The following is a 130,493-nucleotide window of genomic DNA, read 5'->3' on the forward strand; positions in this document are numbered from 1 at the left end:
ATTTTAATGAACACATAGAACTTGGGGCAACAGTAACACAGTATGGGAAACTACTGCCAAAGTCTGTAGCAAAAATATGTACTGAAACTGCTGCAGGCAATAAACCAAACTGAAACAACATTGTGCAGCCTGGAAGTTAGTAAGGAAGATGTTACATCGAGCAGCAGAAGCTGTATCTGTATTTATTATACCTGCTTGTGCTGTGGAAAAAAAAAAAATAAATAATGGAATCAGTTCTCCATGGTGAGCTGGACCGAGAACTGAAATTTGTTGGTTGGTTTGGGTTTGGGTTTTTTGTGTTTTGTTTTGTTTTGTTTTTTTTAAGAGGGAAAAATATTACCCAGAAAGCCCTAGTGAAAACACAGTTGTTCTGATTTGCATGCATCAACAACTCGAGTGAAATAATTGCTTTCCTCTAGTATTTATCTTAATGAAGGAATAAGTATAACGTGCCATTATGCTGATTGAACATTATTTTAAAAGATCTTTTTTTCTAATGAAGACAAAACTCTAAAGTGGATTATCCAATCAAAATATTAATATGAATAGGTAGCTGGTAAATTAGACTGAAGAGTATCAGGGCAAGAACTTTTCTGCACGATGGGCATGTGTTTGCCAAAAGGGACTTGGAAGAAGGACTCTGAAAGTGGTGGAGAAAGATCTCTTTCTCTTTTGAAATAGCAAGTGGGTTGGAACTTGTGCCCTAGGGAGGGACTCACAAGATGTCTTTTGTACCATGAAAATATTTGTGTTTCCTCTCTGTAACTAAAGCTGTTTAGCTTTGTTAGTTACTAGATTACTTTATACAAAGTGTGTTCATTAAACAATTTCTTTCTGTGTTTACAGTTTTCACTCTGTTGCTAGCAAACCTCTCTTCTCCCCAGGCAAATCTGCTGTGCTCTGTAGGGAAGGTTCACTCACTCCATTCCCACAGAGAAGAGACACCAGGTGACCTCGAAAGAAGGAAAACAGGTTTGGCTGTAGGGTGCAAGCCCAGCACCTCAGTCGATACAGCACAGGCAAAGACCTCCAGGGTCCACGCAATATTTGCAGAGACCCATCCTAGAGAGGTGCTTGCAGTGATGCCTCTGGATCCAAGGCAGGGGCAGTACTAAACAGGGCCACAATGCACTTGCTTCTATAGCAACAAGCTGAGCAAAAGAATAACATTTTTCAGGTAGGAAAATCCTATTTTTTTCCTAGTTCCTCATTAAATACCACAGACTTGTTACGGTGGATCGCTTCACTTACATTGCATGTCATCAAGGAAAATGTTCCATGTGACAGTAAAAATTCTGCAGGCAGAAGTGACAAGACAAAAGAACAGGGTCCACGCTAAAAAATTCGTGTCTTAAAGAGTAATGAGCAGCGAGGCAAGAAAAATGCTGTTCTGTCTCAGAAGATTTTTTTATATTGTGTTTCTAGAAATGATTCACACACTGTACTCAGCTGCACTTGGGTAGAAAATAACTGACTACTAGAGGTGACGTGAATAAGATTTTTTTTTGTTGCTGTTTTTAGTCTGATTTCCTCATGAGAAAAGGTTTATACAATCATGCTGTGTCTGTCTAAGGCTCCAACTGATCCTCCTCAGCACTAGCTTGTGAACCCATTAGCAAGTTCAGCTCAATGCAGGAACAGAAATCTCAGATCAGGTAGAATGCCGCAAGTTTCATGAAAAGGCCTGTCAAAGTAAAAGAGAAAGCTGAGCATGTCTGTGGGGGGGTAAATTACCACATTATTAGGCCCAAAAATAAGCTCTAGAAAGATTTTTCAGGATTTTTGAGGATGCTTGAAATATAAGCCCTACTCCAAAAATAAGCCCTAGTTACAGTTCATTTAAAAAAGTCAGTTTAAATAGTGTCCAGGCAGCTATAAATGTAAAAAAAGTAATAAGCAAAAATTAATATTATCCCTGTCGTATTTTCAGGGAAACAGGGTACGTGCATTGATACAACCAGACGTAAAGAATCAGAATCTGATCTCAGTGTAGATCCCAAGCATCTCTGCTGAATTAAACAGTAGGTGGCTAGCTTTGACCATATGGATTGTCAACATGGACCAGTTTTTCAGCAACAAGTCTGTTAAGAACTTGAAAACCCGGCCATGGGTGCTTCACTGGGAGTCAGGAGAGGCCAGATGTTTTTGAAAATCAAGCCTTTGTTTAGATGCCTAAGTGGAAAGCAGGTGCTTCTGAAAATGAAATTTAACATACCAGGGTAAGACCTGAAAAATGTATTCTAGAATCATTACAAACTTCAAACTGATTGTGTCCATGTTACATAGGGGTTGACCACTGGCATAAATAATAGAAGTTTCATGTTCTTTATGCCATTTAAAGCTGAAAGTAAATATTTACTGGCTGTGGTTTCTTCCTTTTACTTCAGATTGATAAAAATGCAATTTTGGAAAGGCTCAAACACATTGAAATTTTTGTATTATACCTCGTTACCCACTTGAATAATTAGCATAATTATTTGCTAAATATCTATCAATTACAGTATAATTATAACTTTTTATCTATAAACCAACTATTCATGCCTTTAACACAGATTGGATCTTCACTGATATAGGAGTTAATAAGCCCTGAAAACCTAGGACCACAAATTCAGATTTTTCTTCACAGTAAAGTAAGGGTGGGTTGATTTGTTTTGCTTGTTTTCTTGTTTGTGTTTTTTCTCCAGTTGAGAACATTTCCTCAGTTTAGTAGAAAATATTTCTTCTATTTCTAGTTTAATAATGCTTTAACCTGTGTTTAAAAATAAACACAAATATAACTGATTTGCTGAACTGTGGTCTAAAAATTAGCTAAATAGCTAGTCAGAAGTGAAGCTGTGAGTGGGGCTGGAGGCTGACTTCTAGTCCCTTCCTGCAATCACCTGGCATCCTTAATCACAGCATGTTGTGGCTTACTGTGACATTTCCTTGAAATGTAGTCTACTTCAAAAAGCCAAATGACTGCATATTTCTACAGTAACTGAAGCAATAGTCTAGGTCTACTACATTTTTGTCCTATCATACTTCATGTCTAATACCTTAAGTATTCATTAGTCATGTTTACTGTGTGGTATATCAAATAAAGAAGTGTAAAGAATTCCTTTCAAATGCTGTGTACAACTAGAAATAGAAGCCAGGGTTTGGAAAATGTCTGTAGCATGAAAAACCAATTTATCTGTAAAACTGTCATAGAATTGTCTGAGAGACTGGACTGATCAGGTTTTATTCAACAGTTACACTCATTTATGTAGATTTAAAATGTACATTTTTTGTTGCATTTTTCATATATTTTCCTTGTATAACTTGATTAAATTAATTTTTATAGCAGCTCTAATCAGTTAAATTCTACTATGGCTTTGTCACAGATCTGAGATAGAGAACTGTGGATCTGAACTCTCACTTTCCATGTACTCATTACCTGGAAAAAGGCACTCTGTCACTACTAGGTACATGCAGCAAGGGAAAAACCTTTTAACAATACAAAGAAAACCCACATCACTGATAAAGAAACTATTCAGCTATGTAATCACTCAGGTGTTCAATTAGGTTTCTGAGTCAGCAAGACATCAGATAATCTTGTTGTTGTTGATGTAATGCAGATCCATATTTAGTCACGTATTTTGGTGTTTTGCTCTTTAGGAATGGAATTATCATACTTGCATTGCATATGTATATTTTTTTTTTTTTCTGAGCTGGAATCTAAGCTGCAGAGTACAAGTCTCTCAGCTTCACAAGCAACTGATACTAACCAGACACTGTCACCATCCTGGTAATACCATCTCACCTTTTAATAACTGAAATGCAATTTTCCAAAAGCTCTACAAACACCCACCTGATCTGCAAAACTCTATTTCTGGAACTGAAATATTTTTCCTATAACAAGAGATTTCTAGTACACTATGAGCAAATGCCATTTGTTCCTAATGCAGACTGACCCCGGTCCTCTCAGAAAAGGCCTGGCATCATCATCCTTGGAAAGGAAAAACAGGACCTGCCTTTAGTTTCCAAGTGACCTCACATGGCTAATCTGAAGCACACATATTGGCCCTGAGACCTTCCTAGATGATCTTTAATATGTCCTACCAAAAGGGAAGATCATTTCTGGCTGCCTTAGGAGCCATAGGGCTGAAATCCAAGAGCATTTCAGAAAAAGAGCCACTCCCAGACCTGGCTAGCTCCTGGAATAGCTGTTGTCACCTCTGGGCCCATGGTACTTAAAAGAGATCTTCTTCTTCAGAAATACCGCCAAATTGCTTCTGATTACCATAATGACTGTAATTAATGCCTATGCTACCAGAGCAGTGTCTGCTTGTACAGCAGCCCTCATCCACTGCCAGCACCCCCAGCCATTCCCCACAGCATCCGAGGCAGCAGCAGCTGAATACTCCCTGCATATACTGACATTTTCAGCATTGAGCCTGCTAACATGGGAATAACAGTATTGCAAGAAGACAGTATTCTGACCTCCTTTTCTGTTAATATCCTGTTTCTCTTTGTTTTAAGTTGTCTTTTAAGGCTTTCAAAGGTTCCAACTAAAAATTACTTGCCAGCTTAGAGAAAACCTACAATGTGTAATAAATAGTATGGTTTAAGTGCAGCGTATGCTGAGAATGCAGTTGTAAAAAAGAAATAATACTGCATCTTCAGCTACTATTAATCAGAACAACTCTGCTGAAGTGAAGGGAGTAATTCCATTTTAGATCTGCTGAGAATCTGATTCCTACATTTACCGCCAAAGCTATTAAATATGGAACATCGCTTCAGCACACTAGGTCTCTGTTTACTGAAAGCTGTGAAATAGGAGCATATTTGGTTTCAAGGCCTTTATGGGACCTGTTCTGGAAGGCAGGTTCCTGCAATGCACTGAGTATGTTCAGTGCTGACTGGATCAAGGGAGTGCTCACTCAGAAATCTTGCAAGGTTTGTTCCTGTTGCTTTCATTTTGAATGTAATGATTTCTCTTTGTTGACAACTACAGGAGCAAGATAAGATCAAACAACTATCTTCTTTAAACTTCTTTAAATGACATGGGTGTTTTCAGGAAACACTTTTCAGCAAAATAATACAACGGGTGCTTATCCTGGCATCTTTCAGTGTCATACACGATTCTATTTGGCTTTTTAAAAAAAGTGCAGTGAGGAAGCTGTGATCATTCAAGGGTCATGAAACTGCAGCTCTGCATCAGAGCTGATTGTAGTGTTAACAGCTGTGACTTCGCAGACTTCAGACAGCAGTGACCAGCAGTGACACTGCTCTGTGGGTGAAAGTTCAAGTAGGAACAACCAAAATAATGGGCTGTAAAGACGTCTCAAAAAGTAACAAAAAAAAAGAAAACACAGTTGCATTTCAGTAAACACACACACAAAAATTAATCAGTCTATGAAGTAAGATGGTTTCAAATAACAGTTTGGATTGTAGAGGACCAATGAGGATTGCCTTTGCATGCATTTCTTGCAGAAGGACAGGTTCAAAAACATACACAAATTGGACAGTGATGCTGGCATGCTACAGTAAATCTTCTGGGCTACAGTAATGCAAAAACACATAAGAAGTGCTCATAAACGCCTGCCTATATAAAAAGCTATATTTTTGCTTTCACTTTATAAGCTACTCTTTTCGCCAGCTAGCGGATAAATTTAATCATAGTAAAATACTATTCATTAAAACATTAATCTTTTAAATATGAGAAAAAGAACAACTTAGAAATCTACAAAAAGTCCAAAGAGCTTCCTGATGAGCTTCTTGAAATAAATTCTTCAGCAACATCTGCAAGCTGTAAGTCATCATTTTTTCCACTCTTAAACATGTAAAATCATATACAAGTTCAGTCATGACTGTTAAATTATGGATCAAAGCCACAGTTCATTATAATGAAGAAAGTACTTAAATACGCCCACGAACAGCATTCATTATCTGTGCCACCAGGCCTGTTGTTACTGCCTTCACTGTGTTTGAAAACAGATGGTATTGGTGTTTGGTTGAGCAAATATACACCTTTTTGATCTCTACAAGTTGATAGAGCCTGATAGGATTCATCCAAAAGTACTTAAAGAGCTGGCTGATGTCATAGTGAGATTTGTCTCCATGATTTTTCAGTGCTCCTGGGAATCTGAAGAGGTCCCAGTTGACTGGAAGCTGGCAAATGTTGACCCTGGCAACTACAGGCCTGTCAGCATCACTTCTATGCTTGCCTACATTATGGAAAAGATTATTCTGAGAGTTATTGTAAAATACCTGAATGACAACACAGTCATTGGTCCCAGCCAGCATGGGTTCATGAGGGTTAAGTCCTGCTTGACCAACTTGAATTCTCTCTATGACAAGGTTACCCACTTAGTTGACCAAGGGAAGCCTGTTTGTGTGATCTTTTTGAACTTCAAGTAAAGCCTTCGATACTGTCTCTCATAGAATCCTTCTGGACAAGATGTCCAGCATACAGCTGGATAAATACACAATACAGTGGGTGAGCAATTGGCTGATGGGCCAAAGTCTCAAAGGGTTCTAGTAAATGGGGTTATGTTGGGCTGGTGACCAGTCACTAGTGGAGTTCTGTAGGGAACCGTCTTAGTGCCATCACTCTTTAATGTCTTCACAAATGTCTTTGATGCAGGACTTGAAGGAATACTAACTGATGACACAAAATTGGGAGGAGCTGATGACACTCTTGAGGGCAAAGAGGCCCTGCAGAGAGATCTGGACAAATTGGAGAACTGGGAAATCACCAACTTCATGAAGTTTAGCAAGGGCAAGTGCCAGATTTTGCACCTGGGACATGGCAACCCTGGCTGTACATACAGACTGGGGAACGACAGGCTGGAAAGCAGCTCTGCGAAGAGGGTTCTGGCCATTCCGGTCAATGCTGGCCGACAGTGTGTCCTGTCAGCCAAGAGGGCCAACTGTGTCCTGGGTGCATCAAGCGCAGCATTGCCAGCCATGTGAGGGAGGGGATTGTCCCTCTCTGCTCTGCACCGGTGCAGCCTCACCTGGAGCACTGTCTGCAGGTCTGGGTGCCACGGGATTAAAAGGATATAAAGCTACTGGAGAGTATCGAGAAAAGGGCAGTGAAATTGATGAAGGGTTTGGAGGGGAAGCCGTAGGAGGAGCTGCTAAAGTCACTTGGTTTGTTCAGCCTGGAGGAGACTAGGAGGAGAACTCATTGCTATCTACAGATTCCTCACAAGGGGAGGAGGAGGGGCAGGCACTGGTCTCTTCTCTCTGGCAAGCAATGATAGAATCCAAGGGAATGGCAGGAGATGTGCCAAGGCAGACTTAGGTTAGACATTGGAAATAAGTTAGTCACCCAGAAGGTGGTAGAGCACTGGAGCAAGCTCCCCAAGGAGGTAGTCATGGACCCAAGCCTGACAGTGTTCAAGAAGTGACTAGCCAATGCCTTCAAACACATAATGTGAATTTCGGGGTTGTCCTATGCAGGGATAAGAGTTGGACTCTATGATCCTTGTGGGTCACTTCCAACTGAGGACATTCCATGATTCTACGATTCTATGACTTCAACAATCTTGTTGTGAGCTGACACTGCCTCACATACTGAGAGGTCAAGGCTCATGCTGGTGACTCCAGCCTCTTGCTTCTCTGTAGCTAGGACCAAATCTCACACACTGGCTGTGCAGCACCTTCAGTCAGGTGCCTTTACTGCTGGTTGTTTGCTGACCAGCTGCACCTACAGAGTTTAGTTACAGAGTAGGGGAGTGTGTTGGGTTCCTCCATGTGAGAGGACTTCTTCCATGACTCATTTCTTTGGTTAAAACAGTGTTACTTTTATGCCCCTTCAACTTGGCTCTCAACCTCACATTCCTGTTTTTATCAACCAGAATCTCCCTCATGCTTTGAAGCAGATGAATCTTGAAAGGAAACTTACTAATAAAGCTAGAAAATAAGTCAATCACAGTTGCAATTACAACCATTCATGCAAAGCACGTCTGCATGCATGTTTCTATTAAGGCTGACATCTTTATGAATTTCCAGATCTTATATAATTGGTGCCTCTTCTGTTCAAAGATTGACTGAGTGCTGGAGATTGGGAAATGTATTTATGAGCCAATGCAAAAGTCATAAAATACTTTGATGAATTTGAATGTCTAGTTTTATTTATCAGCCATTCTTTCTTTGGAACTTTCCTCTTCCCTGGAATCTCAGGCACCTCCAAGAATTTCTAACTTTGCATCTTTTTGGTGGATTTGTCCTAGAATATAACCCTTGGCAAATCATTCCCGACAAAATGTCTGTGTCAGTTCAGAAATTACACCCTTCACAGATTTTTATCCTTGCTTCTCTGCCAGGGATTCTGTCGCTAGAGCTCTTCTGGCATAACATATCAGGTGAGTGCTCCTCATTGCATACATAATACGAAACTGTACCATGAAAAACCTCCTACTGCAGCCCCATTCTGTCATTTGAATTACAAGGTGTTAATCTTTGCTTGATATCTTATTTCTAGATTTCAGCAATGTGAGTGGACAGAAATATGATTTTCCTGCTTTTGCTGCAACTTGCATTGGAAAGGTCTACCCTGTTTGGAATTTTTCCATAGTATGAAAGAGGGTGATTTTTAAAACTCACAACTCTTTGCAATCAGTTCAAACAATCATTTAAAATTCTTTCTTTGCATATCTCCATTTTCCTATTGCAACATGTTCTAGTCAGTTCAGAAATTAAAACCAGTGTTCCTCCAAACATATGCTATCCGTTTGGTCAAATTCCTTATGATGTCATGATGGCTCTTTTTATTTGATCTGAAAAATACCATCTCTTTTTGTCACTTAAATTAAATTTGATAGTTTGCCAAAAAAATGCAGGGTATCACATACAATAGTAGTATTTTACCATGTGAAGCCATGCCAAATTCCAAGCATGAGCATTGTAATGAGCAAACAGAGCCCCTGCCAAGTCCATTTTTCTACATGCGGTACCAAGCTTTCCACAGTATTGGCATCCTTGCAGAAGTTTCCACGATAACTGTTGAGCCTGAGGACTGAACAAAATATTGTAACTTCACCATTACAACTACTTCTCCACATTGAGTAATCCTGCAGACTCTACATGAATCTTCTGTAATCCATGTATGCTTGGGAAAGTTGCTTTTTCTTGGGAAAGTTTGCTGTTTCATCAACCATAACTGGGCACTGTCTACAATAAACCAGTGTGAAGACAGCCCACACAGATTTAAGATTCATGATTTCTGCTGTCTTATTTTGAGTAAATGGAATTGTGCATTTGTTTTGGCCATTTTTCCGTTGTTGTAAAGTCCCAGGATCACATTTGCTTGCAAAAAGCAGTTGAATCAAGTTGCACTCAGCTTCTGAGAGGCAGGCATGTCTTCAGCTCATTCATTATAGTGATCTTGTGGTGCAAATCTTTGTCTTGTAAGATGATTAATACAACGAAGAATTTTGTTACCATTTGCCTTTTTCCTTCTTTCTTCCATGAATACTGAAAATTTACCAAGTCACTGGCATTCTTTGTGGTTGCTTCAAGAGTAAGAGCTTTGATGCCTCAAATTTCTTTTTCTATTAGAGGACCTAGGCTAAGTAAGTGCTTCTTCTGAGTAGTTAATCAGAAGTTATTCACAATTAAAAACTGTATGATCACAGAAATGGTGTGCATTGTCACAGACTTCAAAATAGAAACCCTGAAAATCTTCAAATTACAGTGAGCAAAGGAAGGGCTTAATTTCCTAGAGTTGCACAGAAGGACAGGCTCCAAGTGGCCTCTGATGAAGTGTTTCAAGTGTTTTCCTGGGATCGAGCACTGATAGTTCTTGTTTCAGGTGCTGATAAGTATAGGCCACTACTATATCAAGAAAAAAGGTTCACTTTTTTTTTTTAGAAACAGCATTCTGAATTTTAATTAAAGGTTTTAAAATATATTTCTTTTACATATATTTCATCTTATTTTCAGAAAAAAAATTCCACTTTCTCATTATTTTTTCAATCGCTACTTATTATCTTACATATATATACATATATATATATATATATATATATATATATATATATAAAGGACTCCTGACACATGAAAATGTTTAGTTGAATTTAGCTTTACTTGTTAACTGTTTTTTATAAAGCAATCTGAAATACAGCAGAATAATGAAGGAAAATTTAGACAGTTAAGTTCCTGTTTCTCCAGAGAAGTAGTACTGTTTCCTGGTTCTGAGATAACTAGTTATAGCCAGTTTATTAAAATAAAATTTTAAAGAGAAGGGAAGAAAGGGAAGGAAGGGAGGGAGGGAGGGAGGGAGGGAGGGAGGAAGGAAGGAAGGAAGGAAGGAAGGAAGGAAGGAAGGAAGGAAGGAAGGAAGGAAGGAAGGAAGGAAGGAAGGAAGACTGACTAAAACCATTTCCTGTTAATTGTTTTTAGGAATAAAAATACATTTGTTTAAAACTATTTCAAATAGCAAAAAGTAACTAAGCAGAGGTTTTGACTGAAAACTTTTGATATTTTCTTCTATTTTAAAATCTTCCTGAAGTCACATATAGATTTTGCAAAAGACCAATGCAGATTTTTTAATCAGAATTTAACCTCACCTCAAGATCCACCTTTATCTCAGTGCTTCATGTAAAGTTCGCAAATGACACAGGCCAAATTTTCACTAAGTGCCATCCTTGCTGTAATTGCTACTTGCTCTCACTTTTTATTGGTTTTTGAAAAGCAGGAAACCAGGAAAAGAGCTATTTCTTGTTAAAGGAAACAACCTTACTATTTATTTACTTTTGGAGATGTCCGGCCAAATGCTTCAGGTTCATTTTCATGAGAAAGAGCAACATCACCAGAACTGAAATACATCTTTGTGGTTCTAAACATCAGCAAAATACTGATGAACCAGAGAGACAGAAGTATGTTGCCAAATCACAATTTCAACAGATTTTTTTGTTGTTACTTTAACTGAACACTTTGTTAGAGATAAAACACTATTTTACCAAATTAGCAGACTAAGAAATGACCTGTCCTTTCTTTGTCCTTCCATTCCCAGGAACACAGTGGCTCAAAAAACTAAAAAGTCAAGAGCCACATCTCAGGGTTTTCTGGTCTAAACAGAAAATCTGGTTACATCTATGAAGTATGAAAGGTATATTTTTCTCCCTGTCCCTTTCCTTCACTTTCTGATTTCTTTTCAAACTATCCTTTACTCAGTCAATATTCACCATAAAGACCAGCAGCAGCCCACTTATACAAGATCAAAAAACTTTGCATTGTTCTATAAGTTCAGGAGTTAATGGCAGCTCAGGTTTTGATTTTAGGTATTTGGCTGTTACTGACAGGTTTCTTAATAAAATAAGTGGTCATTTCAGCATGTACAATGAATTCCTGTATACCTTAACAACTTTCTTAATATTATGATATTTTTTTAAGTGTGGTTACATTTTCTATAAAGACCTTATTCCAGTTAGTCAGTGATCATTAAATTCACAGTGGTACTGTGAATCATCATTAATTTAACCTCTGGGGAATAAAAGTTTTTAGCTATACTTTTAACTTGAAATGTTTGTATTTAACTGAAGTGTGTATTTACATGTTTTTCTTATGTCAGCTATTTAAACAAAAAAAAGTGTTTAAAATTAAATTTCTACAGTAACATGCATTATTTTTAAAAATGGTCTCTATTCTGTAACAGATGTCATATGGAAAGTTGAACAAAAAATGTGATGATGAAGTGATTTTTATCCACATCAGCTTACTTTCAGATGATTTGAATCAAGAGATTATTGAATGTGATCTGTATATAAACATTCAAAATCAGGGTTAACAGGCAACTTGAAAACAAAAAAATACTCTAACATCTTTTACAAACGTTTCCATGGGCAACACCCATGACTCATACTTTCAAAGCTTTGCAATAAAAAAGCTGCTATAACAGGGCTTTATTCCACACGCACACACAAAAACGGTTGGAAACTCACACTAGTTGAATAGTGGAATAATTCTATTCCAGAACACGTTCTTTTGCCAACTTTTTTTTTATTTTTATTTTCCTATGGAAACAGCAGATCTTTCCCCATGAAATACAAGGCTGGAAACATAGTGTACTCAATCACCAGAAAAGCGTGTGTGTTTTGACAGAGTCTCCTTGTAACACGATAATACAATTAGAAATAAAAGCATATTTTGCTTTTATTTACATTTCAGTCAGTGAACTCATATCTCAAATGAAAAATTTATGTTTGTCATTAGAAGTAGTATTAAATATTATTGATGAGGAAAACAGAAGTGAAAAAGAAGTTTATAAAGCATTTTCTAAAACTTTGTCTTTTCAAACCCTAATGAAGCTTTGCTTTAGTTTACATAAAATTATTTTAAAACTTACATTCTGAATCACTAATTAATATACTTGAAAAACAGAGACAATCTATCACTGGCTTACGTATTTCAACTAGACATTAACTTACGCAAGCAGATGCAAATCAGGCGTGTTTGTGCCTAGCAGCATTTGTTCCAGGAACAGAGCTTTTTGAAAGCACGGCAGAGAGATGCTGCACACCACGATTTCTTACAGGTGATGACCTGAAGAGTAGTCAGCAGGCCTGTCTCGTGGCCACCTGTGATAAACCATACAATTTGCTATGCAGATCTTTACTAGTGAAGTACTATCAGAAATAGTGCTGACAGACAAGAGTCCAGAAAGTGAGGAAAGTATTATATCAAAATATTTGCCTGGCATTCCTGGACAAGAAGCCTACCAAGAGCTACCAGAGAGGTCTGGGACAGATCTTACAGCACAAGCAAAGTTTTATGGTTCAAGTGCAGTCTTTTAAAAAAAAAAAAAAAGGGGAGTGTTTTATCTGGGAGGGTAAAACAGACAATCACAACAATCCCCTCTACCTTTATGATCTATGAAAAATGAAGGATCACATAAATGCCAGAAGAGTATTTGAGACAAAAATATGGCCAAGCATGTGAAGAAGAGAATTTATAGCACCAAGATCGGCCTAATATACTACAGCAACAAAGGGCAGGCCAGGGATGGTTTGTACAGACAACACTATGCTAACAGAGCTGGAGAGTTTGGGAGAAAGGGCTGAAATAAATCAACTCTGGAATTTTTAATGGGATGAAAAATGTCGAAAGGCTTGGTAGGGCCATGTGATAACTGAGTGAGGTGCATCCAAAAAATGCTTGTTACGGAGGCTTCTCTTGACAATACACTTTTTCAGGCAATGCCTAAGAGTAAGGCAGATTTAAAATTACTTTCTTCCTTTTTAAAAAGACCTAAGGACCCACTTTAAATCCCATCAGGCTTAAGAGCTCTTACAAATACATGAAGGCTGATTTTTTTGCATTAGTATCGTGCTAAGCATAATTTATCCCTCAGTCCCCTATAATAGCATTATTAACTAAACACGGTGAATGCAGAAGGCACACAACAGGATTTCCTCGCAAGTCATGACACCATCATGGGCAAAGTGGGATACTCGAGGGGCTCACGGCAGCGCTGGCTGTCTGTAGTAACCTCACCAGCTTCAGGAGCCAAGGATGACAAGAGCAGAGTCTCTGTTGCCATGGTACCCCTTCCCATCAAATGGAAATCTTCCCTGGGGTTTGTAAATGATGTTGCCCCGTTATCCAATTGAAACATTTTTAAACATCTCTAAGTTAGCAGAGTTTATGCATCCTTTTGCTTCTTTTTCAATCATTGTCTTTAATGTTCAGTCTGCATGTCATCTTAAGGGAGAAAGAAAAACTTTCTTCTTGCTTCAGAGCAGATTTTCTGTGTTTTCATAATACTGACTAAAGATAAAACTCAAGGTGCATACTTGATTGTTGCTAGATAGACTGCAAAAAGATGCTAGTGTTGCTCCAGAAAGCCTACAAATATATGGGGGATACCTGTTTCAGTTCTGCATTTGCTCTGTTGTCTAGTAATAATTATATTCCAGAAGAAACCCACAGATAAAGCGGTGGTGGGGAGAATGAGGACACTTGGGGTTATCTGAAATGCCCCTCACTGAAAGAGTTGTAACAGGATCTGAAAGGAATTTGAGACCTGTTAATCCCATGGGTCAACAGGACCTGGAAAGAAATTGCCTTCTGAAACAGAGGTAAAAATACTTTGAAATCATGTAACCGTGCACAAAAAGAATCTTAGCTGCAATGTTTCCCAACTTCTGAGCCCTTGATATTGTGACATACATTTTCAATGGAGCCGGAAATGGTAGAGAGGAGTGGGCACTCAGACCACTTCTCTACAGTCTTAATCCGGTGGAGGGAACACAATTTTCTCAAGTTTAATGGCACACTTGCCAGGCCTCTGTGGGATAATTGTAGCACCTTTTCCTTGTGCTAATGAATGTTGGGAGAAAATTATCACTTTCAGTCTACAAGTCAATGCTCACAAAAACAGTTAAGGTAGCTTTAACGTAAGTTTTGTTCCTGGTTATCCAGTAACTCTGGGTGACTAAAGCTCTTTAGTGCTGATCAGAGCTAGTAACTGCTATCAATATTCCAAGTTTCTCACAGAAAACCTCTTAGTATCAAAATTTGACTTGTGTATATATTTCAATGTCCAGTATGACCAGCCATTGGCCACCAGCAGTCTGCAGACCACAGTTCTGGAATATGTGCTTTAAAATACTAGCTAAATTAAACAGGATAGGAAAGCTTTGGAAGGTCTCTCATAATTATTGGCAGTAAAAAAACCATTTTTTTGTTTTTCTGTTTATTTGTTTTGGTGGTTTTTGTTGTTTTTTTTTTTAAAAAAAAAAAAAAGGCTTACTGTGTGCTTTGTAGGGACAGTTTGTCACTTTGAAAGAGAAAGCATTGGTCTCAGGAGCTAATTGTAACAAGTTAGGTGTTCCATTAAAATATCTTTTTTTTTTTTTTTCCAGCATGATTAGCACTTAGAAACTTCTCCATTTACAGGAAAACAATTCTAGTGTTGGCCTTCTCTTGCAGTCTTTCATCAGAAGTCTCAGTGCCGGAAAAGAAGTCACAGTTGTCAGTCAGAGTTGTTACAGGTTTTGAAGGCAGATCTCCCATTAAAGTATAGTAATACTGTTTTGTATGAGGACACTGTGTTACTCTCCTTCCTGTATACAGATCAGCCCATGGATAAAGTAAAATTGCTATAAAACCACTTTGAATGGTGGTGGACTCACCGTTCCTGGAGGTTTTTAAACTGAGACTGGATATGGCACTTAGTGCCATGATCTCGTAAATGGACTGAAGTTGGACCAAGGGTTGGACTTGATGATCTCTGAGGTCTTTTCCAACCCAGTCAATTCTGTGATTCTGTGAATAAAATTCTTTCTTTCCTTTTCAAGACTCCATCAAAGGAGGTAATATACAGAAGAAGACTTCAAAAATGAACTAAATTCCAGCTTACTTTTGTCATTAGGATGTAAAATAATGCAGAGCTGCTTTACCTTAGAGAGAAGCTTTTTGCTGCTCAGGCTCTCTGGCAGTCAGAGAAGGAGCAGCCATCCCCAGCCACCGGCCTAGCTGCTCAGCCTGTAATACAGCAAAAGGAGAAAAACGCATTGTAATCATGAGAATACCTACAAGTAATAGTTTACAGTCATGCCTACCTAATGTGTGACTGTCAATGCAATGTATAATTCACAGGCTGCCCCTCCAAAGCGCAGCCTAGATATAAAATGAAAGTGAAAGATGGTATAGCAGAGCACATTGTACAACCACTACTGCTTCTTTAGTTCAGCAGTTTCAAAAGTGACAATAATCTCACAGGATTTAAAGGACCATGTGTTATAACAAAATAAATAAAATGCAGTTAAACACTTAGAAACGTAATGTTGTACATTGGGAATTTTGTTACGTTAGAGCAGAATAGAAAGTATATGTGTTATGCACCTGGTGAATTAATGTTTGCCATATAGGTAATGTGCAGAATATCAAAGAATATTTTGTAATTTTTAGCCCTAGAAATAGTAACAACCAAGAGACTACAGGCTCTCTGCACATTAAATTTTGTACTTTCACCCATCATCAGGATATCAGCATCTCATAAGAAATCAACACCTTTTTATTTTTTTCTGGTTTGGGTTATGGAAAGCTTTGATTTCTCTAACAGGTAGGGAAAAACAAAGGTAGAAAATAGTGGTGTCATTCTGGTCCTGAGAAGGAAACTTTGTCAAATAAAAGGCTGGTAATACTTCTGCATATTTCTCATTTAGCCAGCATCCTAGTAAGAATGTACAGGATTTACATGTTTAATTTTTGTTTTGATGATCTGTAGTCCCTGGAATAATACAACCTTATGAATAGTTCATAAGATTACTGTAAAAATTCTTCTAGTATAGCTTTATATCTAAGCTTCTGCATTTGCAAAACCTTGAATTCAGCATTTGTGTTTGTTGTTTCCTATGTCTGATTTGAATTTAAGAAAGAAAAAATGTAAAGTCTACATTTCTTTGTTGGAAACAGACTCAAACACATACATATGAAAAACAGTGAGTCTAAGACCTGAGGAAGCTTTGGGATAGGGATGCTTTGAAAAATTGATCTTTAATCAAGTGACTTGTCAAATTCTCGGAAAGAAGTTAGGAAAAATCTGGGTAGAAAACTCAGTTTATTCAGATAAAAAGGTGCAATTCTTCAGTAAAAACTGCTTGGAAAAGTGCTTGTACCCTGTAGCCTGCGTTTATTTGGCAGAATAAAAAGTGCTCATACATTTCTGAGGACCAGCACAGGGAGTGAAACATTGAAGTAATCTTCTAGGTGAACAGTCCCGCAAAATACCGTGTACTTTCAATTCTCAAAAAAATTAGTGGGAACTGAATGCGAGTTCAAACCTTCATATGGCTAGCAACTTTTTGCAAAATATATGGTTCCTTTTTTCTTTTTTATTTCCTTTCCCTAAAGGTATTTCAGCTGTCTCTTCTAGCAGTACATTACCTAGCCTATTATACAATGTGTGAAGTATCCTACCCTGGAATCCAAGACCTTACTTTGCTCTATATTTTCCATACGATCTTGAACAAGTCAGACATTTTAAATATTTTAAGCAACTAAAACTTTTTGAAGGTCAGACCTTAATCTCTCTTCTCTATGTTTTCTACCATTTTCCAGTGTATAAATTGTAGACAACAAGACTTTTCTATCTTACAGATCACGAGAAAAAATAATTTAAAAAAATTAATGCAGTCAGATACTGAAGGTATTTTTTTTTTATAAGACTGTTAATGAAGTATTATACATGTAATCTGCATATTTGTCATATTTGTTCTTGCTGGGAAAAAAATGATGAAATTAAACAAACTATAATTATAGACTTGTAAGTCTTTATCCTTGAAAGTAGGACACTGCCCATAAATTAAGATACTAACTTGGAATTTAATACAAGATAAACACTAAAAAAATAGGCTACTTGTAATTGTCACGACAAACCTGTTTAATCAGATAATTTTGAAAGAACTTAAATACAAGATAGGTCATTATAAATGGAAGACTGAGAATATGCATGCAGACTTGAAAGAGTTCATATAGCTCCCTGTTATCATGGTCCCAACAGAACAAAGTATTTTCTGGCAGACAGGCTATGGAAAACAGACATTTTGGGTGTGTGCAACTGGGAGTGATTTTCCTCTGGAATTAATATATATATATGTGGAAAAGTAAGAACTATTAACTGACTTTCACATACTTAGACGTAAATATATGAAGGTACCCACAGGTGTGTGTATCCAGTTTATATAGATTGAGAAAAGTTTTAAAAAATGTAAAAGATTAAAAAATTACAGGCAAATTAAAACATCATTTCACAGTTCCAGGAAAATGAGTTATGGCTTATTATTTCGAGAGCTTGAGTTAGACAGTAATGACTCTGTAATAGAAACAACACCAGTAGTTCTCTGTTTTTTGGCATATTACCTGGGACAGAATAATTCTGGAATCCACAGTTTGTGGTAGCATTTTCTCAATTTTATTTAGCATCAATTTAGAATTCATTTAGAGTTTACATACTGAAAGAACTGGGCCATATATGCATGCACAAACTTATGACATGTGTGTAATACTTAACTCAGCAAGTAGAAAATGTGCTACAATTGATCCCTTTCTTCATAGCTGTCAGCCATACCACAATTTGTTTATTCATTTTTCTTGGTGACTGTGATAAAGGACACACATGTTGTTGCCACAAAAGCCCATCCATGAATGGTGAAAGAGTAATTACTGTCCATCAGAAATAAGGATTTCTGATTCCAGTATCAGAAAATGCATACTTTTACACATACACACACCACTTCAGCACTTCACCGGAACCTATTGTACCACTCAAACTGTCAGTCATTTAACTCTAGACAGTGGCTTTAAGCCTCTAATATGGCAATGTCTGATGCATCTTTATCAAATACAGGCTTTCTGTATTTCGTAAGCCTGGTTTTCCATGCATTAAACAAACTGCAAAAATAATGTCAGGCACCAATTTATTGAACACACACAGGCAAGGAAGAACAATCTAGAACAGTCAAGAGAATAAAAACCTTACTAGAATGACCTATCATTATATGAATGTTCAGCTGCATGATTAGTCATTAGACTTTAAAATTTGTATTCAGGAATGAAGAACTGTATTCTTTTATTCTGAAGTATATCTTCAATTTGGAAAACAAAGTGGTAGCTCTACTGAGGCTGTAAGGAATATTCACTCTGCTATATCAAAGATAATTTCCTCTGATGTGTGCCAATGTAGAAGAGGAATATCTAAAATCCTAGCTTAAATTTAAAACTCCTGTATGATTTGGCCATGTATGATTTTGCAAAAGGCTATGGAAGGGTGCATGGTGAAAAGAAGTAGGGAGTAAGATTAAGCAAGGAAAGAGCAGAGGAGGCCTCTAACAATATCTACATGGGAGTTGAAGACAAGCTTATTGTGGTGGGGTTTGCTGTGAAGAAACGAGAGCTTGTATTGAAGCATCATTTTTTATTTCTTCAAACATGCCTTGATGAAGAAATTATATACTATTAGATTAACTGTGTATTGCATGCTACTGTCATCCAGTCTGTTTCCTGAAACCTAAAACTTCACTTTTTCACATGGCAGACAACTTTTGGTCACCTTGGTCTTCCATCAGGACATTCCTTTGGGAGCTGGGAATAGTAAAGTTGCTGGTGGTGCAGAAAGAACAAAACTTGCAGTGAAATGAAGAATGTAGAAGACAGTTGAGGTGATTCCCAATGGGAAAAATGGAAGGTGGAAGGATAAAAGACACCAAAATACAGAGAAACTCTGGGGCTGAGAAGATCACAATCAACTTTTCTAAGTACTTGACATTTTGTTTTGTATTGGATGCTTTTTTCTGCCTCATATTTTCCATTAATTATAATTTTAATTTGTGTCACAGTGTGCATTTTCAATCAGTTGATTCAATGGAGAGATTTGTTTATTTTTGATTTCAACCTTTCTAACCTTTCAACCTCTCTAACCAGAAGAAATATGTTAATTACACAAAACCTGAAATATTGAAAAGGTCACAAAAACCTACTGAAGAGTGAGATGTAAATTATACATCTTGGGACAGATGTGTATGCATGTCAATCTATCTGTATTCACTCAAATGCCAAGCTTATCTTAGCCTTCTTGAGGCATGCACTTTACAGACTTTCACGTTGCACTTCAGCTAAGTTCGCCAGCTCTTTTCTGGTCAGTGCTACTTCCAGTTTCCTTTGTGCCAGTCTGACTTTTCAGCCTGTTTTTTTCTAGACTATGCAGCAGACCATGCAATAGGGAAGAAACCACAGCATAAAGCTGCTAGAGAGGGACACAAATCTGGAAAGGTTCCCCTGCAAATGGGGCAACAGAAAAGTCATGAAAGCTGCCCTGATGCTGTGCTGTGTGGGAAAGCAGGGATGCAGAAGGCACAGGTCTGCCACCAAGGATGTGAAGCTTGACACGTCGGCCCTGTCCTGTGTCTGCCATGAGCTCTCCCCTCTTGGCTCCCGGTTCAGTTTTAAGTCAGAGGGGGAGTGCCACCTACCGGGTGACCTTCTGAAACGAAGTCTTTATCTTATGATTTAAGATAATTCTAGTGGGAATTTATACAGAGCAAAAACACAGCAAGGGCGTAAAATTAATGAAGTGGCTAATCAGACCTGATGAGAAGGACAAATTGCACTTAAAGTACCTCCCCTACAGTTTCATGACCAGCTTGCTGCCACTTTTAGTAAACCTTTTCTGGCATATTGGTCAAAAAATCTGTAGAGCTCATCATAACTTGCCCTCTTTATGTGTAAAAACAGATGGCATGCAGAAACTACCTGCCTGCTAAATCTCTCACACATCTCAGGGTTTGATTCTAAGGTGCAACTACTGTTGTATTTATACACAAAGGAAAAGAAAGAACTGTCCACCAGCTACTGATGAGGTCTCACATCCACACATACCAAAGTCAATAACAGGGTATTCTGAGTCCTCGTGAAGATCCTGAAGTAATTTTCTACAGTTCATTCAGTATAGCAGTGAAGAGACAATGGATGAGACAGATCCAACTTTTCTGAGCAATGTATTTTATATGTGTGCACATATCACTCTGCTAATCCTGACTCCAGGATTCCTAAAGTGGGGAGACTTACAGCACAGACAAGGAAAGGCAGACTTTTTTCTTAGGTGGGGACATCAGAGAAGATTAATTCTATAAATCGTTTTAGGTTTTCTTAGCTATTTAATCTCTTAGATATGCCTCAGAAGGCTGGCCTAAGGAATTTTAAGGAACCATTTTATGTATAGAAAATGTTGCAAACTATATATAGAAACTGCATTTCTAGTACTTTCCCTGTTAAGGGAAGGTGTTCTAAACTAAGGTGAAGGTATAAAAATGTGGTGCTCTATGACCAGATTCAAGCAGCTGTGACACACCAGGTACAGCACATTGTCTGCCTAAGAGAAGAAAAAATATGTTTTCCAAACAAAAATAGTATGCTTGGTTAGATGATGAAGTTCACATTACACATGATATCTCAATCTTTATCTGAAATTATTTGGGAAAAAAAAATCAAAACAAAATGTCAAAAATACATAATATTGAAAAGAAAGAGGAAAAATTCAAGAGACAGCTGAACTAAGAGTGATAAAATCCCAGAGGTTCAGCATCCCTAGGCCTAAATGGGCTGCAGAAGAAAACACAGCAAAGTCTGTACTGAATGTCTTGGCTTCGGAACCAGAAAGGAGGCTGCCCAGAGAAAGACAGGGTCCAGCACCTGACTATTGTCCAAAGACACATTGGAAAGCTGGAGGTGAGGGCTTAATTAAATGCAACAACAGTGCTATTATTTCCCAATCTGACTACCTCCTGATAAGAGAAAATGGTCTAAAACATGGCAAAGCAATCCTGTGAGAGCTGACTGGAGTACATTTATTGACTTCTGTGTGAAAAGGCTAGCAAAGGACACAACGCAACTGCAGCAAGGGTAAAGCAACAGAAAAATCACACATACTGACATTAGTTTAGGTTTTTAAGATGATGGTCAATGACAAAATAACACAAAGGTTTCAGTTCAGTGTCCACATATGAACAAATAAAAGGGAAATATACTGCTGAGAGGATTTCAAAGGAACTACCTATGAGAATAGGGAGTGGAAATTAGAAGACAGAGCCATGCTCTTTATAGAAATGGGGGGAGGGAAGATGACAGACAGTGAAAAAATTGAAATTGAAACAAGAAAAGTTCAGACTAGATATCAGGATAAACTGTCACCATGAGGACAGACAGGCAGTTGGAACAGGTTGTCTGGTTATGAGGAGAGTCTTTTATCTCCATCCTTTGTTCTCAACATCATGACAAATCCCGGAGCAACCTGGTCTGTCCTCATAGCTGCTGTGATTAGGGAGCTGGACTAGATGTCTCCTGAGACTTCATTCCAGCAGAATTCTCTGCAAGGCTATGATTATAGTATTCTGTGAAAGTAAATAACTGAAAAATTATTTAGACTGATAGAAATCTACATTAGAAGAAAATGGTTTAAAAATTGGTTGGCAGAAGAATTATATGTTGAGAAAAACAAAAAAAAGCCCAGTAAAATTCAGTTATATAAAGATCACACAAGCATTCAAATACATGAGTCGATGTTTAAAAGAATTAGAATACTTCAGCTGATGGATAATGACTGTGAATAATGATGTTATTTCAAATGTTATTGGTCAGGATGAATAGACTGAGAAACTGGAAAATCCCCACAAGTATATGCTAAATAAACTGCAATGTCGAGTGAATTAGATGATGACTAAGCAAGTCACAAAGTACATGTCAAATTGGTGGCCAGCAAGGAGAGCAGAAGAATGACTACTGCATAGAATGAAAATGGGATTTCTCGGGAGAGTTCTGTATAAAAGGGCAGACATTATAATCACAGTCAATGGAACACCTCTCACAGGAAAGATGTGTGGATGAAAAACTGCATCATGGCTAAAACAGAAAAAATATAAAAGTTTAAAGAAATCATAAGAAAGAATAGAAAGAACTGAAAGAGGAAGAATTCAAGAGACAGCTGAACTAAAAGAGTGATAAAATCCCAGAGGTTTAGCATCCCTAGGCCTAAATGGGCTGCAGAAGAAAACACAGCAAAGTCTGTACTGAATGTCTTGGCTTCGGAACCAGAAAGGAAGCTGCCCAGAAAAGACAGGGTCCAGTACCTGACTATTGCCCAAATACACATTGGAAAGCTAGAGGTGAGGGCTTGAAGTCCTAGCGGTCACCTTGAAGGTAATGAATGAGATCTGCTGACTCCAAAAGAGGATAATAAGACTAACTAATTTCATATATCTGGATAACACTTGAGAAAACAGAATGCAATAATAGTCACATTAAAAATAATAGTCACTGATATAAATCAAGCCAGAATTTCACCCCTGGGTTTGTTTCCAAAAAGCTGATAATCTTTAGATGCACCCTAGGAGGACTATATTTTTTTGAGTAGTCCTGCCCTTGGTGTTATACTAATAAATGCTATGTGAACATGCAGTTCTAGGGTGAATACAACACACAATGATGCAAATGGAAAATACAAAAAGAAAACACAGATACAAAATTGCTCCATTTTACCTGCTATTATGAATGTTTTAAAAGAGTGCATTGTCATGCTAGTACTAATACATTTTATTGCATTTAATACTGAGCAGATCAGTTTTAATAATAATAATTTCCAGCTTGTCCATCTCCACTTAGCCTTCCCATCTTTTGCATTAGATATTGTTTCATATATGTGGTCTTTTTTTTTTTTTGTCTTCCCATCATTCATCTCTGGTCATTTTTCCAGCAACGTTTCTATTTGAAGCTGGTTGGGAAGCACAGTCCTGTTTCCACACACACAAAAAAATCATTACTTCTTAAGAATCACAAATCAAGATGAAATTCTGAAAGCTGCTGACTTCTTTTTAAATGGAAGTCTAGAAACTATAATTTTTAAAAAGGTAGAACATTCCAAGAGCTGAGTCCATGCTTCTGAAGCCTAGGCTACATCTATGCCTATGATGCCTGGCTCCTAAGTGGGTGGATGTTTGGACAGTGAGTTCCCAGGGGCTCTGAGCCTCCTAGTCCTTTTGCACCCTGCATTGCAGTGGCCTGGAAGGACTGAGGTCCAGGGATTCAGGAAGCCACAAGTTTGTGAAGAACCGATTGATGAAAACTCTGGGATCCTGCTGCCTAGGTCAACTGCCAAGGAATAACACCCACTTTCTAAAAAGGCCAAACAAGTGTCTACAGATCCCTAGAATATTTCAATTTTCAGAAGATTAGGTTTCTCCAACAGAAAAACTTCACAATGGAAAATGTCCAGCTGTCCTTCTCACCTTATTTGCATTTTTGCACAAAAGGCATGTATACACAAAATATGGCATTTCATCATGGCTCCAGCTTCCAACTTCACTGATCATACATTGACCTCTTCCCAATGCCAAATCTGCATTTACCTTTCTAGACAGTTTGGAAGCAAATTTTATTACAAGGTACATGAACCCTTCCAATTTCTGCAGTGGTCCTTGATTTAGATTATTTGTGTTTTGTACTAATATAAGGAAACTTGAGCTTTTCCTAGTCAAAACATTGTGAAGCAGGCATTCAGTAATCATAGTGACAGCTTGCTCTTCCCAAGAAATTCTTAGCTCATGTTATGTATCACAGGAAAGGGTATCATGCCCAGTCGTGCAAGGTGACAGCTTTACATTAAATTAAATGAAAGACCAAAAAAACCCCACAACACTTACCCCTTTACCAAACAAAATGAAATTAAATGAAATGAAACAAAAAGTGCAGTTTAAGAAGTAGAAAAGACCTGTTCAGTTTTCTTGTGTAGTTGCCATGTGTTTGTTCCTTGGCAGTAGAGTAATGAGTGTCCTTTGAAATAGAGAAGTTATGTCTTAGTATTACAGAACTGTGTTTTTCCCCTTGGTTTAGCACAAACTGAAATTTTTTATTGGTGTCAAACTTTCAAGACAGTATTGTACCTGGTTAATAAAGAAATTGTAACATATCAAACTGCTAAAACCTAAAAAAGACAAGTAGAAAAGGTTATAGATGAGGTAGACAGGGAACCGAAAAGCTGAAAACAAAAATGGGGGAGAGATGTGAAAGTTCTGGGGAGACCGACTGGTTATTTGAGTGGTCATATGCTGTCAGAATTGCTCATAATGTGAAAAGAGTCTACCTGATTGCTCCAGATTCTCATATTTTTACACTCCAAACTGATCATTTGCATATAGGACATCTAATTATGAAATACCTGGTGATACTTTTATTGTCTTCTATTTGATATAGCTGGAATAACATTCTCAGTGGCTTCAGTCTCATGCCCCTTTTACAGCATCAGAATTTATACTGCTTGCTTTGAATCAAATCTGTTCTGACATTGGACCCTTCCCTTGAAATAATACTTCATTATATGACTTCAGATATTTTACAGTGGGTTTTTTTTTGACTAATGCTCCCATGCAAGAGAAGGTGCAGTTGTAAGAAACTCATGCAAGTGAAAGAGCAGTTGTAGGAAAATAAGGTCTTCTAATTATCATTTAGCAATATTTTAAATTCTGGTGTTTGTTTATTTGTTTGTTTTTTGATTATTTTGGTTTTGGTTTTGATTTTTTTTTTTTTAATTTTATTAAATGATCTTGTATTTTCATCATTCTAGCAAAAGCTCAGTCTTAAAGAAAAGTGATACCACTTAATTTCTTCAGAGTTTTCATTATAGCCTCTAGTCCCTGGGGCTCTGGATATAGAAAATAAAAATACATTCGTTTCATGAGTCTGTCGCTAACATAAAAAAGTGCCATAGTCAGTTCAGGACTTCAGTATTTACATCTAGAAAGTAGAGAGCACGTGTACTTGCCTTTATAAAATATTTGAAGATCTAAAGTAATCAAATTGCAACAAGCTTAAGAGCAGAAGGTTCCCCTTGGGATTTATTTAACGGTAAAATTGTGCTCCAGTTACATTTTTCATTTTTCCTATGTGACTACATGTTGCTTTTCTCAGTTTTATTCACTTCTGCTATTCCAAGGTGAACCAAAATTTGCTTGCAATGCACTTTGAATTTTAAGTAAATTTTAAACTGCTAAATCCCAAAATAATGTATATCATTTGGATTTTCCCAGTAGAAATCTGAACACCTGCACAAACCCAGTTTTCCTTTAAAGTATAATATGGATTCCCCCAAACCAATATTTAACATCATATTTTGATGGAAAAATCTAGACAAGCATTAATATCACTAGATGTCACTTAACCGTCATTTCCTTTCCAAAGATTTTACTTAATTACTTTCCATTTGGTAAGACATTTGTATTTCATTAGTTTAGATTTCATCTCCAGATATGACTTTGTCTCTTACGATTGCTTTGCTTATCACCAACACCGTGTGCAAACTGGTCTGCTGCACACTTCAGTGTGGGGGAGCTTTTTCGGTCATTGCAAATAACTGTGTGTGGGGGCAGGTAAAGCCTTCTTGTGGGTTTGTTTTTACAAAGTATTCTGTTTTCACATACTCCAAGTAACATAAGAACCTCTATTTGTGGTAGCTTCATGCACTTTTTAAAATTAAAATACTAAAAACTCTCTCCATGTTGAGAATATGTAAAGAGACTATTCATTCCTGGATTTCTGAGAAACTTGCTTCAGGTTTCATATGTACCAAACTATGTGTTTTGCTGAAACTTTTTAGAGGCAGCAGAAAATGAATACGCAAGAGCAGAAAGGCAGCCATCACTATGCTTCTCATGTCCTAGTTTTCAACAAAAGCCAGACTGGCCTCTAAAGTCTGCTTTGAAGGGAGTATGCCAGCTCACAGTTGTCTATACACATCTGCCTAAGAGGGACAGAGGACCATCTATTCCAAAAAGCCTCTACCTTGAGGCTACTCAGTTAAGGAACTATCCTGGCCCTGTAGGAACAGCACAAGGAATCCAGCCATGCCACTGTGCAACACCTGGCAGGCTCTTCATGCACTGTGACAGCATCCAAGATCAGCCCTGGAGACCTCACTGCTGACTGGGAGACCGCCAGTGACAGCAGAGTGATCAAAAGGGGAGTTCACTCTCTGCAATGCAAGAGAAATTCCAGCATCACCTCTTACCTTCTCATTCCTGGCTCCCGGGCTTTCAGTTATATTATTCTATGTTGCCAATATTACAATATCTCATTTTTGTGCCATACTCTACCACCACCAAAAAAAATGACATGCTCCGGAATACATGGTGTTGCCACAGTTTATTTAGAAACAAACATCTGGTTTTAATGTCTTTCTTGCTCACACTCAAAGTGCATTTGTTCTGAATATAGTAGCTCAGCTTGCCTGAGTGCCATCATTTTAATGCATTGTTTCTGCCCAGAGAACCTTGTAACCACACACTGATTTGTCATCTATGTAGCATGGAGCATGCATTCTTTGCTTGATGGGATTATAATATAGCTGTGACTCTCACTAGTTCCCAGAGGTCAGATTTGCCATGTTTATTTTTGATCCCTATTTTTCTTGTCTGTCTGTGGCATATATGTAGCTTTTTCAATAAAAGCAAAACTTTCAAACTAATTATCTTTTACACAGCATTAATGTTTTCCCCTCCTGTTTAAGTTCTTAGTTATACCCTGGTTGCAGAAACTTAGTTACCCTTTAAACTTCACCAAAACTTCAGTCAATTCCTTCTCTGTTTCCATGGACCAAACCATTTACATCACATGCATAAGTTAGCCTGTTTCAGACAGTACTGGGAACACTTGTAGTTCTTGGAAATTAAGCTTTCACTACTACTAGACTTCACAAACATACTTACATTTCTTTTAAACCTGACCTTACTAGTGAGAGACTTCCTTAGTGTGAGCCCCTAATAGCCCAGCTAGTGTTTTGGTAAAGAATAGGCTCAAATAGGCTCAAATTTCTGAACTTCTAAGGGCATTATTTTAACAAAATACCTCCAGAATTGAATGAAGGGGTAACAGTCCATCTCAATCAAACATTAGTGACCACTTTTTAAAATGGTGTCAATGTGTTCTGAAAACATATATTTAGAAGTTGAAATGTAAGAGATCCAGAAAACTCATATTTAACCTTTAAGTCCTCAAGGAACTGGAACTCATTAAAGAACAGGTATTTGTGCATATACAGAAGGAGAAGGGAAATTGGTGCCTACTTCTTATTTGATCCAGCAGTTATTTGGAAGGGCTTCCGAGTATTTCAGTTCTCTAACAAGATTAATTCTGAGCATAGATACACGTCTATATTACATCATAGATACAATATAGAGGAAATATAATAAAACACAGTCAAGTTCTCTCAAAAACCTGGTTGGTGGTCACAGATGTAGATAAATACTTAGAAATCTGTGCCTTATTGCCTCTAAAACATCCCTGAAGTCCACTTGCTTTAATAGCTTCCAGATGTAATGTCAAGAATGGGGTATCCGTGAAGGAGGTCTATTTAATTTATAGCTTGAATATTTTCTTCTTCATGTTGTGGTACTACACGGAGATGAAATGCTATAAAAGGCCATGTATATTGAATTCCACAAGCTACTTGCAGAAAATGAGACCTGTGAAAACAATGCTTATGAGAAAAAAGAAATACAGGAGGGGTTTTAATCAGTCCTTTTGGATACAATGTGCTAGGATTCTTACTATTTTTACAGAGAGCTAAAGAAAATTGATAAGCAATGAGATATTAAATCTAACATAGATGTGGCACCGACCTTGGCATGAGTTTTCACTTTGGTGAATTACTATTTGAGAGGGCCTCTTATCCAGAAGTTTAATGATGATTTTTTGCTTATGCCAAGAGGCAGATGTATGGGTTTCATCCCCTTCTCTCTCAGAAGTTCCACATGGGCACAGCAAATTTTATAGCAATGAAGAAAAAGGAAAACACTTTTACACATTTGTTACAAACTTTGAACTTGTAGCAAGCAAGATCTCTTATATCAGCAAAGTCCACGCCGCTGCTTTTTCTTCAAAATGTTATGCATTTTATTGCCGATTTTCCCTTTTATTTTAAAATGGGTTTGCTATTAGGCAATAACAAAAAAGTTTCTGTATTGTCCTTTATGGAAGAAAAAAAGTAAAAGAAATATTAGAAGAACGACTGATCTTTTAAAAGCTATTCCTAGAACAACAACAGATCATTTCGGATTAAGGGTATTTTTGATGGAGAAAACAAGGCATACCAGGACAGTGTTTATACTGTTTAAGCAGTGTACTTATGCCTCAAATTACATCCCTCTGGGGAATCTATCTGTATCTATATTTTGTCTTTGCTCTGGTCCATCTCCATAGCAACATGTTTGTTCCTGCGGAGAATCTGGGTGAATAATTTCAAATTGAGCCTGAAATTTTTAAAACAAGGTTTCAGTTCTCTATAAAATAATTATGGACAAAAATGATTTTAAGAAACCTCAAAAAATAAACATACTTTTGCCCTTGTTTATTTTACCCTACTCTAGACATGGTTAAGTCTGAACAATCCTTTGATGTTTCTTTCCTGTGATGTTCAGGCTGGAAGCAGGCTTTTCCACATGACTTCAGCAGCTGTTATAAAATCTGGTGGAGAATTTTTCATTCCAATTTGAATGGCTCGCATACTGTATTCACTAATTATGTTGTTATATACACATATTCCAAGTTTTTAGTCAGAAACTGGGATCTTCACTTAAAAACTTCACTTAAAGAAACCCAACAAACAAAGATCTCAGGAGGATAGGGGGAAGAGAATAAGGCAAGATGACTTTAAAATTACTTTCAAAATAACGTAGGTAATTTTAGAGGTGGTCTTTAATTTATAGCCAGTATCACTTCCTGCTCATATTTGTAACTGTTCACTCTTTCACCTTGGGAAAGATTCTATGGCTGAGAACTATTTATTGCTACAAAATAAGAGCGTTAAAAATAGTTTTAAAAAAAATACTGCTCTTTAGCATTAACACTAATGAAGCAATTCTTTCTTCATTTTTTCAAATGTATGCACCCAGATAAATCTACAAAAAAGGGGAAGATATTTCCATCAGAATAAAATAATAAAAACAAAGAGGAAAAAAAACTGATGAAAAATTGTCCTTAATCATATAGTATGTTTTTGTATCATGAGTTTTCATAGACCAATAGGTCTTTTAAGTCTAGGAGTAAAATGATCCAGCTAGTTTTTCGCTTAAATAATTTCAGGAATTCTCGTGGACCTGCCAAATTTGTCTGACCAAAGTCAGCTTTCCTGAATTGCACAATTGCACTGAAAATCCTGTGTATAAGCTGGCATGAAAAGAAGGGGCCTTGTTTTGTTTAATTGCTCAGGTGGTGTCAGCTTATTGAATCCAGCTCAGAAAATGCCATTCATCCAACTTACCAGAATTACTGCTGTGAAGTTTGAACAGTTCTGCAATATTTAAGGCAGACTCAGCATATGTATCATCTGGAGGTAATGAGGCTTTCATTCTCTATGCCAGCTATTCAAGTCTTATATCTGATACTCAAAAAGTTTTCACAGATGGTCCATTCCAACCCACTCTTTTTCTGCTTCCACCGGGTTTGTATTTTTGTAAGCATTTCCCATCTGCCTGCTTTAAGATCTTCAAATAGGTGGAATATTCTGGTGAAAGGAATGAATACTTTTATTCTTTCTCCAAATTCCTTCCCAATGATGCCACATGCACATTAGAGCTGGCGCACCCATACTTTGAAAAGAAGCATGAAGTTAAGAAGCAAAATATGGACCTGTTTTATATAACAGTGAGTCACTGCTGCATTTCTAGACTACAGACAATAAAAGAGAAATGAAATGTCTATGATTTAATTGGCAGTAATAGGCAAAGGCTGTATAGAGACAGCATTACCTCTTTTAAACTACAAAAACATGTTTATTTACAGGATAGGTGCACTGCCATCAGCCAATGAAGACAGCTTTAAAAGTCTACGTGGTATAAGTAAACAATACAGACAATTATGGAAGTGGGTTCTGGATATCACTCAGAACAATACACTAGAATGTTAAAAAAATAGCTGAGAAACAGCTACTGAGTTAAAAAAAGATGGTATCATTCATTTTTAATAAAAGTATTAAAATATACATGTTCCTATTCTGCAAAGTAAAAAAAAAAAAAAAAAAAAAAAAAAGGCAGTACCTGTGACCATTTGTTGATAATCATTTAAACCCACCTTTCCTAGTTCAGCTGTGAAATAAAAAGAAAAATCAGCTCCTGCCTAAGTGAGATACCCAAAATTGTGTTGCTCAGTTTCAAGATACTTTGAATTCCAAGGCATTTTTTATAATTTGAGCTCAGTGTATAGCAGACTATATTAACCTGCAGAGTTCACTCATATTTGTAATTCAGTACTTCTGCTTGAAAAACCTATGAACACCTGCAGAAAGACAGAGGAGCATGTTCATCAGAATTAAAGGTACTGAACACAACTTTATTACTCAGGTTTATGCAGTTTTAGTGTTTTCTGTCCTAAAATTCAAGCTGATAAATATATCCTTCAGTGTAACATCTGTGTACCATCCCACAGTGAAACACATGGGCATTCATCAACTCTGTGCAATATAAATTTAAAAAAACAAGACAGTGAAGTACTGAAGAACGTTTTCTATGTCACATGAAGAAATAGGAGAATTAATATGCAAGTCAGGAATAAAACACTGAAATGTTGAGAAGAAAAAAACCTATCAGATTCATTTTAATAAATTAAAATGATCAGCAAGTGTTACATGCAGGTTTTTTTTAAAGCTGGTGGATAGATATTTCAATGAGATGTAACTAAAAGGCTAAAAGCCTCTTCCTGACAATATTTGGAGACTTGCCATCTAATAGCAAACAGTCATGGACAAATAAGTTCTTCTTTTCAAATCCAACACTGTCTCTAAGTGTGTGGAGACATCATAGGAAGCCCCTGGGAATACTGTCTGTGTTTTGGATCACATAACAACTAAATGACTTTAAACTGTGGTTGTACTGGAATCTGTGTCATACTAGGGGTTATATGAGGATACATAGGATAAAAGTTAAACAGCTAGTGAACTGAACAAAACGAACCATATTACTATTTATCCATTTTTGATACTGTATATATTTTGTATAGACTCATCTCATTCTAAATAAACACTACACTGTCCTCATGAAGGACACAGAGGCACGCTATGTTAGAATAGGTTATTTTCACAAATGTCTTTTCTATGTTAAAGAAGGTCAGGCCAGAGAAATATGTTTTGCACTTGAAAGAAAATATGGAAATATCTAAGGCATTTTAAAACATGTAGAAGGCGATTCCACTGCTCTTTTACATACATAAGTTTTGTTTTTAAAAAGTAAGAAGACTTTTACAGAGATGGAATAAGGGCACAATATATCATACCATACATGTAGGACACAGACTGCCATTCCCACTCACCAAAACAGTAAGCCAGAAGTTAAGGCGCCTCCCCAGAATTTGAAGCTTGTTAATCCAGGGAGTGCCTTAACTAATACATTAGCTTTTCCATCTTGAGTTGGAGAACTTTTCCCCATGACAATGTATCCAAGCCTATGAATTGTCAGAAAATGTTCTGGTTTCAAAAGAGGAAAACAAAAATTATTGTTAAAATCTTTTTTGCTGGCTCTACAGACAATTATAACATTTACATTTCACACTAAATATAGATACACTCATTCCCATTAAAAAAAAGATCCCTTACATGCACCCTTATATGTGGGAGATTTGAGGGATATTCTTGAGGTTGTTGTGCGGATGTGTTTCTACTAGATAGAGATTTATTTCTGAACTAGCCAAAGGAATCTCAAGGCCAGGCCAAAGGCTGAAAAACAGCACCCTGAAAAAACAGCAGTGAGGCTGGGGCACGTGGACAGCTCGTGAACATGGACAATATCCAATCAGCTAATGCATGCTTGGAGTGTGGACGTGTGATCAGGAAATAACTGCGTATATAAGGAGGCTTGTTTCTGTAATAAATGGCTTCGCTTGAATTCATATTGGATTGTGTGGAGTCCATGATTTTTCGCCCTTGCACTTATACACACACACATATATTTTACATGACATATGCAGAAAAAGACATAACAAAAAGTGTTAACAAAATAACAAAGTTACCTAAATATAAATTATGTCCCTGCCAAAATTCCCTGAAGTCTACACATTGCATTGAGTAGGCTACAGGTCATGCCTTTCTCCATGACAGTTCTTCCTAAGCAGCTATTCCTGAAAAGGCGTTCATGGAGATGTAGACATAATTTGTGCTTTTTATATTTCATCTCATCTTCTGTGGCTCTGGCCCTCCATTGTGTTTCTATTTAGAGAGTAAAAACACTTCTGCTTTAGTGTTTCTCTCTGTTTAATGCTGTTGTATTGCAGTCTATGGGTGTTGCCTAATTTGAAAGCCTTGGCCACTTAAAACGCGGCTGTGAGCAGCAGTTGCTAAGAAACTACAACTTAACTGCTTTCAAATACAGTTCTACTAAAGTGCAATTACTCACACCTGCTATTATTATTTATATGAGCTAATGTGTAATTCCTTCTTCACCACACTGGACACGTCCTCTCCTACCTCCCATTGCACTAAGCCCTGTCTTTCCAGCAACTTGTGAGATCATCTCATCTAGACAAACATTTTAAAACCACCCCTATATCCTGAATATTTCCCAAGCAGGGGAATGTGTCACTAAACTTAGTGTAGCTCAGCACAAGACAGAGCATAAATGCCCAGCAGGTCACTGTCATTTAGAAAACCACTATTACGAGGTAGAGCCTCCAATGAAATTTTACCTCTGGAGAGACTGAACAGCTGAATAGGAGGTGCACGGACATTTTTAAATTGAAGAAATCTTTTTTGCAGTAATAAAATATTTAACTAAAAAGTAAGTGGACCATTTAGTAACTCTGCTTCTATTAAGTCAGCCTCTAATATTTTGTTATATGAACAAAATGCCAGTAATAAGCAATATACATTTGAGAGGAATGGGTGTCTTTTGAGTTGAAGACTTTTGTCTTAACCTTTCTTTATCATGTAAACATCTATCGGTGTCTCTTGAATAACGAGGGTATCTTTTATAGTATCTTGGCTGTATTCCACATCAGCTCAGACCATTGTGTTTACTAAGTAATTTCAACTATGTGAATTAGATGCTTTATTCTTTGCTTCCTGGAGATGAATGCAGACACCTTGTAGCCAATCAAGCAAAGACTTGAATAAGAGATCAGTTTTGAGCAGATAATGGAAGTGAACAATTAAAATGCAAAGAATTTGTAAAGCTTGATGCCTGGCCTTTTTATGCAACAGGAGGTGAATCAGCATGCAGCAACACAGGGTAGTAGGGGGATAACAACATTAAGAAAAGCATGGCACCTCTCCATAGGTGGGAAAAGTCAGGCTTACTTACCTCTTTGCTTCCACTCTGCTGTCACTCAGAGCTAACTAGACATAAACTAGTTAACGGTATCTGCAGAGAGGAAGATGTATCAGCCCCAGACCAGTTGTGTGTTCAAACATCCCTAATCTTCTGGAGAGCCCTTTGCTTGTACCCGAAGACTCAGAAATACTGGAAATGGGGCTTGCATATGTCTCCCATCATTCACATAGGTTCACACACAATAGAGAATGTGAGAGAAAACAAGAGAAGGGGAGAAAACCCCAATCTTATCTAATAAATAGCCACACATCCAGACAGACTTTCTATATTTCCAAGCTGTTTGAAAGAAAGTTATATTTTCTAGTGCAAATCTCAATGTAAACCCATGTTGTTAGTCATTGAATCACTAGTCATTTAAGTTAAACTACTTTATTTTTAACATCTGGTTTGTAATCAGAGTACAATTACTTGTCTCAATGCTGTGTTTGGATATCTGTTCTCCATGTATATAGGTTTCTGACACCATGATGTTGAAATACTTCTGTGGTATAGTGAGACAATACATGCTGCATTAGACTGCAGAGGTAAACAATGAGATTTGTAGCCGCATGTAATTGTTAATTACACAAAGAAAAGCTTTGGGAATGGTACAGTAAACAGATGGTTATTTGTAAATCTCTCATTTTCTGGTTTTGAATCCTAAAACACATAATACAAATGTGGTCATGTTTTCTTGCATGAAAATGACAGTAAGTTTTACATATATATATATATATATATATATATATATACACATATGAAGAAAAAAGAGTAAGTTCTATATCCAAACATGTCATTGTGCAGTTATTTGTAAAGACAAAGAGACAAAGATGCACTTTCTTCCCTAAAAGAAAGTCTCTAGAGTCTACAGTTTCTTTCAAATAGTTTTATCTTCATTAACAAATATTTTGACATCTCTAGATCACTTAATAACATATCGTAATAATATATTCGAGCAGAACTTCAAAACATTTACTGCATAACTACAGCAAACTAACCTCATGATTTTGACAAGTCCTTTTTACGACTGAAAAAAAAAAAAAAATCACAAAGCTCTGTTTCAAAGTGATATGGGGATAATAAGCCTGAAGGTATCATTTGAATGACCACCTTTGGAGACACATTGTCTCATGGCATGCCCCATATTGCCCAGGACACTTGCAGAGACATTTCAGTGCCAGGGCGGCACAGGGGCCAGCAGCCCCTGCCGCCCTGCTGTGATGGGCCATGGGGCAGAGGAGGTACATGCCAATGGACCACCAAGTGTTTCCAACCTCCAGTTCCAGACACACATTATAATTCACAATCTGAATGCAACACAAAAGCACTAGATTGATTGCCATTTTTTTAACAGATTTATCAATAAGTGTTAGATGTTAGGCGTTAGGTTGTGCCTTTAAGACTACTTTGAAGGAGACAGCGGGTGGCAGAAGGGCAACAGACTACAGAGAGAGTTCCCAGGTGCATTCCTATATATCCAGACATATCAAGCTCTTTAAAAATTGTTTCACCTGTGTGAAATTTCTTCAGCTTTACTTTTGGATGGATTAGAAATTCATTCTTCATCATAACCCCTTTGCCACCTGAAGCAGAGACCATAAACCACACAACTAATAAATCTAGGGATTCAAACAGTAGCCCTTGGCTGCCACCTAAAGGTTTGATACACTCTTTTGGAGGAATACTATCAGAGTCCATTCCTGTGTTTGGAATGGAGAAATGCTTGCCTACTATTGTTACAGGCAGCCCCTACAGCCACTATTGCTGAAAGAGATTAAAGGAGAAAAAAATGCTCTGGAAAAAAAAAAATAAAAAAAAAAACAAAAACAAACAAACAAACAAAACAAAATGAACAAAAAAAAAAAAAAAAAAAAAAAACTATTAGTCCAACAGTGCTCCAGAAAGGATGATTTCTTCTCTCTGCATATACTTTGGATTTGAAAGCCAAACTGAAAAATGGGAAAAAAAATGTATACATTACTTGGTTTTGGTATATAAGAAAGCCGGAAGAAAAGAAACAATATAAAAGAAAGCATAAACTACTCAACAATGGATTGCTCAGGAGCAAAAGGGAGTGGTGTGGCCAGCCACCATCTGGGTAACACAACAGGGACAGCAGGCAGGTTGTGCAGGTCTCATGCTCTCCACAGAGGAGAGATTTCTCTCTCCGGGCACTCTTCAGAAATTCAAGCTACCTGAAAATAGTAGGAGCTCAGATGAGAAAGAAAACCCTAGCCACTGACTCCTTTTTGCACCAACAGACAGAATTCTGCCTCAACACTCTATCTAGCACTGTATCTAGCTACCTCTATCTCTAATTTTCATCAATTAACTCAAAATCATTCTTATACCCAGTGTCTGTACTAGATAGGCAATACTGACTTCTTTCACAGATAGTTTGAATCTACTACAAATTTTTCAATTGCAATGAACTACTAATTTTACATAATGAAATAACATGTTGGGAAACCTTTTTCAAATGTATCTGTGTATCTAGAATTCATAACATTATAAAATGAATGTAATGTTTTCATCCTTACATAAGTGGAACTTATCCAAACGTTTTGGTAGGCAATAGAACATAGAGTGAGGATCTGAATAAGGAGAAAGAGGGTTCTGAAGTGATGCGGCCATGTAGTATAAATGTAAAACTACCAGAGAATCAACCTACAGTTTGAAATGAAGTTGTACTCAACTTTTTAGTGATAAAGTAATATTAATGCACATTCTTTTTAGCATTTCTGTGATATGTTTATCATGTATGTCTTACATCCTGGAACACAAACAGCAAACAAAAGAACAAATTAGACAAGAGATATTTCAAGAGAAAAGAACAACTATACTATCATAGGCTCAAAGAATTTCTAGGCAACAAAGAAGCATATTTCTTCCGGTTTTGATTTTGAAGTCTAACCCTGATTTATACATCCAACTCCATTTTGACTCCAAACAGGATCTGATCTGTTTTATTTTCAGTTTATCCTCTCCTGCTACAGGAATTACATACACCTCTCATGTTCTTATAGGGAAGGGGCCTGACCAACTGACAACAGCGCACTAACAAACAAACCAAGAGTCTACAGAGAACTAGCGGTTTCCACCCACACATGGGAAGAAGCTTAGTGACAGCATCATTTTGGCCCCAACTGCAAAAATGAAAACCCACAAGTAATCAGTAAATCCATAACTGTGCGTTTTCAAGCTATGATCATAGCGTATTTACAGTATTCCCTGGGAGACAGTTAATGGCTAAGAGCAAAAGATCTAGTCATTCTCTTCTGGTTTTTTGAGGGGACTACGTGTCTGTCTCCAGTGGAACACACAGTTATATTTGAGTTTATTACATTGATCATGCCTCTTGGAGATCATAACCTTCCATGGCAGTTACCATGATGACGGTTTGTGCATAGGTAAGGTGCATGTCACTGGTATTTGTACTGCTTATGGTGACAGCTGTTCTCTCTTTTACTTCAGTTTTGAACCTGTATTTTCCTGTTGAGCATCATGAAATTTTAGTTTAATTTGATATAATGTAATCTTTATTGGTTTCAGAGTCAGCCAGGACACATCTTCTTCAAATTAATATTTTGTGTTTCATTTTCTTCCAAGGTCAAGTCATACAGTTTTTTTAATTACCTATAGAAGTGTGGACACTTAGAAGACTGATAGAATTTAAATCAAGAAAGAATTATAATGATCATCTTTTCTGACCTTCTGTGTTGTGCAGGCTATATATACAACTTCACCTAGCAATTTCTCCATTAACCCTAACACTTTTGTTTGACCTATAGTCTGTCTCTTATACAACTGTTTGGTCTTGAATTAAAGACCATGCATGATGGTAAATGGTGCCAAAGAAGATGTTTAATTAGAAACATTTTTCTTCGAACACAGTTAGGCTTACTAAATTGTTTTGTAACCTCTATTTCCCCTCACCTTCCAGTGTTCATTAGTGTGTCATGTCACACAAGGATTATTTGCTGTTAAAGTATCATTAACCAGATCCTAAAGGAACAAATTACTAGTTTGGCTGTAACTTAATTATGTAAAACATTTTCCATTTGAGATTAAAAGCCTGGCAAATCTTAAAGTAGCTGTGTACTCTAATCAAATATATGCTAACAGTGTGACCTTAATTTTGGTCCTTAGTTTATACCGACTCTTCAAATACTGTTGAACAATTCAATTACTTCTAGACTGCCTCAATTTGGGCTAGAAGTGCTTGTCCCTAACAAAGGGCTATCTGTCCATTAGCAACACATGGATCCCATAGTCCCTCTCTTGTGCCTTATCCTGACTTCAGCAACAATCGGTACCAGATGCTTCAGCAAAGGTAGAAATCATCTTCAAAGGACCACATCACTATATGGCTGCAGGGAAAATTTCTCTGTGGCCCCAGACAGTGACTTGTTCTTGTTCTGAAGTATGAAAGCTTACCTCTGTTATGTACTTCTATCCTGGCTAGTGTAAAGGCACATAAAATGCATATAAATACCTTATCTATCTCTAAATCCTACAAAGTTCTCATCTGGAGCCAATGAATTCCACAGTTTAATTATATATTATTTTAAAAAGAGTCCTAGCTTTATCAGAGCATGAAGGAAAAACAGTAAAACCAATAACTATAGCTATACTGGATCCTGGAATTGGACAAGGGAAGATTTATTGATATGAATTAAAAAAAAAAATCAGAAGTAGGGATCTCTTTCAGAAGAAGGGATGAATTTGTGTGAGGTGCTGCCCAAACATACATGCTCCTATGCCAAAGTGATAACAATCTAAAGATAAGCAGGATGTGAGAGGTGAGGAGACATATATATAGACACATATTTGAAACAATTACAAAAATCAGTAAATAATGGGCTTTTTTATTATTTCTCAATGTCCCCATCTGTCTCCATTCTTTCTCAATTTCACTATTAAACATTTCTTGATTTATTTTAGATGTCACGTTAGCAGTGAGTCTTGAGCAACAATCTCGTGAGAGAGGGGATGGGATATGCAGATAAATACCCCACAGAGAGCATCCTGGCTGTAATGTACACACCACATTTCAAGGCTGGGGACAAGAACAGATGAAATCCTATCAGAGAGGCTCAAAACCTTTGATAATTCTGGAAAAATACACCATCTCTGTCCCTGTTCCCCATCCCTCTCAGTTCCCCGCTCTGTCACACACATACACACGGAGTTTGCCTGTGGGATTTTTCCACTCACTGACCACTGTGCAATGTACCAGATTGAGCAGCTTAACTATGGACAGGAACAATGATTTGTACTCGTCCATCACCTGGTTACAAACTTCTGCATTGTAACTGTAGGATACATTTGACCCTGATCTATAGAGGCCCTGCTGTGCTAAAAATAAACTTTAATTTCTGTTAAACAACACTAGTGCTGTTTCTAAACCACAACTTAACTTTCCCTTTCAACCTCTAACACTTAATTTCCTCAATAGTTTCTCAGGAGGAACTTCAGTCTTTCAGAAGTCCCAAGAAATATTTCCTGCTATTTGTCCACTAAATTCTACCTTTTTTTCTACCATTTCCTTGTAAAACATTACATAGGAAACCTCTGGGAAATACGAATGAGCTAATGGTGACAGGAGTTTACCTGGGAATTTTCTCTAAAAACTTTACACAGTGTTGTCAGGCCTGCTGTATTATTATGGAATATTTAATCTCCGCCTTTGGTAACTCAATATCTTAGATCAGAGTGATAAAGAAAGGATGAAATCACCATGGAAAGAGGATGAGGGAGAAATTGCAGCACTGCTTGAGAGAGACCTTGGGACTCCATTAGAGAAGTGAAAGAAGCAGAGAGGGCGGAGATGAGGAAAGCAAGAGGCCTGTAAAGCATCTGAGGATCCATCCAAAGTGACTGGAAAGAAAAAAAAAGAAAAAAAAAAACATGAGAACAGCAAAAAAGTAATTTTAATGCGGTGGAGGAGGGAAACAGAATGGGAGTAATAGTCTTCAAAGCAAAAAAAGAGAAAAATTTAAATTTTGAGGAAGAAGAAAATGAAACAACACAAGGTGTAACAGTCACTTGATTGGCACCTAAGCTGGCTCTCAGCACTAAGTGTAGATTACATACCTTTTTCAAGTACCAGAGAGAAAGGTAGGAGACAGGCAACAAGAACAGAAGAAAATGGGTGGAGGCAAAAGGAAAACACATGGAGTGCCAGTGTAATGTGGATAGTTTCAGCTTGCAATAATACAAAAATAGTCTAATAGAAGTGTGTGACTGTTGCTGAACTTCACAGTGGCTGTTGCTCCTCTGTTGGAAATAAAAGTGCTGTTTGTGTCAAAAACTATCATTTGAAATGTATATTCTCAGAAGAGTTCAGAAGTCTTATCATCTGTGGATCTACACCTATATCTATCAAGAGGAAACCTGGCCTTCACCCATCCTCCATGGAGCTGGAAAACCACACAGTTAGCATCAAAATTATAATGGTTTGGGGTGGGCTGCAGTCATCCATGAATATAAAACTACGTAAAATTACATGCTCTTCATTTTCTGTTAGTCAATGAAGGAAAACAGGAAAATGGCACAAAGATGAGTAACATGGAGTCTGATCTTCAGGCAAAAGTCCCACCGAAATTAGATTAATGAAATAACTTACTCAGCTTACTGCCCTTCTAACCTATTCCTTCCAGAAATCAAGCTGCAGTATCTGTAAATGTATTATTTAATATCAGCAAAATAATAATGACAGCATTTAGAAGAACCCTGGGTAAGTTTTATACCTTAAAGACAAGCCACAGGGGAGCTCTTCTGTCTGAAATCAGAAAGGCTGTCATAGCACACCACATGTTTATCTATCAAAAGGAAGAAAACACTTCTATCTGAAATACCAGTTCCGTCACATAAAAAAGCATTGTGGAAGTACCAAAAAATCTTAGTGTAGTGGTGTTCTTTAAAACGTTGCATGTGGCAACAATTAAAATGTTCTTCTTTTGGAACAGATCTGTTCAAATGAATATGCTGCTTTTTTTTTTTTTCAGTAAATACTTCCAGAAAGAGATTGAGCATTTCACTAAACAATCCTAAGTTTTGACCACTTGTCACAATACATGTTTTTATGCTTTTGAGCATCTTTGTTGGACTATAATGATAATTTCTTCTGCTTGCCCATTTCTAGAAAAATCATCCTACTCTTTCTTAAACAGAGGACAAGGCCAGGTTCACCGAGGCCCCTCTCAATGCTAATTTACAGATCAGCTATTTATACTGCAGAGGTACTAGAAAATTAGTTTCTGCACATAGATTGAAGCACTGAGTTTGACCTAGTAAACCCTAAACAGACTGATATTTTACATTTTCACCCAAGAAGCCACTGCTGTCTCTGCCTCAAATGGTGTAAGATGAGATCACAACCTCATTCTGACTCTTTCAGTTGAGAGTCCATCTGAATTGCAACTTTTTTCCTCATGGTGTGAAATATCTCAGGTTTATTGTCCTATAACACACACTTATTCAGTGGGCTTCTAGCAAGCACTGAAGCACACAAGATCAAGATCTGGAATTTCTAGAGGACTACATACTCTATTTTTAATATACAAGTTCTAGAATGCAATAGGTTAGATAAGAAAGGAAGATAAGTGTACTGTTAGGGTTTTGCAAGTAATTCTGTACAGAAAACTAAAAGGAGAGAATATTGCTGACACTTAGACCAGAAAAAGCTTCATCTTATATTTAAACCTCTACAAACAAATGGTGAATAAGAACAGTTAGACATAATATACACAAATGTCACTAGGCTGGAATGTATGGACAATAGAAGGTGTTATTCCACCTGTCTTTGCATAACATTGACCAAACTGTTAGAGTCAAGAAGGTAAATTCAAAAAGATAATGCTTCAGATGTTCCCAAATTGTTTTGTGTAGGCCTCTGGAGCCACTGAAGTTGCATACCCAAGTGAGATTTGTAACGCCACATGAAAATGCCCTTGTGAAATCAATGAAAGCCTTCATAGAATCATAGAATGTTCTAAGTTGGAAGGGACCCACGTCCAACTCCATGAAAAACTCTAGGGTATTGGTCAGTTTGGATTATTGTTTTTCCTTAAAATGCACCATTTTCTCTTTGTGCTATGTGCATCAGGAAGTTCAGTACCCTGTGGTAACTAAAGTAGGCAATAATGAAAAAAAAAAAAAAAAGAAAAATACTGTTTTGGGGAGAAAATATTCCATTTTGAAAGTTGATGTTACTAGTTCTCACAGGGAGAACTGAGCCTAGAAATGAGAAACAAAGTATATAGTTTGACTGTCTCATATAGAAATGCATCACAACTTTTTCAAAATTATGAAATTCCATTTTGCTAAAAATTTTGTATATGGTATTGGGCAGATGGAATTTTATATAGAATTTTACTGGATACAAAAAACGGTGCATTGTTCATAGTCTACACTACTGGGGGGAGAGGCCTATGACCATTGGCAATCTGTTTCTTGGGAACAGCTATTGAATTTGAATTGTTCCATCATTTTAAATTGATCAGTTATAAAAGATTTGCAAAATACACTGAATTATTTATATGAAACAGACACAGTCTAGATTCAAATATTGTGTAAAAAAATAACCCAAGCTATAGCAAATACAATTGTATCTGACAGACAAGCATGTGACCCTTTTATTTATAAAAGACCCTTTACATAGCAAAGAAACACAATTCGCATGTCAGTGGGATCAAGTGAAGTCACCAAATCCAAAGTAATTACCGTACTCCAGCAAGATTTTACACTATTAAAATAGGGAAGTTGGAGGAAATTGCAATTAATTTAAGTAAACAAAAATGCTTCCTATGGGGATTTTAATCCTCTCTAAGATGCCATGACAATGTAAGAAATCAAGTGACAAGCTAATAAACACATAAAACATATTTTAAAAGTTTTGATATTAGACGTTGTAAAACACCATCACTCTTCCCTTTGTAGTCTTGGTTTGGACTCTCCCCCATGAAATGGCACATGAAAGATTGTTGGAAATGTTCAACCAAAAAAGGAACATGGTTTTTGTAAGAAATGTTTTGGGTTTTTTGATGAGCATTCATTGCAGATGCAACATTTTCAAAACTGTTTCCTCAAAAGAGAGCCCATTCGCTAACACTATGATAGGCACTTTCTTTGCAGTAAAGCAAAAGGAAAGAAACCACAGGTGTAAAACTTCAAGAAATTTGGTTTACATGTAACGTGAGAACAGAGAATTACATACTTTCTACCATAAAAATTCATAGAATAACTTGGGTTGGAAAAAGCCCCCCAAGACCCACTCAGCTCTCTGCTCACAACAGGTCCAATCAGATCTGACTGCTCAGGGACTCTGCTGCTGAGTTTCAAATATCTCCAAGGATGGAGATTCCAGAAGCACATTACTGCAAGCATTCATAGCTCTTTGGGTAGGACAACAGACTGAGACTTAAACCCAGTTCTAGTGGTCTTACACTCCTTGTTACAAGTCTCTTTGATTATTCAGTATCTCCATTTGTAAAAATTTAATTATTATTCAAGTCTCCTGCATAACGCATATTTTACTTAAACTAGCAGAATACTTTGAACAATTATAGTGTCCTTAACTGATAGAGGCCTCTATATTGGCACTTTCAGCTCTTGACTTCTTTGTTACTGCTGATACTGGTGACTTACTATTCAGGGTGCATAGTTCTCACCAAGTCTGACATCCTTTTCATTGTGTTCATGGTGTTTGACTAGAGTGTGTTCATTCTGGTTACCTTATTCTGAGATTTTATAGGAAAATCATCCTTTTTTTCCCCCCATATTAGTCAGTAGGTATTGTCTTTCTTCCCAGAATGCCAAATCCTTGGACATCATTCTGATCAGGAGTAGCATGTGTTAAGACACTGTTTCCTATTTGTATGGTGAACAGTTCATGCTCAGGAATTCAAAAGATAATTAATGCTGTTGAGAACAGAGCCATTTTCTTTGTGATGCTTACGATAATTCAAGTTCTGATCTGATTTGGAGATTCATACAGAATGTATCCATATGAAGTATTAGCTGTATTCTTCCTCCATCAGCACTACTTAGACTATGCAGGTGAAAATCCCAAAGTAGAGAGATCTCCATTTCAGTGACTTTTGCTTCCACTGGGATTTTGTTCAAATGTACTTAACTGAATTTCTTTATGTCTCATCCTGAACCCTTTTTTCCAGCTACATTTGAATCACCATGAATTTGCAACTTCATAGCCCAGAAGTTAAGACATAGTGTCTAGTAGGAGTAAACTGAGTTTAGTTCACCTGTCATGAGTGTACCTCATTTCAAAGTATAGTGCCCAGCTGAGCTCTCAGGGGACATGCAGCTCACCACCTAACATAGTTTGAAACCATGACCTCTGAAATCATAGAGCTTTTAAGTTAAGAGTGTCACAATATTTGAAATCATGTGAATGCCATCCTTTTTTTGCCATCACTGAATATGGCTTTCTCACATCTCACAGCCCCATTTGGGTGGTGGCCACCTGAGGATTGACACTGAAATGTCTGAAATGGGGGATTTTTCCAAGATGAAGCAGGAAGATGATACAGTGCTCAAAAACTCATGTGAGTACAGGACTACTCCCTTGCCATCTCTTCCTCAGCGACCTTAAACAACCCCTCGTGAATTTAGTTTCTGACCTTTCACGTGCAGATGATAAACCATCCTTATCTCAGCTCCGAGAGGCTTAGTACATGGTCGGAAACCAAAGCAGTTTCATTTGTAAAGACTGTGAAACAGCACAGTATTTACACTGCCTGCACTTGCATGATTTATGAACGTCATACCCTGCGCAGGCAAACTTGGAGGCCGCGTTGAGATACTATTTTGGGATCCTGTGTTCACTGACATCTGTTTGGTAGTGACAGAAATGATGACACAGCGATGGCTATCACTGGCTCTGTGCCCAGCCCAGAGGCCGCGAGGTCAGCACACCTACCGCCGCGGCGGGGCCCATAAGCCGGTGTGACAGGACGAGGTGCCCAGGTGCGTTTCACCTCCTGGGAAAACGCCACCCACCGCCTCCTGTGGGAGCGGAGCCCCGGGGATAAAGCAATACAATGAACGACAGGAGAGCCGGGGAGCGGAGCGGGGCTGGGCGGGCAGGAGAACGCACCTAGCCCCGGCGGGGCTTTCCTGGCCCGCACGGCGAGGTACTTTCCGCTCAGCCCAGGGCACGGTTAACCTTTGCGTTACACCCACTTGACCCGGAGGGGTGGAAACTCCGAGCAGAAATTACTCGGGGAGGGTGATAGGCGCGATGAAAGGGGGGTGAGGTATTTTTAGGTAACATGAAGTAATCGACAGCGGCAGAGGGGCACGGGGTGTGCTGTGGGAAGGCGGTTTGACGGCCCGCACCGGGAGCCGGGCGCGCTGCTGGCAGCAGGCGGAGGGACGCCACGAGCGGGGACTGGGCTGTCTCTGAAGTCGGGGACAGCGACAGGGGAACGGGGAGGAGGAGGAGGCGGGGGCGAGGGTCGCACGAGCGCCCTGTTGCGGCCACCGGTTTCACACGGAGGTAGAGCCAGAACGGCCGGCTGGGCGGGGAGCTGCTGACAGGACCGTCCTCCGCCGCGCGGGGCCGAGGGGAGGCGGGGGCGGGCGGTGCAGCGCAGCATCCCCGCGGCGAGGTCAGCTGCGGCGCGAACAATGGGCGCTGCGAGCGGCCGCTGAACAAAGGGGCGTGGGCGGGCGCAGTGACTTCATCGCGGGGGCCGGCACCGCCCCCGCCCGCCCCCGTCCGCGGAACCTGCCCCGCTGCCGTCTCTTAGCAACCGGGGGGACCAGCGGCCCCGGCGCGCACCGACCGCCGCGGGGCCCGACGGCTCTGGGGGCCTGGGCGGTGGCGCGGGCCGCGCTCCCGTGCTCCCCTCCACCCCAACCCCGCGACGTGGAGAAGTGGCCTCAACGGCAGCTTGGGCCGGCGGCGGGCAGCGCCCACCTGGCGGTGCGCGACGGGGTCGGGCGGGGGGCGGCAGCCGGGGAAGGCGGGGACCGCCGCCGGGCGGTTGTTCCCCTGAGGTTGGTGCGGAACCGCCGCCGCTGCCTGCCGCTGGCCCAAGTGCCTCCCCTCGGCCGGGCGGCGGGGCGCCCCTTGAGCGCCGGGCTGGAGGCGGAGGAGGGAGCAACTCTCCGCGCTTGGCCGGGGCCCCGCCGCCACCGCTGCCGCCGGGCAGCCGCCTCTCGCGGGGCAAGGAGGCGCAGCGGGCGCTGCCCCTGAGATGCGGCGCCCCGCGCCCGCCCCGCCGCCGCCGGCTGCCCTACCTGTGCCGGGCCCGCCGCCGCCCCTCCCCCGGCCCCGCCGCCGCCCCCGCGGGGGCCGGGACTGAGCGCGCCGCGGCGCCGAGACGCGGCCCCGAGGAGAGGGCGAGGGAGCGGTGCCGGCCGCGGCGCATGATGTGGGTGCCGCTGCTGGCGTGCCTCACAGCGGGGATCATCTCCGTGCCCAAGTGCCAGCGCGGCCCCGGACCCCTCCTGGGGGCGGCCCGGCTGCTGGCGGCCGTGCCGGGACTCTGCCAGCGCCGTAAGTTGCCGAGCCCCGCGGGCTATTCGCCGTGCCCTTGGCTGGTTGGGGCTGTGGTGGTTGGGTTTGGTTTTCGCACGGGGGCCGTGCATGGGCGGAGGGCATGACCAGGCTCGGCGGCTACTCCGGGGCACAGCCCTGACAGCCGGGGCGGCCCGGCGCGGCGGGCACACACTGGCCCGGCCGCCCTTGGCGGAGCTGGTGGGCGGCGGGTACCTGAGAGGGGGGCGGCTGGCCCTTGCCCAAACTTCGCACTGCTTGAGCGCCATTAGTGCGGGCTCGTGTTCTAATTATCCATCCCGGGGGCATCCAGCTTTGACAGGGCCGTGACGGCTCCCCGGGGGTATGGGGACTCCACAGGTAGTGTCGCGTTCCAGCGTACTGGGGGTCCTGAAGTGCCCGATCACCCCCTGCAAGCCTCCGAGGAACAGCTCACAGACCCCTCGGGGGATCAGAAGCTGCGGATGGACAGTTCTTAAGGATGAATACACTCGTTTTTACATCCTTTATATGGCATTAAGTGGCAGAGTTAAAAATGGTTAGAGTTACGAGAAGATTTTACCTTGGGGCGCGGTGTATCCTGACACAGTACTGGTGGTGGCCAAGGCTCTGATAAATGTGGGTAAACTCAAGTCGTGGAAGGGCTTCCAAAACCCCCGGGCATCAGGTTTGATGCCTGCAAGCTGAGAGGACTCTGCAAATGTTCCCTAGATCGTACAGCAGTTGATCAGACAGAGCTATCAGGTTAGTCAAGTGTTTTGTAAAGGATCTTAATTTCAACTAGTAGTCAGAGAAGCTGATCAATTTGTCAATCACTTTTCCTTTTTTTTTTTTTTTTTCTTTTCCCCTTGTGGGATGATTACATATCCCCAAGTTTAAGCCTGGACTTAATTTAAAATATTAGCATGTAACCTCTAAAAATAAGATTCAAAATGGGAACAATGTATTAGTCTTAAGTTCTTTATTGCATATGTGACAAATTCATGCCTAATTCAGTGGGATTCGCCCAGTGCTATTAAAAACAATGGAATAATTTGTTAACTTTCGTAGGATAATTTATTTTGCTTTTTTGGCTTCATATTTTGAATTCAAAACCAAACTAAATGTCAATAGGAAAAATAAAATGTAATATTATTAAATTTCTTATGAAACATGACATCTTGTATTTAGTATCCCACATTGGTTTTTATGCAGTGTAATTGAGTTGAAAGGCTAATTGAAACTTTATGGAGAGGATAGTTCTGTGTCTGAGTGCAGTGTTGTGCTTGCTCATGAGTGTAGCTCCTGGATGCACACTAGTGCAAATTAATGCATCAGAACAGAATGCCATAGGGGAAGGTTGTGCATGGGGCTATTTCTCCAAAGGATGCTTACTCTCTTCCTTGTGCTTGATTGTGAAAATTTACATGGGTGATAACGTCATGGGTTACGTGTTTATTGTGACAATAGCTCTCAGATTGGGCAGACTATAACTCAGATAGACCTTGTTTTTTCCTCTTCGTTTGAAACCTCTGCTAGTTTATGAAAGCTGAAAGTCACACTGAATTCTTTCCTTCATACATAATCACTTCACAGGGTAGAGCTACAGTTGAAGCAAAAAGAGTATTCTGTTTTGTTTTTCTATGAATGAACACTTTTTTTTTTCATTATTATTTTTGGTGTATGCTTTTTATTTTTGGTTGTGATAGCTCTAGCATCCTGTACAGCACCTCCTGGATTCTTTGAACTTCTGCAGGCTGCTCTGGGAGAGGCTCTGGGCAGCAGCTCCATGTACAGCTATTTGGCAGCACAGCTGTGTCGAAGCAGCCACTCCTCTTTGCTTTTGCCTTGACAGGGCTGGGCATGGAGAGGAGCATCATGCTGTTCCTGTGCCATCAGTGAGTTCATTTTATGTATGTACAGAATTGGCAGAACCTGTATGTCTGTTGCATTGAATCCCCAGTTCTAAAAGAGACTGGAATGAATATGAAATGTACATGGGACTCCAGTTTATTCATTCTTGTTGAAACCTTTGTGGCTCTTCTAATTGAAAAGTAGACAGTTTGATGCTACTGAAGGTATTTGTTCTGCAAGCTGCAGTTTGAGATGTGAGTTACTGCTTAGGGATAAGTAAAGGTAAGGTAAAACTACAGGTTTGGAGTTATAAAGAACACAAAAAGAAATCTCACAACACTATAAAGTTTCAAGTCCCAAATTAAAGGTTCTGTAAGCTTGGATAAAAAGGTTAGTGTTGCCGCCTTCTACAAAGGGTCCCTTGTTCAGTAAGTTTCACCAAAGGAAATTCGCAGTTCACTAAGCCAACTGAAACAAATACCTGAGTTAAGAATGGAGCTTGTTCCACAGTGATTTATACAAATCCCAAACTTATATTTGAACAGTAAAACCTGACAAACTCCTAAAGATGTAAACCAGTGAACTGAATAAAAGATGGATTCTCCAGCAAGAGAATGTGTATGCATTATGTTAATCTGTTATGTAAGTGCTCATTTACTAGAGAGAGTTCACTCACCTTGTGCAGAAACTAAACTGTTGAAACTCTTTAGTTTTTATCTGCTGTATAAGCACATGGAATATGTAGGGCTTAAATATGGGAGAAAGACTGATTGGTCAAGGTTAACAGAGAACATTGGTTCAAAACTCTATAGTGTCTCAAACCCAGTTTTTACATACATTAAAATTTGAAAAATAAGTTGTTTAGTGCTTTCAAAAATATCTAGGTAGCCATTCCTGTAAGAAGCTCAAGTAAGCAGAGTTTACTTGTGATGTGCACACAGGGGTGGCGTGAAAATCTTTATCCCTAATTTAAGAGTTGGAGAACCATCACACAACAATTCTGTTACATAGCCGTGATTGACAGGTGTCATTTGGAAAGACCGGTTAGGGGTTTGGGGAAAGTAGAGGATCTGTGATCATGGCAGGGACAACAATAAATTGACTTATCTCAATAGCATGACTTCTGATGCCAAACATAATTCATTAACATTCCCTTGATGGGGTCTTTGGTGCTTTTCCAGTCTTGTCACATCAGATTCTTATGTGTGTTCCCTATAGTTAGAAAGTTTCAGAAATCGTTACTGTGTCCCTTCTCAAAGGAATAGAAAAAGTCATTCAGACCACCCATGGAAGATCTGTTTCTGCAGAGAGGTGGTGCAAGTCTGTCCCTGCATACACAAAAAAGTCTGAAATAAATGATACATTTTGGTAACTTTAACCAGTGTTCATCTGCTGATTTCTCTTCTGTGCTGGCCCATTTCCTTTTGGGGCTCAGTGGAAGAAGCTGTGTTGTATGGGGTACTCAGCACTGAGACAGTACTGTTTTTCCTAAGGCTTAAAACAATCCAAGAAGAAGAAAAAAATCCATTTTTAATTTCCTGAGCCTGCGTGGGTGATCTACTCCCTAGGGGTATAGGACCATCTTCAGGAAAGCCAACCTGGGTTTTTGAGAGGGAACATGGTTGTAGGTTGCAATTCTGAGGAACAGCAAGGGGGAGGTTTGCTGATCTGCACATTGCCAAAGGAACATATTTATGCCAAAGTTGAACATACATTTTTTCAGAAAGTTGGATTAATCTTCATTATTTTTGGGCGTAAGTCCTCAGTTAGAAAGTAGGGATCTCATTTTTTTAGAAAAGGCCTAACATAGGAAACATTGGCTTTATTGTACACATAAAATCTACAGTACATACATGAATTACTTTATGTATCATCAGTGTACATTTTAAAAATGACGTGTAGCAAAACTGTTCTTTTTTTATTCTTAGATAGGTGTATTTCAGGCAGTGGGTTTTAATGAATGAGTCAGGATAAGAAAGACAAGCAGAATGGCCTTCTGTCTTGAACTTTTAAGTTTGCTCAGTGTTCTTGAAATACATTGATGACACTAAAATCATATGTTATATTTAGAAGGATCATATGTACCAACTATCCTGTGCTTTTACTGTAACTGGTAATGCAGACATCTTGATATAAATCTGGTTTGTCAAGTTGAATGTGCTGAAAAAAAAATCTGGAGAAGAATATAGTTTTCTTTGTGTTAATAAACTTTTTTTTTTTTTTAAATCAAATTCTTAAGGCATCGGTGTTTCTACTTACACCTTTCTTTCCAGCAAAATCTGTCTTCAAAGCTCCTGTATGTGTTCGTTAATAACTGCTGACTTCTGTCTAACTAGTGGAAAGATGTGATACATCAGTCTGATCTGCTTAAACAGGCATAATTTATGATGGACAAAGTAGGATATGGTCTGTTATTCTTCTCTAAGCACTTGAACTTTATTAAAAGATAATTTCTTTTTTCTTTTGGCAGTTTACATAAATGGACTTGGGCTATTTAGTTTAGCTTTTAGGAAGGAAGTGGGGCTCTAATGAATTAGTTCACTGTCCACTGTAATGGAACCTTTCTTCAAGAAGAAAAGTAAGCTTTTTGCCAGCCATTCAGGATTCCCCCTTCTTCTGGTGGCAGAACAAGAATAACCCCTTGAGAAAAATGTGAGTGTTTCAGGATGATCCGAATTTATAGCATTAGAAAGCTGCCAAAAAGGCAACTTCTAGATGAGACTATATTTGCCTAAATTCAAAAGTTGGCAAAGCTCATAATTTTTTCTTCATATAGTTTCTATGCTTCCCATGACTTCACTGTCATATGACTGCGGTGATTTCTGCCTGTTATTACCCATGGTGACAGTAATGAGTCTGAAGTATTTATAATTATGAGAAGATACTAAGACAGAGATTTTAAGTATAATTATTATTTAAAAAAATTGTAGCTTCATGCAGGTGGAATAATGTTCCTGGATGCTGGATTTTTATTTTTCTTAAGGCTCCTTCTCTGCCCACTGACTTGAGAGTTAAGTTGTTAGCAACAGTATTTCATTGGGTTCAAATCTTGATTTGTTAAGTATATTTGTTATTTTAATGTTGTTGTAGTTGTGTTAGGAATACAGCTGCATGATGTATGGTGGCATCACAAAAGTAGTCCAAGTCTGGTTAAACCGGTAACTGCTCTTTCCAAAATAAATTCTATTCCTTTCTCGGTATTCAAGGGAATTAGGCTAAGTGAATTCCACTTGTTCTATTGTACTTAAGAGTACAATTTGTTTCCGTTTCATCTCTGCAGGATAACAGGGGTTAGTACTGTGCTGAGGACAACTTGCTTATCTCAGATTGGAGACTCTTGTTGGAAAGCTGAACCAAAATCACATCTTCTTGTACAAACAGGACTCCCAGGAAATAAGAAAATTTGAGACAACGTATACTCTGGCAGAAATGATGCAAAATTACCTAAATAAAACTAATGACATCAGCAAACATGCTCTTCCAATCTAAGCAAAACTGTTGGATTGCATTTTGCTGTCAAAAATGTTGTGCCATCACTTCAGAACATTAAATAAACCACTACCTGTTTAAAATCTAGAATTCGTGTGTTTGAAGACTGTCCCTTACAGAGCATTTAAGCTGCACCTGCAGACCATACACATATGGGAATACTCACTCGTAGAAGCACAAGCAAGAGCTTGCATTCAAGCAGTATATGTGCACCAGTAGTTATAGTTAGTACGGGAGACTGTATATTTTGTAGACTGTGGTCATGTTTTGTGTAATCTTTGCGCCCACATTGTAAAAACTGACCAGGCTCATATAAACCTAAAATGAAGGTTTGCCAGTGTCTGTTCATAGACAGGTATGGTTGGGGGTTGGTATGTATATATATTTTTAATGTTTGCAAACAAAGCATGTATCTCCTATTTGGGGAACTAATTTCTCAGTATTCTCATAGGAGATCCTTGTGTACATCCATTTTTGATCTATATATTCAGAAAAGCACTGTAGTTTAACTAACTTTTGAAGGACTTGTAATTCAGCTGTTAATCATCAAATGGGATCTTAAGAGGTTTTTGTGCTGCTATCACACTTTCTGTATTCAAAGAGCATAAAAGTAACAGAAATAATTGAGATAAAAGCCCCAAAAAGTTTTTACCACATTCCATTTGTCTCAGGGCCAGTCACCATGTTTGAAAATTGAAAACCCTATTGAAAAGAAAATTACTGAAATATCAAATACCAAATGCTTTGTATTCCAGAAGGCAGTAACGTTTTTCAAATAGCCCTGCTGAATAAATGTTCCTCCCAAACTTGTGCATTACATACCACAAGTCCTTGAAGAGCAGTGGTTATCCTCTCTCATACCAGTCTTAGCTTTTATTTAATATTCTTGAGGTTTTCTTATTGTGAATGTAAACTGTGTAATATATATTCATTGTTTTGTTTTAACCCTGACATGTCTTCCTAAGATACATATGCACACAATTTTTGTTTTGGGGTGGGGCTTTTGGTTTGTTTCAGGAAAATCTTTGGTAGCTTCACAATTTGTTACCATTTTGTGTTCAGAATTTAATAACTGGTTCCATTCGGTTTTCAGCCGTGAGAATTACAGTCTGAAATACAGAGTAGGTTTGTTCCAAATCACAGTATATGCAGATAAAAGTAAGTGAATTGAGCTGTTTGCATTGCTGTGGACTAAGAACCTGTGGACTGGGTGGTCTATGGTGATGTTCCCTGGGAAGAAGTAAGTTTGAGCTGTTGCCCAGATCTGGTGCCCATCCTCTGCATTGCTTCCGGATTTCTGAAGGAAAGCACAGCTGCAGGAACAGAAAGCAAGAATTTGGTGAAGACTAGATGTGTAATAGAAAGCTAGATAAGGGAGGTGGTTGGAGGTGGAGGGCCTGGTTTGGAGGTGAAGCTATAGAAAATGGTGGGAAATACAGTTTGGACTTACCTTTGCAGGCAAAAAATATGCATTCGTGTCTATCTTTGCATTCATCATGACCTCAAATTTAGGTAAAGTGTATACCAGAATAGTATATGGTTTATACAGGAATATACTGTTCATTCTAAGTTGTTGATGTACTACTTGCTGGTAGTGCTTACTAGTACACAAGAAATAAAATTAGTGATGAAATATGGCAGTAGCTGTTCCAGGCTTTGCTGGAGCAACATGACTGTATCCAAGCTGGCCAGCTCCGAAGGAGATTCTAGCAGACGGAAATGACTGGAGTCTAATGATTGCTATGCCCATTTTCTCTCCTAGGAAACAAGGGAATTAACACAGCATTGTACACCCTGAAGTTCCCTTTAAATCAAGGGATTTAATAAAAAAGATTTAAGCTTTCTGGTTCCATATGCTTTGCATTTTGATTGGTGCAGAGCTGTGAAAACAGGACCATCAAACCTGTACCATAAAAGCTAATGAATATGGGAAATGAGTATCTTCTAATGATATAATCAGAGTAAATTGACCAGTATGTTTTTATTTGGAAGAGACGGAATAGGTTGGTTGCAGAAACCAAATAGTCTTTGACTCATTGTTTGCAGGCATGGATTGCATCAACAAAATTTAACCATCTCCCATAAAAGCAGGAAGTTTCATAGAAAGGAGACGCTGCAGCAAAAATTGGCCAGGGAACAAAAGTTGTGTGTTGTGAAGAATTTCAAGGTTACATCGCTTGTTTTCATTCTGCATTGCAGCTTGGGAACAAAGTCAGTTTGGAGTAGCCAGTAGCTCTGCCTCCCACAGTCAAGGTTATTGTTTGAGGCTGAGGTTTGAATGTTGTGTTTGTGAGTCCTAACTACTATACCAGTATCTATTTTGGGTAGTACCTTTTCCAAAATGCTGCTTTATGCATCTTTCTGACAAATTTTTCTAAAATCCTCTAAATTGATATATTTACATGAAAATCTTGACTGGTGTGCAATACTCATTGAGTGATGGAACTTTTCAGAGAGATGAGGCTAGGCTCTGAGACGTGTCAGGAATACCTCCCTGAGGCCTCAGATCTAGATCATTCCCTGATTGTGGAAGTGTCCATACGCTGCTTGGGAACTCCATCTCCATGTGCCATTACACAGCAGACTTCTGATATATTTGCTGTCCTCCAGCATCAGCTACAAGTGTCCTTCTCTGCCAGAGTTTTCTTAATGCCATATTGACAAAGGTGTCCCCCTTTTCCTCATCCCCCGATACCTTTGCCTTGTTCAGCTGATATTCAGCATTGTTTCTCTCAAGTAGCATCACTCATAGCTTACATAATGTGCAAAAAAAGGAAGATCTTGGTTATTTTGCTGCTTAGTTTGCAAAGGCATTAACTTTCACACAATGAGGCAGACTGCTGCATTTACTTTGCATTTTGATGGCTTTTGAAATCGTTTGTGTAGCTCTCAGTACTGCCTCTTGTCTTCGTAGGGTACTGTGTTTATATGGTAATGCAGATTCATTGGGGAACCCCAAAATTCTCAGGGGGTTGTTGGCAGAGTTAGGAATGGGAGGCCATATCAGTCATCAGGACTTCTTCACTAGTGATTCTTTCCACTGCATTTATTCAGATGTGCATGTGTACTTCTTACTTATGTCTCATTTATATCTCTTATCTTCTCTGTAACCATGTTATGATTTATCTCTTCCAGTAAATATGCCATTTTTCATTTCGGGAACACAAACACTTTTCTTTCTTTTTTGAATGACTAGTAGGAAAAGGTGGCCTAGGATGGTTTTTTGTTTGGTTTTGTCATTTGTTTGTTTGTTTTAATGGACAGATGCTTTTACTCCCTTTTCATATTTACAGAAGTATTTTTCCTTTTCTCACTTGCCAGGTTTACAGAAGTATTTTTCCAGGTCTCAGGATTTAACAATGTCAGTCATGTTTTTCACCTCTCTTTTGCACATCTTCTTTTTCTTAGCAAACACATATGTCTCTTACATGTTGAGTTTAGGTTTCTGTTACTTATCTTGCTGCTAAATATTTTCAAATCAGTGTACCTCTTAGCCCCTGTCTAAATAGTGGAACTAAAGTGAACGACCATTAATAGAGAAGTGAAACCAATTAACAAATCCAGTAGGTAACAGAAAAAAGGGAGAGGGAAGAAAAGTTGTCTGGTATTTCAGTTTAAATAATCCTAGGAATTCATTACAAAGCATAATAGAGGTACAGTATTCAAGTTGAAATCTCTTTTCCTGGGCAGGGGTGAGTACCCCTTAAATCTGATTTTGAGGTGTACCTTGTAACCCTCTTGGAAAAACTGGTGGTGACAAAGTGTGTTTTTCAAACATGCCATTGTGCACAAAGGGTAAGAAAGAATTATTGCTTGTTTGGAAAAAAGATGCAAAAAACCCTAATGCCAGGATTAGGTTTTAGGATTGGCGATTAAAGCACAGGCACTCATTTTTAACTTGTAATTCTTGCAAGTAAGTGTCAGACACCATAATAATGGAAAAAATCCCCCCTCTGTAGCATTTTTACAATGCTTTTCATTGTATCTGCACATTCGGACGAAGTGAATCGGGAAGCTGTGTGTTGGCTGGGACAGTTACTGCCTGTCCCCTCTGCAGGAATCACGTTGCTTAGCTCCTGGGGACAGAGAAGTGAAGATAACTGCAGCATACTGCATAAAAGCTGCAGCTTTCCTCCTAAGTGATGCTATGGCACACAGGTGTAGTAAAGGCCACATTATTTGTGGCTGATGCTGCTCTAGAACAAGAGTGGATGTAGAATTTCAGGAAAAAAGCTCTGCAGAAGCTAGATAATTTTGGATCTTCTTGCCTTAACTAGCATTTAACAGTGTGAGGACCATGATCAGGGAGTATAAGCTGCTGGTTATATTTTTTCTTCTCTTTTAAGAAAGCAAATGGTACACACTCCAAAACCAGCACAAACGTGTACCAACAGTGCAGTTGATATAAATCCAAATTCTTGGCTGTCTGTTTGAAAACATGTTTAACATCCCCTCTCAAACACCAGTTTGCGTTGTTGTTATTCCATCTCTGAGATAAATACCCTGATCATGATAAAGTTATTTTCATAATAGGGAGGCAGGATATGATTATAACATATATTATATTTGTCTTGCCTTGATCCCTCTTGTTGCTGAGGGTTTAGGCTTGACATACATGCAATCACTGTAAATAGCTGCAGTCGTTGAAGCGGGTTTTATTTTGTGGAGGAGGCTGGAAAAGTGCATTTTAACCTGCTGCACTCACTTTTTATTATATGCATATGCCTATGCAGTTCCCAGCACAAAATTTGGCCCTTGTTGAAAATACCTTTTGGCATACATCAGTTATAACGAAGCCAGTAGAAACTTGCCCTTAGCTTTGGCTGAACAGTAACTCAGTCTTGTCTGGACTCTGTTTTTGGTAAAGTGGCAGGAAAAATCTCAGTTCTTTTTCAGCCAACTAATTTAAAAAATGTCTCTTGCTTTAGCATATGATTTTTAAAAGAAACTGAGAAGTTTATACAAAATCAGTTATGGTTTTAGAGTAGGCTTATATCTAAATAATAAATATTCGGTGGATGAAAGCATCTCCATAAATGTTACTGCTCTCAGGGACTATGTGCTTGGGAACCACAGTAGTGATGTAGCCAGAATGTGTCTTGGGCATTAATAAACCTTTTTCAAGTTTCTCTTTAGTCCAAAAAAAATTCAGCTTTTCGAGCCAATGGTACCAAGGTTGTCAATTGCCAATCTGTGACTTCATGTTGTGAAAATGGGGCTCTTGAGACTGGAGAGTTATCAGCACAGAGATTTGCATCCAGCAATACTGTGTATCTCATTTGTTAAAGCATTTCATCTGCCAGGATCACATTGAAAACCAAAACTGGATTTAAAGATCTTTTCTTCTGCTGTAGCAGTTTAGAAAGACACACATGCTCACCCACCACCTCATTTTTTACCACATAGGCTGTATTAATAAACTGGATCAAGATTCAATAGTTTTAGTACCTAAACTAGCCATACAGGAAAAAAAAAGGGGGGAGGGGCAATTATTTTTTCATCAGTTTTCTGGTGCATCTGGAAATACGGTACAGTTGTTCCAGTCATAGACACATACAATTTTTTTTAGCAAGTGCATGTTACAGTAAGACATTGATGTTTTCTTACATGGTCAGTGGCATTTAATTTTGGGAAATGTGTGTTATGCAGATAGAACTACACGTTTTAAAAAAGGACTCTCAGAAATTACTGCAGGAAGTCAATTAGGCCAAACTCATTATTTGATTTACTTTAGTTTACTGATTATGATGACCAGGAATTAATTTGACTTATTCTTTATCTGTATATCTAGATACACAGCTCTCTCATTTCTTTCTGTCAACTATTTATTCTTACCAGAACAGCTCTGTCTCTTATGGTGGATGTTACTTGGTTGATAACTTCAAAGTTCAAGTAATCTCTGTCATGTTTTGTCCCATGGTCTTTACCCACTGTTAATGCTGCACATCAGCAATTCTTCTCTTTCCCTATCCTTTGACACTTTTACTGAATCCATCACTTTACTCTCTTTTTCTTGTAATGCCTTTCATCTCTGTTGTCTTTGGTATCCAGCTGAAGATGGGAGTGGTGTTTCTGTGCAAAGAACAATTACCTTCCTTTTATTTTTACTCCTTCAAAAACTTTTCATCTTATGTCTTTGCATTTTACCAATGCTGTCTAGAAGATCTGTGGCAAGCTCCACAGCCTTGTTGGTACCTACCTGGAATCCTCACCTTCATTCTCCTCTGCTGCGTTTTGTGGTAGCTTTTTCTATGGCCTCTGGGTCTGCTCTTTCAGACTACAGAACATAAAGTGCTGTTGCCATCTTCTTATAAATGCAAAGAAATTTTATTGTGTCAGTGCTGAATGATCTTGCTCTCATTGCACATCCAAGTCAAACTTGCTGTGTTTATTTTTATAAGAAACAAACAAAAACCTTCTGGATTTTATCTTATTTTCTCTGTCTTTAGTGACTCCTGCTTTATTTATCCCTGCCCACCTCTCCCACCACTTAATCAGTTTTCCCTTTGTTCTGAGCTGCTTTTCAGTTTATTGTTTCTATTATATCTGTAAAAGTTTATCAATCTTTTCTCACATTGCCTGCATGGCAAAAATTATCAACAGCTGTTTATATGAAATAGAAATACAGGTCTGACCTTTGAAATTAATGGAATTGCCACTAACCTGTATGTTATCAGTATAATGCTGCAATTGTGCTGTACTAGGCTTTTCTGTCTTAATACTCATAATGGTATATGTGTTGTTGATAGTAATAACTTGCAAGCTGTGATTAGTTCCTCGGATCATCAATTATTCAGAGTGACCTGTTGAGGACTAGCTGTTTGTGTGATATGGGATCTCATCTTTGAATCCATAGTTGAAATCAGTTAAATAAAGATAAAAATATATTTTAGTACGTGTTTTCCTAATGCAGCTTTCCACTGTGAGAAGTTGCTCTCATTACTCTAAAAAGAGAGATGGTTTGCATTATTGCAGGTTGGACAGAAATAATCTGAGAGACAGTGCATGTAGCCAAAATCTTTGGATGAAAAACAAACCTTTCTTCAAACATTTTTTGTATAACGGTATGCACATTCTCATGATGGACCACTTAGAAAATTAAGCCTTTCCAGTATGCAGTAATTAATTTTTATTTTGTTTCCAGTATACTTTAAAATAATAAAATATGCCATTCTCAATATGCAACTAAACAGTGTTGTTAAACAGCACTGCTACTGTGCTATGCACTGAAGAGTTGTATCATGTGCCTTCCTCATAGCTCCTGGCAGGTGAATTCTGTTTTGCATAGAGGCACAACTGGTCTACAGGAGACTTGTGCTGAATGTGCTGAAGGGGTACGCTGATGATGGTGTTCAAGTCGAGCTGACCAAGTCTCTTGAAAAGGCTATCTCTTCTCAACTCCAACTGCCAAAGTTTCACAGCAAAGACTAGTAACTTAAACAATGACCTATAAAACAAATATGTGAAAAGGATATAAAGGACTCTGCTGACAGACCTCTTAGGAGGCACAGTTTTTGCAGTTTTTGTTAGTACAGAATGATGTTTCTTCGATGTGTGATACACATAGTATTGGAGACATTTGAATTCATTTCTGAAGAAAAACCTGCCTCTTCTGGGAAACTATTCATTCCAGAAAATGCAGAGGGAGAATATTTATAGAAGGTGAGAAAATATTTTCGGTTCCATGCAGAGTGAATAATGAATAACTCAAGTGTAAATGACTTAAAAGGAAAATGTCTATTAAGAGATAAGCTACCTGGTTATTTTTTTCTGTTACGCAGTAAGTCAGCAAGGTACATGCCAAAGATAAACTTTCGCTTCAAAATTATATTAAGTCAGGATATTAAAAATTTGGCCTTGAGAATGGAGTTTTTTCAATCTGTACATACAGTTCTAGACTGCCAATACAAAAAAATGCTGCAAATATTCCCTCACCAGGCTGCCTTTGTTCTGTTTTACTTCTGTTTGGATACGTTGTCATCATTCTTAATCTGGTGAAGTAATTTTGGAAATCTTGGTTTAAAATTAGGTATTTTACAATTCCCACATATCATCATAAATCATGAATGTTTGGTTTTGTATTTCATTGTAGCGGAAAACAGATGTGCCACTTCAAATGCAGTAACATGCACAAAGTGTCTTGCTTTGGGTCCAGAGTGTGGATGGTGTGCTCAAGAGGTATGGCATTTTGCATATTTGTGTTTGACTTTGTATTTTAGCTTCTTCTGATCTTTGTAAAGATAAAAGACTTTTAAACTGTGAAAATTACAGTGAGAAACAGCAATAAAGTCTTATAATAGCCCCTGGAGACAGAACCTGAGAAATCGTGTGAAATGTATTTTGTTTCCAAAGGAGAAAATACAATCTTTTATTTGGAAAATTGCAGTAATTTTAAATAAAGTGAGAACTTTTTAATGCATTCCATCTGCTTTGTAGACAGCTTTGGCAGACTTATAGTAGCTTTGAGAGTTCAACAGTTTTTGGCTTCAAATGCAAAGTTACTTATCAGTAATTTATATTAAGTCCTCATTATATATCAGAGCAAGTCTATACATATATACCTATTACATTTAGCAAAAGCTTTACTAACAGTGAAGTTAACTTTGATTTCACCATTTCTTATGGCCCTGTCATGAATGGAAAAAGTGATCCTTTTCTTATTTTGATACTTGAAACTATTGGTTCTGACAATTATCACAGAAGATAGATCTTAGGTAGTAAGAATTGATCTGAAATTGTTATTGTTTTGCGAACTGTGAGAATATGGCTTGTTTTCCCAGAGCAGCCTTAGGGCGTGTGTAGATGGCACAATGGATTGCAATGTGGTCTGGTCCATTATTGTGGTTGGTTGTCCTGTCTTACAAAGGGCACGATTTTACCCTGCTACATTTGTATTTGCCATGGAACAGCACTTATTAGCTTTCCAGTGCTGCGAAGCTGCAGAAGGTCTCCTAACTAGGTGCTCAGATTTGACCAGGTTCCACTTCTGCTCTGCTTCTCTTCCTTTGCTTCTCATGTCAATCCTGAGAACTGCTCATGGAAGCCAGGGGTTTGTCAAAGCCACTTTGACCATTCTTGATGGCCAGTTCTCCTACAAACCATCCTTGGTTATGGAATGGCAAAACCCATAGTAATGCAGATAAACATTTCCCAGAGTGAAGTTACAGGGACAGTTTTCAGCTTAGCATGCCTGCCTCATCTAAACAATGTTTTTAATGAGAAAATCAGCCCCAAGGTACACTGGAGATACTTCGACTTTATACCCCCACACAGTGAACTTCACAAAATGCTACATATCTATCAGTCATTAGTGATAACAATGAGCAGCCAAGTTCTTTATACATTTAAAAATCTACCTTTTTGAAATGTATATACATCAAAAAGAGTATATAAATAGCAGTAATGTAAAAATGTAGTCTCTGTTTTCTACATTAAAGATGGTTATGGAAAAAAATATCAGAGATAAACTACAAAAATGAGTTGAAACATGGAGAACAAGATACATAGCTGTCAAGTGTCATTCTACAGGGACTTTCTCTGGGCTTTTCAGGGTCTGGATGTCTCTATTCTCTAATACACAGCTGTCTGTATCCACTTTTTGATTGTTTATTTTCTTCATCTGCCTCTGAAATATCAGAGATTGTCCATTGTTTGGTCTCCAGCTGTAGCTGGGATGGACCAGTGCTTTGAAAGAGTACAAAGGATCTTGTCTTTTTTTTTTTTTCCTTGCATGATCAGGATCATGTTAATCACCAGGTTTGTGGTCAGGAAGGAATTTTGCATTGGATCATGTTGGCACAATTTTGGCAACTTCGCTCTTCCACTGCAATAAAGGATGTGCTGCTTCTGAGATCATCCTACTCCTAATCACTTTTCTGTTGTTACAGGGGCTTTTTTATGCTGGTGACATCTTAAGCTGTCCAGGCCTGTAGTCCATAGCTTCCTCTTTCTGGGGATTGAAATTATATAGTCCAGCTGGTCTTTGGATTTGGTGTAGTGCATGGGGTAAAACCTAAACATTTGTGATAGACAAATTCAGGTTAGATAAATTATGAAGCTAACTTCTGCTGCTACTTTTAAATATTAGGCTGAATAACATTACCAGTGGATTCCTCTGAAAACTAACCCATTTTGATGTCATATGAATGATACTTTCTTACTATAACTAACTCATAGCATAACACAGAACTTTTTTTAGTGACATAATGACAGTACATAGTTTCCTTTTTCTCCAAAGTCAGCTTGTTCTGATTGTGCAATCCTCTTTCTCATACAAAAGTTTTGTCCTTTGTAGAAAAAAAGTCATCGTGCCAATTAGGTTTAACTTCTAATTTAAATATTTTGTCATTGCCGTTATGAGAAACATATGGCTTCCGTGAACTCATTCTACAATTTATGCAACTGTAGTAGCATAGTTTACTGTTTCAAAGACTATTATTTTGTTTTTCTCTTTCCTTTGAAGATACTACAGTTGTTTTTTTCAGCTCAGATTGTTTTGTACTTTTTGTCTCTTATAAAACAGGATTTCATGGCCGACGCAACACAGAAGGGACGCTGTGACACTGTTTTCAATTTAATGAAAAGAGGCTGCCAATCAGATTTTGTAGAAAATCCCACAGTTCATGTCACAATACCCAGTGACCATGAAACAAATACACAAGTGACACCAGGAAAAGTTTCAGTTCAACTGCGTCCAGGTTGGGTTGTCTCTAACAGATTGATATTATAGTCAATTTAAACTAAATATGATACTATTAAGTACAGATATTTTGTGAAGCAGTGTCTGGATTAATTATTTTGAAGAGTGATGCTTTAACATTATGTTGTAAGACTATGATGGTGTTGATCCCATATTCAAGTACAGTTTCCAGCAAGAAGCGTTTCTGTCAAACACAGCTGAAGGTCAGAATAATGCAAGTAATAAGAGGAAAGGGATTTTAGGTAGTTTTTTCTGTTTTCTATTGTGGTTTCTCTGGATTGTTTTTCTTTATCCACTTACAAAAATAGTTCTCTTATCCCTTACACGCAAAACTGTATTCCTTACTGAAAGTAAATTGAATTAGATTTCCTAAATTAATCATTTGATAACCTTCTTAACTATTTGGTTACTTTTGAGTGCGCTGGCTAGACACCTATGAAGCCACCAAAGCCAATATGTAAGAAAGGACTGGATTCCTAAAGGAGACTTAGGTGCTCATTGCCTAACATTTCATTTCTAAAATGTGAGACACCTGGCCCTAACAGAATCTACAAGTCCCTTTATGGATCCAAGATTTTCTAGTATATCTCTATTTGCTTTCAGCTGAACTTGAGTTAAATCAGTGTATGTTCTCTGTCTCTAAAGCAGCTGTAGCCAACAGCAGAAGTGGAAGGTGATATAAAGAGATGCAGGGTGTGTTTCATATGTTTCAAATATAATTTCTTTCTTTTCCAAACAATAGCTGGAAAAATAAATATATTGTTTAAGGTGAATCAGTCTTTGGTAGAAAATCATTAAGTGAACAGGAAAAGCATCTTGCCAATCTTCACTGTATAAAAGATGATTTTCTGTCAATTACAAGGGAAAAAGGAAGGATCTCCATGAGTGTAAAGCACAAAGGAGCTCTGGTTTTCCATCTTAATAAAACTGACAAAGTTACATCAGTATATCCCCTCCTTTCTCCACTCTCCTTCCGAAGAAAAGACTGATAGAGTCATAGAAATCTACTACATAGAATTCTACTCTGCTTTGTATGGAGAAATACTCTCAGAAACTGAGCTAGCTCTAGATGTGCCTGTAATCACATTTATTTCCAAAGGCATGCTGGATTCATAGGAAAAAAAACCCTTAGCTTTCTCAAATTCAGTTTAATGAACCTTTTTACTAGCAAATAGTGAAATTAAGTTTGGGGTTCCATAAGTGTGGCAGAAGTTCTTGCATTGGGGGACAAAAGGCTGAAATTCCGAGGGCTCCAGAAAAGTAACTTTTGATATATAGGCATCTTGCCCTACTTTAAACCCCAGGGAAACACACAGATGTACAGCTATAGTTGTGCCTCAAACCAGAAATTTGATATGGTATAATCATGCAGACAAAGATGTTTTTGTTTTGATACTGGCTTTTTTTTGTCACTGTTTTCATATACCAAACCGTCAGGATTTATGTGGGAAAGAATAAAAGCTCCACTCAGCATCTCACTATATGCAAACTGGAGACCTGCAAAGGTCATTTACAAAAAGTAATTCGATTTACATTGGCAAAGAGGAAACATAAATTACAGCACACTGAAATTCTCTTTTCTTCATGCAAGACCTGATACAAACAAGTGTTCACATTTTCAGGTGGATTATGTTCAAAGACCGTTGGAGAAAGTATTTTGCATGTTTAACTTTTCTGGATCAGGTCTTTGTTACATGTACTTTAATGATGCTATCTAGTGATGCCATATGCACTAGTAGATGTCACAAATAGAGAAGTCACATTTCAGGTGATTTTTTTAGTGAATCTGTTTCTGAATGTGTTTGGATAGCTTTTATTGGAAACCTGCATAATTCTTCTTTAGTGCCTCCTTCCTTCTTTGCTGTGTTTTCATTGCATAATACTGAATTAGGCTCACGACTATCCTACTTCTTCATTTCTTCTGTGAGCTCACACTTTGAGCGACATAAAATAATGAATAATTTCAAGTCATGCATTACAGTACCTATGCTGCCCATACCCTGGTCACTTCACACTTTTTGCTGGCATTAGAGAATATTAGGCAAGCAAAAATGTTGGGCCCATTGTTAGTGACTTCCAAATCATTAATGTTTTTATTAATCTTCTTATTACATATGAGAATGTGATGTGGTTCTGCAGGAGTGACAATTTGTCATCCTGAAATAAAAGTTCTGTTTTGTATTTGCCAAAAGATGTATTTTTTGATAGTAAAACCCCTGCTTTTAAAAAATACTTTGAATCTACTGAGTTTTCTCATTAAATCTTTGGAAGTAGATTGGTATAAACTTGAAGCATCATTTGCGTCCATTTTTCAGGCTGTGCTGTCTGTATGGTATACATGTAGTTTCAGACTCATACGACGAAATATTTGCAGGATAGACTTACAAGGTTAGAAGTGTCAACCTTGAAGTGACTGACCACAATTTATATGCAGATCTGTGTCCTTTGTGAGCCATAACTGCTTTTTGGTATAATGTCAAGGGGATTGCATAAGCAGGAATTTAAAAGAAAATAGGGAGATGACAGATTTTTACAATAAATTGCGCACTACTCCTGCAAGAAAAAAAAAAAAAAAGGAAAGATGTTCTGCAAAGAGCCCCTTTGTGGCTTATTTTTGAATGATGCTTCAAGGTTTTGTTTGTTCTTGGGAGGTTTTCTTGTTTGTTTGTTTTTCTGTTTGCTGACACAAACCAACTTTGTGCTGAGGTTGCTGCAAAAAATAAAGTATTTTTAAGAGTGTCCATTCAAGAATAGTAAACAAACTTATTTGTTTCATTTGAACCAGGAAGTGAAGCAAACTTTATGTTAAAAGTTCGTCCCCTAGAGAAATACCCTGTGGATCTTTATTATTTAGTTGATGTCTCAGCTTCTATGCACAACAATATAGAAAAACTAAATTCCGTTGGATCTGCTTTATCTAAAAAGATGGAGAATATTTCTCTTGATTTTCGACTTGGATTTGGATCTTATGTGGATAAAACTGTGTCGCCCTATATTAGCATTCATCCCGGTAGAATCCATAACCAATGCAGGTATGTAGCCTCTGTGCATTCACTGTATGCATGCATTATGCATATGTATTTTTAAAGCTCTTCAGAATCTGTCTTTGTTTCATTATACCTCAACCCTCCAGCAAACTTCCTAAGAAAAATGCTGAAAATTTTTATACAATGATTACTTCTGAATATCTGGTGAGTGATTTCAGAAAAACTGTTTCTGTATCAGAAAAAGTGTGCTTTATTTTCTTTAGCAAAACGAGCCAAACAACATGCTGCTTTGGTATATTTGAATATGTTTTTTATTTCATTTTGTAGTCAACTAGTGTGTTTTTGGTTACTTTGGATATATGTTGCCTAGATTCATCACAAAGATTTGTACTTTCTGACCTAGGACTTCTCTTCTGGTGTATGGTTTTGTATTCATTAACTCTTTTCTTAAAACTCTGCTTTTGTCGATGTGATGCAGTTTCTTTCAGCTCATTTAATGAACAAAAGCAATAAAGAAATCCTCTGATCTAATTTCATAGCTGTAATACGAATGAACTCTCATTTTAAATAAGAGAGCTGTTCTGGCTTGCTTTTCTTTTTTCATGCCATGTCTTTTATACCCTTGTGAGGGATGACTTCCAAAACCCTCTGGAGAACAAGATTATTCACAACAAATTCAAATCCGTATAAACTATAACACTTGGAAAAGTGAATATTAACTGTTCATACCTTCTTGCTCGTTATTAGCTTTCCTGGGAAGCATGATCCAAAGTTCTGTGAAATCCAGAAGTATATTTTTTGATCTCAGTAGTTTTTGAATTGGGCACTAGTAGTGGAATTCATTAGGTTGATGTAAATGTCTATGTATAAAGCAGTCATCTAATCCGCCTATATAGTGAGTGGCGATCAATTAGCACTTCTAGGACATGATTCGTTTTGCCTAACAGTAGACATCTGCAGAGGTATTAATCCTTACAGTGCCAGTTTCTCTTCATGGACTGTAAACTCAGTTGGGGGTGGGCAGGTTGTAGTCTGGATGCGTACACTATCTGGAACAGAATTTGAGTTGAAGCCTGCTCAGCATCTCTGGATCAGATGAGCACTTCAGCTGGTGCTGTCAATTCCACTGCTGTAAATGAGTCACAGAGCAACCGCCTGTATAAGTGCTGTGACATTAGCTTATTTATGTCAAACTCCATACTTTCTCCCTCATACACAATTTCAAAAAGTATCACAACTAAGATAATACTGAAAATGGAGATTCCCATTCCTTTAATAAGGTAACTGTCACTAATCTCAATATTCATTTTATGTACATTTACTTACTACTAGTGGATGTAGGAACTTAAATTTTATTTTACTTTTATCCAGTAGCTTGTGTATTGAGCTATTAAGAGATCTTAATGTTGTGGTGTGATAGCCCTTTCTCAGGATTATGAAAAGCAAATCTGGACCGCTCTGTAGATGTTCCAAATAGATCACATAGTCTCTGAGTTCATACCATCATTCATGTTGTGTTTCTTTTTGCTCTATACAGGATCACTGCATATGTACTGTTACTATATTAACTAAGTTATATACATTTACATAAAATAAAAAAATACATTGTTCATAGTAAATTACACCTAATTCCCTCTGAACTTAGTATCACGTAGAGTTATTCTTCTTTATGTGTTTATTTTAATGTGCGTATATACAACTTAATTAGTAGCAAGATTTTATGGGTTAACAGGGATGTTTATAAATTGAAAATATGGAATGTGTTAGAGTTTTGCTTTGTTTTGTTTTTGTACAGTGATTATAATTTAGATTGTATGCCTCCTCATGGTTATATTCACGTGCTATCCCTGACTGACAATATAGCGGAATTCAGAAATGCAGTGAATAAACAAAAAATTTCTGGGAATATTGATACACCTGAAGGGGGTTTTGATGCCATGCTCCAAGCAGCTGTGTGCCAGGTAAGGACCTTATTAACAAAAGTGTAAATTCTAGTTCAGACAAAGATATATATATATCTTGGTACAAGAGTGCTCAGTGTTCCTGAATTCAAAATGTCAGTTCTAGGCCTGATAATAGTAAGATATTTTCCTCCTTTTCCTCTATTTACCTTTTAGCTACACATTACTGTTTCCCATTGAAACTGATAAAGGAGAGCATAATTAAATATTTTGGTTAATGATGGTCTTCAAATTCTGGCTTTAACGAGCCTAACCAAGATAGGATGGATGATGAAAGCAACTGCTTCTTGCTTGAACATGTATTAATTTCAGTCAATTACAACTGGAGCAGTAGAATGAGTCAAGTTCAAAATGTAATCCTAACTATGCTAGAAATTAATACTTTGGCCTAATCTTATTTTCAAATTTTGATGAGCCATAAAACAGGTAAATAAAAGCCACTCTTCATAGCTCCTGTGATCATAACTGTTATAAACATTTATTCTGGAGTTTTGGAAAAATTCCTTAAAATTCAGTGTTTCTCATTGGATACATTCCACACTTAGGACATGTGAGCTCTAGAATAATATATGCTCCCAAAAACAATAGAATTGAAACATTCTTGAAAATGGGGAGGCTTTTCTGCTCACTGAATTGTGAACCAAAGTAGATGAGAACAATGTCCAATTCATAACTACCATCATGAGCTATAATTTATATTAATGTGGACTCATTTTGTCTGCAATGGAACTTTATAACTTGCTCCATCTTGCTTTAACCAATACATCCCTGTTGCAAGAGGTAGGAGGTTAGGACATGAAGCTACTTTAAAATTTTGGTTGCTGTGACGTATGTAGGTAGGAGTCTTGAGATGACAAAGTGATGATGGAGTCTTAGGAGCAAGACATTTTTATGGTACTGGAGGAGAATTTGGGATGATTTAAGGTATAACCGGTTTATAAATAAAACTTAAATACCCCTTGTTTAGGGAAGTGCTGTCTAGGGTTGTCTGAGGGAGGCTGATGCCCAACGTGTAAGCTGGAAAAGACACCAGACCCCTCCGTACTTATTATCCCTATTCTTGTGACATACTTAATCCCCTTTCAGAGCTAGCAGGGAATGAGCCTGAGAAGGGAGCTAAATCCCTCTCTGCAAAGCAAAGAAAGGAAGGTAGGGAATAGAAGCCAGGCATAGTATTATGGGATGTATTGCAGGTGCACATCTCACATAAGATGAAAGATACTTGGCATTGCTAAGGGAAATGGTAGGGATGAGACAGCATTGTAGGAAGGATGAGCAAGGAAGGAGGAAAAAGGAGGGGAATCTTAATTATTGAAGAAGAGGACAGAAAAATTGGGAGAGGGAATAATGAAAAAGTATATGAGGTGATTCATGTGTGCCTCTAAAGTTTAATTTAAAGCAGCCGTTTATTCCTTGCAGGGAAATAAATGTTATGGAAATACAGATTGGCACCTAACCCAATTTAGATATAAGCTTGCCCTGCTACCTCCTTCACATGACTGAATCCTAGAAAACATTAAATTCACCCTTGTGGATGTCACTTTGTTATTAATCCCATAAGGTACTGGATAGATGTAGTATTTTGCTGCATAATAAGGAATTTCTCAATTTTCAGATGTATGGAGACTCTAAAGCTTTAGTTTATTGATTGGCTGATCATATACCAATGTCCTTTCTGGAAAGTTGTGTAGGAAAAGTAAATTATAGAATGATGAGAATATGAGTATAAAGTAAAACTAGAAAAGGACACCAAGCACCAATGTGAATGAATGTATATATATTAGTTGTAATGCTTTTTGGATACCAGAGAATTTTGCAAATGCATGGCATTTGCATTTATATGTAATAGTGACACACATGATGTGGCAGCTGTTAGCCAAGCCCAGTGTATTATGCGTAACTTGTATATGTTTTGAGAGATATTTCTTTAAAAAGCAAAGTAAGTGGATCTCTGACTTGCAGAGGTAGTTTTCAGGTGTAGGACATGACATATATTTCTACACAAAATGCTTCAAATAGCCTGGTTTAAACTCAGTGCTGCTAAGCAGTGTAGTATCTGAAAGCAGACTTTCACATTATTTTTTCCTTTTGTTATTTATTATTGTAGAAAATGGTTACTTACTGCTTTCTTATGTGTAATTTTGTTTTCTTTTTAGAGCCATATTGGATGGCGTAAAGAAGCAAAGCGACTGCTGCTTGTGATGACTGATCAAACTTCCCATCTGGCCCTTGACAGTAAATTAGCAGGGATTGTAATTCCCCATGACGGAAACTGTCATTTGAAAGATAATGTATACATCAAAGCTACGAGTATGGTAAGGTATATGTCATAGATTCTGCCTTCAGAGAAGCAGGGTAAACCTGCGTAAAGGAGGTTTTTAAATTGCTGTCAAAGCATTGGTTTTATTTCAGTTATTAGAATAGTATTTTTCCAGGTAGGCAAGTTGTGAAATGAAGAATCAATCACCTGGAAATACTGACATTCTTTTTGTCTGGGATAAAGTATTTTGGAGTCAGAAACAACAGTACACAGCAGAGGAGGAAGTGTTACTGGTTTTGGTGTGGCTTTTTATTACCATCTCATAAAAATCACAAACATTTTGTATAAAATATAAGTAAGAAGTGTCTGGTCTGATATTTTGCACAAGAAGAAGCTGGTAATACGTAAGAATTGCACAAACCTGCTGATAAGGTAGTGGTCATTGTTTATGGTCAGAAGAAGCATAGTTGCATTGATTGAAAAGGCTTGGTATGAGTAAAACAGAAGATGTACAAGATCAAACAGCAAATACAACCATGATGGACTAGAAAATATTCTTGTGCCACAAAGATTTGCTGTGGTAATGTAGCATTAAATACATTTGAATCTCTCAGTATAAAGCCAATGTGTGGTAATACATACCTAAGCAAAAAGTTGCATCAGATCCACTGTAGTAAAATAATACACTTTCAGCAAATATTTTTAACTTTCAAAATATTTTTTTCAAAAATGCATAATGTAGTCATGAGTGACTGAAGAATAGAATTTTTTTTCTAAGATTTGCAGGTTTTAATTGCTTTGGCTATTTCCTTGAATACATATGAATCATTTATTTAAGAAACATGAGTCGCTACCTAATTGCCATGTAATCACCAGAAAACAGAAGTATAAACTGTGTTATCATTAGAGCACATTCCAGTTTTATTCTCAGTGCTAGCTGCACTTAGTTAAAATACATAGCCAGTGTTCAGCCCAATCCAGCAATGTGCTAGTGAAGTCACTGAGGGCTACGGGTACATTAGGCTAGACCCGAATTTAATCCCAGCAACTGGTGTTTACAAGGATGGTGAGGCAGCAGGAAGCAGCCACCGTGTGGTGTGTAATCATGAAATATGGGAGGTTTCCGGGAATTGGTGGTTGTTCAGGGCCTTGCAGAGTGGAGGAGGGAACTGAGCGTGTGCTAACAGGAAGGTTGTTTGGATTTCTGACTATCTGATGATCTTGCACTCATACACTCCCTCTGTCACCTCTTGGATATTCCCTCACAGACGTCAGGATTATTCATTTCCTTCTAGCCAGTCTGTTCAGTTTCAGTATTTCTACAGTATCCCCGAAATAAAAACAACCCCTCCCTTTATTCTGCTTTAAGCAGGTAATCCCAGAAGTTTCCTTTCCCAAAGTAGAGCATGCGTACAGGTTGTGGTGTCTCTATCTCCATATCTCTGTCTTTCTGTGTTTTCTTTTTTTGTTTGTTTGATTGGTTGTTTTTTTGGTTGTTTGTTGTTGGGTGGTTGGTTTGTTTTTGTTGGTGTTTCTTATTTTGTTTTCCTAATTTCAGGGCTATACCCGAGAGGAATTTTACTCTGCTTATTAACAATTGCTGAAGGCACAAATCTCATTTTGGTGTTCAGGATGCCTTTAGTAACAAAGATATAATCTGTTTCAGAAAAAAACTGTATTTATTTACTCTCCAAGTTGAGAAATTAACTTCTGTTTCAGCTGGAAAACCTCACCAGTATGAAAATACAGAAAAAGTTAATCAATCTCTTTCTAAGGAATGATGACCAATTGATCACTGACTAAAGAAAGTGTTTCCTGGATTCTGGGCTGAAAGATCATGGTTTTACTGTTCTATATAGAATAAGAAATCTCCATTATTATCGCTATCAATGCCTTTTGTGAAATGAGGTAGACTTTGTAGCCACCAAAATGAAATGACCTTTAAAGATGCTTAGATCTGTGCTGGCACATTTTGGCCCATGTGTATTCTGACTGCTAGGCCATATGTTTTTTTTCAACCAGAGGCTAATTCTTGCATGCCCACATATAATGGAGGGCATGTTCTTGGTAACAGAAAAGAATGGAAAAGAATGGTAGAATGGAAATCTTTCTCAGTATTAGATATTTTCTGGAGTAGATTTAACATGACCACACAATAGTGTCTGTAAGGGTACGTGTACTGGTTTCCTGCTTTTTTTTTATTTTCAGTAGTATATGTTGTTATTTTGGTCATAGAGATCCATAAAGAAGCTTTGCATGAACAAGTAAAACCAGGGGGGCAGGGAAGGCTATTTTATATTTAAATGAAAAGTCATGAGGGGCTGTCAGCTTTTTAAAAAATACATCATATGAAATACATTTTTGCTTTTTTTTCTTATCAATGCAATTTTCTTGTGCTATGCTAAATTAAAGAGCCATCTCTAATCACATTGTTTTCCTAGTTTGATTCTTAGCTTCTGGTGGTCTTGAGAAGATTGTGTTTTGGCATATTTTTATTTCCTTCTTGTGCCAGTTAAGAGGACTTTGCTTTATTTATTTGCATAATCTTAACCTTTACATCAGAAATGTTTCCATTTAGTCACTTTTTTTGCCAGTTTCTTTCTAACTTCTGCTAAGCAGTCAGGCAGAGGTCAGCAAAAAAAAAGCATAAGACAGGAAAGAAGTCTAGTCCACTTTAATTAAATCTCTGCTTGGTTTACTCCCTTTCTGAAATACTTAACATCTGCATTAGTTATCTTCTCAGTTTAACACAGTAGGTTAAAGTAATAAAATAAATGATGTAATTGGAACAAGAAAGATGATCTAAAATGAAAGTACGTTCGCCTGAGCAGTAGAGGGAAGAGATAAGATAAAAATACATAAAGTACAGCAGGGTTTTTACAGCAAGCAAAGTGAGGCTCTATGAGTAGCCAAGAGTTCCTTATGTCATCTCTTAACATGTTTAAAATGAAAAAAATATTGTGGTGCTGTTGGTGCTTTTTTTTTTACAGTCCTTTCCAATAAAAAGAATTTTTTTCTTTCTAATCTGAAGTGAGATACTTAATATACCACTAACCAAGCTGGACACTCCAGTGAGTTAGAGCTGACAGCAGATGAAAGTTCAGCTTTACTTGTAGTTTGGGGGTTCAGTCCCTGCATGTATATGCATGTTGTCTCTTGACCTGCTCAGTAAGCTCCATCTTGCTCAGTAAGCTTCATCAGTTCATGAGGGCTAGGAAACCCATTTCTGGTACCACTGATCCCAGGGTTTTGCCATTAGTTGCCACATTACTTGCAGAGATGTTGAAGGGCCACTGTTCTGACATTCGGACATGTCTAGTGCCACGTGATAAGCTGGAAGATTGACTTATTTGATCATCATCCCATGATTCCTCAACATTGTCCCCATGTTTTAGACATTTACAGTGCAGGAGGTGTTTCCAGAACATCTGTATTCGGTCAACCATGTCCTGGGCCAACCTGGTACATCTGTGATCTGCCAAACAGTTGTGTGTGGCCTGTAGGGTTGTGCAGCACAATGGAGGCCCCACCACTGTACTCTGTGGTCAGGGAGAAGGAAGGAGGAATTAGTACTGTGTTGTAGGCTTCTGAAAATGGCAACAAAGACAATGCTGCTGCAGGTCACCCACAAGTGCTGTGTGGTGGGAATGCAAGCTCCCTGGATCCTCATGTATGACATATTCCCCAGATGCAGCTGTAAGACAGCCCGTTTATTGCTTCATTACTTACCTTTCATTGTTTATCTTAAGGAATATAATCTCCTACCAAAGAGTAGAAAAGTTGAGAGAGGCATGAACCCTGGCTAAGACCAAACCGCAGCAAGGAACTCCTTTGTTCTTTCTATACATGGCTCTTTATAATGGTGCAATATGATGGAAAATGGATTTTGCCCCCTTGTGTAACTTCTCAGCTCTCTTGACATTCAGATTTCTCTTAGAATTGCAATTGACTTGCAGGATGCCTTGAGTAACAAGTGGCACTCTGAGGAGGAATGAATTATGCAGGGAAACAGGGGGTGTGTTTGTGCAAGGGAGAGACCATATGGCACAGATGATGAAAAATCTCAGGAGGAGAAAGCCAGCAGAAATATGTGGGGGAAAGAGATCGAAGGACCTGACATGAGTGAGGAGTTGTCCAGATGAAATCCTGGTAAGGGGAAACACAGGCCAAGGCCCCAGTCACTTCTCTGTTTCCTCATGAATTTTAAATGATGAATTTGCTTCTTGAGAAGTATTTGCATCTGTATGGCAAATAAGCAGTAACTTTTAGATGCAGTTTGTTTTCCAATACTGGAACTGGAGGGACCTCACATAACCCAGGTGTGCAAAACCCACTGGGACCACACAGGCACCTTTGTGCTTCCCCAGATCTTGGATGAAGAGACAGCAACACTCCTCTTGTTCTCGAATCCATGTCAGATCTGTCAATGAGAAGTGTAGAAGGACGGGTCACTGGCACAGGACATGCTGTTCTTCACCAAATAGAGCAATGTCATTACTGAGGAGAAGCGTGAAACTCATGTTACTTTCTTCAAGCACACACGTGGTTAAGAAAATGTAGCAAGTCGTTGCAGTAAGGACTGGAGGCATCACTCCTAAGGCAGGTCTTGGACATACAGAGAAGGAGAAAGCTGTCAGCCATAAGATATGTACAGAATATCAACATCCCTAGAACTTGGCCTAGTGGCTGCATTTAACTTATGTGTCTGATCTCTGGTGCCAAAATACATTTCTGAGACACAAGCTTTTAATTACTCGCCTATACTGTTCCAAACAGCACACCTCATCTCAGTGTCTTCATACTGTACTTTCTCCCTAACTGTTGCACAAGAACTCAGCTGTCATTCTCAAGAAACCTGTTATTCTTCAAGGCAGACCATGGACAACATCATATCCATGTTTTTTAAGCATCAGTCTCAAACCAACACCATGGTACTATATGAGTTAGTTCTTCCACTGTGCAGCACCACTGCATTAGCTGACAACAAATAAGCCCGTCAAAGCTTGGCTGATGCCCTGATGATTCTTTTCTGTCATGATCTGTTTGTTAGGTTGGTTCTGCCTTCTTTTGGGTGCAGGCCTAGCATTCCCTGTACATTTAGAAATAAGGATTGGGGTGGTTTTGTGATCCTGTATTGTGTCATATATAGGATTTTTTTCCCTACTAATCTGCAGTCTTTTCTGTTGTATTTTTCAGGAGCATCCATCTCTTGGGCAGCTCTCCGAAAAATTGATTGACAATAACATCAATGTTATTTTTGCAGTTCAAGGAAGCCAGTTCCATTGGTATAAAGTAGGTTAGAAACCTGGTTTCTTTTTCCAGTTTTTAAAGCACAATATTTATATTAAAATTTAAAACTTCATAAATTATTTTATTTTTCGTAGGATCTATTACCACTGTTGCCTGGTACTGTTGCAAGACAGATAGAATCACAAGCAGCAAATCTCAATGATTTGGTGGTAGAAGCCTATCAGGTATGATCAGAGTGACAAGGTTGTATGCTGTATTTGTACAGGGATTTTTCACCTTTCGTAGCCTAAAGCTGGAATTGACATCTCAGATATTTAGTTACAGACCAGCCACCACTGTATAGGCACCATATAAATTCAGAGCAAAAAGCGCAGTAACTAGAAGATTTTACAGCACTATTCTTAGAAAATGTACAGCAGGTAGGAATCTACAAGGAGGTAGTGGATATTGTGGAAACCAGGATTTACACTGCACAAAGCAGTGTAATGTCTCAGGGTTTTGAGGCATGGCACTGAAGAAGAGTTTTGATAGGGTCTGAGTAGAAAACAATGAAATGGCTTTGTGAACTCTTGCCTGGAGTTCTCAGCTGAAAGTAACAGTATGAGAAAGTATTATAATAGTATGGGAAAGAGCATAAAGTTGTTTTTCACAAATGTTTGACAGCAAATGGCAGCTGGAAAGTGGAAATTGGCATCTTGATAGTGAATGAAAGATAGCCTGGTAAGAGTGGGCTGTTTAATAGCTTTGAGAATGAAACCAAGTAGTATACATTTGATGTTATAATGCAAAGGGAGCCCATACAACAGCAGCAAAATGAATGTGATGGGTTAGATGGTTGAGTGCTGTTAAGGTGTGCAAGTTACACAAACATGGAAGTTCTAAAAACTGAAAAATCAGTTACAAAGCCAAATGCAAGGTATCAATGTGTACCATTTTTTTTTTAATTAATTGGACATGGGAGCACAAAAATATCCATTGAACTAGGTTAACCATCTAAATCAGGCTGTTTGCTTTCATCAGATTTGCTATAATGAAGAGCCAAGTTCTCTGTCTGCTCCTAGTCAATAGAATGGGTTTGTACACATTTTTCTCTGTGTCATGTTGAAAACATTGTGCAGAAGGCAAAGACATTAAAAAAGCAGAGGAGGTTAGGTGTAATCAAATTGCAGAAAAGTTCTCACTGATATTGTACTTCCTCTTATAAAATTGAGAAATCTGATTTTGAATATCAAGGTTTGCAGGAAGTTGCTGGCAAAAAATTCTGAAGATCATGATCCTTTTGTATGTCCAGTCCAAATTGTATCCCAGTTCTGAGAGCACAATGCAGAGCAAACATTTAAGCAGAGGAAGCAAAAATTTACAAAATAATAATTTAGTTCAATGGAAGATTCTGTTGGACTTTCCTGCTCCAACCACACACAGTTTGCTTTTGCTATTATTTTCATTTTTTTGACAGTATCTTCCTTCCCATCCTAAACTTCATTGGATTTGATACTTAGAGATTTTTATCATCATTTGGGGGGCTTGTAATATACAAACACATGCTGAACAGGGCTTGAAAGTTTTGCTTTCTTGAAAACAAAAGTACTTAGATAAGAAAATAAATTTAGTGTTGATGTTTGGTGAGAGTGGGCCTCTTGCACTCTTGTTCTAGGCAGGGAAACCTTAGGCTTAGTTGTGGAAAACCCTGGCTGAAAATCCCTGGCTAAAAAGCCAAAGATGACTCACTGATTTTCAAAAAGTTACTAAGATAAACATGTGTTCAGATTCATGTAATTGAATCACCATTTGTAGCAGTAAGATATCCCACTAAACTGATTTTTAAGTACTAATATGCCAGGAATCCTAATAATCTCTTTGTACAGTTTTCAGCTCATAGGTTTGTACAGAGCTTTAATTTTTTTTTTTAAAAGGTCGAGGAACAATATTCCTTCTTGAAAAGAAGTAGGATTTTAGAGCGTGCAGTAAATACAAGTTACAAAGTAGCTGACTTTTCCATTATCTTATATTGCTAGGAGGCCTAATGAGAATCAACCAGTCGTTGACTTATATAGTCCTAGCTGACCCAAATAAATCAGTAATAATCATTAAAATAGCCTTTAGATCACCCTAAAGTTTGTTCAGAGGAAACTTTTCCAAGACAGATGCAAAATACCAGAAGTTTATAAAGTGTCAAGTCAATTAGGAACCTTTTCTGCTGGATAACAATAGTTGTATGTATGTCTGCTGTTTCATTTTAAATGTGTGGCTAAAAGGCAGTATAGCCTCTCAAACAATAAGCAGGTATTTTGTGCACATTTTTTAGAATAGATTTTCAAATTACCAAAAATACAGTCTCAAAACCATTTTAGAAAAGCTGAAAATGTTTTTATCTGGAAAACATAATCCTCTTTATCAGAATTACCAGCTCACTGGTTGTGTATATTTGGAATGTAATTGGGTCTTTATATGGGGAACAATGCTTTAATTTATTCCTTTATTCACACAGACAAGCTTTCTTCATTTTCAGTCAGACACAGTAGCCGTACTTGGTGTTAGTCACTAATGCACATTATATGTTGAGATGCAATGCTCCTAAAACTTGTTTTCTGGTTACAGAAACTAATCTCTGAAGTGAAAATTCAAGTGGATAACCAAATCCAAGGTCTTCATTTCAATATCACTGCAATCTGTCCTGATGGAAGTAAAAAAATTGGCATGGAAGGATGTAAAAATGTGGGATATAATGAAGAAGTATGTTGAACTGGAATACTTATTTTCTGTTTGCTTGGGTTCAATGGTGTGAAATCTTCTAGGGATTTACTTAAACTGAAAATGGATTTATGTGATTAATGATCACAGACTATCTATTATTCTCTGGTTTTATTTTTCCTGAATCTTATTTTAGTTCTCACTAATCTCACGGAACTAAGGCTCAAAGCTTTTCCTGAGAGCTAACATCCATTAAAACTCTCCTCTTTTGTCCTCCACTGGACACAATGGTCATGTTCATCATTGTGATGAAATCTGTACATAAGAGGTTGAAAGATCATCACCCAGTGGAAAGGAATCATTGGAATTTGTGTTCCTTGGGCCTGTACGAGATGTCACTTTTCCCTCTCCTTGCTCTATTAGTCTTCATGCACACTCAGGGTTGGGCATAATTAGTTTATTTTATAAATCAAATTAATAAAATGATTTATCCCTATTTGGATTGATGCCACCTACTCAATGAATTGGATTATAAAACTGGAGCATTATGCACCATGAAAATGTGAAGAAAGATGTCTGGCTAATATAAAGAACATGGTTTTCTTCCCATAACAACTACTCTGTGCCTTTATATATTTATTTAGTTGCTTGGACTAGTAGAGTAAGTCATTTAGCTTGCCAGGAAGAGGTCTGTGTTTCTGGAGAGCAGGGTCAAGGAGTTCTTTCCTTCTGGACATGCACACACGTCTCAGCTGGTGTGGTTTTACAAATCAGTAGATTAAATGTCTGAATTTTAAATACATTCATTTAGACGGTTTTTATACTCTTCTGAACTTTGTCTGCATGACTTGCTGCCGATTAGCTTCTACAGTTTGAGGGGGTTTTACAGTGTTTTTCTTCTTCACTCATCTCTTCAGTGTTGTTCCTGTGCATGTCATAAGAAAAGGACTGGAATTTGTTCTGTTTAATGAAAAGAAAAATATTTATATCTGTTTCTTTTTAATAAAAGGCCAAGCCAGTTGATTATAAAAGATTGCATGTGGTCCTAAACCTCTACTCCTGTTGAAAGTAAGCCATCCTCAAGAGATTAATTTATTTTGACCGTAAATCCTCCTTTCAGTATTTGTTTACAAGCAAAATGCTTTTCCTTAATTCTCACATTCCTTTCATTGTCTAATCCTTCTTCCTTCCTTTTCTTACCAAAACAGAAAGTGTATTATATTCTGGAAGAATCCTATGGCCTCTTCAGGGTGCAAAACTAACTTTAGCCATTAGCAAATGTGAATGTTAATGGTGTCCTAACTATTTAGTTGCAATATGTTTAATCTTTCTGCTACTGTGTGCAAACCCATCAAACTTCAGAACTTGCATGCAAGACATTATTTGCCCTTCCCTCCCATCTCCCTGCCATTCCTCTGTAACTGTGTTGTGCATGAAGATGATGTTTTCTAGCAGGGCTCTGTGTTGAAGAAAAAACACATTCTCTAATTGAAGCCTGTCCTCCCCATGTGACACACACCTGCCCTGTGAATTCATGCATTGCCACGCTTTTGTCCTGTAATCAAAGGGAAGAAGCCTCATGCACGGAGAGTGTAGGCAACAAGGGCTTATATGTGTAGTGGTGCATTTGAGAAACAAGAAAAAGAAAAGCAAAGGGCGAGACAAAGCCTGTGTGCCCCTGCTTCAATCTGACATTAAGAAGCGCATGTTTCTGCATGGCATTCTTCTCCTGTTGTCCGTGTAGGCACAAAGCCACCATTGTCCCCAAGGGCTCGGCTGTTCTTATGTGGGGGCGCAGCGGGAGGGGGAGACAGTGGTGAGAAATGAATGGCCTTAGTCTTTGTGGGTAGTTTCAGCCTTCTGTGTAATCAGTGTCTTAAGTTTTCTCTTTTATTTTTTTCACTTGGAAATCTTTGTTCTTTGACAGTAAAGAGTAAATGTATTTCCTTCTCTTGGGCTCCTTTCTCTCACCTTTTCCTCTTGGTTGTATTTTCTGTGTGAGGAGGTGAGAAAAGTTGTTTTCTATCAGCAGGCTAAATAACCTTTGTGAGAATATCCTGTCAGAAGCCTACTGCTCCAAAGAAACCCAATAAACAATCATGAAATACAAGATTGCTATCCAGTGAAAGTATCACACATCAGAGCTGTCAAAGTGTTCTGGCAGCAATTGATGCAAGCTCTGTGGCAGCCACCTAAAACACAAAAAGATCCAGCATCCTGCACCAGGATTCTGGAAAGCCAGAGAGGCTGCTGCTGCAGTGGGCACTGCTGGGGTGAGGGCCTGGGGCATGGTGGTGATGGGCATGGCATGGCCAGGAGCTGGGCACTGGGTCCACTCTGAAGCATCACTTGGTCTGCTCGGGACCACAACAAGAGCAGCAAGAGTCTTCTGCTCTGTCCCCGTTGTAGGAACTGTGACAAATAAGCTGCTACTAAGGTGTGAGCCATTTCTGTGGTTTAGTAGGAATAGATAGGGCCATCCAAAAAACCTTTGTGGCTTCTATTTGCACAGACCATTTCTTCAGCAAGAACATTCATTATAGGTTCTTTTTATGAAGAGTATCTCTGTTTGTGTTTGTGTGTTGCCTTGTTCAATCTAGTTCAAACTCTTACCTGAGTATTTCTATCACAGAGTGTACACGTTAAATCATAGCAGAAGGATGATTATGGTAATTCTATTACTATTTAACTTATATTAAACTTATCTTTTGCAACTATGCTTTCTTAACATGAAAAGCAGAGTGCCGTCAATCCTCTATTGTTAGGATTTTAACTGTATTACTAATACATCATGTTTGACAAATGGCCACTGTGTATTTTTTTATTATTAGCTAGTGCACAGTCATATAGAATGCAAGATTCTGCTTTATGTGTTAAAAATTTTAACCAATTTATGGAAAATAATGATGATGTAAAATCTGTATTTCTTCTTAGGTGCTTTTCAATGTGTCAATTACAATGAAAGGATGTGATACATCTGGAGGGAGAAAATATGCAGTACTTAAGCCCATTGGTTTCAATGAAACCGCCATCATTAACGTGCAGAAAAGCTGTGGCTCTCAGTATGGAGACAGTGCAAGGCAAAAAAGAGTATGGGCTGATGAAACTTCTTCTGATGGCAAACAGTCCCATTGCAGTGACAGTAACTGTAGCTCTAATAGAGATGTGGTTCCTTCTGAGAGGTGCAGACAACACCAGGACCAGCCCATCTGCAGCGGTCAAGGAAATTGCATAGATGGAAAATGTTTCTGCTACAAAAACAAGCTAGGCAAGGTGTATGGCAAGTACTGTGAAATGGATGATTTTTCCTGCCCTTATCACCAGGGAAACTTATGTTCTGGTAAGCTGCAGAGTTTTTGTCTGTGCTCTGTTTCTGTTTGGGTTTTTGTTTTGTTTTCCTTTCTGAAGCTTATATACATGATGCAGCTGAAAACAGTTATATAAGGCTGTCAAGTACAAGAACTGTGTGTGCAAAATTAGTGTGCGAAATGTCCTGAACAGACTCGTAGGAATTCACGCTCCTTGGCTTCACCACAGAGGTACACACTGTCTTCTAAACTTCAGCACTGCTTTTTAGGGGATTTATTGATTATTTTTTTTTCAGCTATTTTAAGATTTAAATCTCAGACTTCTTCAAAGGTAATGATACTGATATCTTGAATAAAACAGTAACATTATTCAAGAAAGCAAGCTGATACATTTCAGTCTAATGGGAATACGAAATATTAAGTGATTAGGAGGAATTGTAACTTCCAGATGAGGTTCCCATTTTCTAACACCCTGAAGTCTTGTCAGAGATACTGTGACACTTAATTTCAAATGCTGGTATATATGCTAACACTGTTCTGAACACCTGCTCCAAAAAGAAGAGAAGAAGTGAAACATGAACAGGGAGAGTTGTTTGAAATTCTTATTCTTTTTGTGCCCTACTTCATGTTTTTTAAGGCAAGCATGCAAATGAAGACTACGTTTGAACAAAATACAAAACATGTAGTTTTAAGTTAGAATTATTAAGGAAAAATTGAATCAAATAAGTATCACTACTTCATTTCTACCAGGATATTTTTCCCCTTAGAAGTAACTGAATATTTAAAAATCCATACTGCTGTCCTGCATGCTTTCATTTTACTGTATACTGACCAGTGAGTGAATTGCGGGACCAAATTTTTTCCTTCAGTTAGGTACATTTATAGTAATACTATGGACATTAGTAGAGTTATTTCAGTTTTGCTCTGCTAGTGACTGTGAACTTTACATAAATGAAGAGAAATAATGTTACCTAATCCTTTAAATACTTCATTTCAACTCAAAGAATTACTATTAATCTTCTCACTCTTCTGCCCTCCCCCCATCCAACTTTGCATATTTACTATATCTTAGCCTAAGCAGACCTTTCATCTTATAAGCTTCTAAAGCCTGAGATGTGGCACCTGGTCAGCAGAGGAGACATGGAAATCTTTGCCTCAAAGGTGTTGGAGATTGTCACACATGACGAAGTCCTGTGCTGGGGTAGCACAAGGGGAACTTGCTGCCTGGGGCCATGGCTAAGCAGTGTGCCTTTCCATGGGATATTTTCCAGTGCAAAGCCTTGCTCTGAGATGTCCCAGGATCCCATCTCCCGCTCCATTTTGCCCAGCCCAGGTGAAAAAAGGGGCAGCCTATACTTGGCCTCACTCCCATTCAGGGGATCCCATCTGTGAGACAGGACTGTCTCCTTGCAGCTGCTCTGTGGGTCCCTGGAGAACAAGAAGAGCCATCACAGTTTGTGTGAAACTTAACAACTGCTGAGCCATAGTTGAGGAGGCCTTGTGAGATTCACCTGTGCTTCATGTGCTCTCTATTTCTATATTTCCTAAAGGTGCTCTCACGCACTGTAAAAATGTAGCTGAAAATTATCAGCAAGACATTGTACACCTGCCTAAATGTGCTACAAGTTGGAAAACATATGGATTTTGCCTTATAGCAAAATCCTTATAGAAAGGAGAGGAAAGGAAAAGGGAAAAGGGAAAGGGAAAGGGAAAGGGAAAGGAAAAGGAAAAGGAAAAGGAAAAGGAAAAGGAAAAGGAAAAGGAAAAGGAAAAGGAAAAGGAAAAGGAAAAGGAAAAGGAAAAGGAAAAGGAGCCTGGCATGTGCACATGTACTTGATACTCCTTCCTCCACCGAATCTCGCTGCGTATTTGAATTGAATGTTTTCTTGCTAAAGAGAAGTTCATTTAGTTTTCCTGAAGACTGTTTTCCTGATTGTTGTGTCATTTTTAATCCCCACTGTTTTGATGCAAGGCAACAGGGAAAAATTCTTGTGAAAGGTTTGAGGATGACATCAAGGTAGCAGCTTTTGTTCAACTTAACAACAAAGAGCACCCATAAATATGTATCATGCTGGTAATCTCAGCCCATTTCATTAACTTAAAAACTAATTAGCAAGTCAAGGTCTAAATTAGCTCTGTGTAATGTAAAGCACCAGAAATACAAACAAATGCATATAAAAATTGACCTTCTATGTTTTCTTAGTAGCATATGACTCAAGTCCTATCTGATGTTGCAGGTAATGGTGAATGTGAAGCTGGTAAATGCAAATGCTTTGCTGGCTGGGAAGGTGACCGTTGCCAGTGCTCATTACAATCAGCAAAGCACTGCCTGAATTCAAAGGGCCAGATTTGCAGTGGAAGAGGAAAATGTGTATGTGGAAAGTGTGAGTGCACAGATCCAAGAAGTTTTGGCCGTTTCTGTGAATATTGCCCTACTTGTAACAAAGCCTGTGAAGAAAACTGGTACGTTTTTTGTGTGCTAGACTTGACTTTTTAACTCAGTAGTGTTGAAACAAGGAGAAATATTTCTGCTTGGCTAGCTGTGTGCTGTATTTCTTAGATATTTAGACTGTAGAAAATTCAAACAATTCGTATTTGAGACTTTTCTCTGTGTAGCTGAGGGGTTCACACTGTCAATTAAGACAATTGCACATCCATATCTATGTTCATGAGTCTGTGTCCAAGTTTCAGCTTTTTGAAGCCAAAGGAGATGTGTCCTATGAGTATCATTTTTTCATGTTTTTTCATATGAAATCTCCTGGGTAGGAAATAAAGCCTATCGATTTGGAGTTTTAAAAATGGGCAGTAGATCCTACTCTTGAATGCCACCAAGTCAAATAATATTCTCCAAATTTGTTTTTGCACACTCCTTGTGCTTCTCAGCTGAAAGAAGGAGGTGTAGAACAAGAGCAGTACCTGCACATTGGTCAGCAGAGCAGAACTGGTCTTACCCAGAGAACAACATTCTCCGTTAATCGGTTTTAAACCACTTAGTCTTTGCCATGCTAGTTTTAAAGTATGTCATTTTTCCTTATCCAAGGGACAGTTTGGGAGTCAATATGAGCAGCCCCAGGGAGGAGACAAGTTAGAGCAAGCTGTCATTGGTACAGAGTGGTGCTGGCTTAAAGAGTCGGTGAAGCCCTGTCCTTGAGCATGGCTCTTTTATGCCCTCCCATCGGCACATGTGATGTTCTGCATCCCACTGTGGCTGAGAGGGTGAGAGATCAGCCTTTCCTTGGAAAGAGAATAGCAATCAAATCAGAATTTTTATTTGTATTCACTTGAATTATAGCTCATCTGGTGAATATGCTGGGCAGCCAAGCTGGGCCATGTCTGAAAAGATTCACTAGATAAAATGCACTTAGGCTTCACTAGATAAAATGCAGTTAGTCTTGCTCACTTACATTTGTTCAAAGTCACTGTAAAATGTTTGCCTTTAATAAATTCAGAAGATGGCGTAGCTTTGTTAAAAATTCAGGCAGGGCTTTTTCAGGATCACTTGTGATGTCCATCTTCTGCAAGGCTATACAGTAAAGATGGTAGGACTGACAGCGCTGCCTCCTGCTGCGCTGCTGGCACTCTGAACTGCCCAGCATCGGGAACTTAATGTGGCTTTGTCTTAACAGAGCAGCCAAAAAATTATTAATGAAGCTGTGTTTCCTACCCCGTATCTACCCTTCAGTTCCAGTGTGCATTCCAAGGAGATTTATAGATAAGGAAAGACTAGGGCTGAACTGGAGGTTGATAGCTGAAGAAAGGGGGCTGGACCCTGAGCTACACCCCCTGAAAAACCCACATCACAAAATGCAGAGCAGGGGCTGGATGAAGGCAGTTCGTAGCCAAAGATATGTTTTGCTTTACAACTTCTGACTACTTGGTTCTGAGAAGCATTACAGGGATAAAATGCTGAGGGAGGCATCACATTTCAGAAAAAAATAAATATATGTCGCAATGTTTTCACTAGCAACAGGAAAGCATTATGTGTAAGCAGTATGTCAGCCTGTTGATAAATTCTCTTTAAGGGAACTGCAGAGGAAGACATAGGTTTTTAATTACATTTTTCTTTACAGGAATTGTGTTCAGTGCCATCATTCTAACAATGCATCTCAAGCAAAACTTGACCAGTGCACAACCTCATGCGCTTACCTGGTGCATTATATTGACCAAACTTCAGGTATGTGACGTTTTCTATGTAATGTTAATAAGAGATTGTTCAGATTGGTAATTGAATTCACTACTGTTACAGTGTCTTTCAAAAGTGTGTCATATTACTACAATAACAAAGAAAGCAAGCAGGAAAAAGAAAAAAATCACTCATAGCTTCAGGGAAAGTAAAAGATAAATAATAACAGGAAACATGATTGGCAAGCATTGCTAAACCAGATTTCCCAGCTCCTTGAGAAGTCACATCTAATAATAACGAATCTTGCCTGAGCAATGCTTAAAGAAATATTTATAAAAATCTGTTATGGCAGATGTATGTTTTATTACTTTGGATATGCTTACATTATTTGACGTTACCAGAAACAAGGAAGAATGAAGTAGAATGCTTACCTCATGATCAGTAATGTTTAAATATTCCTTTCAAGTATAAAAAATGGCACAGTTATGAGGGCTGTGGAAGAATAAATTTTTTTAATAAAATCTCGTAAAACCTAATCAGTCCACGCTGCAACAAAAATGGTTACCTGTTGTCACTTCACATTTTTGTACATCTTTTTATCTTACAGTTGTTCCTAAATGAGGAAACGAACTGTGAATATTTGTCTCGTAACTTTACTCTTAATTAAAGAAAGCTTTCTGTGTGAGAGAGGTCTGCCAGTGAGGAGAGCAACTGGACAAGGATTCAATAAACCACATTTTCTTTCATATTTTGCCAGTGGTCTGCACTGTAATGTTGTGAAGGTTAAACTGTCATGGCCCTGTACATCTCTAACACTTCATCCTCGGTTTTTCAGCTATAAACTCACTGACTTCCAGAGAATTTACAGTGGCCAACAAAATTAAGCCTGAGCCTTTGTTCCGTAGATTAAAGGAATAATACTTTCATAATTTTTCTACAGTGAATCTTAATTGGAGTTGCCTTTCTTGATATTGCCCACTTTAGAAGCATACACATGGCAACTTTTCCCCTTAACTTCCCTTAAGTTGTTTTCCCTAAATTTGTCAAGCTTGTGTTACATTTATGCGACATTACTATGCAGTGGTAGGTATACATGTGTTTAAGGGATGTGCCTGTTCCATACATGAGGCTTTACATTTGTGTTTTCCTTTCATTGCAGAATGTTTCTCTGGACAAAGCTACTTTAGAGTCTTTTCCATAATCTTTATAGTTACGTTTCTGATCGGGTTGCTTGTTGTCCTTATCATCAGGCAAATAATTCTGCAGGGGAGTAGCAATAAAGTTAAATCTTCAGCTGATTACAGAGTATCTGCAACAAAGAAGGTAATTGATTTCAGAGCAATCACATTTAGTAATCTTTTTCTTGCATATAAAAACTAGCTAATGGTTGATAAAAATTCTATCTTCTCCTTCAAGGATAAGATGTTTTTGCCTACTGTTTGTACAAGAACAGTAACATACAGACGTGACAAACCAGAGGAAATAAATATCGACATCAGCAAGTTACGATTAAACGAAACTTTCAAGTGTGAATTCTGAAGACTGTGTGTTTCCTGCAAATGCCTATTTCCATCATGCTTGACTTCTTCAAAGTTACCTTTTGCACTCCGTCAGAGTCTTGACTGTTGCCGTATGGTTTTGTGTCATTTGTTTTGTTCAATACTGTAACAAAGTGACACGTAATCACATTCACGTAATGTGACTGTGTTTTAAATGATAGCTGCTGTATTTTTTATTTTTTTTTTTTGAAAGAGAAATGTGCGTTACTACTGTTCAGGAACATTAGTGTTGATGTAGCACTTTAGCATATTCTAATTTATTTAGTAATGGCCTAGAATGTAGATATGAACTGGTCTGACAAAGCACTGATCTCACTCTACATGTAGCTAGTACTGATGTGCTCTGTGGGAATGGACAAAAGCTGTGACTGAAATATTAACATTGCTGTATATTATAGCAATAAACTATTCAAATGCTCTTAAATAGAGTAAATGGTACTTTTATAGTTTTCCCAGTTGACAAATTGCACTGATTTGTCTGCTTTAGCCTCTTAGACTTTCCTCATTTCTTAATAAAAATGACTGGATTAAATGAGTGCTTAGTTACTAGTGTGGGTGTATAGTTGTATGTGTAAACAGACACACATGCACATACACACACAGGTAAATTATATATATATATAGTCATATGTATGATATCACTTAAAGATAATTTATATCTGATCAAGAGTAATGTTTAACTTTTTTACTCATTTCAACATAAAAACTTTTATACAAATTTTAAAGGTATTTGGAAACTGAGTGGCTACAGAAAACGAGAGATTTCTTCTGTCCAACAGCATAGTCACGATCACTGCCAGCTGACTTCACCTTCTGAGTCAGCAGCATCAACTTCATTGCAAGTAGATAAATTACACCAGAGCTGTGTTTGGTTTGCTAGCTACATGTCAGTGTTTTGCCAAATAGAGGCTTTGTGGTTTTTTTGTATAATATCAGACATGAGAGGCATACTCTTTTTTCTATGTAAGTTAATTGTCAGGATTAGTTTTTGTGAATTCTTAGATAACCACTTCAATTTCTGTGACTGTGCATTGAGAAATGTGTCTTGTGTGATGTCAAAAAGAACCTGCAGATTGGAAGATGAGGAAAACAGGAGCCTCTTTCTCAAGAGAACACATTAATTGACTTTATAAATTTGCGATCAAATTCTGCCTTCGAAATGGGCAAATTTCTTCTAAACACAGTGGGACCAATATAAGCTTATCTGAGGGCAGAATCTGAGCTACAAGTTCAATCAGAAGCATTTTCTTACCCCTGAAACTGGCTACAGTGGTAGAAGATGTTATTGTTCTATGCTTGTCAGAAGAGTCAGCCAACAGACTGATTTACTAACTTGATGCTGCCAAAACCCTACAAAAATCTGATCAAATTTTAATGCACTAAAATCTTGCTGGCAAAAAGAAAAATCATCTCAGAAGACATTATACAATCTGTAATTTTAGCATCATTACTGATACTAAATATTGGTCTGTACTTGTCATCGATAAGAGTTACAGAAACAAAGCGGGGCCTCTTTATATGCACTTTTTAGAGACTATTTCCTATTCTGTCTTCCTTCTTTAAATTCCCACTGAAATCTGAGTAGTATCCATGTGAAAGGAGGGCAGGATGCAGAACAAATGATAAGTGTTGTGTGAGTATTCACCATTTCTTGGGTCATGGATCAAGTAGGATTGAGAAAAATCATGTAGAGACAATAAGCCTTCCATAAAACTGTCAAAAAACCTTCTGATTTTAGGGTTGCTTTTTTTTTTTTAATGTAAACTGGACTATTAAGTTTTTAAAGCAGTCTTCAAAGTAGTCCCTGGACTTTTCACTGTAAAGGTAAAAGTGCCTTATTTAGAGAAAAGGGGGTTGCCTTACACTGAACCTGATTTCAGTGATAGCTTAATTGTAATATATTAATTATAGATTAATTCTGTATTCTCTCAAGTATGCCTTAAACTTTCATTTTCTTTTAAAACACGTAGAACCATTTTCCTCCTGTGTAAATTAGCAGATTCCAAACAATTGGTTTCAGTAGGATAAAGAGAAAAGATTGATAATGGCTTACATGTTATTGTCCTAGTCACAATTCATTAATATTTTTGAGTAGGAAACAAAGTCTCTGGTTATCTGTTGCACTCAACAAAACAAAACAGAAAAAAAAAATAAAAGCTCAGCGGAGAATATCTGAGTATATAACAAAAGGTGTGATTATGTTTTTAAACAGTGTGGTAATTTTTCTTAACAAACAATATTCCTCAGAATGTATTTGCCATAATGACCTTTAAAGCATTTACTAAAGTGATAACTAATGTTTTTTTTTATTTAGAAGTTACTTTTTGCTGTTAGAGGGACTTAAAATATGTGGCTAGAGGACAATGGAGCTGAGTTCTTTGTGGAAGAAAGATTTGAGCTGTAACACTCATCTTCCAGACACATGACACCGCTACTGCATTTCTTCTGTAGCACTTGTTGATTTTGCAGTACTGCCCATGAAGGGGCACAGCCAGTATTTCCTTATCGGACACCTGCCCGAATGTTTAATATGCTCTGGTCAAATAGAGCAGGCTCACAGGACAAATTGCACTGTAAGCTGCTTGCTCTGCTGAGGTTAAAAACAAGTATATTAAAAGAAAAAAAAAAAAAGAAAAAAAAAATTTTGAGGGGAAAAAAAACGTAATAAAAAAAAGCTTTTCTTGCTTCTCCCTCATGGCTTTGCTGTATTGTGGAGAAGCCCAGTGAAAAAGAATAAGCTGCTGCTAATGTGACAGGTCAAGGCTTTTAGAAGGCCCGTGGGGAGCTTATACAGAGCAGGATCCTTGGGAGGAGGCTTTGTTTCTAGGGATGGAATCTATCCATGAGAAACTCTGGCTTTGCTTGGTACTTGTTTCTCTCTGCCTTTGACCATGTTTTTCAGAAGAGCTGCTGCAGGAGATGAATAGCCCAACAAAAGCCTCACTATTTAGGGAGCTGTGTTCCCTCAGCACATGACCTTAAATGAGAAAGCAGCCTGTAATTCACAAGGCATTTCCTCAGTGATTGCAGAAGGACTCTGCTTCCTATAGTGCTTAATGTGGGAGATATTAAAGACGAATTAGTTCATATTAGTTTTCAATGTATTGTGCGTCAAAGATGCTCGTAAAAATAGGGTGAAAATATCTTGCCTCAGAATAGAACATTCCAAATTTCTTAAATAAAACTTCTTATACTGGGCTGCTTCAGAAAATTTAAAAAAAAAAAAAAAAAGAGTGAAATAATTTGACTGCATGCCTATACCCAGAAATACAATGGCAGATACTGTTGCATCTCATAATTTGGTTTGGGAGTTGTTTTTAGATTTGCTCCCACAAACAGAGCATGCGCATGACTTTTTGCAGCAGATTTTAATGTCAATATATATATAATTTTCAAATTCTAATCCCATTTTTTTAGCCTTTAACTGGTTATTTGTCTAACATTTCAGAAACCACATATTTATGCAATTAAAAAGCATGCATTTTACTTCAGATGTTTTTTATAAACTCTGAAATGAATAAATACCATGAATTGATTATTTTCAAGCATCATAAGTACATTAACAGCATTGCTACAGAAGTGTGTGGGAAAATAGCTGTTTCATCCAGAAAACGTGCACATGGTATGCGAGGAATTTTCATTGTGCCCAGCTGAAATTCCCTTTCGTTCACAAGGAATGTTGAAAGTGAACCTTCGAAAGGAAGGACGTTTGTATAGGCATAGTTTACATTTTATCCATTATTTTCAACTGGATTTATTTTTTCCTCTCTATGGTGTCATGAAAACCTGCTATGTAAAGTATTCTTCAGGCTGAAGAAGAAAAAATTATTTTCCCAGTCTGGTCATATATAATATCTATTTCCTGCTTAGCGTGCATACCTAAGTGTACATGTGCTGCAAACCATGGGACTGAACATGTGAAGCAGCTCCAAGCAACCCTTAGTCCTAAAGTAGCCCTAAGACCCAGTGATGCCCCAGGCAGAGCAAGGCAAGGGCACCACCTCCTGTGCAGGGACTTGAAGAGGGAAGGCATCCTCAGCAGGCGCAACACATCCTACAATTCCAAAGAGCATCCCTCTGGAGATGGTGCTCTGAGACCTCACTTCTCTGTTTGTCAGGGCAGAATGCCTCTTCAGAGTAGGTCAGCTTGGCAGAGGTGGTGCGGTTTGTGTCCTAAGTGCTTGGTCACACGTTAGAACTGCGTTATGTGCAGTCCACAACCACCAGCACTGCAGTTTTTTCACAGCTTTTCTCATCAAAAAATGCAGGTAACATAGAAGGGAACACTTGTGCCAATGCATACTGTAAACCTGGATGCTGCAGACTTCCATTAAAGCTTCTGGCAAGTCTTTGGGCATCTGCCCATTGACTTCCCACCAGCCCCAGGATCTCTACCAGCCAGCCTCAAGGAATGTCAGCCGTAGCTGGGAAATGGCAATAATCACAGAGGCATTTGTGCTGAGTCAGCGCTGGGTGACACTCAATCTGCTCTGTCTGTGGGTGTGGTGCCAGTGTTCTGGTTGTCCATTCGCAAAAGAGGGGAAAGATTTATTTGCTAAGGAGAAACAGAGCGGTAGTTAAGGAGAACACTACTTTTTAATGATGATCTTGACACTGCACAGACATCTCATGGATCTTACAGAGAATTGAAATTCAGGCGGAGGGAAAAAAGGTTAACATTAGCCAGCGTGAATGCATTTCTATGGTGAGCCAAATCAGTGGGGTTTCACTGAGTGCAAGCCAGCTCAGAATGGTTGGCCTTTCTGGGGCGGAGTTGGGGGAAGAAAAAGAAAAAACCTAAAATTCTTAAAATAATTAGATTCTTAAGCTTCAGAAATGCTGCTCTGGATTGCATGTTCTCTTTGTTTCCTTTTCTATATACGCTCTTAAAAAAAGGTACCTACTTATTTAAAAACAAATACTGGCATTTGTTAAAATAATGGCTTTTACCCAAATCCTAACATTTCATCCTATATTGTGTTTGGGCTGTTTCAGTTTTGTTTTGAAGGGGGATGTTGAAAGGTGGAAGATTCTTTTGGGAAGACATTAGTGTTGGACTAATTCACTGTGCTAACCCCTTCTTCACTTTTACCTACTACTGCTTTAAAAAGTAAAGCTACTTTACTTGTCTTATTTAGCAATGGTGTGACAGCTATTAATAATAATACAGTTTTTAACTTTCTATTTAACATATATTATGTTTTGTAAAAAAAGGTATATACAGATAAATAATGTTTCTCTAGATTTTATGCATAGAGACTGTTAGTAAGGGAAGAGGTTTTAAATAAATTTGTAACTTCTTACTGTTCATTTTACATGATACTTTTAAATCACTACTTTTGTTTGTCTAGAAATATACTGAATATTTTATTATTTAAAATAGTATACTTTTATAGCTGTTTATTAATTTCAGTTGACCACTAACTTCTATTTTGCTATTTATTAATGAGTTGACACTGTAGTATATTGAGATGTTTATTTTTCTATCAGAGCTGTAACAACTATGACATAGCATTATTTTAATGCAACATCATTGTACTTGCTCTCTAAAAATAAAATCAATGTTTAATCCATATGGTCTTTTAATATTTTTAATGTTCAAATGTCTGTCATAAGTTGAGGAAGAGATGCTCACCTCCTTTTTTATAAAAAAAAAGGCACTTTCATAAAGTGCACAAATGTCTGCAAAGGGAAGAACATGTTTACAGTTGTTTTAAAATGGAATAATACTATGTCAGGAGAGATAAAATATTAGAAATACTGTGTTTACCAGATGTAGGCAAACAGATAAGTGCACGTTCAGGATGAACTTTGAGAAGGTAGGAAGGGACACGGTAGCAATTAGCAGTTTGGAGGTGCAGCTGGTTTGTTTTGCCCAACCCAAATGAAACATGGATGCACAAGGAAGTGTTAGCACTTTGTAGGGACAAGAAGGTATTTTTCGTAGAAATAAGATCTATAGATTATATAGGTTATGATAGCCTTCTGCTTTGCTCTGTTGGGTTGTAGAGGAGCTGGTTTTCTGGGAATGGGTACATCTCTCTGCAGGTGCCCCATCTGCGGCACTCACTGCAGGCTCCAGTTGCTGGTGACAACACATCACTGTTTTGGGAAGGTGGCACACATTCTGTTCTTGAGCGGAATCCATAATAGCATTTGCTTTGCACAGTGCCACGAAATTTCTCATGAAAAGGACTTCAGACATGCTGCATGTAAGGACACTCAAAATTTATTTATTTCTGTGTCCTGAAATCCAGCAATTAAATCATTCCTTTATGCCTTAAAATGTCCAGGTAATGACAGACAGGGTTTCTACACTAGTGGCATAGCATTTAGACAATTTTTATTTGCATCCACAAAGTTGTCAGTGAGGGCACATCAGTGCCCTAATTTGGCTCTAATATAATGCAACTGGTATTCTGTTGCAGATACCATTTGCAAGAAGAAGGCTTGCTGCTCAGTGTCTCCAAAGAGGAAAGAAACATAAGTTACAGCTTCTAAAGCAGGAGGAAGAAAGAAATCCTGATTTCAGCCACTATTTTGACACCAGTCATGTAGGTGCATACTATTAGTTTCTCTCCCTGCATGATAGTAGGTGCAGAGTTTGACCCAATAAACACAGAGGGCAGAAGCAGAACAGTTCTGCATTAGAGACAGTTGGTGCAAGTGAAGATCTGAATACACATAATAACAACCAAAAGGCAATAATTAGAATTAAGGATAAAGACTTTGTTAACGGACTGATTTAAACTGCTAAGGATTTAATCTGAAAAGTCGGTGGTTTCTTTTGCTTTCAGGTCTACAACAAAAACAAGAACCTTGGAGATACATTCCTGCTGCCCTGGGTTTAAAACTGAACAGTTTAAATGCATTGTATGTATTAAATAAAAAATGTAATTTTACAGAAATCCAAATGGTCTGGAGCTGTGTTTAGAGCGCAGGTACTGTTGTTGTGGTGTGGGGGCTTCTGGCTGCTGATCTTCTGCCTGGGAGTGTTGTGCTGGTCCAGGTTGGGTTGGACTATACAGAATTCATGTTGCCTAGACATAGGCAGACAGTCTGATTTATTAACACCAGAGAGGCCCCGACAATATCTCCTGGTCTCTCATCCCAAGGAAACTATGGTGGGTGGCAGAAAGCAGTGTCTTTCTTTTTGCAAACATTCTGTCATTTACTTCGCCCAGAGCATAATATGGCCTCTGATTGCTTTCTTGGCCTTGAACTGCATGATTCATGAAGGACAGTTACTGTTTAATAAAGATGATGTGTATGCAAGCTGATAAAACTAAATGATTAACCACAAAAGCATAACGTTGCCAAGTTCTGTCACATATGCTTATTGAAATCAGTGCATATGATGTATTCTTTCAGCTTTGCAGCTTGCCAAGTCCCCCTTTTGGGGCCCTAAGCCCCATCCTAAGCTTCTTGTTTATGCCTTGACAATCTGGAGAGCCCAGGACCTGTTCCTGAGTGGGGTTCCTCTGCTCTCAAAACTGCTCACAGGAGCAGCCTTTCCCACAAACCCCCTTCTGACTCTTTAGCCTTTGACCATAGCCTCAATACATCCATTCTGAAAACATCATCCAGGCTGTAAGATATGTGGCTGAACTGCTGAGGAGACAGGGAATATGTCAGTGGATGCATTTTCCACTGAATTTTTAGACACACATTCACTTCGGTATGGACAAAGCAGGAATTTGAACGACTTCTGCAATTTAAACGTGGTGCTCCCTAGATTATCCTTGTCTTCAGAAGTATTTAGGGTTGGCTTCTGTCCTTGAAACATTCTGCAGCTGCACCCTGGCTCTTGTGGGGGGGGAAAAAAAGCCAACTAAAATAAATTCTTCCCATCTTCTTGTGCATCTATCCCTATCTAAATTGGTCTATCAGAGACAATTTTGCTCATTGTGCCTTCTTTGAAAATTGCAGACACTGAATCAGAGGGCTTCATCTGTGAACAGCTGATGAGAACTTTTCTATTTTTGGGGAGACAAGAAGTGTGTAGTGCAAAGCTAAAGAGAGGATCTCTGAACATGGTCAGATGCAGCCACATTCCTCTGCTCCTTTCCAGTGTTAAAAAGTCTTGATGAACTAGCCAGCCGTCAGATACCCACAGGGATTTTCCTGCTGTCAGCTTTAATTCTGATGCCCTCACAGCTTTAGCAAGGTGTATGCAACATAAAAACCCAGAGATACGTTTCCCTTCCAGTACCAATTACTGATGGAAATTTGTATAACGCATAAATATTTCTTCATGTTCACCTTTATGTGTGTGGCTGCATACGCTATCCAAAGTTTCCTCAGCATCAAGAAGTACATCTCTGATTGCTAAATAGCCTGTCAGACCAAATTATATAAATACTGTACTATATATACAGATCACATATCTTTTTTGTATATATCTGTCAGGGGGTACCTCCCTATTTCTCACACATAGCAGGATCTTCCTTTAAAAATTTGTGTACATATCTGAGTTTCTGTTAATGGTTAGGCCACTATCATGTTGAAACCATAACTTGAATTGTTCCCCAATATTCATCTCCTTGAGTCTTTGCACTTTTATCTTTTTTGGCTGTTGCCTCGCACATTAAACCTAAAGCATGGAAGACAGACACAGCACTTTACACAGGGATTCTTCATTCCCAAATAGGTTCTAGTCGTGATGTTAAAAAGTAAATCTTTAGCCAATTTATTCCTCATGCCATTGAAAGGGAGGTCCTGCTTTTTAAAAAGGAAAGTATCTAAAGAAAAAGAAAAGATAATGTATCAGACAGATCATTTTGCGAACCAAGAAGAGTGGGATACTCAGAACGAAGATTGTCTTATTGTCATATGACAGACTGAGAGTGTTTCATGCTGCCTAAAATGAAAACCAAGTAGACTAGTTTCCAGAAAAACAAAACCAAACCAAACCAAACCAAACCAAACCAACAACAACAAAACCTTTGGTTTTAACTGTATCTGAGGTTCAGTTCTATGAAATTGCTGTGCCCTTGTGGTTCAGCTGAAGACTACATCAGAAGTGAACATGCTGAGCATCTTTGAATATCAAGTACATAAGGTCCCCTTTGAGATCAGATATATAGCAGATCAGAACTGTTATTGTAACATGTTATATTCTTAAAAAAACGCCCAATACTTTACAGAACCTGCTTTGCAAGCCAAAATATAAGAAGCCTTATTTATTGTATTAGCTGATGTTCCCTCTTGGCTCACAGAGAATTTATGCTAGCAACTGTTGGGGAGTATTTTTACATTTTCTATTTTTCCCCTTCTCACTCACTGAAAAAAATAGTTTGAACTACCTGAAAATAATGCAGTGTATAATTCAATGTAAATTCCTGTACTACTGAGAAATTTTGCTTGTCTAGTTAGCTGGCTTTTTGTCAACTATGTCAATTTACTCAATTATTTTCGGGGGAAAAGAGAAAAAAAAATAACAAATGACTGTCAGCATCACTTGAAATGTCTTGAAGGAAAGTGTGTTACTGAGTTTAATGCTATAATTTAAGCTATTTGATACATTTGGTGACCTAGTTCCTATGGAATTCAAGTGCTTTTGCCTTGCCAAGTTTTACTCCCTACTTGGTCAGTGCCCAGTTCCTGCTGCTTCCCTGGGCCAATGCAGGTGCTTGCCAACAAAGTCAAGTCTGCAATGTCCTTTGAACCAGCAAGATAAGAGAATTGTTATTCTTGAACACACTTTGGCAAAGAAGACAGTATTATAATTTTGCTATGATTACAATACCTGGGTTGAAGTTTTTTTGTGTATAAAATTTATAGTCAATTTATACACAGCTACTCCTGAAGTCACCAGTATATCATACCTGAAATCTTGCTAATTCTAAGGTTTATTTTATGACGGACTTGCTTGAGGCACCAGATATTTGAAATTTGAATCTTTTAAAGATGTTCCTTGGAATGATATTTTTCAGATACTTCATTTCCCCAGGGTGCCTCCCTAAAAGACACTAAAACAGGATTTAATTTACAGTATTCTCAAGGAAGGTGAGCAGCACTGTGCCTTCCTTACCTTAGGGATACAAATTGATGAGTGCTCTCACAGCACCAGAACCACGCTTTGATAAGAGACCTTACTTTTTATATCAGTATCCCATGAGAACAGACAGATTTTTTCAGACCTAGAGTCCATCTTGCCCAGTGTAGCTGTCTCCAACAGTGCAGATGAGCTGCCATGGGAAGCATAAGCACACTCTAAGTGTATATTATTTATCTGAGTTTCCCCCAGCCTACAATCATTTTTCAGCTCAGGGAATTTCCTACATCTGATTAGTTTGTTTAATTAGTAACCCTCACTTTCAGCTATGTGCCATTAAACTTATTGAAAGAAAAAATCACCAAGTTTGGAATTGCCACATGAAGAACTGCTTCCTTTTGTTTTGAACCTAGTGCTTTGCTTGATAGCCCATATCTCCTGCCTTCAAACAGAGTGGACGCTGAGCCCCAGCCACTCCCTTCTGCAGAATTTGTCACATGTCCCCAAGTCAATTTTCCCAGACTGCAGAGTCCAAGCATATATGTCATTCTCCATATCAAAGCCTTTCATTATCTTTGATCATCTTTGCTGCCCTTTGCTGATCCTCTCCTATCACTCGCATCCTCCTTTCCTTCCCTAAGGATGAAGGAGTAGAGCTGTTTTCAAGATTCAAAATGTAGATGAACCACCTATTTACACAGGGATATACTGATGTGAGTATTTTCCTATTCTTTTTATAATACTTCATAACATTTGTATGACTTCATTTGATACAGAATTTTCATGTCTTTCTCCTTAACAGAGGTCTTATACTGAATTATCATCCTACCATGTTTAGCTCTGAAACCACTGAACAAAGGAAAGTTGGTCACTCACGTCTATCTTGAATGCAAATGTTAGCGGTTTGATTCCACTTTGGTTCAAGCAGAATCTCTCTCTCTTCTTCATAGCTTCTCCTTAGTCTGCAAGTAGCACCATTCCTAGTGAAGCAAATATCTCTTCCAGATACCACCCTCTCAGAATTACAGCTCTGCCTTTCTACTTCTCTCTCCAGTCCTGCACAGGGTACGGTGAATGTTTCAGAGAAAGTTCCCACCAAAGTCCTGGTCTCCAGGTTTTTTCTGAGCAAAAAGTTTTTGCATCCAGAATTTCCTACCTTTCCTCTCCTTTATATGGCTGATGCTCACCTGAACACTATGAGCTGCAACCCACTGCCTCTGAGGTTTACTAGCTTTGCACTAAGTAGGCATATTGTATGTTAGTCTGTATGTCTGAACCCCTGTGCATCTGTTTGCTGGCCCAGAGCATCTTCCCCCTCTCTCCTTCCTGCTGGATATCCTAATTTGAAAAAGACACTCATATTAAAAGAGGGCACATATATATAATCCAGTAAAGAGGCAACCTGTTATGGTAGTCATATTTCCTTTCCATTGCCAGTATGATGTTCTTGGACATCTCCTCTGTCAGCCTGGCCTCAGCAGAAGCAACCTGTTCAGCAACCTCAGTGTGCCCTCAATGAACATCTCCATTAGCCCACTTTCCTCTGGGTCAGCTGTCCTACACTGATATCCATACACACTCCCTGCAGGAAAAGCACTAGCGTTCTTCCTTCCTTTCACCTTCCTGAATAGGTGCAAGAGAAATTCCTAAAGCAATGCCTTTTTCCAGATGCTCCTTCTTCCATTAACCTCCCATAGCACAAAAACCAGAGAGGCATCAACCTCTTCTGCTCCTCTCTCTCTACAAGAGCGAAAAAGCTTGTCCAGTCACTTACTTCTAGACTCCTACTCACTCCATGCTAGAGCTGGCCTTAATAGAGGAAGGCATCCTCGCCTTGCCTCTGACTTTACACCTGTGCCTGGCTGACATCCTCCCACTCACCCCCCTCCATGCCCCCCAACCTCTTCCTAGACTGGGTTGCTGCTCTTGAATGCCTTTGGTTGGCCACTTGATTGGCTAATTAGCACCTTGGCTCTATACAGAGGATTCTTGAAAGGGGAAAATTTCCTAAATGCAATATTGAATTAGTCCTACAACCTGCAGAGTTGTAAGAGGGAAATGGAGAAAAAAAAATATTTAAGGAGATTATAAGATTTACAACTGAAAGGTTTGCAATACTTTGCAATACAAGTTCCTGTAACAGAACTAAGTTCTTCGTTTTATCTTTTCTTCCTACTACTCAGTCCACAACCTTCCACAATCGGGAAGGTATCTATAACATCACATTTGCTCAGCAAATCTGCTGCCTCTGGGCTAAATTTCTCTGTCCATTCTCCATGCTTCATAGCACAGCTCCTCCAGTGCCTAAGCCTGGTTTGCTGTGCATTGATTCTGCATCCTTTGGGATCTGTCCCTTCCTATCCTCAGAACTTCTGCAAAAGTATTTTTGGGGAAGGGTAGAAGCAAAAAAAAATACAATTTTAATCCGTGGTTGGTTAACTTAGATTCTTAGAAAAATTGTCTAGAAATTTGAGGAGGTTTCAAGGTTTGGAAGCTAGAGTTAAGGGATTATGCCTGAGTCATACAGATGAAGTTTTTATGTATGGGCCCTAAACTGTCCTGCTCTAAATAATATCATCTAATAACCACGTCATTTAGTAAGTGAGACTCTCTGAATTATAAACTGAACTATGACAGTGGGAAAGATTGTTTCTAAGACAAAAAATAAAACTATACAGAAATAAGGGTGCATCTGAAAACAGTTAAAACAAGGATTATCATGTTCTCTACTATAGTGACTCTCACCTTAAAAATGGTCTTTTGAAAGTGGGAAATCATTTTTTCACTCCTAGGTTTTGTTCAAAGCCTAAAGTTCTGAAAGTAAAAATTTTGGCAGAAATTCCTCCAACTTTTGGCACAGCACAGCCCCAAAAGCACTCCTACGTTTGTTAAATCCCAAGAAGTGGAAAGTTAAAAAACAAATAAAGACTACTGGGATAACTCTGAAAGTAAATATCAGCAGAGCAGAAATCTATTAAGATATTTTCCACAGTATGAATCTCTTAAGGTTTTTTGACATGGGATGGGCATTTGGATTGTTACAGACTTAACAGACTGGAGGCATGGGCTAACAGGACCCTCATGAAATTCATCAAGGGCAAATGTCAAGTCCTCCACTGGGGCAGACTAACCCCTTGCGCCGACCCAGGCCAGGGTCTGCCTTGTTGGGGAGCAGCTCTGCTGGAAAAATCTGGGAGTCCTCGTGAACACAAGCCAAATATGAAACAGCAGGGACCCCTGGCACCAAAGCAAGTCAACAGCATCCTGGGCTGTATTATATTAACAGGACCATAGCAAGTAAAATTATGGAAGTGATTGTCCACCTTTACTTAGCACTCACCAAACCACATCTAGATACTGTATCCACTTTTGGAGCCTCAGTACAAGAAAGACATTGGGAACCTTGAGCAAGTTAATTGGACAGCCACCAAGGTGGTTGGGGTTTCACTGAGATGGTTGGACTCGCCCAGTGAGAAGAGACCAAAGGAACTAGGCTTGTTCAGCTTGGAGAAGAGATGGCAGAAGCCTGCCAGAGTGTATGGGCAAGTTATCAATAAGATGTAACCACCCTCTTCATCAAGGTCCATGGTGACATAATGGATATAAGTTGAAAGAGGAGGCTGCGACTGGATTTAAGGAAAAATGTACATTCTGAGGGTAATTAAGCAGTGCAATATGTTTGTCAGAGAAGCTGTGCAGTCTCTGTCCTTCAGTGTTCGCAAAACCCAGCTGGACAAACTCCTGAGCAAACCAGTCTGATGCAGTGTTGGCTCTCCTTTGAGCAGGAGGTTGGACTAGAGACCTCTCAAGGTCCCTTCCAACCAGAATAGGTCTGTGAATCTGTGATAAATGTGGAGCCTGGTCAACTCACAGAATCACAGAATCACAGAATCTTAGAGATTGGAGAGGACCTCGAAAGATCATCTAGTCCAATCCCCCTGCCGGAGAAGGAACAAACTCCCGAGAAGACATAGCTGTTCCCTTCTGTATTACCTGTAATTAATTCAAGAAGCTTGTTGTATGCAAGTGCTAAGCAGCACTGCTAGCAACAGTTTACTAAGAATCTGCTGAGATGGAAAAGCTGTGATTTTCAAACTCCTTTACAAAGCAGATGGATCTTATTCATTTAAGAAATAGTTATGTAAGGAAACTCAGTGACATTTATAACACATATTCCTTTTTGAATGTGTATTTCTCATCTGGCCATGGAAGAGTTTTGCCATCTAAAGCAAGGGACCATACTCTGCTTCAAGGCATATACAATTCCCCTTAGCTTCAATGGGAATAGCATATACATAGCTGAGGGCCTGGTTTGGCCCATGGTCAACAGCCTCCTAAAAACGTTTTTCCTACATGTTTTTTCTTGCAATGTTCATCTTTTTCCTTTCCAAAGGTTCTGATGTCATTGCCATTTCCACAGTTATAGAGTTCAATTTAGTGGGAACATCTTTGAAGCATAATTAGATTTCTTGAGAAAGACCATGAATATTCTGAAATACAAATTCACAAGATTGCCTCAGGCCAAAAGTGTCACACAGCAATATTAGACCAAATATTACGCAATTGTCCTGTAATTTATGCTCTCTGCCCACTCATGAGTTGGGTTTGAAAATCTTGTGGAATATATAGGATGTCATAGAAGTGCCAAACGTTCCTCATATAGTCCATTCTCATATTTTCTATGGAAAATGTCCCTTCTCACAATATTCTTTTTCCCACATTAAGCTGAAGTTTGTCCATTACACCAGGGTAACATCATCTGTGTCTACAAAGCTGCAAAGCATAACTTGGTTCACTGCAATTTAGAAATACTGTGAAGGGTATTGTTAATTTATAGGCAATTTAAAGGGGATATATGATACACACATGAGAAAATTCACAACATCCAACGCCCAACATATGTCAGCAAAGCATAGAATACCAGCCTAGAATATTTTCTATACAGTGCCAGCATTGGCCAGAAATGGAGACTGCCACAAGGCAGGACAAGATGAGCTGAGGCCTTATCTTTCTGGGGCCAGCTCCATGGACAGGATAGCTCTTATGACTTTCCTGACGAAAACCTCACGTGTACACAAGATCTGTTCTGACTACAGCATCCAAGGCCAGGTAGAGCCTGCATCCATAAAGATAGTAAGATAAAATATTATAAAAGAAACACAGCTGCTATCTATGCCCTTTTTCTGTATATACAGAAGTGAGTATGCAGAATTATTCACATATGACTATAAAAAAAGAAAAATGAACCTTATATCTGTTCTGAACTGGCCCTGGCCTTGTCCATCTGCCATGGTGTTTGTGGTGGGCATGAATTCAGGTCTGATTTGCCTTTGGAGGCAGTAGCAGAGGGCCAGGAGAGGAAGGGATGAGATTACACATGCACATAGTTGTGCTTTACTCAGGTGACCCCTCACAAGGTGCACTGGGAAGTGCTGGGGAAAGGGGAGAAGTTGTATTCCATTGTCTAGCATCTCAGCACTTCCCTCATGCCCAACAAGCAAGAGCCTCTGCTTTGCAACACGGAAGGGAGCACAGCACAGAATGCTTTTATGCTACAGCAACATCTTGTTTACAACCACAACATTTTCAGCCCAGAAGATCCTGAAGTGTATTTACAAACTCTAAGTTAACATTTACTCTTTAGCAATTTACTGTTAAACCATATTCTGTCTTCAGTGGAATAAAAATGGTGAAGCTTGTGTCAGGCTTGTCCCAACACGTAACTGAGACAGGCTGAGTGGGCTGAGCTCAGCCATGTCGATCTTGAAACACCACAGCTGCCCAACACAGCCTGACACTTCTGTGCTTGAAGAGGGGTTGCTGTAAAGAAAGCCCCTTCTGGCTGAATTGCTGCAAGAATTTAACTAGAGAAATTGTAATGTCACAAGACTAAATAGCTGGTGAAACACCGGCTTTAACAGGCCAGCAGCTGAGCCAGGCACCTCAGTGCTGGTGGTTCATGTCTCCTCAGTATTGTCACCTCTACTCTGCCGGGGATGTGGACTCCAGGGCCACCTCCTCCCAAACCTTCACTTTCCTTGGAGGTTTCTCACTAAGGCACCAAGCAGGATGACCCTATGAAGATATTAGGAGATTGTAGCCCAAGGTAATAGGGCCACAAGTCATTACTAACATGCACTGAACAGACTAGGAAAAAACAGTTGAGATACAACAGAAACCATAAAATGGGCATGTGGGTTGCTCAAGGTCATATAGAAATTGTTTTTGCTTTTTTGTTTGTCTGTTTGCTTTTCCCCCTCTAGGTATCTATAATATTGCTGAATCTATTGGGATCCTAAGGGGAAAACTCTTCTCATAAATTTTTGAGGTGAAAACAACTACAGGGATGGCTATAACTGAGGGAGAGACTTAAGCCCTTAACTGCTGACTGATAGTTTATTAAAAAATAGTTGTCAGGGAAAAGTATGATTATGAGAAAGTTTAATCCACTGTCAAATATTTTATTGCATTTCAGAATCAAATTGCAGGCTCCAAGCTATTTTAAATATTAAACAGAGGAATATAACAGAGAGATTCTACAAACAAGGCAAAATGTAATGCCACCCATGACAACTTTAGGAAGGAACTCTGATACTACAGTAGTGAAGGCAGATTGATTTCATAGGAGGGATAAAAAAAAAGGAAAATATACAAGATATATGTATATTTTTACTAATGGTTTTCTTTTCATTTCAAAACATGGACTGACTGACAGTGAAACTGCAGTACTGTTGATATTTTGAAGAAAAAAAAATCAAGATTCCTCAATCTGGTATTAATTTCCCATCTTATGCAATAAAAATGTGAAGAATGAGGCTACAGAAAAGTAGTATTGAGTTTAACTTAACTTCTGCATCTGTGCCTTCTCTGATATTTTGAGATTGCTTTTTAACTTGTTTAACAAATAAGGAGAAAGGTAGAAGTCCTAGATTAAGATACAACCTGATTTTTTTCCAGAAATATTCATTACCTTGATTTTTAAAGGATGTATTCCTATTGCTCCAATAAAATGTTCTTTAAAATAAATTCTAAACCAATATTCATTTAATATTTCTTGGAATTCAAGATGGAATACAGTATATACCTGTAGGAACTGGAACTAACAAAAAATAGAGTTGCAATTAACTTTGCAATGCTTGAAGTAAACCAGACGTGTTTTCGGTTACTTTATGGACTATACATTTATAGAAACTTATCATCAACTTACTGTCTTATATTTTCCCACACTATCAGGCACAAGTGCAACAGCTACATCTGACAAAACTTGGTCTCTTTGCAAGTACTCCAGGCTAATGGGTCAATGTATAATTTCTTGGGCAGAGTCTGCAAGGGCAAGACTTAGATGGGTGACCAATGACCCATATCTTTATCAGCAGGTCATGATGATGGCAAACCACACAGTTGCAGTCCATGATATTTCTTTTCTATAATGAATATGAGGAAATTTAAGATCCCAGAAGATACCTGAGGGTGGGATGGTGTTTCTTAAACAAAACAAAACAAAACAAAACAAAACAAAACAAAACAAACACTTTTAACTTTTTTCTTACAAGTTAATCCTGAAGTATGTTATATACTAACCCAGGAGCAACTCAGTGTTGCAACCCAGGAAAGTAACCACCTTAAAAAGAGCTCATACTGGTTTTCTTTGCACTCTTTTGTCACTGCTGTCAGAAGAGCCCTTTGTGTCTCCAGCCAGGACTTGGGGGTTGTCCATGTGTAAACTGTGTAGCACAGACCTGTCACTTTGACATTGGGGAAAAGATGACAGCAGTGTGCCATGAGTAAGGCTGTTTCCCCTCCCAGGGAACTGCTCAGCTTCTTTCAGGTGGCCATGGGCCTTTTGGGGTGATCAGGAGAACGTGGCTTCAGAGCAAAACATGAAAAACACCAGCTTGCTAGTACAGACGCACTCATAAACTTCCTATGGATGCTATATTTACATCCCACAAAGTTATTACACGTTTAAATCTTCACATGACAGATTAGCACATCATGAAAAAATACTAAATATGCCAAATATATCACCCAACACTTCTCTTTTATAACGTTTTCCAATTCTTAGTCTGTAGTCACAGTCCTTTTCTTAAGCAGCATTAGGAGACCTGTGGTGCATTTCTTCTGGTGGACTCTGAAAGTTACATTCAACTGTTACTTTTTCAACAGGTAATAACTCTGATAGTTAAGGAAAAACAAACTGTTAAAACATTAAAAAGCCAGATTCATCCAAGCATCATTTTAATATTACTCTAAGTGCCGTTCATAAAGCTGGAGTTATGCCATAATGAATCAGGCCTCAAAGCTACGCAGTGTAAACAGATGGTTGTAACCGAATGTAAGCTTTGATTCACATGAAGGGATCTGTTGCTGTTCGTGGGTTGCGGCATCAGTAAAGCTCTGAGAATAAATTAGAGGCCTACAGTATATTTATTCTGTGGGCTCTGTTCTCTTGACAATTGCTTTAAATTCTTTATGAGAAATAAGCACTGAACATACAGAATGGAAGGCTTTATCCACAAAACTTTAATTTCAGAGACATCAAAAAAATGCTGATTTTGCCTGTGGATTCAGTAGGTCCAAATAACCCTGTGTGTACCTTTAACTCCGTTCAAAGGAGGGTTATCAGTTATACTGCAGGAGCAGCCAAGATCCTGGTCATTCATCTGTTGTGCCATGGGCAACACAAATCTTAAACAAATAAGACAGTCCCTGCCCTGGGCGTCCACTGAAGTTAGGATGATCCATTTGGCATGCTGTGGACAGGAGGAGCATTGGTTTAGGGGCATTTGGTGGGTGCTCCAGTCCAGTCACAGAGTAGGAGCCCTCTTTCCATCGTTTGGGCAGGACCACACAGATGGGCACAGATGTTCATGGTGCACTGGGGGGGATAAGAAGGTGGAGGCCTGGGTAGGACCCACCCAGCCAAAACCCTCCTGGCTGGACCTCTCTGAGCTATCATGCTTTTCTCCTCACCTTCTGCAGCAGCTGGTTTATAAACCAGGATGGGGATGAGAGCGGCATAGCTGTGCCAGGGGAACTAGGACCAGCTCAGGAAGAGCCCCATGGGGGAATCACATCGCCAGCTCAGGATCTGGGCACCACAATCAACGTTCTATTGCCACAGGCCCTCTGTTCAGCAGCAGCGACATCTGCGCATGACAGCTACTGCTCTCTCTAAGAGTGCATCATACCCCTCTTCACCTCTTTTTCTGCATTTTAAATGCTCAGAGGAGAAAGAATTAGGATCCCTAACTCATATGCCTTCTATAAGAGAGCCAAATTGTGCACTAGAGACTGGTGATGTGCCAGAACTCATTACAGAAACTAAGCTCTTCCTTTATGCTCATGCCTCGGGTTTGTGTAGGAGTATTTGGTAATATTGAGTACAGATTTCTTTTCAGTTTCATCCAGTGGTTTTAGGTCTCAGTGGTACTATTCCTTTTCCTCATCAAGGGGATCCCTCCTCCACACATGAACTGGTCAGCTATTCATACAAATACTGTTTATTCTTCTGTTTTTGAAATATGCCTATTAAAGAATTTGCTTTGCTGCAAGAGCAACATCCCTGGGATTTGGAACTGGCCATGTGCCACCGTTTCCACATGCAAACTCTTGAAGCTGCTGTCAGCCTTTCCATCATGGCTTTGTGCTTCTACAGCCTTCACGGGTATTGTTACTTACTTATTTTGTCTTTTTTTTTTGTGTGTGTGTGTGTCTGAAACTAGGCATCTGATTGTGCCTTGCAGACTTTCAAACAAGGAAAAAAAGCATGAGTCATGGATTCAATGGAGTCTGGTTGCTCTCCATCGACCAGAAACCTCCCCATCTTTCCCTAATATCCCAAACACACTCTCTCATGTCCTTGTTTATTTGGTTGGCAGACCAGAGGCTGAAGAAATGCATGGGCCAGTTGGCAGACTGGTGTACCAACAGGCCAGCAACAGCCAGCTTTTGGAAAGGGTACAGGGACACTGCTGCTTCCATGTCTTGTGTCCCCAGGTACCATTTTGTTCCACCCCAAACTGGGAGAAATTTCTGCATTTAGGAACTGTAGGCTCTCATTATCTTTCGGAAGTTATTAAAGGCAAGTGGCCAACTGAAAAATGATGTGATTTTGCAAATCTCTCTCCTGCTTTTACTTACTGTTATTTTTTAAAGAAAACCACAATAAAAGTTAAATCAGCAGTTCTTGAGCTTTTTTTCTGTGGTTGATTTGGGCAAACAGCGGTGCCCACCCACTTTGCAGTTGTCACTGGGTTTATATCTTCCCATGAAAAAACAGTCAACATCACAGCTGAAAATGGAGTTCAGGAGAAGTCCCATGGGCTACCAGTAAAACCTAGCAAAAGGACACTGCTGCTGTTGCTGTGTATTATTATTGTACTATCAAGGCTGAATATTAGCCTTATATGACTGTTTTTTTCTTGAAATACTACTTGGGTATCTAGTAACATATCTCACTGGAGGCAAACATCATGTGTCATAGCCATCCATGTTACAACTTACAGAAATCTTCCCTGCTTTTCCTCAAAGGAGAAAAAAAGTTGTGGATCCAAAGAATGCCAGCAAGAAAAAAAAAATAATCAGGTGATTACAGTACACTCAACATTGTGAAGCAGTCGTCTTGAAACAAACCAAGCAGTGAGGTTCCAAAAATCTCAACTGGGAAATTAGGGACACTTCTTGTAATTTCAATGCTTAGACCTGTTAATTGTAGTTTATTTTTAAAACAATAAGTATTTAATCTGGAAGTCTAATTTCATTTTGTTAGACCTTTATACTTGTACATTTTCAGCTATTTTACTTTTCTTTTTTTTTCACAAATCTGAAGACAGTGGAGCTGCAAAGGGAAAGCAAAGTTCGGTGTTGTGACAGTTGCTCAAGTAGTTGTTTTGGCTGATTGCTCTGTTAAAGTAGTACTGTTTGCAGGACATCATAAATTGCGCAATGACAAACTGTACTTCCTACTTGGTGTATGACTTTGGTTTTCTACTTGGGTTTATTACACTGTAAATAACTACCTTGCATTTGAGTTTTTTTGTTTATTCACTGGTATTTGATGAAAAAAACAACCCAGTTTTGCAATAGTTAAATAGAGCAATTCTGCCATCCAGTGGCTAGCTAGGTTAACTCATTTCTTCTCTTTCCACATGATCATTTGGTATTTCTTAGTCAAAAAATATTATTAAAAAAAAAATTGTAACATATAGTGTTCATCCCATTGCTGCATGGCATTAATATATGTAAAAAAAATGCTAATTCTATTCACAATTTTGTCATAGTTAGCTTACTCAAATTGGTGTCCCAAGAGAGAAGAAAGAAGTGTCATATCTCCTGGAACAATTAGAGAGAAGTTACAGGTTACTACACATCCTGTCATCAAATGTCGTGGACCATTAACAACAGCAAGCCAAGAAAAACTTAGCACTTGACTCAACTTGTCTACTGTGCCCATGGACCATGGCAGAACCTTTGATGAATTGTTCCCAATATAACATTTTGCAATAACAACCGTAATTGAGTTTATAAATTGGTTCATGAAACACCTCTGTGACTGTTTGAAAGAAAGTGTCAGAGGGGTTAGACAATATGACAAAATAATCCTACAGTATTATTACATTCTCATATGATCAATCTCACTCATTTCACCACCACAATTTCTAAAGCAATTCTCTGGAGCACAAGGTGAGATCTGGTCTTTGTTGCCTGAGTCTGTACTGAATAGAATGGCAAATGTGGACTTGAGCCATTAATTTAAAAGGTCTCTTCATTTCCAAACCAATGTCTGCTGTGATTGCTTCTGAGGAAGAAGGACCTTGCTGATCGCTATGTTTTGTTGGTGAACCACAAGCCTGCTTGAGGGGGAAAGCCTCATTGTGCAAATTAACTTTCTGGCATCCATGTGAAGCCTCCAATTTGCACAAAGGCAACACAGGGGAGAGAAAAATTTAAAAAAAAAGGTGCTCAGTGGAGGGGAAATGTGGGGGAAGAGGCTCAGACACGTGTAACGCTACACAGTTGCTACAGTGTTGAAGGGAAACGGATTCCAATGCACTATTCCTGCTCCTTTGCCTTTTCCTGTGTTGTAAGACATTCTGTTGCTCTGAAACAATAACCTTGTGCAAAGTTGCACATGCCAGGGACTGTCACCTGGAGAAAAAGTGAATCCTTACAGTGGAGTGGGGGCTCATGCTGTGAATAAGGCACCAAGGGAAATCTCACAGTCCACACGCACTGTTCCAGCTTGGATCTCACATGAGAGCCCTGCGCTCTGGTGACCCCGGCAGCAAAGGGGAGGGGAATGCCCAGCCGCCTTGCTTTTCACAGATCGACTGTCAGTTTATTTTCACTTTGGTTTAATTGCAGCATTTCAGCTCCTTGGGCCCTTCACACACTCCAGCTGTGGAGCCCTTCCAGGAGCAGCGTAAACACGCATTGTGACCCCACACAAAGCACCTACTCCAGGTACAGCAGCCAATCCAGCCCCCACTCCAGCTGTGTCCTCCCTGTCCCCCTTCTCCACTCCATTCCCAACATAGATGTGACTCACTACATCTCAATGTGATTCTTCGAGGATTAAGTATTTCCCAACATATTTTCTTGAACACAAGCAGCACCTTCCCCTATGCCAAGAAGGACTTCCAGGGAAATCTCTGTGTGATGCTGTCCTGCCTTTTGGGGTCATGAATCACCACATGTCAATGCCTTATGTACTCCGCCACATGGTGATCTGAGAGACTAGTTAACATGCCAATAATCCTTTTGCTACAGAGACACAGGAAAGCTCTCCCACAAGGAAACTCTTTGATCTAAACAAAATTGTATATTTGCCTGAAGTTTAGAAGGTGGCTACAGATTTAGAGAGTGTCTTGATTCCTAGAGGGCCGATCTAAGAGGAACTCAAGACAGCTTTTCTCCTGGCAAAAATCCAGCATTTTCAATGCTGCTTAAAATGAAGCAGCAAAATCACTGGTCACTTGCAAAAGTGAGTCATTTGAGATATTTTGTTCCTGATGCACACAGCTCTCATTTACAAAACAGTGTTTGTTCACACTGTACCTCCACACCTGGAAAGAATATTCATACTATTATTTTTACTTTAAGTATCACCAGTTCTTAAAAAATGGGGGGGAGGGTAGAGAAGGAAACAGAGAGGCTTTTGTTATATTATATTCTCTATAATACCTACAAATCTGTTTTCAGAATAGAGATTAATAACAGCTAAATGCAGAAGTTCTCTGCTAGTTGATTTTTTTCTTTTCTAAATTGTTATAAAAATCTAATGAAATTTTTTAAAAAAAAAGGGAAAAAAAAAAAAAAGAAAGAGAGACAAACAAAAACCAAAGCCTAGTATCAAGAGGTCAGGAGGGACAGAGAAACAAGAGCTTCCCAAGCCAATTTTTTCTTATCTCCTCAATGGCAAAACTCTAAGGAGACCAAATTACAATCTCGAATATTTAAGAAAAAAAAAAAAAATCTTCCACAAGAGCAAGAACCTGCCTCCTGAGGCAGATCAAGAATTCACTGTTCTGCACCCTTTGAAGAAGGAAAGCGCTGACAGTCCTCACTATTTCACTCCCACTAAGTATGTGTCTGCTGGGGAGACCTCTGCTGCCCATCCTGCATGGATCCTGTTGATCAAATACAGCTGAAGTTGCAGCCAGGTGTGGATACAGGCTTGTGGCTGAGATCAGCGTTTCTGTGATGACCATGGCTCAGATCAAAGGAGAAATAATATTCAGTTTGAGCCCTCTTGAAGAAACATTATTGACTTTTTACTGAAGAATTTTTATTGAATACCTTTATCTGAATACATTTACCTAATGTGATCTGGGAAAGCTTAAGAGTTTCTAACAGCCTAAATAAGTATTTTATGGGCTTGTAGTAAACTGCAGTACTCATATGTAGTGCCAAGAGAAGAACACAGTATTAGTGCTTTAACATAGCTAATATTGTTGACATGTAGTTAGTAATGAGCCAAATGAAAAGAAGTGCTGGTAGGGATGTTTTTGCGTTCTCTTCATACTGCTAGGAGTGTTAAGGCAGCTTTTTGAGTCAGACCTAAGCAGGAAGGAGATAAGGCCATGATCATTAGCTAGAGAAAGTCTTCCTCTCAGAGGCCTCCAATTTGCAGGAACTCGTGAGGGTTAGACTTGGTGGGGGAGAGATTTTTAAAGGCATATAAGGGGGTTTGGAGTTTTCAAAACTTGCCCATGGTATCTATTAACCAGAAGAAATTCAAAGCTGGTCCCTCAGTGACACTTGGTGGTTTTCAAAACCTTACTTCTCCTGGAGCAGTTTGTTCATCTAAGTTCCCTAACTGTGGTGAAGCCACAGTGATTTCAAAGCATCTGTGGTGAGGCTTTTGCTGCTTTTCACGGGAACATGCCACCTACACCCCAGAAAACCAGTGCTTTTCGCCACAAGACCCCAATGCACCCTGACACATTGCAACATTTCAGAAGATTTGAGCTGACTGTATCTACAGTAGCTGTTAGGTCAGAAGAAAATCATGCACCCTCTGCTCTTGGCAGTGCTTCAACTTCCCGCACCAAGAGAGCCCTTCACTGCAGGTTGGCACTAAGGTGAGCATTAAGGGATTGTCAGAACTGAGACGGTGGGCTCTGAGCTGGGACTGGGACCATGAGCTGGTGTGGTCACTCATACCTGTGCATTATTAGCAGATGAATCATGTACTTGGTGATAAGAAGGTGGAAAGAGATGCTAAATACCCTCTGCCTGGTAAACCTGCCCTGTTGGGGCAAGGACTGGACCTGCAAACAAAACAGAGGTCACTGGGCTGATCTTTCAGCCCACTGGGGTTTGTGTGGCTTCAGTTACCTCACTGCATTCAGATTTCTGTGTGCTGGGTTTCATGGTTCACTAATTAAGTCCCTCTACTCCTTTCCTGTTTGTTTTTGCCTTCCTAAGCCCAGCTTTCCATGTTCATTCTCCACAGGGAGCTCTTGGCTGTATAGGTATGCATTCCTCCTGAAGTTAAAGCTAATTTCTGATAGTTTTGATATGGCCTTGGCATCTTCCAGGGTCTGCTCCATAAAAGTAGAAACAAGTCAGGCTCATCCTTTTTAAGATTGTATGTCTGTTCCATCTATGGTTTATCTATAGCAGAAGATAATAGCCAAACCTGACTTTTTCTTAGGACACTTTTATTAGCACAGTGTTAAATGGTCATTTTCATTTATCATAAAAAGCAATTACCATGATATCAAGTTTATAATGAATACTGTCAAAAGCAACGATCAGAGATGGTTCTCCGTCTTTTTCCAGCTATGAATTCTTCTGTGGCGGTAGTATTTGTGAGCTACCCTGGCACAAATTGCTCTCAATAATTAATTTCTCTCACAGCCTGAGTGGTCACCACCCAGGGGAGGATGCCCAACCTCTTTTTGTGCTGTCTCATTAGTCACAAGTAATGAGACATGCATAAATTGCAACTCTGTTTCCTAACACTTCAGACAGGGAGGCAGCATCAGGAGTAAACTACCAGAACTCAGCAACAAGTTTGCTTCTGGCTGTGTTGTTTTCTGTTCACATCCAGATCTACAGCTACTTGGTAAGCTGCCTTCACTCATCTTTTCTCACCATCTAAGGTTATGTTAAACAGACATTTTCCTTATTTTTAGCACTGTCATCCCATGTATCATTTTCGTGCTCTGCTTTCTAGTGGACTTTTCATGTGTAAGACTCTCATGTCTTAGGAATTCATATACACTTTAAGAGGAATTATGGTCTTACTTTAAAAGTCTCCAGTAATAGTTGCATCAAAATCTCAGGACCCAGTCAACAGTTACTGCCTGTTTTCAGTACCGGTACAGTGTCTTGGAGACATGACAGTTCTCTAAATTCTTTCTAATATTCCTGTTCTCCTAGAGTATTTATGTTGTTGTGATTGCTGATTTCTATAATATAACTGTGAAGAGAAACAAACTACTTGCAGGATAGTCCTGATTTGTAAGAGGCTACCTGACCTTAATTTCTCATGAAGCTGCTTCCAGAACTTCACATTTGTTCATTGTCTTCTTCCATACCCGCAGTATCACTAACATTTGGGGTGGAAGCAGAACAATTTAGTAGACAAGCTGTGGACTATTAAAACATCGATAGTGTTGAAAGGTACAGGCTTTTGCCCAGCACATCTGGTATTGGCCTTCTTATGACATGGGAAGGAGATTTTAAAGTAGTTTCCTCAAAAGTATTCCTCTGCCCCAATCACCTCAGATGCCTATGTGTTGGCTCAAATTCTGGTTTTTGTATATACTGAACCATGATGTGTCATAAACACACATTGTCTGGTTACAAGTAGAATAACGACTTATAACATAACTGATTATAAAATATTACAAGTGGCATGAACTCTAATTGGAAGACATGATCCTCAGTCAGTGTTAATAACAACCTCACTTTTAAGTCATCAAAACACTTTACTTTGGATTGGTCCAAAGCACTGAGAATACCAGCATGGAGAAAATTCATCACCATGAATGATACAAAGTGAAGATGGAGGGCAGGAGATTAAGTTGTTTTTTTTTTTTTTTTCTGATATGAGGTCAGGAGTGTAAAAAGAGAAATAAGGCACAAAGAACCAAAGTTGAAAACAAATGCTAGCTCACCTCTCTGCAGGAATTCCTAGGTGAATTAATTTTTACCATAAATCAAAAGTGAATTAAGACAAAATTAATTAAGTATTGAATGAAAGTCAGATATGTCCAGCAATTAAACAGATATGCAGTCCTCTCTCTTGAAATTCCCTTCCAAATCATTGGCAGTTCCTTTGCCCATGTAGACATTTAATCTTGATCCTGTAAATTAAAATTGGTCACAGTTAAGTTGCTACACCTGACCATCAGGCCAGCGTTGGGATGGGAGAGCAAACCTTAAGGGCAGAGTATCATAATGGGCTCAGTTTGCCTATGATCTCTCACAGTTGCTGTGATGTTGCTAGCACAAAATGTGTGTTCAGAAACAGGTTGAACTGTTTTGCTCCCTGCAAAAATTGACAGTGCAAGTCCTAAGAGTGTTTTTAATTCCAAATTCCTTTTGTAAAATAAAATGGGCCCAGAACCATTGCCTGCTTTCTCTGAGATAAAATCACAGACTTAGGCACTTGTCATGACTTAATTGGTTATTCATTTACTTTTTTTATTATTTTTTAACAGGCTGCCTTAATTTATTTCTAAAAACTAGAACAAAGGCTTTTGCTGAGTGTTTACTGACAGGGTCTGGGAACTGGCAGCACAAAATCGAGCTTCAGCTTAGCAATCCAGTTGTTGTTTGCCAAAGACAATGGAATTGCATTACTGTATTTTCTTTACTTCTGTTAGAGTGGCATAAAGACATCCTAACCAACATCTGGCTTTTTCATTTCACATGCAATATGTGAAGCTGTATGACTTAAATAAATCTGCTCATACAGGGTAGGAAAAGGAAGTTCTTAATTTTAGGGAGAGAAAATAAGAACATTAGGGCAAGGCAGCAATGAAGTTGTGACAGGATACCCAAGAACAAGCACTTGTCTAAGGTCAGCTGCAGGGACGTGGCTCTGCTGGCAGTGAGTAAACGTGTTCCTGTCGGCCTTCAGTGGGGGTAAATGCTGAGTACAAGCAGATGAGGAGTTCATTCACACATCATTGCTGCTTCTTATTGTAGATATTTCCAGAGTTGAAGGTAGTTTGTTAGGTAGGACTGGAAAACCTGCCATGCAAGAAGCCCCGCTCTCCTCCCCCACTGACATCGAATTGATGAGCTCTAAACAAAGATACAGTCATTCATACTGGGCAGTACAGTCTACTGTACCTATTTTAAAAGCACTTGCAGGTACCAGTGACAATGTTGACAAATGTGTCTGGTCCCAAGTATAAGGTGACATTTTCAAATGTTCATCACCCAGAAGCTGTTAGTCAATGGACAACTGGAAAAAAAAATCTATTTTCATCAAGAGTGCTTCTTCCTCAGTGAGTGCCTTATTCAACAATGAATTGACTCCCAGCCTTGCTCTCCACAAGTAGTGAATAAGTTGTTGTGAAGTTACTTTGGAAAGAACCATGATGATGCATTTTTTTCTCATTCTTTCCATTTGGATAAAGTACAATAACAGGTTTGGGGAAATAATTGGGGTTTGGGGCCAAAACAAATGTAAGTTCTCTTACCAAAACAACACAGAAGATGAAAAAAAATTTCCTGGGGCGAGAAGAAAAGTTTGGACTTCTTCCTCAGAACGAAGTGTTAGAGTGCTGTATATGATGAGAAAAATGAAAGGAAAAACCTATTTCTAAAAAGTAAGAGAAAAAAATGCAACAAGTCATAATTCAGAATTGAAGAAAATCAAAATATCTCACTTTTGAAATTCCAGTTTTGATTTTCCCCCTTATTTTTTGGCCAGAAGTACATGTAGGATTTGGTAAAAGCTCATGAATGGCTTTGGACAGCAGAAAGCTGCATTTTCCCATGGAAGAGAAAGATTGTTTTCAATTTGGATCCACTATCAGTTGCAGGAGCTGCCCCCAGCCAGCCCTGCCAGTAAGAGGAACGTGTGAACAACGCCTTGCTGCTCCTCTCCAGTACTGGTATCTCCAGCTGTGCCTCAGGCTATCAGTACAGGAAGGCAGAGTCCTACAAAATATGCTTTGCTTTCAGCTTCTGCAGATGAAGATTCCAGAGCACTAATGGGACTTCAGCAGCTCAGTGCCACCCACTAAGGGTCCAAACCTCAGAGCCACAGCATAAAGCTTTGTTCTCTCACTGCTTGGCTGCACAATTTGCTTTCTAACCTGCTTCATCAAAGAGAAGGAGTCCTGTCATGGTATGGAGGTGCTGCAAGGCTTTAGGAAAACTTCAGGCTTCAAATGCCATGGATACTTGTTCAATACAAAAGCACATATGACCAAAACAGGTGAAAAGTTTCATTTCATTTTGTGTTGTTCCTTTTCATATTTCCAAGTCACAGTTTCTAGTTATTGCAGTGGGCTTATTATACAGCACTAGAAACTCTGACTGAAGCTGTGTTTGTTTTCTAAACTTTCCTCAATATGTGGGCTGGACAATTTTCCCCTTTTAAGGCTTCCACATATTTTTTTTTTTTTTTCCATTTTACTCATCCAACAAAAGCTAGGCAGCCTGGCTATTTCTGCATACACTATGTATGCTTTTTCAATTAATTACTTGATCAATTTTTACAGGCTTAAATCCAGTCAATGTGAAAAACTAGTTCATTCTAGTTTTACATAATACTTAATGTGTACATCTGGAGTTCTTAACATGAAATCACAAGCCTTCTATTACAGCAAACCTTCTTTTTCCCCCTTTACTTCTGGGGATCCCCCAGAGGACTTCCATTTGGTATTAGATTTGACCAAGTGATAGTTTCTTTCTTTAAATTTGTCCATACTTTAATGACTAATTCAAAGTAGACTGCACTTTTGTTTCCTCATTAAGTGCTGTATCAGATCAGAGAGCATGGATTAAATATTTTTAACCTGAAAAAGGTTTTTGATCCATTTAATGAGCTTTCAAAAATGTAATGAAAAATCTATGAAGTGCATATTTAGAATGGCTCAAGCTACACAAACCAAGGTGAAGCATCCCAAGCACCTCTGCCTGCATAGGGAAATGCATAACCTGATACCTTATCAAAAGGCAGCCACATGGCAGCCACACAGCAGCCACACTGACCAGCTGCCACTGCCCTGGAAGCTACACAGTTCCCTTCTCTGCACACCAGCAGTGCTCCTCTCCTCTTCAGCTGTAATGCCCACCTCTTCCTGGTGTTATGTCCCTATGCGCTTGTAAGATTATATGGTTTCCCTTTTTAAAAAAGGCCCAAAAATCATTTACAGAAACATCAGCCCAGATAAGACAAAGTACTCAATAAATTTTCATATATGCTCATTACCTAACAGAGTATTTTCCACAGTATTAGTAACCTCAGCCTCTTTTATTAATCACATAAAGCATAACATCCTTCAATACACTGCTGCTGTCAGCTGGATCCCTCTGCGAGTGCAAGTAGGTTCAACAATGTAGAAGACATTAGTATTTTACTGAAATGTTCAATGCCATGGAATTTGTTACTTTGATACAATTTAAATATTGTGTGGTGATTTGGATGCAATCATCTCTTCAGATGCAACTCTGGTGGCAGGATTGCTAGACTGAGCTAGACAGGTACTTTCAGTGATGTGATTCCCAGACCAGCCTTTCAGGGTGGGATTTCTCTTCCCCCCAGAAATACATACATAGAAGGCCAACTGTTACCATATAGGCTTGGATTATTTAAATTATGAAGGAAGATACATTTTTAAAGAATATTCTATATTTTTCTGTTCCCTTCAACTACTGTCAGCATAAAGAAAAATCCTTCCTAAATAATATAATTGCAGAATTGTACCATGAACTCTGGTGCTAGCTGGAATGCACTTCTGAGTGGACATCTTCAGGTTGCAAATGGAGGTTATCCTTGTCCAAAACAATCTTCCTTTAGAGATTTAAATCTGCTATATGATTTAGAAATACTATAAACATAATATTTTCTGACAACATTTTGGCTTTTCTACTTGCAGTACCAGCTTGGTCCTTCAATTTTGAGATAAGCAGATATGAAAAATAAACTTTGTGAATAAGAGAGTCAGCTTGAGCAAACCTCCAAAAATGCTGGATACTTAGTTTGGCCTAAGACCAAATACGTACTTTTATGTCACCCAGTTCCACTATCTAACATTTGAATGGTGCATCAGAAAGAAATTAGCATTTCAGTGAAGGTAGCAGCAATAAATAGTTAACTTTCAGGGAGAGAGCTATCTGCTTTAACATTTATGGGCCATTGGTTTTGATTTGTTTGGGGTTGGGTTTTTTTGTGATTTTTTTTCCCTCCCTTGGCTATGAACATTTTTGATTAGTTTCCTGGAAGTGTGCAGTGCATCTACAAGTTCTCTGAACTGTACATCTCCCATTCGCATGACTTACACAGTAGAGTCTTTTTTTCCATGTTTTTTTTATCTTCTTTCAGGCAATGAACACATAATAAATACAAAGTTAGAAAGCCCTGTGATTTTTGCAGTGCCAGTGAGGTCTCATGATTAACCTGCTAGGTAGGGCATGAAATGCTAAGAAACAAATGTTCCATGAGACAGGAACTGCACATAGTAAATGGAGCAAACCATGTTTTAATGTTTTATATGAATGCTTCTGCTTTGTTTTCCGAAGGGTAAAATAATATTTTTTTATTTTTGTTTCATATACTGAAACTGATAAATACACTAATGACAATTCCTGAGAACAGCTTATGGACAAAAATTAAGCAAACTACATGTGTGGCAGAGAAAAAGGCACACAGTCCTGCTCTACTTGAAGTAAAATACATGAGTTTTAAGCTTAGCTAAAAAGCGGGAGCATTCCATTTCATTTACTTATCAAGCCAAACTCAGTTATCCAGTAAGTTGGATCAGGAGGTGACTGAATTTCTAACTAGCACGTATTCCTAAGTGGCAGTTGTGTTTAGATCTGCCACAGTGCCTGCAATAATACAGCTACAAGTTATAGCTAAACACACAGTCATCCATAAGGATTTTGCCTTGCAGCCTAAAGATCCACCTGAAAAGGATCTTGAAGCATGAGAAAGTTTCTGACCAACAGGGAAACATTCAGCCAAACCACACATGACGTGAGGTCAACTTTATGTACAGTCAATCTGAAATCCAGCAGTGTTTACAGCAGAATAACAGTTTTGGGGAACAGCTGGCTCCACAAAGCAAAAAAGATCCTAGAGAAAATCTTCAATTCATATTAAACGTTTCTTCTAACAAACCTTCAAACTGATTCCCTTCTTTTGGCCAGTTAGTGCTTCACAATATTTGTGCAAATCTGCACCTGCTCTGGTTTGACTTGCATTTCCCCATGTCATGTGCAAATGCATTAAGGAGTAGCAAGTACTCCAGAATTAACATATCTTCTGCACATAAGAAATCAGTGGACTAATCAACAAAAATTATTAATTATAGAAAGATCTCACTGTATTTTATTCTGCTTTCCATTTGCCAAAGAGTTTACTGAGTTCAAAGTTCATGTAACCTGTAAAAACAGGTTCTAACAAATGTCTGGCTGTTAGACCTGTGCAAACCTTGCCACAGCTTTCACTTGTCTTCCTCTTCTTTAAGCCTTTCATCGTTACATGTTCTATAAAAAGCAAAAATGGAAGGACAGGCTCTTGCATGCCTCTGAAGAGAGAACTGAAATATGTATAATGGAATAATTGAAATACACATAAAATGGAATAAAGGCTCATATAATTTTTTTTAAAACATCTAAAGTCTATCAGATAAAAATAATAAATTTACCTCCAATATTTGATTTTTCAGAAAGTGACATGCATTTCCGAAATCCTCTGTCTAGAATCTCTGTCATTTTAAAGTTGTTTTGACACTAAGGTCAACCTTACTGTCTTACAGGTAAGATCCTGCCAACCCAGACATTGGAAATAATAAGGAAATTAACCACTGGGATAATTTGAGAAAGGAATGGAAAAAATGTTAATGTCTTTTGGAAATCTCCAGCCAAAATGCCACACTGATAGGAAAAATGTTTTGAGTCTTATACAGCGGATGTCAAATTTGGCTGCAATCTGGTTCAGTAAAGACAGGTCAGAAGGACAACTGGGAATCGATACTTTTCTTTAAGGAGGGGACAGCACAGCTTTGTGCATCCCTTTTAGGGAAATACAAAATAATTCCAACTTTCCTGGGCATGCTTTTCCCAGGTGCTGGACGAAACGATGGAAAATTAATCTTTATGGTGTTTTTCATACTCACATTTCCTAAGTACAGACATGTCAGAATATGAAGAAGATTTGATCATGAAGAAGTAAACAATAATCTTTATCCTGATATATATTAAATTATATGAAAAAGTTTTAACTTTTGTGGCAGGTCATTTTATCATGAGTGGCAACTTGGCAATACTATATGTGACTTCTCTGAAATCAATATGATTTTGGTAAGAAGCAAACCATCATTTTTCACCGGTAGCCCTGAAGTTTTTTTATTATTATTATTGAGAAATTATACTAATTTCTAAAATTTATAACCAAAATATTCATGTCCCCACCTCCCAAAGCACATCCCTGTGCTTGTCCTTGGACAAGAGCATGCCTGTCTCAACTAAAACTAAAAATGTCTAAAATTTCTTTTTAGAAAGAAAATAACTGAGACAATAGATAAACTTGTGCTGCTGCTATTTTTTTTTACATCCTTTGTTCATCTTTTACATCCTTACATCACTTTGTTGAGGTGTTATAGAACCTGTTCTGCTTACAAGGCTGTAAGTGTACTTCCCCTGGAGTGACTTACAATACAGCAAAATCCAATGAATGTGAATCTTGTTTTTTGAGTTCTGTGTCCACTGGTATATAGCAAACTGCTAAAATACAAGTTCTACTGAGCTGTACCTAGTAATGATCAGCTTCCAAATATTGGTCTTGTGCAACAGAGCAACTCTGGTCTTCTGCACAACTAAGCAGCTGTGCATCCATCTTGCCCAGCCCCATAGCCAGTGATGTTTGTTTGGATTAACTAGTTAACATTACAAAGGGATGTGTCCTACTCATCACAATATCTTTCTATGACTGCTCATTAAGCTGTGGTGTACATTGCAAAGAGTAGCTTTTCTATACTGAAAGGTAAGCTGAAATTAACCCCACTCCCTGTTTCTGTCACCTTGTATGAATGTCAGGGGCAGGTTCCTGGTTCATAACCTTTTATCTCTTGAAAATATTAAACATAAACCATCCTCTGATAAGCAGTGATAATGCATTTTGCAAGGGAGTTGTAACACAGATAAGGCTGTTAAGAAACCTGACTTACATTTTTTTTCTCTAGCTCAAGAGAAGTTCCTACTCTGTGCATACAAAACCAGGCTATAGCAAAGAGAATAAAAGTAACCAAATGAAGGTGTGAGTGTACTATGCCTCTTGTATAATAACTGAAATTTTTAAATTATAAGAGGAAACAGGATTTTTTAAAAAATTTGAGCCTTTTCTGACTCCTGCAACGAATCAGTAGTGTTCCCCCTGCCAATTTATGGCCCATTTAGTGGAGGAAGGCATTTTATCTCTCTGTTAGTGGTTACATCCAGTTATCTACCTACCACTGTATAAACTTCCAGTCTATTTGCTAGTGATTTCTTATCAAAAGTTTTAAGTGTCATTTGATTCTGATAACTGTCACCTTGAATGGAGATTAGATTTATTAGGAAAGTTCAGACTAAACGTTGGTCAAACCAGTCACCAACTGTATTCCCTCTGCATATCCCACATTAGCCCATAACCCTCAAGGTGGTGAAAGGGATACTTCATATCTCAACATTTCACTTGTCCCTTTCAAATTATATTTTTACCATGACTTTCCAGGTTTTAATGCTTGATTTTGTAGCTGGAGTTCAACACTAGAGCTCAACATGTCTTCACTAGGTTTATGATTGACTTAACTAATCATCTACTCAAACACTGTTCCTCAGTTTCTTGGTATAAAATAAGGGAGATAAAAGGTTTTGCTGCTTCACTAGGAAGTTGAAACCCAGTCAATAATGTAATGCTAACAAAACATCTTCAGTCTCATATGACAGTCATTGTCAAAACTCAAGATATTACTAATTTAGCAGTGTTTAATAATAACAGCTCGAAGAATAAAAATGTTCCCACTATGAGGGGGTAATGGGTGAATACAAGGTGTGATCAGAGAGGGAAGGAAAACATCTGAGTTTTCCTTTGATGCCCAGAGATTTTTTTGGTTTGTTCCGCAAGTTCTTACAGGGCTAAAATTTTGGCTCTGACTGCCTTTTCTGGTTGGTGGCACACAGAGCAGCAGCAAGGGCACGTGTCCTTGGTGATCTTTGGGAGGCATGAGGTAGGTGCAAGCACAGATGAGCTTTGCCAGTAGCTGCCCAAGAAGGCTGGTAAGGCCAGTGGGGGCAGAAAGGAGGAGTCATTTGAGGTTGAGGACAAAGAGGAGAAAGAATAGCCCCCGGAGTTAGAGCAGGAGCAATCCTAGTTGCCACAGTGCTGTTTTATAGGGTTGTTTATGTAGCATGCAACAGAGGGCACGTCTTTTACAGTGGGAAGTAAACAGGAACGACCTCAGCACAGTGTTTCAAGTTTTTTAATTAGATTGCCCTTCACATTTTTATCACGTTTCAGCTAGAGTGCAGGCTGCAAATGCTGGCTGCCGCAAAGTCAGGCTGAACGTGCTCGTACACACACGTGTCCCTGCATACTGATAATTCACCAACTTGCTCAGCTTTTCCTTACAGCGTTTCCACTGGTGTATCCTTGCTGTTTTACTGTCATGACAGGGTTTCTACTGAGCTAAGAAACAGCACTGGCTTCAGCTACTGAGGTATTTTCCTCTCTTTTAAATAAATCATTCAACATATGGGAGAGCAAATGAAGGATGGAAGGTGACTTTTTAATAAAATGCAATAGTAACTCTCACACAGTCCACAGTATAGACAATGCATTACAAAATGTCCGAGCTTTAAACAGATGGTTTAAAGCTGTTGCCTTCCAGATTTGTCAGTGTTTTCCTGACCTGTGCATTCTTGGGAAAGGTCAGGAGCTTCTTTCATACACCATAACATTCAGCAAAATATGAACAAGTATGATTCATAATAATAAGTTTTTCTGCTCAATAGGAAATTTAACCTTGGTTTTAACGTGCCTGCTGACACCACAGAAACGCTAGATTATCTCTTATGGGAACGACTATTCCCAATTAAAAATGTGTATTTCAGAGCTTTAGCCCACACATTTTTCCCTCTCTGAAAAAAATAAAATTTCATCAGACTGGTTTTTTTGCATTTACTGACTGATTTTTACTATCAGGTACACATCTGCCTTTCTATCTGTAGAACCTGGACACTTCATCCTTTCTACTCTCACAGCACTTCTACGGATGAGGAAAGATGTATTTAATAAATTCTATGTCATAAATAGATAAATATTTAATAACTTAAGTTAAATCCTCTTTTTTTTTTTTTTTCCAATAAATAGGGGGAGAAAATATCTGCCCAAGATCACGCAAGTCAGTGGTAGAAGAGCTAAAAAAGCAAATAAATCATAACTTTCCTTGTCTCTCCATTCAACTTGTAACTCTTTCTTGCCAGTTACAGTGGCAACATTGATATAGATAAATTTAAGTATTTTATTTTCTTTTCTTAAATCTACCTTAATGTGTAGAATAAGTCTTGCTCATGATGCTGAAGTCTTCCTTCTTCAATGAAAACATTTTGAAGAAAACATCAGTAACAGGAAATGTTATCCAACACTGTAACATTTTTGGCTTTATATAAAACAGACAGTCAAAGCAGGAGAAAGTAGTACGTATGGTTTAAAAGCTTTGGATTTTAACTAGTCTCTTTTCATGTCTATGACCATTGACACAGCAAGCCACACAACTTTTCTGCATGAAAATACTGAAATCACTAAATGCAATGCATAATATTTACTAAAGTCACCACTGTTCTTCACTGTTGTTGGTTACTTTAAACTCATAATATTTTCAAAACACAAGTTGGCATGGGAAACAGAAATAATCAGAAGGAAAAAACCCACAAGAACATTTTATAATCTAAGGTTTAACCAAGTCAGATGTTCTTTTTTGAACGAGTGAGCCTTATGTACTGAGTCTCAAACAACAAGAAACACAGCCTTCTTATATTCAACCTAAATTTTTGGTTTCCATGAGAATGTCAACTACGACTACTGTGATTCATCCAGTACAACATTTCAAGAGGATTTTAGAGATTAATGTATAATGGGTTTGGTTTATTTAAACAAACAGCATGCCTACTGAAAGTTTTCACTGTCCTGAACCATCTTCTTTATAGGCTTTCACCTGGGAAAAAATGGGTTGACACTTACAAACATGATGTACCCCTTACATTCAAGGTGGGATACAATTCCCATGTTCAGACACATAATTTTAGTTGTCTGCTTGTAAAGAAGGTGTCCAGTTCCCATTACTGTCAATGAAGATCCAGTCTATAATGTGAGGTATCCAGAGTGCAGAAAACTGACCAGCTCATCTTAAAGGAGATATCTACTTTATTGACTAGACTCCTGTTGACTATAATGGGAATTTGGATACACAGTTCATATGCAGGCATCGACATGTAGTCACATAAATGTAGATATCTGAGTCTGTCAGCTGAATCCCATCCCCAGTGCAGGCTGTAGAAGAGCTAAGTGCAGACACATAATTTTCTGAAAAGAATTTTAATCCTCTCTCAATAACAAGCAGAATTTGCTAATGACCAGGTGTTTAATCAAGCCTGTAAAACTGCTTCATGCTGTGTACATAAATCAGCATTAATTGGACCAAAAGCAGGATTCTAAGTGTCCTGCCAGCTACCATGCATCCCACCAGCATGACTACATCTCCTCCCTCCTGATTTAGTGGGACCTGTGTCCTGGCACTGGGACACCCTTTTCCTCTGGGACACTCAGAGTAAGACCAGTGACCCACACCCAGCAAAGCAGGGATTTCAAACTTGTGTGTCCCATGGCGTTCTGAGCTGGTGGTCAAGAAGGGCTTCTCACCCTCCCTCTTGTTCATGTTTAGCACTTCAGTAAATCTTGGCTTTGTCCTGTTCCATGGCTGGCCTTTGATGTGCTTTTGGCAAGGGAGGGATTGTTCTTTGTTGGACTCTGGTTAAAGTTATCATAAACTCACGCTGGGGTCTGGGGCTGGAAAAAAAGACAATAATAACTTTCTTGATAAAATATAAATAAATCTCCAAGCTCTGAAGAGAAATAACTGGGTACTGAGCCTAGATTCTTTTTTACCAGGTTTACAGGTAGGTGAACATTGTAGAATGATTCTGTTCCACAGCATTACAATACAAATGGCTTGGAGGTGTAAAAGTGACTTACAGATGTTCAAGTTGTGTCTTCTTATAGGATAGTGTCCAACATAAGAAAATAAAAAAAAAAAAAAAAAAAAAAAAAAAATTCCAATGCATTCGCAGTGAAACAGTTTGAAAGCTCCTCCTGTCTGCTGCCTTCAACATATGGTATGAATTTACTTGTAATTCATTAAAAGCTTTTTTGAATGATATCAAAAAGGGAAACACAGTGCATATTGACTTCAAGGATATTTAGTAATGAGTTGTGCAGCTGGGATCTTCTAATTATTTCCATAAATATCTGTTCATCAGAATAGTACAACTGAGTCCTAGTGAATGACATACACTGTTATAAGGAGGAGCAAGAGGAAGAAAGCTTTTTTTGCTTTTTCATCAATCTAAAAAATATTGTATCCATTAATACATCACAGTAATGTTTGAATAACAACCATTTAAGAACTGAATTTTTCCTTTTTCTTCGAGTTTGCTATTGTGAAACTGATCTCAAACAGTTACTTTTTAGAACCCTTATTTTAATATAATTCTGCAATGGAATTAAAGATCCCCTAAAATGAAGTATTGCTTCTCTGAACATAAGCTATTTTATGGGCCCATGCTGCCTGAATTTATTCCTAAGTAATTCATTAGAAAATTAGGAGACCATTCAGAAGCTTCAGAGACATTTTGGTAGCATAGAAGAGATAATTTGACATCTTTTTGAAAGAATAAAGAAAAATTAAAAAATACATGGCAGCAGTTACAGTTATTTTTTAATGTTAATACCCTTTCACTCATAATCACAGATACATAAAGGGAGATCAATATATTTCAAAAGCTATTCTCTGATAGTTTAATCTTTTTGGCAAGCTGTTGCAAACTAGAAAAGCTTAATCATTTCCTGAATCTTTAAGAGCTATTCAGGTATGTTCTTGGGCGTACCTCCAAAGCACCAACTCCTCCTTAAAAGGTAATATCCTTCACCGGACCTTTCTGATGCTCTTGTTAATTTAGGTCCAACCAGAAGTTCATTAGAATTCTTGTAATCTATTTAGAAAGTAGTACAACAGAAGGAAAGTTTAGTGAAAGCCTGAGCATGACTGGGCAGTGATGCATACAGAAATGTAAACTTACATAACTAGTTTAATATTGCAAACACAGAAATAAGTGTTCAGCACGGCATGAAAACAGTACAGACTGTCCTGATCTAGGGTTTACACCAACAGGAAAAAAAACAGGATCTGTATTTCACTAGTTCCCTTAGTTGCCTGAGCACTCCCTGATCTGTGTGAAGGGTTTCCTTCAATCTTGTGAGTGTAAATTGTTAAAGAATAGAGAAAATTGTTAAAGATTGGAGAAAACATGTTCCTAAAATCTGTGTACCTGTCAGATGAAGGAGTGGGTCAGGAAGTTATGGGAAACGGAGGTAGTTTTAGATTCCAATCTGTGGAGTATGCAGATGACTAAGGTCAGTGAATACTTTTACTTCTCAAGTGGAAGGAGGAAGAAGTAGAAAAAGGAGATTGTAGCGATAACTGAAGGTCTACCACATGGTACTGAAAAGGAGAGGATATTTAGAAGATTTCAGCATCTCCCTTTTAAGCACTAGGGCTTGACATAGTCAGCTTTGGGACATGGAGTTCTTACTCTGCATCTCCACACAAGCTATCTGTGTGACAGACAGGTGTAATACTTTGTTCCTCCCCTCAGCCCTGTCAGTCAGTCTTGTTCCCTCCCAACCAGAACTCGGTGCCATGAAATCCAGCATCGGGACTGGCCAACATAGACACAGCAATCTGAGATGCAGGAACCACCAGTTGGCAGAAATCCTACTGCTGTTGTCTGAAGTGTCGAAACATTTTTCCTCAGAAGGGAATATGGACAAGTGTGTGTAAATAGGCTGTCATGGAGAAAAACAAAAACCAAACCAACAAACAAAAAATGGAAAAGAAAAAAAAAAAAAAAAAAAGCTACCCCAAGGGAAAACAGTGAGACAACATAATGCAATTTTATGATCAGAAGTAACAACTTGTCTAACCCAAGAGACTTAAGCCATGTTTACAATTAGCGTGGTTTATTTTGCTGCTCAGTTGTAGTCTGTGCACAGATACCCTCAGAAATTTGCCACCTTCCTCCCCTGTTCCAAAATAATTCCTCATTAATCCTGGGATGCTTTTTCCCATTCATGCCCTCAGTGGCCACATAACTTGGAGGCAACCATGAGGTGTAATGTTACGGGATAGCTAGGATATTTGACACTCAAAGCATGGAAAAAAGATCAAGAACTTCTAAACAAAGGAAAAATGTGGTTTGGGGGTGAGGGAGGTGGTGATACCAGCTGCACAGGCAGGTGTTGCAGCTCTCAGAAGAGAGGACAATCATGATGTGGAGCATTGGGAGGGTGTTATAGCAGATGATGTAGGAACAACTGTGCTCCTGAACCACATAGCATCACCTCCAGCCCAGTCCTGGTACAGCCACCCTCTCCATCAGTCAGGGAGTATACATATATGTTATTTAAATATGGAGCCCATTTCTATTTGTCTTAAGAGGTTTATTTTATTTAGGGTTAAATGCTTTATAGGTCTCTTCAAACACTTGTTTTGTGCCTCTGCTTTTTAAACTATCCTTTTCCTAGATTAAATAGTATCACTGGAAGGTCACTGTCTGTGAAAATCTTGGAGGGCAGGGGGAGGGCAAACAAACAAACCAACCAAACAAAAACACCTAACAAAAAGAACAACAAACAAACAAACAAAACACATGACTCCATTTTAACCATAGTCTGTCCTGGCAAGGAAAACACTCAGTGGTGTGCTCATAAGAGTCATGTGGTACATGTTTGATGAGCAGGGATGTTTACACTGATTCCTTTAGATGAAAAGGATCACATTTGCTGACCCTTACGAGTGTATAAACATTTAATCAGAACATCATTCAGTACTAAACACATGCTACCTGTGTGAATAACACCTGTTGGATTCTGTCATGTTATTTAAATTATATATATGTACAAAATGCTAGATTATTGGAGGGGTAGAGGCTAGAGCAAGAGAGAGGTCTTTTCGCTCAAGATTTGGCATTGTGTTGAAAAATACAAATACTTAAAGGAAAGTAATTGTCACTTGGTAATTCCCTCTGAGAGCCTGAGACTAAAGAATAAATGAGCTGAAATTATCTCTGCTGCCAACACCTTGTCCAGCACTGTGCAGCATGTTCAAAATGCTGTTCAGGTCGAAGAAAGCAGCTTGGCTGCTGCTGCCCTTGTAGTAAAGTCTTCTGATATTTTCTTCACATTTCTGTATATGAACTGTTGATAATTCATCATCACCTAACTTTTTGATGTGAGATGGGACTGAGTCCTTGAATAAGATCTTTCAGAAACACAATGTGAAGTTTCTACCCACACAACTTCATTCATCCAGGGTTGTGTTAGTAAAACACTATGAAATCCAATCAGTTAACAAATCATATCAGTAGTTATGTCTACACTGCTAAAAATGTCTAACTCTTGAAGGGATCTATGGCCTGCCTCTTAATCCGATCTTCCTTTTCATCTCATATTGTGCACCCAAAACCCGAAGACATACTGATTACTTCTTGTCTTTTAACCATCCATAGTGCTGTGTATGAGTGCTGAGCAGTGATGTCACACAGGAAGCAAAAACACAGAGATATTTTTTATAATCCAAAGTGAAGGACAGGCACTGCATGCTCCAGGACATATCTTAACAGTGTGCAGAAATGAGGGCACAAAGACCATGTTCCAGGATGGCAGAAGATGGAAAGGACAAAAACTGTCCTATAAAAATTGGCTCTTAGGAGAAAACTCAGGAATGAACTATTCTCAAAACCAACTCCCCTTTCATCTGAAAGTGAACAAATTGGTTCACTCCAAAAAGACACCCGGAACTTAATTTATACAACGTGTCAACAATCCATCAGAGGATATGGACTAGGCAGTGAAGTCAGTTTGCCATTTGTCCAATTTCCCATCTCTCACCATTGACTCTGTTTATACATTATTTCATGTTTTGAACCAAAATACAAGATGTACCACCTTTGTTTCCTTTTGCTCTTTATTATATTTACCAGCACAACAGAGAAAATAGAGCCAATCATCCACATTTTTCCTGAAATAACCAAAATTAGACACAGCACTCCAGCTGAGGACTTAACAGCACTACACAGGGAAGACACTGCTCCATGTAGTTCACATACAACTCTTCTCTGTTCTTGTGAATTCTGCTTTTTTTTTTTCACAGCAGGTTGGCATCATTGGTTTCTGTTCAGTTTTCCATCCAGTATATCTCCTAGAAGATACTCTGCAGGAAAGCTGCCTGCAAAGCCGTTCCCAACCTCTACTTATTGACAGATTATTCTGACACAAGGATCTTGTGCTTCTGCATGAAAGAATGGCCTCTTATTGTTTTTCAAGTCCATAACAAGTTTGTATTAATTGTCAACTCTTTTTATTCCCTTTGCCCATAGACTGCCTTTCCATGAACAACAATAATCCTAGAATCAAATTTATTTTCTTTATATTGTTCTAATTCTTCACTGTTTCCTAAAAAATCATGAACTTCATAATTTTACCATCACATTCATGCAAATCTTCTTCCCTGATCACATTCTTCTTCACAGGATGAAATACAGAAATACCATCTCCAGTTACTTCTCTCAACTCTTGAATGAAAATTTTGTTGCTGGCACTTTCCAAGAACTTAAGAGGCATTTTTTTTTTCCTCTTGCTTATGTTGTCCAATAGATATGCAAGTATGTAGTGGTCTCTTTAGTCCTTTTGTTCAGCTAGACTAATGAAATATCATCTTCCTAATACTTCTGATGTGATGGACTAAAACCACTTGGTTTGTCTTTCTGCTGATATAGAGAAGTCCCTAGAATAAGTAACTTGCTTGCATTAGGCAGTTTCTCCTCCCTTTCCCTTTCTTGCCTCTCTGCCATTCTGAAATATGTGTATATCTTGACATTCAGTCCTATGAATTATCTCTATAGGTCCTTATCAGCCTAAATCACCATTTTGATAATGTATGAAGCTTTCGTGTTTAAGGAATATAAAGAATTCAGCAGAATTACTGCCCTCTGTTCTTCCCATGACCTTAATACTTATACCACTCTATTTAGAAGAAAAAAAAATCATCTTCTTTTATAGAAAGCAATGAACCACATGACTTTTTTTTTTTTAAAGGCAAGAAGAATTATAGTAACTACTTGAGAAGCTGCAAAATCTTCCTCCTTATCAGTTAAGTCTCTCTTAAAACAGACATGGAAACTTCATAGGAGAGAAAAAAAAATGCATTTCCTTGTTTTGTTCTTTGAGCACATGTGTATTACAAAGAACTTGTAAAACCATTTCAGACTCAATAAATTCTTCCATGTTGTTCCATTTACAAAAATTTATGATTAACCAACTATCTTTGATGTAAATTTATTTAGTTAAAGAATTAGAATTAGATACGTTCCTGCTTCCCAATTTCAGGAAAACCACAAATAAATATTTTGCTTGGTTACAGCATTAGGACTTTTGGACAACATAACTCAGTCTTTCTCAGAAAGTTCAAGAAAGTTCAAGAAGTGTCGTAACCTATTTCTTTACTCAATTTTTAGTTCTTCCAACACTTACCTCCACCCAGGCTTTCTCCATCCATTCCACCAAATTGCTGACAGCTTTACAGTTGCCAGTGCTATAGCAGTATACTGATAACTTGGTTTTGGTTTGGAGAATTACATTTTGTTAGCTGTTCACTTTAAAGAAACTAGAAGAAACTTCTTAAATTCTAGTTTGCAAATGTGATTATTATCCCCAACTTTTTTACTAGATTAACCAATGGTGTAATTTAGCTTACCTTAGTCAACAGAATTTACCCTGCTCTTATCACCCAAGCTGGAATTTTGAAATCATGGGCTGTTTTGTGCTAACTTAGCTAGGTTTAGCCCACAGCCACCCAACAAGAGTCTTTTTTTATTCCCCACAGGTACCCAGCACTGCCAGTTTATATAGCCCAACCTGAATCAGCCAGGAGTGATGGAGAAAATCCTACCCTTCCCCCCCAGCCCCAGCATCAATTAAGTTTGGGCAG

At 38.4% G+C, this 130,493-nt stretch overlaps 1 protein-coding gene and 1 long non-coding RNA gene across 4 annotated transcripts; one reads left to right on the forward strand and one right to left on the reverse strand.

Moving 5' to 3' along the window:
• Window positions 1–26,259: 26,259 nt before the first annotated feature.
• On the reverse strand, window positions 26,260–32,199 carry LOC110365067 (uncharacterized). Its single transcript, XR_010470066.1, has 3 exons — window positions 31,816–32,199; window positions 28,134–30,016; window positions 26,260–27,977 (listed from the first exon to the last, which is right to left on the reverse strand). It is a non-coding gene; the product is annotated as an uncharacterized LOC110365067 (long non-coding RNA).
• A 13,354-nt stretch (window positions 32,200–45,553) lies between these two features.
• Window positions 45,554–92,065, forward strand: ITGB8 (integrin subunit beta 8). Of its 3 annotated transcripts, none has more exons than XR_010470065.1 (14): window positions 45,554–46,332; window positions 59,747–59,832; window positions 62,177–62,351; window positions 65,139–65,385; window positions 67,136–67,301; window positions 69,458–69,616; window positions 74,758–74,853; window positions 74,946–75,035; window positions 77,410–77,544; window positions 80,437–80,842; window positions 83,048–83,273; window positions 84,881–84,984; window positions 86,184–86,256; window positions 86,350–86,420. XR_010470065.1 is itself a non-coding variant. In XM_065051269.1 (14 exons), the coding sequence occupies exons 1-14, from the start codon at window positions 46,203–46,205 to the stop codon at window positions 86,470–86,472; spliced, it is 2,307 nt and encodes a 768-aa protein (XP_064907341.1). In that variant the 5' UTR covers window positions 45,556–46,202; the 3' UTR covers window positions 86,473–92,065. The 3 variants fall into 3 exon arrangements, 2 of the variants coding, with proteins under 2 accessions (XP_064907341.1, XP_021154697.2); XM_065051269.1 differs by having other exon boundaries at window positions 45,556–46,332; window positions 86,093–86,256; window positions 86,350–92,065; XM_021299022.2 differs by lacking the exon at window positions 45,554–46,332 and adding an exon at window positions 48,191–48,209 and having other exon boundaries at window positions 86,093–86,256; window positions 86,350–92,065.
• The last annotated feature ends 38,428 nt before the right edge of the window (window positions 92,066–130,493 follow it).

Source organism: Columba livia, chromosome 2 (assembly GCF_036013475.1).
Source record: "Columba livia isolate bColLiv1 breed racing homer chromosome 2, bColLiv1.pat.W.v2, whole genome shotgun sequence".
In the NCBI taxonomy this organism is placed as follows: domain Eukaryota; kingdom Metazoa; phylum Chordata; class Aves; order Columbiformes; family Columbidae; genus Columba; species Columba livia.

Coding starts and splice junctions, on each gene's coding strand:
- ITGB8 (XM_065051269.1), top strand. CDS start 46,203: ATGATGTGGGTGCCGCTGCTGGCGTGCCTCACAGCGGGGATCATCTCC. Junction 62,352..65,138: donor TTCAGTTCAACTGCGTCCAG/GTTGGGTTGTCT, acceptor CATTTGAACCAG/GAAGTGAAGCAAACTTTATG. Junction 83,274..84,880: donor AAAGCCTGTGAAGAAAACTG/GTACGTTTTTTG, acceptor TTTTCTTTACAG/GAATTGTGTTCAGTGCCATC.